Raw genomic sequence first — 134135 nt, 5'->3', positions numbered from 1 at the left:
GCCCCACGTGGGACAACCTGATTCCCTTGTGTCTACCCCAGCGCTTAGAACAGTGCTCGGCACATAGTAAGCGCTTAACAAATACCAACATTATTAAGCGCTGGGATACTGCTTCCTGCCCGGCCCCGCGGGACGATGACACCTGGGTCTCTAAGATCATCAGAGGCAGCGGGGGGGGGGGGGGGGGGTTGGTTCCTAGGTGATCTCTTCCTTCCGGGAGGCAGCGTGGCCTAGTGGAAAGAGCTCGGGCCCAGATGTCAGAGGATATGGGTTCTAACCCCGCTCAGCCACACGTCTGCTGTGTAACCTTGGGCAAGTCACCTCACTTCTGCGCGCTTCAGTTACCTTGACCGTAAAGTGGGGGTGAAGACTGTGAGTCGAGACAGGGACTGTGTCCGAGCTTTTGTCTGCCCCATCACTTAGAACGGTGCTTGGCACATAGTAAGCGCTCAGTAGATACCACAGTTAGTAGTAGTAGTAGCGTCGTCGTGCCCCGCCACCGAATCGGCCCCCGAGGACCCCGGGTCAGGGTCCGTCCTGGGCCTCGGGACTCTGGAATCTGACCGGCGAGTGTCCCGCTCTGTTTCCACAGTGCCAAGTGGAGCTCAACCGCAAGGTGCTTGCCGACCTGGCCATCTACGAGCCCAAGACCTTCAAGTCCCTGGCGGCCCTGGCCCAGAGGAGGGGGCACGAAGGTTTGGCCGCCGCCCTCGGAGACGGGAAGGAACCCCAGGGGGTGTTTTCCCGGGTGGTCTACTACTGGTGAGGCGGACACCTGCCTGCTGCCCGGGATGGCCCGCCCTTTGACGTGGGGGGAATCCCGGGCCAGCCGGGGTCACCCCCCACAGGGGGAGGAAGCCAGCCCCCACGGTGGGGACCGGGCGGCAAGAGCGGAGCGCAGTGCAACCGAGCGGGTCGTAGCTTGGAACACGGACCGGCGCCGGCAAGCGACTTTCCCTTCTCGGGCCGGGCCGCCGAAGACCAAGACTCACTGTCGGGTTTTGGCCGGGAGGATGAGACTGAAAATCATCTTTCGCGGGCTTAGCGTGAGCACCGCGTGAGTCCTGAACAGACGGTCCAAATAAAGGTCTTGGAATATACACGTCACGCTGTCGATCCGTCGATCAATCGATAGTATTTCTCGGGCGCCGACGGTGCGTGCAGAGCACTGGACTGGGCGCTCTGGCGAGTAGAGTGGCAGCGTAAGATATCATTCCGCCCCGTGGGGCGGGGACGGTCTAGCCGGGGAGACCGGCGGCTTAAACGGTGGCCAAAAAGCGAGAGCGGGAGGAAGCAGCGAGGCCTGGCAGAAGGAGCACAGGCCTGGGAGTCAGAGGGCCTGGGTTCTAATCCCAGATCCGCTGCTTGTTTGCTGTGGCACCTCGGGCGAGTCCCTTAAGTTTTCTGTGTGCCGCAGTTCCCTCATCTGCAGAGTGGGGATTCATTCCCTGTCCTCCTAACATAGACTGTGAGTCTCACGTGGGACCAGATTATCTTGTATTTTATCCCAGCACTCAGTACGGTGCTTGACACCTAATAAGCGCTTAATAAACACCACAATTATTTATTAAGAGCGAGGCTAGAAGAGGGAGCGTTAAGGCTGACGGAGACGGTGGATGAGCCCCGGTCCGCGGGCTACAGACGGGGAATCGGGGGATCAAGGTTGCGAGATGGGGATTTGCACTGCCACTCACGCTCCCCCGTTCCTCCCTGTCCGCCGCTTCCCGGGGCCCAGGGTGCAGCAAGGAAGCCAGCGGGTAGGTGGTGGCACCCGACGCAAAGCGCAACGCGAGACCTTTACAGGCACGATGGCCGTGCGGCCCAAGCGGCGACGACCTAGAGTCGGCCTGCGGGTCGGAGACCCGGCCGGGCAGTCGCCTCGCTAGCCGGCACGGTCTCGCTGCTCCCGTGGACCGGCTATTTTTTAGGATCCTGGCCGGGCCTGCCTTTTTCCTGAAAGGTCTAGGTCATGCAGCAATGGGAAACCTTCCTCGCTCCCTCAGAAATCCAGCAGGCCTTCCCTGCCCGGTGGCCATTTCCCTCCAACGTCCCCCCCACCCGCGACACAGGCCGCAGGTGGCCTGGGGCGGGCGGGTCGGACCCCGAGCCGGTAGAGAGGACGAACAAATCACGTGTAGCTGAACGGCGGGAAGCTGGACACTCCAGATGCTCCAGTTGGCTGTGGGGTTGGCAAACCTTGGGGCTCGCTCCTTGGCAGTCCAGGCCCCACTGGGATGTTGGATCGAGAAATATTTCCCAAGCGCCCTGGACGGCAAAACCTGGGATTGCCAGAGCCGGTGGTGAATGGGGTGGGATGAGGAGGGACTGGGGTCGGCCGGCCCGGCACAGACGAACCGGGGCGGGGGGAGGAGCCCACCATAAGGGGCGATGAGGCGAGGGAGCGAGCTAGGGGGTGAACCGGGTGGTTTGGCGGGGCTGGTCCCGGGTGGCGAGACCACCGGCCTGCAGCCACTCCCTCAACTGGGGGTCCCCTTCAGAGACTGAATCCTGGACTGGATGGACCGAGGGGCGACCGGTGGCATGGTGGGGTCGGGGGGGTGGATCGGTGATCCGATGTGATACGGGTGGGGGCTTAAGGGCGGGAAAAGGAGGAAAGGGATGGTGTAAGGAGCGAACCTCGGGACGGACTCTTGGCACGTGGGGCCGGGCCACGCGGAGTTGAGTCCACGGAGCTGGGGGCCCCCTCCTCCTCCTCCTCCTGTGACAAGGTCGCCCACCCCCGGAGACCCCCTCGTCCAACGATGGCCTCGGGCCCAAAGGAGACGCCAGGTAAGCGGGGAGATGGGTTCCCCACGGGCCGACCTCTCCCTAGACAAACGGTTCTACTCGTGTCGCGCGGTCCCCGAAGGCCACCCCGGCAGGGAGAGAAAAGGCCACAGCGGAGGGCGCCTTGAGCTGGCGGGGGGTGGACGGAGACCCCGGCAGCCGGCTCGGGCTTTTTCTAACCGTTTATTAGACGTTTTAATCTGTTTTTTAAAAAAAAAAGTTTAAATGTTTTTTATCGCGTAAATTTTGAGCCTTTTTTTTTTCCTCCTTTTGCCATCCGGAAAAACCTCAACGCAACGGTTTTCAAGCCGGGCCACCTGAGCGCGAACGCTCGGGCCGGCGCAGGCCCGACGGGCGGCCGCCCCCCACCCCCCCACCCCTCCCGCCCCCGCCCCCGCCCCCCTCCCCCCCCCGGGGGTCCGCGGGGCGGAGGCGGCCCGGCCCTACGAGAAGACGGTGCCGGTCAGCCGCCTCTTTTTGGCCGCTTTGTTTTTCTCCTTCAGGAGTTCCGTGTAGGGGGTCAAGAGGCTCTTGACTTCGCGGACGATCCGGCCGCTGCGCTCGACGTTGCGGTCGTGCTCCTCCAGCGTGCACAGGGCCTCCTCGATCTGCTGCAGCGAGTCGGAGAGGACGGCCTGGGTCAGCTCGCGGAAGGGGGCCTCGTCCACGTCCTCCTCGTCGGCGCCCTCGGCCTTGACCTCGGCCAGCAGCTGCAGCAGCTCCTCGGCGGACAGCTCCTCGCCGTGGGACTCGAGCAGCTCCTCGACGTCGCCCGCCTCCACCTCGTCGAAGCCGACCTCCTTGGCCAGGGTGACGCACTGGGCCCGGAGCCGCCTGAGCAGGACCAGCTGGCCGTCGAGGCCCCGGAAGTCGACCACCATCTGGGGCAGCAGGTTCCGCCAGCCGCCGTTGAGGCAGGCGGGCGCCACGTCGGTCCAGGCCAGGGCCAGGAGGTCGATGGCGTTCTTGATGTTGAAGCCCTTCCAGAACTCCCTGACGCTGGGCCGGCCCTCGCCGGCCGTCGCCTCCATCAGCTCGCCGAGCATGCGGCGGAGATAGTAGACGCGGAAGACGGTGAAGACGCCCTGGTCCATGGGCTGGAGCAGGGAGGCCGTGTCGGGGGGCAGGAAGATGACCTTGACGTTCTCCGACAGCTCGGCCACGCAGGAGGGGTGGCCGGGGGCGCGGTCCAGGACGAGGAGGATCTTGAAGGCGATGTTCTCCCGCCGGCAGTAGAGCCGCAGCTCGTCGTGCAAGGGGCCGGAGAAGTACTCGGAGAAGATGCTGCCCGTGACGCGGCCCCTCTTGCTGGGCCGGAAGTGCACGGGGAGGTGGTGCTTCACCAGGCCGTTGAGGGCCGGCGGGTTGGCGGCGTGGTAGGCCACGACGGGCTTCAGCTTGCAGTCGCCGTGCACGTTGGCCCCCAGCATGACGGTCACCCGGTCCCGGGCCGCCCGGAAGCCCGGGGCCGAGGCCTCCTCCCTGGAGAGGTAGGTGCGGGCCGGCAGCCGCTTCCAGAAGAGGCCGGCGTCGTCGAGGTTGAAGACCTGCTTCGGGGAGTAGCCGCCCTCCTCCACGATCTCCCGCAGGACCCGGGGGAAGCAGGCGGCGGCCCCCACCCCCGGGGCGGCCCCCGCGCCCCCGCCCGCCGCCGCGCCCCCGCCGGCGGGGCCGCCCGGCGTCCCGGCGTTGCGCCAGTTGTACAGGTAGCGGTTCTTGAAGCCGGCGAACCAGCCCGAGCTGGCGCTGAAGGGCGGGGCCTCCTCGTCGGGGTAGTTGGCCTTCAGGTCCTCGTAGATGGCCAGGGCCTTCCGCCGGATGGACTGGTTGAGGCCCAGGAGCACGGTCCCCGCCTCCCCGGCCGTCTGGGCCTCGATCCAGGCGCTGAGCAGCCTCTCCATCCGCTCGATGCGCCGCGGCCTGGTGCGGGCGCTGCGGCAGGCGCTGGCCGGCGTGGCCGCCGTGCAGTGCTCCTTGATCTTCTCGGCGTTGGCGCGGATGGTGCGCAGCGTGCCCTCGGCGAAGCCCGTGGCCTTCATGATGTCGCAGGTCCTCTCGTGGCGCTCGTAGCGCCCGATGACGTCCAGCTTCTGCTCCAGGGTGATGGCCTTCCTCTTCTTCACCGGCCGGGCCCCGGGGGCGCCGGCCCCGGCCGCCTTCCTCCTCATGGCCGGGGCGGGGCGGTCATCCGCCGCCCAACCCGCTGGCCTAGGGGCGGCGGGCGGCGGGCGGCGGGGAGACCCGTCCGGTCGCGTTGTAGCGGGCGGGCGCTCTGCCACATCGCGTTCTGCCAGGGGGGCCCGCTCCGCCCGGGGCATCACGGGAGAGGAGGCGGGGGCCGCCGCCGCCGCCGCGGGGCACGCCGGGTAAGCGGCCTCCCCTCCCTCCCTCCCTCCCTCCCTCCTCCTCCCCCCTCCCTCCCTCTCTCTTCCCCCCCTCCCTCCCTCACTCGTCCCCCCCCCCTCCGCGTTCCCGGCCGGTGAGTCACCGCCCGTGACGGACGGGCCGCCGGGCCAATGGCGGCCGGGCGCGGCCCCCGCGTCACCGCCGCGCCGGCCAATGGCGCCGCCGGGGGGGGGCGGGCCTGGCGGGAGCCGCCCGGGGAAGGCGGCGAGCACGAAGGACGGACAAAATGGCGGCGGCGGCGGGTCCGGCGGCCCCGCAGGGCGTCCTCATCGGCGACCGGCTGTACTCGGGGGTGCTCATCACCCTGGAGAACTGCCTCCTGCCCGACGACCGGCTGCGCTTCACGCCCTCCATGTCCAGCGGCCTGCACCCCGACACCGAGACCGACCTGCGCGTCGTGGGCTGCGAGCTCATCCAGGCGGCCGGCATCCTCCTCCGCCTGCCGCAGGTCAGCGGCGCCGCGGGGGGAGGGGGGCGGCACACGTGGGGCCCGCCGCCCCGCTTTGCGGAGGGGGAAACCCGGGCCGCCGCCGTCGGCGGCAGCGGCGGCAGCAGCAGCGTGGCCTTGGCTGAGCGCTTCCTAGCTTCGAAGCGCCGGCCGGAGAGGAGGTCGGAGGAGGAGCCCCCCCCCCCTTTCCCATTTTGCAGAGGAGGGAACTGAGGCCTCCCGAGTAATAATGATGATTAGGTGCCAAGCGCTGTTCGAAGCGCTGCGGGGACGACAGGAGGTCAGCGGGGGGGGGGGGGGTCCCACGTGGGGCTCACGGCCCTCGCCCCCATTTTGCAGAGGGAATCGAGGCCCGGGGAATAGTCACGATGGCGTCTGTTACGCGCTTCCTAGGTGCCAAGCACTGTGCGAAGCGCTGGGGGGGGGCGGGGCGGGGGAGGTCATCGGGGGGTCCCACGGGGAGCGCAGAGGCTGCCTCCCCATTTACAGAGGAGGGAACTGAGGCTCAGAGAAGTGAAGTGACTCGCCCAAAGTCACCCAGCTGATCAGCGGCGGGGGCGGGATTAGAACCCACGACCCGCGACTCCCAAGCCCGGGCTCCGCGCCTCCATCGCGGGCGCCGTTTGCGGCCTGCTGTTCCTGCCCGGGACAACCGGGGGAGGGGACGGGGATTTGGGGGGGGCGGGGGTGGGTTGCCTTCCACCTCTTTGTTCTTGCAAACGCACCTTTCCCGGCTTTCTTTCATTCGGTAGTATTTATTGAGCACTCCCTATGCAATGGCATTTATTGAGCGCTTACTATGTGCAGAGCACTGTACTAAAGCGCTTGGAATGAACAAGTGGGCAACAGATACAGTCCCTGCCGTTTGACGGGTTTACAGTCTAATCTAGTCCGCATTTCCTATGTGCAGAACACTGGACTAAACGCTTGGAACATGCAGGGGGGCGACAGATAAGGACCGGCCCTGCCCCCGTGACGGGCTCACGGTCCAAACGGGGGAGGCACAGCAGAGCCAAACACAACAAAACTAAAACAAGACCACATCATCGAGCTAAAGGCCTCGAAAGGCCTCAGTCACCTCATCTGAAAAATGGGGATGAAGACTGTGAGCCCCGTGTGGGACCACCTCATTACCTTGTATCCACTCCAGCGCTTAGAACAGTGCTCGGCACATAGTAAGCGCTTAACAGATACCGGCATTAGTAGTACTGAAGGGCCGGCGGGCCCGGTTGGCTCGCTGGCGGCAGCCCCGGCTGGGGAGGCAGAGGTCCTGGGTTCTAATCCCGGCTCCCCCACTAATCAGCTGCGTGACTTTCGGGTGTTCGGGTGTCACAGTTCCCTCCTCTGGAAAATGGGGATTGATACCGCGAGCCCCGCAGGGGACAATCTGATCGCCTTGTTCAGTGGAAAGAGCATGGGCTTTGGAGTCAGAGGTCATGGGTTCGAATCCCGGGCTTGGCCACTTGTCAGCTGTGTGACTTTGGGCAAGTCACTTCACTTCTCTGTGCCTCAGTTACCTCATCTGCAAAATGGGGATGAAGACTGGGAGCCCCGTGTGGGACCACCTCATTACCTTGTATCTACTCCAGCGCTTAGAACAGTGCTCGGCACATAGTAAGCGCTTAACAAATACCAACCCCGGCGCTTAGAACAGTGCTTGGCACATAGTAAGCGCTTAATAAGTGCCTATGATGGTATTTGTGGGGCACCCTCGAGACGGGGCGAAGGTACCACCTGGGGTGTTTTGGCAAAGCCCCCGTGGAGCGGTGAGGCCTCCTCCCCCCCTCGCGAGGAGAAGCGGTGTGGTTCGGGGCCCAGAGCCCGGGCTTGGGAGTCAGGGGATGTGAGTTCTGATCCCGCCACTGGTCTGCCACGGCGTGGCTCGGCGGGAAGAGGATGGGCTGGGGAGTCAGAAGGACCTGGGTTCTAATGCCGGCTCCGCCAGTTGTCTGCTGTGGGACCTCGGGCAAGGCACTTCACTTCTCTGGGCCTCAGTTCCCTCATCCGAAAAATGGGGATGAAGACTGGGAGCCCCACGGGGGACAACCTCATTACCTTGTATCTACCCCCAGCGCTTAGATCAGTGCTTGGCACATAATAAGCGCTTAGCAAATGCCATCATTATTACTTAACTTCTCTGGGCTTCAGTTACCTCACCTGTAAAAGGGGGATTAAGACTGAGCCCCGTGTGGGACAGTCGCATTACCTTGCATCTGACCCAGCGCTTACAACAGTGCTTGACCCAGAGTAAGCGCTTAACAAATACCGTAATGATTATTTTCCTGGGCTTCAGTGACTTCATTGGTGAAAGGGGGATTAAGACCGTGAGCCCCGTGTGGGACAACCTGATTACCTTGTATCTCCCCCAGCGCTTAGAACAGTGCTTGGCCCATAGGAAGCGCTTAACAAATACCATTATCATCATCATCAAGGAGTTTCCACTCCGACTTCAGGAGGCAAACGTAAAACTACCCCCCAGCGGGGAATCAGGCTTAAGGAAATTAGAATTGAACACGCATATCTATGTGTGCCTATAATAGGGCCTCCTCCACTATGTCTCTAGACTGTAAACCCATTGTGGGCAGGGATTGTCTCTCTGCACACAGTAAGCACTCAATAAATACGATTGAATGAATAATGGTATTTGTTAAACGATGTGCACCTCCAATAATAACAATAATGGCATCTATGTGCTTACTATGTGCCAGGCACTGTACTAAGCACTGGGGTGGATATACGCAGATGGGATTGGAAACAGCCGCTCTCCCCCGCCCGGGGCTCGGGCTCACATTCGCAGTCCCCATCTTACGGATGAGGCCACTGAGGCATGGGGAAGCTAAGTGAGTTGCCTAAGGTCACCCAGCAGACGAGTGGAGGAGCCGGGATTAGAACTCATAACTTGACACCCAGACCTGTGCTCTCTCCACCACTACACCGTGCTGATCCTCTAAACTGTAAGGTCATTGTGGGCAGGGAACGTGTCCGTTCATTGTTATATTGTACTTTCCTAAGCGCTTAGTACAGTGCTCTGCACACAGTAAGTGCTAAGTAATACAACTGACTGGTACCAAGTGATAAAGGATGGTTCGAATACGTATATTTGTATCGTGTATGCTCTGCCACTTGTCTGCTGCGTGAGCTTGGGCGAGTCACTTCACTTCTCTGGGCCTCAGTTCCCTCATCTGTAAAATGGGATTAAGACTGCGAGCCCCGCGTGGGACAGGGACTGTGTCCAACCTGTCTAGCTTATGTGTATCGAAGCGCTTAAAACAATGCTTGATACATAGAAAGCGCTTAACAAATACCACTACGGTCATACAGAAGAGCTCAAGGGAGCCCTTCCATTGATTCAATATGGATGAAGGAAATCATTAATTGGGGAATAGCGATAGCTGTGGAATTAGGTGCTTAGTATGTGCCGGCCACTGTACTGAGCCCTGGGGTGGACACAAGCAAACGGAGTTGGACGCAGTCCCCTGCCCCACATGGGGCTCACGGTCTCGTTCCCCATTTTACAGATGAGAGAACTGAGGCCCAGAGAAGCGAAGGGACTTGCCCCAGGTCACAAAGCAGACATGTGACGGAGCCGGGATTAGGGGGCTTCCTGAAAGAGGTGGCGTTTTAGACTCCCCCTCTAGATTGTAACCTCCTTGTGGGCAGGGATTGCGTCTCTTGTCGTCACTCTCCCCAGTGCACACAACAGTGCTCTGCACGCGGTAAAGGCTCGGTAAATACCGATCGACTGACTGAGCGGTAGGGATTTGGGAATGAGGAGGGGTGCAGTCTGTGAGATTGGGCGCAGGGAGGAGAATTCCAGGGGAGTGGACGGTGGGGATGGAGTTAGGAGGGACCGGTCCGGGCCTCGGAACTGGAGAGAAACCTGCCCGAGAGAGTCAGTATAATAATAATAATGATGTTGGTATTTGTTAAGCGCCTTCTATGTGCAAAGCACCGTTCTAAGCGCTGGGGGATACAAGGTGATCAGGTAGTCCCACGTGGGGCTCACGGTTTTCATCCCCATTTTACAGATGAGGTCACTGAGGCACAGAGAAGTGAAGTGACTTGCCCAAAGTCACACAGCTGGTGGGATTAGAATCCATGACCTCTGACTCCCAAGCCTGGGCTCTTTCCACCCAGCCACGCTGGTATAGGACGGAAAGTGGTTGGTGGCAGAGAGTTGACTCTGAGTTTTTTGCTCAAGGTGGAGGGAAGTAGGAAACCGGCGGGGAGGTTTCTGAGGAGCGGAGCGGCAGGTGGAAGGACCTGGGTTCTGGACCTGGGTTCTAATCCCGGCCCCACCGCTTGCCTGTGACCTGAGGCGAGTCACGTCACTTCTCTGCCCCTCGGTTACCTCATCTGTAAAATGGGGATGAAGACCGCGAGCCCCCCGTGGGACTTGAGCTGTGTCCAGCCGGCTTGCCTTGTATCTGTCCGGTGCTTAGAACAGAGCCCGGGGCGTAGAAAGCACCTAACGAATGCCTTAAAAAAAAAAAAAAAAAAAAAAAAATTTTAAAAGAGGGAATCCATGCAACAGCGGAAGCAGTGTGGCCTGGTGGAAAGAGCACAGGACTGGGTTCTAATCCCAGTGTCACCGCTTGACTGCTCTGCGACCTTGGGCAAGTCACTTCACGTCTGTGCCTCAGACCCTTCACCTGTAAAATGGGGGTCAAATCCCGGCTGCTCTTCCCCCTTAGACTGTGAGCCCCATGTGGGCGAGGGACTGTCTGATCTGATTACTCGTGGGCAGGGAATGTGTCTGTTTATTGCTATATTGTACTCTCCCGAGTGCTTAGTGCAGTGCTTCGTACCCAGTAAGCTCTCAATGCGATTGAATTAATTACCCTCCCTAATAATTGTGGTATTTGTTGAGTGCTTACTGTGTGCCAAACTCTATACCTAGCCCTCAGGTAGACTTATTATAAGCAATCCATCAAGTTTATCGGGTGCGTACTGTAAGCGCTAAACTCTATGTGTGTGTACACGTATATAAGTGTTTGACACACTATACTAAGCCCCCAAGTAGATGTACTAATGAGCAGATCACAATTCCTGGCTCCTCATAATAATAATAATTATGGTTTTTGTTAAGCGCTTACTATGTGCTGAGCACTGTTCTAAGCGCTTGGGTAGATACATTCATTTGTTCAATAGTATTTATTGAGCGCTTACTGTGTGCAGAGCACTGTACTAAGCGCTTGGAATGTACAATTTGGCCACAGATAGAGACTATCCCTGCCCATTGACGGGCTTACAGTCTAATAGGGGGAGATATAGGGAATCAGATTGTCCCACGTAGGGCTCACATTTTCTAATCCCCATTTTTACAGATGAGGTAACTGAGGCTCAGAGAAGTGAAGTGACTTGCCCAAAGTCACACAGCAGACAAGTGGCGGAGCTGGGATTTGAACCCACGACCTCCGACTCCCAAGCCCGTGCTCTTTCCACACATGGGACTCAGAGCGAGACTCCAGCGGTTGGGACGTTTAGGTCCTTAACCGGCAGCCCGGATTCTTAGGATCATCAGCGGCATGTAGCATAGCTAGAGCTCTTGCGCGTGCTCGCATGGAGCAGGGAAGCCAGAGGGACTCCCGGAGCCTAACTGGCCGAGCCTCAAAGTCCAAGCCCAATTCTCTTTTCCCCTCGTGCAGGTGGCCATGGCTACGGGGCAGGTGCTGTTCCAGCGCTTCTTCTACACCAAATCGTTCGTGAAGCATTCCATGGAGGTAGGGCTCTCCCCTTCCATCCAAGGCAGTAGCCCACGGAGCGGTTTGGGTGGGGTATCGGGCCGGGTCCTCGGCCGCCTCCCCGGAGGTCGTGGGTGGGGGGTGCCCGCTCCGCTCCCCCAGGGAGACCCCAGCATCCCAACCCCGGGCCGGCGCCCCTGAAGCGTAAGTGCCGCTCGTCACCCCTCGCGTCGCGTTGGCCGCCGCCGCCGCCTCCTCCCGCCCTCCCGAAGCCGGTTGGAGACGGGCGCGGGCCCCAGCGGGTTGCCACGGTTCCGTTTCAGCACGTGTCCATGGCCTGCGTCCACCTGGCCTCCAAGATAGAAGAAGCGCCGCGACGGATCAGGGACGTGATCAACGTCTTCCACCGCCTCCGGCACCTGAGGGAGAAGCGGTGAGGGGATGGATGGACATGTCGGGAGGGCCGTCTGATGTGTGTCCCAGGCAGGGAAAGGAAGCGGGGGCCGGGCGGGGGGCGTCCTCCCTTCTTGCCAGCCAACCTGCTGCCTTCGATACCTCCCAGCCACCCTCACTGTGGGAATCCCCGAAGGCTCAGTTCTGCCTCCCCATCCGGTCTTCATCTACCCCCACCCCCTACCGTGTCTACCCAGATGATTCCCAATTTTACCTCTCCTCCCCTGCTGTCTGATTTCCTCCTGCCTTCGGGATGTTGCTTCCTGGGCCGTCCCACCGCCTCCTCGGATTTTCCCACGTTTAAAACGGAACGCCTCGTCTTCCCACCCAAACCTCGTCCTCCCCCTGACTTTCCCAGAGACGGCCCCTCCCCCTCCCCCTCCCGGTCTCACGAGTCCGCCACCTTGCCGTTGTCCTCGATTCATCTCTCTCATTCATCCCTCTCATTCGGTCTGTCGCCGAGTCCCGTTGGTTCCGCTTTTTACGATCCTCCCCTGCTTCTCCATCCAGACTGCTACCAAGCTACTGCTACTTACGTCCCACCTCCTCACGGACTCCCCCGCCTCCTGTCTCTCCTCTGTCCCGTCCATACGTGACTCTGCTGCCCGGACCGTTTTTCTGAAACATTCGGTTCACGGCTCCCCGGCTCTCAAAAACCTCCCACGGCTGCTTCCGCGGCAAACTCTTTACAGTCGGTTTTCAGGAATGGAATCAGTATTCTTCTAACATATCGGGGGGATCTACCGCCACCCAACCCGCTCCTCTAGTGTCAGCCGACTCTCACTGTAACCTGATCTCATCTCTCTGGCCGCTGACCCCTTTGCCCACTTCCTCTTTCCGGCCCGGAACGCCGTCCTCCTTCGTATCCGACAGTCCGGCGCCGTCCCCGTCTTCAGAGCCATCCGCATCTCCAAGGAGCCTTCCCTAAGCCTTCTTCTGATAGTTGACCTCCCTTTCTGAATCACCTAAGCTCTTAAATCTGGTCTCTTTAAGCACTTGACGTTTTCCCCGATCCCACAGGACAGTTGTACATGTCCACTTTCCCTACCTAGTTTTATTTTAATTTTTGTCATTCCCTCCCAGACTGTAAACTCATCGTCTCTTAAGTTCTCTTAAGCTCACCTGGTAATGCCAGTAAATATCATTGATTAATGGCGGCAGACCCTGAAAAATGTCCCTGTCAAAGTCTTGCCCCAGCCCCCTAAACCAGTCTCATCTTTTGCTCTAAACTTGGGCTTTACCTCACAGATTAACTTGTCCGCCTTTTAATTAATAATAATTAGCTAATCAATGGTATTTCTCGAATGGTGGCTGTGAGCAGAGCACCGTACTAAGCGCCTGGGAGACTTCAGTGGCCTCGGGCCTGATCCCCACGGCAGCCTCGTGCCTCTTTGACGGAGAAGCGTTCCTCTCCCCACCGGCGTCGCTGCCGTGAGACGTTGGGGCCGGCCCTCCGATTCTAGTTTGCTGAAGGGAAACACCTCAGCCGTTGGAGGGTGCGGGACCTCGGAGCCCATTCCGAGGGCCGACGGGCAAAGGGAAGGAGCCCCTCGATCGATGGCGTCGACCGGTCGATGGGGCGGGAGATTGATCCTTATCGGGCGGGGAGTTAAGCTCCGGACCTGGGCTGAGGGAGGGAGAGGGGAAGGGGATCTCATGTGTATATCCGACCCCCCTTATTCATTCTAATATGAAACGGGTGGGGAGGGTGGGTGCAGACTGGATGGCGTAGGAAAGACCATCGCCGCCTCCCCCTCTTCCCCCCCAGGGCGAGCGGGGGCTCCCGCTTTGGTCCCTCCCGTTGGCTCACCTGCCGCGAACTGGTTCTTGCAGGAAACCAGTCCCTTTGCTGCTGGATCAGGATTATGTGAATTTGAAGAATCAAATCATAAAAGCCGAAAGGAGAGTCCTAAAGGAATTGGGGTTCTGCGTCCACGTGAAGCACCCTCATAAGGTGGGTGTGGCGATGAGTCTGTTGAGCGGTGGGCGGGTGGGCGATGTCTTAGATGACCTCTGCCGGGCCCACGCTTGGCTGGGGTTTCGCAATCAGGGCAGGCCGGGCTTCTGCTCGGCCCAGCTGGAGGCCGGGGCTTTCACAGCCCCAAATCTGGGTTGGTTCACGCAAGGAGGTTCCCTCGAAGACACTCCATCCTGTCCTGAGCTGGCTAAGCCGAATATTCCGGGCTGGGAGCTAACCAGATTGGGCACCCATATCTGGAGGAATGAAGCCCAGGGGTTAGTGGGCTGGGAGTTTGTGAGCACCCCTGTATCCCAAACTCCCCTCCCCCCCCCCTCCTCTGGGCTCCAACACGGGTGGGATATTGGCCACCCACTTCCCCAGAGCTGAGCTGGGGCGGGGGGGTCTCTGGAGCTTCTTGTCCTAACTGGGCTCCCTGTATCTTCCAGATAATCGTTATGTACCTTCAGGTGTTAGAGTGCGAGCGTAACCAACACCTGGTCCAGACCTCATGGTGAGTTGATTTTCCTTGCTCTAAGAGACCAGCAAGGGCAGTGGCAGAAATATGGTGGTTTGGGGCACGTTGGGCAGAGGGGGGTCTGCCCCAGGCCACTGTAGAGCTTTTGATCAGGCCCTGTCTGAAATGGTAAGGTAGCGTCTGCCCCGACCGGGCTGGCTCCTGGGGCTAGTGGGATGGGCCCCTGGAACCCTAGGCCGGTTGTCCCGGCTCCACAAGGAGCCTCATGACAGGGGTGGGGGGAAGGGGGCACGGGGGGCGGACGAGGAATGAGGATTAAAAGTATCCGGCCCCTCCAGGAGTCACTCCTACCCACCCTCCCTCTCCCTCCTCCTACCCTCCTTCCCCCCACCTCTCAGCCCCTCCTACCCTCCTCTCCCTCTACCAGAGGGAGTCCCCGGGTGGGGAGGGAAATGGGGACCATCTGAAACCCCATCCATCCCCCCCGCCCAAGATTCCAAACTCTGGTGGGCGCCGCGCCCGCTGATCTCCGAGTAAAACTCGGAGCGGCGGTTTAGCGCTGGCGGCTTGAGTTTTCGCGCAGTTAGCCATCTAGGTGGGTCATATTTCTGCTGACTGAACTGTCTGGTGCTCTTATTGTCTGATGGAGAACCCGTTTTGACTTTTCTTTTCTGTACTCTTTTAATCAAAGGGTAGCCTCTGAGGGTAAGTGACTAAGACTTCTCCTCTGCTGTCCAAGCGCTTCGGTGCAGGGATAGCTGCCGTCTTCAGTCAATCCAATGCAGGCTCTCCAGAGAAGGCTGCCCTAGACAGGTGGTATACATGATAGCAGAGTAACTGGCCAACGGCTTCTTGTGGTGCTCTGGACTGTTATTTTTTTTGTTTTTGTTTTGTTTTTGTTTTTTCCTTTTTGTTTTTTTTTCCTTCATTTTTGTTGTGCTGTGACGATCGCATCTCTCCGATTTGACACACGACAACCACCCCGAATGGAAGCTGCTGTACTGTGTGGGTTGGAGGTGCCGGGCCTTGCCCTTCCAGAACTCTCCGGGTGGGGGGTGGGGAGGTGGGGGGTCGGGGGGGTGGAGGTGGGGGGTGGTTGGTGGGGGGCGCTCCCCGGAGCGGGGCCTACTGGGGCACCGGGAAGCCTGTCGGCCGCAGTGCCGGATGCCACCTCGAACCCGTGCCTCGTGGCTGGGGTTTTCCCCGGCCCCAGCTCTACTGAGCCTCTCGGGCGCCCGGCAGCAGAGTCTGGGGGCGGCGCTCGGACCCGCCTTTACCGCTCCGGCCGCGGCCGTCCGAGTAGAGATCGCGGTGGGCAATCGAGGGCACCGGGGGGGCCGGTTCTGAGGCGTGATCTCCCCCCGGAGGGAGCGGGGAGGGTCCCCGGGGATCGGGCCGTCCCGCCCACGTGCACGTTGTGGTGGTCTGAGCGGACTTTAACACCTGGACTCTTTGACTCAGACCCGAGGGCCGGAGATGGCGAGGGGCGGTGGGATCAGCCCGGAGGGGCGAGGGGTCGACAGGGCCCTGGCCGGGATGCGGGGCGGCCCCCACCCTCCCCGGGAGGCGGAAACGGACCCGGCCGGTCGTCGGGCCCGGTGAGCCGGGCTTCGGCCGCGCGGTCCCCAGGGGTTTGGGGAGCGTCGTTCGGGTCGGGCCGGCTCGGCCGTCCCCCGGGGCCTCTGGCAGCAGAACCCTCCCCCCCCCCCCCCCCCCCCCACGGCTCTTGACCCGTCCCGCCGGTCAAGCCGCGAGAGGGGATCCATTGGCGCCGTCTGACCGTGTGAATGTTCATTTTAAGACTCCCGGTGGCAAGGGGGCTGTTGGGGAATGGTTCTTTGCTAAGCCCTCGAAGAGGATGCCCATTGGGGGAGTGGCCGGCCCGGGCACGGACATCCCCGGGACGCTGCCGGGCTCGGACCGCACCCTCGGGGGCTTCGGGCAACTGGGCGGAGCCCGTGGCGGCCGCGGAGAGCGCCCCAGCTGCAGGACGTTCGCCGCGGGAAACGGACTGACCGGGGGCCCGCAGGGGGAGACCAGGCGGCCGCGCGGCCTCCGAAGAGCCCGCGAGGGACCCGTGCCCGGCTTGTCATGAGTTTGCATGTGTCCCCACGCTCCAGAGGTGGAGCCCGGCTCTCCTCCCCCAAAACCCCGTCGGTCAGGGGTCCGCTGCCTTTCCAAAGCGTTTGGCTTTGCATGAGAGAGCGGGCCGGGGGCCTTAGAGGGAAAAGTCAAGTGAAAATTGGTTCTCTCTCACAACAATAGTGGCCGACAGTCAGTCGGCGCCTTTTTTTTTTTTTTTTGGTTTGTTTGGAATCATTATTGTTCTGATGACTGGTATTACCCTCTCCTCCCCACCCACCCCCGAACCCGGGTCTGAATGCACCTTCTAGAATATTCCTGACACCTCCCCCCGCCCCCCCCCCAGCCTGCCCAGGTCCCCGGGGTTGCCATCGTCAGGCTTAGCGATAGGCTGTGCTTAGAAGGTAGAGCGGCTTAGTTGTCGCAGGCGCGGTCCCGGGTGCCTTGGGGAGTTGCATTGGTGGTGCGCTCGTCTCGCAGGAACTACATGAACGACAGCCTGCGGACAGACGTCTTCGTGCGGTTCCAGCCGGAGAGCATCGCCTGCGCCTGCATCTACTTGGCCGCCCGGACTCTGGAGGTCAGGACCCCGGGCCTGCGGGCCCCACTGCACCCTGCCTCCCTCCCGCCCTCCCTCATTCGTTCGTTCCGTTCTTTCGGTCGAAGTTTATCGAACGCCTGCTGTGTGCAGAGCACTGTACTATGCGCTCGGAAGAGTACAATACGAAGGTGGACAGATACGTTCCTTACGTAGGGCTTTCAGTCCAGAGGGCAGACTCCCGCCCTCCTTCCCTTCCTCGGGGGCTGGTCCGGGTACTCCGACTGCGGGGGCGGGGGGACGCTGGATGACACAGGTGCTTGCTTCTTGCAGATCCCTCTGCCTAACCGCCCTCACTGGTTTTTGCTGTTCGGGGCATCTGAGGAAGAAATCCAGGAGATCTGCTTCAAAATTCTGCTGCTCTATACCCGCAAAAAGGTTCCCTTCCAGCCCCGTCCTGGTGCCGTGGCGGGGGGAGGGAGGGTGCCGGTTTGGAGTCGGGGCAGGGGCCGGTTGGGGAGGGGGGCCGGTTGGGGAGGCGGGGGGTGTCGGCCGGGCTCCCCATCTAGGCGGCCAGACTGGGAGCACTGGGTTTCCTCCTCTCCCGCCCGCCCACTCGGTAGGTCGACTTGACGCAGCTGGAGAGCGAAGTAGAGAAGAAGAAGCAAGCCATCGAGGAGGCCAAGGCCCAGGCCAAGGGGCTGCTGCCCGGCGGGACTCCCATCTTGGACAACCCCTCGGGCTTCTCCCCTGCCCTGAAAACCGGTGGGTGCCGGTGGTTCCCGAGCTCACGGGTGGCCCCCTCTGACTTCCCCTCTCCGCCCCCTCAGGGTGGGACCCCTGGAGCGGGAAGCCGCGGCGGGGTGCTGCTCTGTCGGCCGGGCGAGTGAACCCCGCTCGGAGACCGGAGGGTTGGAAAGTGGGACGGGACGGTACCGGTCCGAGCCCCGAGGCGCTGGGCCCTCCCCGGAGGCGGAGCGAGCGGCGGACCTAGACCCGACCGGCCTGGTCGGGCCGTGGTCCGCGCCGCCTCTGCCTCTCTTCGGGGCTGGCTCTCTGACCCTCGTGGCCTGCTGCTTTTCCCAGAATCTCCCAAGGAGGGGCCGGGGAGCAAGCCGTCCCCACTGTCCGTGCAGGCCCTGAAGAATGCCAAGCGGAAAACAGAGGGGTTGAAGAGAGCCAAATCCAGCAGTCCCCTGAATGGGTGAGGCTCCCCGGGGAGGGGCGGTTGGCCCCTGAGGACCCGGGACGGGGCGGGTGGACCGTGGGGTGGAAGGAGGCCGCGGGCGGGTGACCCTGTGGCCGCGTCTCTGCCCTTCAGCCTGTCCAAGGGGAGGGAGAGCAGAAGTCGAAGCCGGAGTCGAGACCAGAGCTACTCGAGATCCCAGTCGCGGTCGGCGTCTCCCAAGAGGTCAGTGCGGCGGCCGGGGGGGAGGGCGCAGGCGGCGGGGGGGGGGAGGGGGCGGCGGGGGTGACGGGCGCTTCTCCGCCTCGCCCTCGGCAGGAAGAGCGAGAGCTGCTCAACGTCCAGCGGTTCCAAGTCCCTGAGCCGGTCCCGCAGCCGCAGCGACTCGCCCCCGCGGCAGGCGAACCACGGGGGCGGCGGCGGCGGCGGCCACAAGGGCTCCGACCTGCGCGGCTGCCGCCCGCCCAAGGCCTGCAAGTACTCCGGCCAGAAGCCCCGCGGCAGCGGCAGCGGGAGCAGCAGCCCCGGCCGGCCCAGCCGCAGCCCCTCGCGCTCCCGCAGCCGCTCCCGCGAGCGCGCGGATCCCCCGCCCGCCGCCGCCGCCGCCAAGTACAAGAAGAAGAGCCACTACTACCGCGACCGGAGGCGGGAACGCTCGCGCTCCTACGAGCGGCCGGCCCACCGCTACGGGCGCGACCGGCCCGGCCACAGCAGGCACAGGAGGTGAGGCTGGGCTGGGGGGGGCGGGCCCAGGGAAGCCCCCGTCAGCCCGCTCCGCCGCCCGGGACGGACCCGACGGGGAAGGCGGCCCTCGGACGGACGGACGGTGGCCGACCGGAGGCTCCCGTCCCCATCTCCCGGAAGCGGGGCCGGAGCCTGGTGCTAAGGACGAGCCGCCGCCTCCGTCTCCACACCGATGCCGGTTCCCGTTGGACCCAGAGAGCGATGGATCCCCAGAGCGGCCGCCTATATTAGGTGGCGGCTGGGGCCGCCCCGCGCCCCGGTGTAAATAAGCGGCCGCCCGGCCCACTTTCCGGCGCTCGCCTCGGGCGGATTCCGAAGGCGGCCGGCGGGGCGGGGAGGAGGTTCTGACTGAAAAATGTGAAAGTATCTAGCTCTGTGTATTAAGAAGTAGTCTATTTTTTATCTGTGCAATGCTGCGTGCAGGCCACCAGCCCAGGACTAGAGAAGTTTCCTATATAGACATTTTATGTGGTTGAAATAAACACAGTTCTCTCTACTCAGGATATTTGCAACTCGGAGGGCGGGGGGCGGTTCGGGGAGGGGGGCGCGTGGCGGGTCACTCCACCTGCTCGTTCAGAGAGGAGGAGCAGAAGCGGGTGCCCGGCCGGCCCGATCCGCCCCGGAGGTACGGCGGAGCCCTCGAGTCCCCCCGACTTTGATTAAAGTATTTGATTTTGTATTTACCTGTGGCGTGCGTGGCAGTGGTTGTGATGGGACTTCTTGAGGGTCCCCGGGGGGGGCGGGGGGGGGCGCTGCACTACCGGGCGCCACGGAGGGTGGGAAGAGGACCACGGGGAGCCGGAGCCCAAGAGTTCACGCTCTCCTGGCAGAGGCGGACCCGAAACGATTTATGAACGCCTCAGAATAAGTCACGGAACGTCCAGCTGACGGGATGGTCCTCTGGGTGCTGAGGATGGGCATAGGTGAAAGCCCTTCCGGTGCCCGGGGTGGTTTTGGGTGGCTAGGGTTTCGGGGGTGGGGGTTGTTAATAATAAGGGAAAGTTCGTTGGAGGTAGAGGGGAGGGTGGCTTTAAACGGGGGTCTGACTCGGAGAAGGGTCCATTGGAGGACTAGGGGTCGGCAGCGAGACCCTCGTGTGAGGCACGGTTAGGGGGAGAGCTCAGGAGGAACGTGGAGAGCAGTCAGGAGCCGGTGATGAGAAAAGTTGGGAGCTAGTCTTAAAACTTGCCCCGCTCTCACAGACACCTCTTCAGAGAGCACTTTTGGCTGACCTGACCCAGAACTCTATTGCTTGGCTGGCTGGTCGCCCGCCTGTCTTTGTGGGCCGTGGCGGGGAAAGCTGCAGGGACTCTCCACGGGTTTTCCTGCCGGTGGTCACCGGAGAACAGGGCAGAACCAAGTCGAAATGGCTCGAAACGGCAGTAGCCTCAGCCACCCTGCTCTCTGTGGACGTGGTGGTTCAGAAAAATCGGCGGTTATCCTAAGTGCGCTCCAAGGTGACGGTGATGAGAGGTCCGGATCGAGGCTTCAATCTAAAAGAAAGAGCCTGGCCCCGGGAGTCGGGAAACCTGGGTTCGAATCTAGACTCCACCACTCGCCCACCCCGTGATCTTGGGAGAGTTACTTAACTTATCTGTGCCTTGCTTTCCTCATCCAGAAAATGGCGTTGAAATACCTATGTACCTGTGAATCACCCCGACGGAGTGATCCTAGTATGGGGCAGGGACAACTTGTTCTGATTATCCTCTACCCCAGAACTTCGCACGGTGTTCGGCACGTAGTAAGGACTTGAGTGGCACGGTTATTCCGGCACCCTTCGCTGTCACAAATGACGTCAAGCAGGGCTGTGTCCCTCCCCAAGGCCTTGGACTCCTGTTGGGGGCTGTACTGACTCCTGCATTGAACGTGGAGGGGATGGTCTGGCGGGCCTTGGCGGGTCTGGCTCCTGAACGGGCCGTGACCTCGTCTACCATAGACAGGCTCTCTGGCTGACAAGCAGGGATGGACACTTGAGAGCTGCGTGATTGCTCACTGGAAATGTGCTAAGCGCCGAGATAGTCTTCTAGACTGTAAGCTCGTGGGCGGGGAATGTGTCTGCTGCTGTTATAGCGTACTCTCCCAAGCCTTTATATAGTGCTCTGCACAGTGTGTGCTCAGTCAGCGCGACAGAGAGAAGATGCAAGCCTATCAGGTCGGACACGGTGCTTGTTCCCTGTGGGACTCCCAGTCTTAATCCCCATTTTACCGGTGAGGTCAGCGAAGCACAGTGAAGTGACTTGCCCATATCCCAAACAGACAGGAGACGGGATTAGAACCCAGGTCCTTCTAACCCCCAGGCCTTGCTCTATCCACTCAGTTGAGCTGCTTCTCATTGTGAGCAGGGAACATGTCTGCCGACTGTTGAATCGTACTCTCCCAATGGCTTAGTGTAATGTTCTGCACCCAGTTATAACATGGGGATTAAGACCGTGAGCCCCTGGTGGGGTAGGAACTGTGTCCAAACTGATTAGCTTCTACCTACCCCAGCGCTTAGTACAGAGCAACTGCTGAACAGATACCATTAAAAAAAGAAGTGCTCATTAAATACCTTTGACCTGGAACAAGTCCCGCCGATCCGACTCGAGCCGTCCTCGCCCCTTCCTCTCCTGCCCCGGTGGCATCCAGGGATGAGGCGCCAACCTAAAGCTGATGGAAAAGCTCGTGTCCCTGGGTCGGGGCTTTGCAAGATGGCATCGTCGGTGATGGCATCTCGGTCAGTCGGGGCAAGACCGCCGCAGGCCTGGGACATCCGGGCGGCGGAGGAAAGGATGGGGTGGCGGAGAGCGTGCTCGGCCCGGGCCGCCCTCCTCCTCCTCTTCTACTGCTACGGGGCCCCGAGGCCGAGTCGGACCAACCCAAGAGAGCCGCTTGACCTGTCCCAGCTGTGGCAGCTAGCCAACCCAAGATGGCTTCCAAAATAGGGAAGCAGTCAGTTATATGTATTGAATGCTTACTGTGTGCAGAGCACTGTACTAAGCATTTGGGAAAGTACAATCTAACGATGTAACAAATTCCCTGCCTACAGTGTCCTTACAATATTGAGTGCTTACTGTGTGCAGAGCACTGTACTAAGCGTTGGGGAGAATACAATCTAACAATGTAACAAATTCCCTGCCTACAGTGTCCTTACAGTATTGAGTGCTTACTGTGTGCTGAGCACTGTACTAAGCGTTGGGAAGAGTACAGTCTAACAATGTAACAAATTCCCTGCCTACAGTGTCCTTACAGTCTTGAGGGGGAGACGATCTAAATAAATTACAGATAATAACGTGGTATTTAATAAGCGCTTACTACGTGCCGGGCACTGTACTAAATGCTGGAGTGGATACAAGCAAACCAGGGTGGACACAGTCCCTGTCCCATGTGGGGCGCTCAGTCTCATCCCCTATATTACAGATGAGGGAACTGAGGCCCAGTGAAGTGACTCGCCCAAAGTCACACAGAAAACAGGTAGCAGAACTGGAATTAGAACCCACGACCCTCTGATTTCCCGGCCTGTGCTTTATCCACTAGGCTATGCTGCTTCGTACAGATAGAAGGCAGCAGAGCCTGGTGGAGAGGGTGCATCCCAGCTCTGCCATGTGCCGCCTGTGTGACCTGGGGCAAGTCATTTCACTTCTCTGGGCCTCAGTTTACATCATCCGTATCATGGGGATTAAGACTGTGATCCCGATGTGGGGTCAGGGGGCAGGGTCTTTGTATGTCAGTATGTAAGGATGGGCCCAGCGGGGGAGCGGTCCCATCTCGAAGACCTCTTCTAGACTGTAAGCTCATTATGGGCAGGGATTGTGTCTGCTAATTCTTGTTGTATTGTAGTCTCCCAAGCGCTTAGTCCAGCGCTCTGCACATAGTAAGCGCTCAATAAATACCATTGATTGAAGAACTGGAGGTGAGCGAGGGTCCGTTCTTGTCGAAAAGGACGACTGAGGAGGGGGTGGGTGGATGGAGAGGGAGGGAGTTTCCATTTCCTAGCCCCTCCTGGTGCCTTGCCTCCTCCAGGTGGACGGGGGCTAGATGGAGGGGTGGATGATGAGCCGGAATTGGGAAATATTGGGAAGGTTTTCTGGGCCTTCGAGGCCCATGGGTGAGGGAGGAGAGATGAGGGTAGTAATGGGAGAGAACGGGTGCTCAAGGGCAGCTGGTTGGGGTTGGGGGGCGGCGTTGTAAAAGGGAACTCCTGCCCCTCTGGCCAGACCGAACCCCTATTCATCTTTCTTCCAGTCCTGCCCGAGCCGACCACAGGTGAGACCCGGCGGCCTCCCCCTCCCCTAAAGCCAGCCCAGCCCTGAGGCTCCCCCGAGGGGAAATTCATTCGTAAATATTTATCGAGCACCGCGTGCAGAGCACTGTACAATTTGGCGACTGATAGAGACAGTCCCTGCCCAACAACGGGCTCACAAGGCTCAGTGGAAAGAGCCCGGGCTGGGGAGTCAGAGGTCGTGGGTTCAAATCTTGGCTCTGCTGCTTGTCAGCTGGGTGACTCTGGGCGAGTCGCTTCACTTCTCTGGGCCTCCGTTCCCTCATCTGGAAAATGGGGATGAAGACTGTGAGCCCCACGCGGGGCAACCCGATCGCCTCGGATCCTCCCCAGCGCTTAGAACAGTGCTTCACACCGAGTAAGCGCTTATCAAATGCCATCATCATTATTAAGCCGGGGAGACAGACGGCCAAACAAAACAAGAAGGCAGGTAGATAGACAACAAAACGAAACAAATAGGCCGAAAGACAACAAAGCAAAACAAGTAGTCAGGCAAGGAAACAAGTAGGCCAATAGGTCACGGAGGCCTGCCTTCTGCGTCCAGGCCCAAGGCCTTTCTCTGGGTCTCCTAGATTTGGGGAGGCGGGGACCCCACGAGGGCCAGGGTGAGCTGGGCGGGGAGGGAGGCAGTCTGGCCTGGGGAGGAGATGGGTTTAAAGGAGGGGATGGGGGGTCAAGAGGAAGGGGTGGGTGTGGGGGGGAGATGGAGAAGCAGCGTGGCTCAGTGGAAAGAGCCCAGGCTTGAGAGTCAGAGATCATGAGTCCTAATGCCGGCTTCGCCGCTGGTCAGCTGTGTGACTTTGGGCAAGTCCCTTCACTTCTCTGAGCCTCATTTACCTCATCTGGAAAATGGGGATGAAGACTGGGAGCCCCACGTGGGGCAACCTGATCACCTATCCCAGCTCTGCCACTTGTCAGCTGGGTGACTTTGGACAAGTCACTTAACTTCTCTGTGCCTCAGTGACCTCATCTGTAAAATGAGGATGAAGCCTGTGAGCCCCACATGGGACAACCTGATCACCTTGGATCCCCCAGCGCTTAGAACAGTGCTTTGCACATAGTAAGCACTTAACAAATACCACCATTTTTTTTTTTGTGTCCCCCCAGCGCTTACAACAGTGCTTTGCACATAGTAAGCACTTAACAAATGCCATTATTATTATTATTATTACCCTGTATCTCCCCCAGGGCTTAGAACAGTGCTCTGCACATAGTAAGTGCTTAACAAATGCCATCATTATTATTGTTATTATTATTAGCAGCATGGCTCAGTGGAAAGAGCCCGGGCTTGAGAGTCAGAGATCATGAGTTCTAATCCCAGCTTCACTGCTTGTCAGCTGTGTGATTTTGGGCAAGTCTCTTCACTTCTCTGAGCCTCATTTACCTCATCTGGAAAATGGGGATGAAGACTGGGAGCCCCACGTGGGGCAACCTGATCACCTATCCCAGCTCTGCCACTTGTCAGCTGTGTGACTTTGGGCAAGTCACTTAACTTCTCTGTGCCTCAGTGACCTCATCTGTAAAATGAGGATGAGGCCTCATTTTACTATTACTTTGCACATAGTAAGCGCTTAACAAATACCAACATTATTGTTATTATTATTACCCTGTATCTCCCCCAGCGCTTAGGACAGTGTTCTGCACATAGCGCTTAACAAATACCAACATTATTGTTATTATTATATTTATTACCCTGTATCTCCCCCAGCACTTAGAACAGTGCTCTGCACATAGTAAGCGCTTAACACATACGAACATTATTATAATTATTATAATTATTACCCTGTATCACCCCCAGCACTTAGAACAGTGCTCTGCACACAGTAAACGCTCAACACATACCAACATTATTATTATTATTATGGAGACAGATAGAGAGATCAGATTAAACTGTAAGCCCGTCAATGGGCAGGGACTGTCTCTCTCCGTTGCCGATTTGTCCATTCCAAGCGCTTAGTCCAGTGCTCTGCACATAGTAAGTGCTTAACACATACGAACATTATTATAATTATTACCCTGTATCTCCCCCAGCGCTTAGAACAGTGCTCTGCACATAGTAAGCGCTTAACACATACGAACATTATTATAATTATTATAATTATTACCCTGTATCTCCCCCAGCGCTTAGAACAGTGCTCTGCACATAGTAAGCGCTTAACACATACGAACATTATTATAATTATTATAATTATTACCCTGTATCTCCCCCAGCGCTTAGAACAGTGCTCTGCACACAGTAAGCGCTTAACACATACGAACATTATTATAATTATTATAATTATTACCCTGTATCTCCCCCAGCGCTTAGAACAGTGCTCTGCACACAGTAAGCGCTTAACACATACCAACATTATTATTATTATGGAGACAGAGAAAGATCAAACTATTATTATTATTGAGACAGATAGAGAGATCAGATTAAACTGTAAGCCCGTCAATGGGCAGGGACTGTCTCTCTCCGTTGCCGATTTGTCCATTCCAAGCGCTTAGGCCAGTGCTCGGCACGTAGTAAGCGCTCAATCAATACGATTGAATGAATGAAAAAGGGCAGCAGTAGGGGGCGCTGTAAGCTCGTGGGCGGGGAGCGAGAGCGCGCGCGCACCAGCAGGGGGCGCTGTAAAGGGGGAAGGGGGGGGCCGCCTAGGAACGTTTTTTCCGCGGAACGCGAGGAGCGCCGTCGCGCCGGCCGGACCCTTTTGGAGGACGGAACCGGAAGTGCTGGAGCCCAAAGCGGCCTAAGGGTGGGTTTCCCGGGACCAGCCGGGGCAGGGGGTGGGGGAGGGGAAAGGGTGGGGGTGGGGAGGCCCGGGGGACCCAGGGAAAGCCCATCATCATCATCATCATCTTCATCTTCTTCTTCCTGCCCTGAGTGGAAGGAAGCTACCCGGAGGCAGGGGGCTGGACCCGATGACCCCGGGGGTCGGGGAGAGGGCGCGTTATGACGATGATAATCACACTAACGTTGGCATTTGTTAAGCGCTGACTCCGTGCAGAGCACCGTTCCAAGCGCTGGGGGAGATCCAGGGTCATCAGGTGGTCCCACGTGAGGCTCCCAGTCTTCATCCCCATTTTCCGGATGAGGTCACTGAGGCGCAGAGAAGTGAAGTAATAATGGTGGTGTTTGTTCAGCGCTGACTCTGTGCAGAGCACCGTGCTAAGCGCTGGGGGAGATCCAGGGGAATGAGGTGGGCCCACATGAGGCTCCCAGTCTTCATCCCCATTTTCCGGATGAGGTCACTGAGGCGCAGAGAAGTAAAGTAATAATAATGTTGGTATTTGTTAAGCGCTTACTCTGTGCAGAGCACTGTTCTAAGCGCTGGGGGAGATCCAGGGGAATGAGGTGGTCCCACGTGAGGCTCCCACTCTTCATTCCCATTTTCCAGATGAGGGAGCTGAGGCCCAGAGAAGTGAAGTGACTTACCCCCAGGCACACAGCTGGCAAGCAGCAGGGCTGGGATTTGAACCCATGACCTCTGACTCCCCAGCCCGGGCTCTTTGCACTGAGCCACGCTGCTTCTGTTAAGCGCTTACTCTGGGCTAAGCGCTGGTCTAAGCACCGGGGAGGATACAAGCTGATGGGGGCGGGGGTCCCACGTCCTGAGAAGCAGCGGGGCTCAGTGGCGAGAGCCCAGACTGGAAAGACAGAGGGCATGGGTTCAAATCCCGCCACTTGTCCGCTGTGTGACGTTCGCATGTCACTTCCTTTCTCTGGGCCTCGGTGACCTCATCCGGAAAATGGGGATGAAGACTGTGAGCCCCACGTGGGACCTCCTGATGACCTTGTATCCCCCCAGCGCTTAGAACAGCGCTTGGCACATAGTTAAGCGCTTAACAAATGCCATCATTATTTTTATTCATCCCCATTTTACAAGTGAGGGAACTGAGGCCCAGAAAAGTGAAGTGACTTGCCCAAAGTCACCCAGCTGACAAGCGGCGGAGCGGGGATTTGTACAGCTTCTGCGGGGACCGAGGGATGCGGGAGGTCAGTGGGAAGAGGAAGGGAGGGTGTGTTTGTGGTATTAATCCTGGGCCTGATCTCTCCCTTCTCCCCCCTCCTCCAGCTACCTCCGAGAGAGCAGTGAGACACCTTCTGCCCTGCGAGGCCTCAAGGCCAGGACACCTCCCGGCGGTCAGTACTGCCTTGGGGCAGTGGGCTGCCGGTTTGGGGGGGCTGGAGACGGGAGGCCTCAGTTTTGCCCCCTTCTCCCCGGTCAGAGCACATTCCCCCAGCTCCCGAGCTTTCCTCCCCACCCTCCCCCAGCCCCCCACTGTGCCCCGGCCTCAACCCAGGACTCCAGGCAACCGGCTTGGCTTCTAACCGGGGTCGAAGGCCTTTGACCCAAAGCTGCTCCCCGGAAGTGGATTTCCAGTCCCCTTCACTCACAGAACCCCGTCTCCCCCCTAGAGCCGCCTGCCGTCCGGAGCCGGAGCCACTCGCAGACATGTTTCTGTCCCGCCTGGCTTGCCGGCTGGCGAAGGCCACCCCCTTTGCAGGTACATCGCCGCGGGGCCGGGGAGGCGAGCAGGACAAAACCACCCCCTGCCCCAAGGAGCCCCAAGGAGCCCCCAGAGTGGGGTCCCCCTGGGTCTGCTCAGATCGTCAATCTTCCACCACTTGGGAAGTGCCGGGCTGGGGGCCGGGGCGGGAGAGTGGATCTCATTTTGGGCCTGGCTGGCCAGCCACCCGTCCAGCCGGCCACGGATGGGACAATGGAACCATGAGAGGAGGGGGAAATAATACGAACTGCAGTATTGGATAAGCTCTTACTATATGCCAAGGACTGCATTAAGCGTTGTGGTAGGCCTAGAGAAGCAGCATGGCCTAGTGGGTAGAGCACAGGCCTGGAAATCAGAAGGACCTGGGTTCTAGTCTCGGCTCTGCCACTTGTTTGCTGTGTGACCTTTGGTAAGTCGCTTCACTTCTCCGGGCCTCAGTTACTTCAACGGTAAAGTGGGGATTAAGACTCTGAGCCCCATGTGGGATAGAGACTGTGTCCAACCCTGTTACCTTACAAGATCAAGGGGGCATAGGGAGTTCCCGCCCCTCATGTGGCTCAGTCTGAGGGCGAGGGAACACTTCTACTGAATCCCCATTTTACAGATGTGGAAATGGAGGCCCAGAGTTGTGACTTTCCCCAGATCATAGAATGGTGGAGCTGGGATTAGAACTCAAGTCCCCTGACTTCAAGTCATGCGCTGCTCTAGGCCGCTAGGCCCAAGCCCATCCAAGCCGTACCGTCCTCGGCCGGGAGACAGGTGCGAAGGAGGGAAGATGCCAAGTTTTAGGGACTGGGCCATCTGACACCCACCCCCACCCCCACGTAGGACAGAGGGTAGGGAAGTGGACGCGCCTGGTGCCCAGATTTCCTCTGCCCCAGCAGTGACCCGCTCCTCTGCCATTCCCCCCCCTCACAGGCCGCACCCTGGCCAGGCCCAGTCCCGTCGCCGTAGTGATCCCCGGGACCCGGGCCCACTCCAGCCGCCCGGCGGACGGCCAGAGCCGGTTGGCCCCGCAGCTCCCGTCCGCGGCGGGCCTGGAGGACGTGCTGGTGCCCCGGAAGCTGGCCATCAGCCCCCTGGAGAGCTGGCTCACCGCCCACTACATCCTCCCCCGGGCCACACCGGCCTCCGGCCCCGCGCCGACGCTGGGTGACCAGGCGGGTGGGCCCGGCCGCTTCTACGACTGCCCGCCGGGTGAGGCGGGAGCCTGCGGAGAGCCGGTGCCAGAGGGCGACGCGGGGGCCCGGGCCATCCTCTGCAAGAACGTGCTGAAGATCCGCCGGCGGAAGATGAACCACCACCAGTACCGGAAGCTCATCAAGCGGACGCGGTTTGTGCGGAGGAAGGTCCTGGAAGGCCGCAGGCGGCGGAAGCAGGTGAGTGACAGGGTGACGGGGGGCTCTCCCTCTCCCCGACACCCCCGCACCCCCACCTCATCTGCAGGGATATGAGGAAGGAGAACCTATTGTCCGCTTAGAGTTCCCCCTGTGTCCGGCTGCCCATCGGTCAGCCCGCTCTGGGCTCCCACAGTGGGCACTGCCCCAACCAGGCGCCCATAGGAGGGACCAGGCACGATGCCCACCCTTGGGCAGTAGGAGCAGGAAGGGTGGAAACAGTATTTACTGAGCTCCCCCTGGGCACAAGGTGCTGTACTAATTGCTTGGGAAGAGCAGAACAAACAGATGGCACATTCCCTGCCCACAAAGGGCCTTTCATATGACGGAGGAGACAGACGTGAAAGGATTTACAAAGAGCAATCAAAATGAATAATTTAATATACAAATGAATAAACACACCCACGTGTACATATATCATCTGTATAGTGTATTTGCGTGTTATATAAAAAAGCATGGATAGTGGGTTTGTGGTAATTGTGGTAATTGTGAAATTATATGTGTGGGTATATATATATATTTGAGGTACTAAAAATTAATTGGGGAAGAGCTTTTGGAGGAGGTGGACTTTCCATCAATCTTGATTCTATTTATTGCCTTGATTCTATTTACTGCTATTGTTTTAATGAGATGTACATCCCTTGATTCTATTTATTGCTATTGTTTTTGTCTGTCTCCCCCGATTAGACTGTAAGCCCGTCAGTGGGCAGGGACTGTATCTGTTGCCGATTTGTACATTCCAAGCGCTTAGTACAGTGCTCTGCACATAGTAAGTGCTCAATAAATACCATTGAATGAATGAATCAATCTATCAATGGTATTTATTGAGCACTTACTATGTGCAGTACACTGTATTAAGCATTTGGGAGAGTACAATGCAACAGAGTTAGCAGATGTGTTCCCAGCCCTTAACGAGCTTAGAGTCAGGAGGGCTTAAATTTGGGAAAGGCCTTGATCTGTCAGATTTGGGGATGGAGAGTCCCAAGCCAGAGGGACAGGGTGAGCGACGGGGCAGAGGCAGTGGAAGAATCTTGAGCCACTTACGTGAGCTTGAGGTGAGTCAGACATACTCACTATTCATTTGTTCAATCATTCAATCGTATTTATTGCACAATTATTGTGTGCCGAGCACTGTACTAAGCACTTGGGAGAGTACAATACATACGGACCCCTAGACTGAGAACCTCTTATGGGACAGGGACTGTATCTGATTGGTGTACCCCAGCGTTGAGTACAGTGCTCGGCTCATAGTAAATGCGTAATAAATTGTTGTTACAGACAACCTCCCTCAAACTGCAGGCCCAGTGGGTGGGTTCCAGTGTCCTAGGCCCAAGCCCAGGAAGGCTTCCGGGAGGAGGTGGTCCAGAACGGGTTTAAAGTCGGCGGGGGAGGCCCAAAGCCCCGCTTCCCTGGCGCTCTCGATGCGGGTTCCCAGTGGGTACCCGGTCCGTTGCCTCACGCTCTCGCCCTCCCCCCTCCCCCCCACAGATCCGTTTTGAGAAGGACCTGGAGCGCATCTGGAAGAAAGCCGGCTTGAAAGAGGCGCCGGAGGGCTGGCACACCCCCAAAGTCTACGTGAAGGGCCAGTGAAGTCACCCCTCAACTCCCACCCAGGTGTTTGAATAAACGTTATCCCCCCAACTTCCAGCTAGTGCTACTCAAGCTCACTCTCTCGGGGCCCGGGGGTAGAGGACACTGTTTGGCGGGCCTGGGGAAGGGCAGTTTGTGTGACCCAGGGGCTAAGCGCTTAACAAATACCAACATTAACATTATTTGGGCAGGAGTTAAATCAGCTCCATCACGGCCGTACCCCGTACCCCCGACCCCCCCCCCCCCCCAGCCCGCCCCCCAACCCCTCAGCTTTATATTTTCACCCAAGACCACCAGGAGGCAGCACAACATCACCAACCTATTCATTCAATAGTATTTATTGAACGCTTACTGTGTGCAGAGCACTGTACTAAGCGCTTGGAACGTACAATTCGGCAACAGGTAGAGACCATCCCTGCCCAACGACGGGCTCACAGTCTAAACGGGGGAGACGGCCAAGCGAAACCGAACAAAACAAAAACAAGACATCATCAAGGTGAATAGAATCAAGGGGACCTATGTACACTGATCTCGATCGGCAGTATTTATTGAGCGCCTAGTGTGTGTACCGCATTGTATTAAACGGGAGGGCCACTAATGCACTAGTCTTAATAAGACCTGATTCCTGCCCTCAAGAAGCTTACTATCTAGTGGGGGAGACAGACCCTAAAATAAATTTCAAATAGGAAAAATAGACACAAACAGAAGTGCCATAGGAGGTGTGTGTACTTAAAAGGGCACAGAAGTGTTTAAGTGGCTGTTGTGGAGGTTATAAAGTGGGAAGATTGGAAACTAATCAGGGGAGCCTCCTGCAGGAATTATAGTTTCCGAAGGACATAGAAGTTGTGGAGATCTGTAATAATTATGAATATGAGGGGGTAGGGTGTGAGCAAGAGGTCATGGGTCAGAGAGACGAGAAGGAGGCACAGTCACTTGGTTAGCTTGAAAGGAACAAAGAATGTGAGCCGGGGTGTAGTGGGAGAAGAGTTTGCTAAGTAGGAGAGAGAGAGAGAGCTGATTGACATATATTAAAGCCAAGGGATTTCGGCCATACGTTGTGTAGGATGTCACTAGATTTGTGTCCCCCCCTTGTGACGCGTTTGGAACATAAGGCTCTTCGGTTACTTCTGAGATGGAAAAGGCCCGTCCAGTACCTAAGAGGGCCATCAGAGCCCCTCCTGGCCACCCGGTGAGTGACAGAGACCGTGGGGATACTGGCCAGATCCCACCCCGATCCCAGCCCCGGCCGGGGAGACCGGACCGAGAGAGGCACGTGACATCACATGCGTCGGGCCAGGCCTACGGTGTCAAGGAGATGGCGTCCCAGACACAATCATGCCAGAGGTCACTGATTTCGCACAATCCCGGAGCGTGTCCTGGGGGAGATCCCTGAACCCCTGTGTGAACTCCAGGGCCGCGTCCAATCTGTGGAACTTGGCAGAAGTAGCTCTGTGCTGAAAACTAAAAAAGACATAAAAGTGACCAATACCGAGCTGGGATCGGGCTCGGTGGGGACACCATCTGGAAGCCAGACTGTCCAGCTGCAACCGGATGACTCGGTCGCTCCAGCCTTGGCCGGACTCCCCAGGCCCTGCCCAAACCCAAGCCAACCAACAACTTCCAGAGCTAAGTACAGTGCTCGATAAATGCCACTGATTGAGAGGTTTGCCCTCTGCTCCTGAAACTTAAATGGTATTTGAGTGCTTACTATATGCCAGGCGCTGTACTAAGCGGTTGGGGTAGATACAGGATTAGCAGGTTGGACACCGTCCCTCTCCCGCATGGGTCCTCAGTATTGAATCCCCATTTTACAGATGAGGTAACTGTGGTCCAGAGAAGTTGAGTGACTTGCCCAAGGTCACACAGCTGACAAATGGCAGAGCTGGGATTAGCACCTGGGACCTGACTCCCGGACCCAGGCTCTATCCACTAGGCTGTGCTGCTTCTCAGTTCCTATTTGGTGCTTTAATTGCCAAAGCACCTCACATCAGTTATTTTAATTTGCTCCCCACAACACCTGTGAGGTAATAATAATGTTGGTATGTGTTAAGCACTTACTATGTGCCGAGCACTGTTCTAAGCACTGGGTAGATACTGGGTAATCAGATTGTCCCATGTGAGGCTCACAGTCTTCATCCCCATTTTCCAGATGAGGTAACTGAGGCACCGAGAAGTGAAGTGACTTGTCCAAAGTCACTCAGCTGAGAGGTGGTGGAGCCGGGATTAGAACCCATGACCTCTGACTCCTAAACCCGGGCTCTTTCCACTGAGCCACGCTGCTTCTTTAAGGTAGGGTCCAAGTACTTTTTTCCCATTTTACCGAAGGGGGAACTGAGGCATGGGGAAGTTAAGTGACTTGCCCAAGGTCATACGGTAGACGGGGAGCAGAGCCGGGAATGGAAGGCAGGACCTCTGCCTTCCAGGGCTGCAGCCAGCCCACTTGGCCACACTGCCCCCTTCTTGGTGATTCAGCCGGACCGCCCCGTGGTGACCAACAAAGAGTGTGCGTGGATGGCTGGATGCCAAAGGGGGATCTGGGCAGGGCTAGGCCTGACTGTCGCCTCATCCGTACATGACTGATCATCACCCTTTTGCTCACCATCCTCTTCCCCTCCCTGACCCCAGCGAGATGGATCCAGGTCCAGATCCGGCCGGCCGGCAGGAGACCGAGAGCGTAGAGGGGCAGATGGGACCCACGGCTCTCCTGCCAGGAGAAAAGGCTCATCAAAGGCTCTGCCAGGGTTTGTGCCGGCCGTGGGGATCGGGGTCATGAGGGCGGGGACCGGGGCGGGGACCGGGGCGGGGGCAGGGGCAGGCTGGAAGCTCACTGTTTATTGTTCTATTGGACTCTCCCAAGTGCTTGGTACAGTGCTCTTTACACAGTAAGTGCTCAATAAATACGATTGAATGAATGAGAGGTGGAAAGCTTTCCAGGCTCAGTGCCGGCCCTGGCCCAGGCTGGGACCCGTGTCCCGTTTGCTGCCACAGAGTCTGTCGTATGATAAGCAGGAGTGTCTGGGGGACCTGAGCTGAGGCCTGCCGTCCTCAGGGGCCTTGCTGGGGAGTGGCCGGAGGGGACCGTCGGGGCAGACTAGAAGCCATGAGGGTGGCGGGCAGTGCCGACCCGGGGTTGGTGCTGGCCCAAACCTGCCCCTCCACAGAGCGGATCTCTCGCCGGCCGCCCCGCAGGCCCTTTGTCCCGATGTGCCCTCTAGGATTTGCCCGGGGACTTCAGCTTGGGGTGGCCTCAGGGAGAGCTCCATTGCCTGGCACCCTGGGGGCACAGTTCATCCCCCAGGCAGAGCTGGCCTGACCCCTGGGCCCTGCCACCACAGGAATGGCCTCAGGTGAGAAGCAGCATGGCCTAGTAGATAGAGCAAGGACCCGGGAGTCCGTAGGTCTGCCACCTATCTGCTGTGTGGCCTTGGACAAGGCACTTCACTTCTCCATGCCTCGGTTATCTCATCTGTAAAATGGGGCTTGAGACTGTGACCCCCCTCTGTGGGACTGGGACTGTCCAACTCAATTCACTTGTATCCACCCCAGTGCTTAGTACAGTGCCTGGCACATAGTAGGGGCCTGACAAATGCCATCATCAGCATCATCATTATTATCATTATTAAGTGCAGGAGGCACTCTGTGCCTGCCGGGCCGCCGAGCCCCAGGGTCTTGGGCCCCGAGCCACAGGAGTGAAGAGCCAGTTTTCCTCAAGCTGTGGACCCCTTGGGGGCAAGGCCAGAAGGGGGGCTTGCCCCCCAGCTTTGCAAGGGACCTGGGATCCCTCATGGTACCGCAACCCACCCTCTCCCACATCTGTGTCCTTCCTGCCACCCCAGGGCGAGGTTCCCCCCAGCCCAAGGTTCAGGGGAAGAAGTGAGATCCTGGGGCACAGGCTAGTGGCTGGAAGACTCGAACACAAGACAGAAGGGGCCCTGAGTGCCCTCCCCACACACCGGAAGGGGGCCTTCGGGACCCATGGACTCCAAGGCGGTGGCAGAAAAGAAATCGGCAGGACTCAACCCTGAGGGGTTTCATCCAGAAATTCAGGATCTCCCAGACAAGACATAAAAACCAAATGAGCTGTTGACTTCCAGTGGGCACAGCTCAGAGGGCCCAGGGGCCCAGGCAGGGTGTTCACTGGACGATCCCCCTTCGCATCCAACAGACGATCACTCTCCCCACCTTCAAAGCCTTATAGAATCAATCAAATCTATTGAACGCTCACTATAAGCAGAGCACTGTGCTAAGCAGTTGGGAGAGTACGATACAACAATCGAAGGCAAATCTCCTCCATGAGGCATTCCCCGACAAAGCCCTCCTTTCCTCTTCTCCCACTCCCTTCTGCATCTTCCTCGCAGTTGATTTGCACCCTTAATTCACCCCGCCCTTACCCCCACAGCACTTACATACATAGCTGCAATTTATTTACATTAATGTCCGTCTTTCCCTCTAGGCTGAAAGCTCACTGTGGGCAAGAAACGGGTCTGCCAACTCTTGTATGCTCCCAAGTGCTTAGTACAGTGCTCTGCACATTGTCAGTGCTCAATAAATACCATTGATGATGATGACAATGACGATGATGATAACGGGAGCATCAAGATGAGCCACAGTATCTCTGAGTGTTGCCCTGGTCACTCCAAGAGGGCTCTGCTGTGGACATCAGAGGGTCTGGGAGGCTACTGGGAGGGGATGGAAGGCGATGGACCCCGAGTCCCTGGCCCTTCACCGCTCGGGCAAGAGTGGCCACTAGAAGGTCACACTTCTATTTTTCCTGTGCTCTGCACAGAGAAAATGCCCAATAAATACTTATTAATGAGTGAGCAAGTGAGTGACTTAGAGCCAGTGATCAGGAGAGTCTGCTTGAAATGGGAGGGGAATGGACAACCATTGGAGGTTTTCAGTCGACTGTATTTTTTAATCAATCTATTGTATTTATCGAGCACTTACTGAGTGCAGAGCACTGTAATAAAGCTCCTGGAGGAGTACAGTAACAATATAACCAAGTCGGCAGGCACTTTCCCTGCCCACAACAAGATGACAATCTAGAAGAGATGAGCGGGATAGAGCAGGTGGTGGGGGGGGGGGGGGAGAGAGTGATGGGATTTGGGGGAATGGGAGAGAGGGACGGGATGGAGCAGGCAATGTAGGGGGTGGAGAGGGAGACAGGAGGATGGAAAAATGGCAAAAGTGGAAGGGAGGGAACTCTTTAAGAAATGGGAGGGATGGCGAAGGAGACTGTGAGCATGGCAGAGTGGACTAAGGTGCAGCGTGCAGTTCCTACTCTGCTCAGCACTTAGAACAGTGCTTTGCACATAGTAAGTGCTTAACAAATATCATCATCATTATTATCATTATTATTACTCTCTTCTGGAGGTGTGGGTTTGAATCCCACTCCTGATAGCTTTTTTTTTCTCCCCCTCTAGACTTTAAGCTCGTTGTGGGCCGGGAATGTGTCTGTTTATTGTTATACTCTCCCAAGCGCTTAGTACAGTGCTCTGCATATAGTAAGCGCTCAATAAATATGAATTAATTGAATTGAACTGAGAGATGGGGAAAGGGTGAGGGAGAGGGAGAAGAGGTTTTGAGGATCAGTCGATCTATGCTATTTATTGAGCACTTTCTGTGCTAAGGTCTTGGAAGAGTACAGTAATGGGGAGGCATCTGCAGACAGTGTTTTAGAAGAATGATCCGGGCAGTAGAGTGCCCGGCTAATCCCGGCACCGCCACTTGTCAGCTGTGTGACTTTGGGCAAGTCACTTTATTTCTCTGCGTCTCAGTTACTTCATCTGTAAAATGGGGATTAAGCCTGTGAGTCCCATGTGGGACAACCTGATTACCTTGTATCTACCCCAGTGCTTAGAACAGTGCTTGGCACATTATAAGTGCTTAACAAACACCATTATTATTATTAGAGAGAAATATGGACTTGGAGAGGGGAGACACTGGAGGCCAAGAGACCAGCAAGGTGGCTGAAGCAGAAGTTACGCTGGGATACGATGAGCATCTGGACCTGTATGATTGTTGTTTGGATGGAGAGGAAGGGGTGGATCCTGGAACCAACCGTCGTGGAGGAAAAAACAATATGAGTTGGCAGAAGACTGGTTACGGGGTTGAAAGAGAGGGAGGAGTCAAGGATAATGCTGAGGCTGTGGGCTTTGGAGATGGAGACGATGGAGATGGTGTTGACTGTGATGGGAAAATTAGATGGAGGAGAGAATACCGGAGGGTCAAAGAGGAGTTCAGTTTGGGGCACGACAAGCTAGAGGGCTCGGTGGGACGACCAAGTAGAGAAGTCTGGAGACAGATGTAAAATCTCAGGAAGTGGGAGAGATGGGGGCTAGCCAAATAGATCTGGGAGTCATCTGCATGGAGCTGGTGATTGAAGCTATGATGAGCACCCCCGAAGTGAGTATAGGTGAGAAAAAGAAAGAAGTCCCCCTCCTCAACCCCCAGGTCAGAGACCCTCCGGCGGACAAGCCAGGCTGACCAGATTCACCACCGGGTCGCCCTCGGCCCGGCTTTCAGGCCAAAGAGCCGGGTGGGTGCCAGTTTTGCTTCTTCCGCTGTCCTCTCCCTCCCCTCACCCCGACCAGTGAGTAGTGGAAGACAGGAGGGGCCAGGCAAGGGAGGGGCGAGCCTGGCGGCCCTCGGCCTCGCTGACTCCAGCTGGACACAGACACCGAAAGGCTTCCGGCCTTCCCCTGCGGTGCTACCTTCTGACGGTGCATACGTGCCCACCTCTGTGCCACCATCACCCAAACAGATACCTCAGTCCCGATCCCAGTACCCGCTACCAGGAGTGGGACCCCGGGCGGCGGGGGCTTGGGTGGGGCCGAGCCACGCAGGCTGCGGGTGCTCCAGGCTCGGTCCGGCCCCTGTCGCTGGCCCACGGCCACTAATGGGGGCCTTGAGTTGAGAGGCGGGGCCGTGCGGTGACAAGCCTTAATGGCAGGGTTGGCCGGGTAGGCCTGTGAGCACCATGTCCCACGCTTGTCTTACACAGGCCCTGGAGATTGCCGGGTGGGTGGCGCCTCCGGGGAGGCAGGACAGAGCCAGACTCCAGAGGGAGGAGGTCTTAGGGCCCGGCAGTCCCAGACCTCCGTGACTCTGACCCCTCTTGTGCCCATGCCTGCCTTTTTTTAATGATATTTATTTAAAGTTTACCAGGTGGCGGGCACTGTACTAAGCACTGGGGTAGTTACAAGCTAATCGGTTTGGACACAGTCCGTGTTCCACATGGGACTCGTGGTCTTCATCCCTATTTTATAGATGAGGTAACTGAGCCACAGAGAAGTGAAGTGATTTGCCCAAGGTCACACAGCAGACAAGTGCCGGAAGAGGGATTAGAACCCAGATTGTGGCTTAGTAAATAGAGCACCGGCCTGAGATCAGAAGGAACTGGGTTCTAATCCCGGTTCAGCCACATCTCTGCTGTGTGACCTTGGGCAAGTCACTTCACTTCTCTAAGCCTGAGTTACCTCATCTGTAAATCTGTAAGACTGAGCCCCACGTGGGACAGGGACTGGGTCCAACCTGATTAACTTGAATCTACCACAGCACTTAGAACAGTGCTTGACACATAGTAAGCACTTAAGTGCCAAAATTATTATTATAATTAGGTCCTTCTGACTCTCAGACCTGGGCTCTATCCACTAGGCCGCTGTTTCTCGAGCAAGGCCTTTCTTGGAGCCGACGGCCGCTAAGCACACACTGCTGCCCATTCCCGTCTACAAACCAGAAGAGGGAGAACAGAGGGAGCCGGGAGGACTAGGCTCACCTCCCCTGGGACCTAGCCCGGCAGATAGACAGATTGACAGATGTTTCTAGACTGTGAGCCCATTGTTGGGCAGGGATTGTCTCTATTTGTTGCTGAATTCTACTTTCCAAGCGCTTGGTACAGTGCTCTGCACAGAGTAAGTGCTCAATAAATACGATTGAATGTTTATTTTAATGTCTGATTCCCCCAACTAGTCTGCAAGCGCCTCGAGAGCAGTAGCAACTGTGTCTACCAATTCTACTGTAAAAGGCTTAGTATAGTGCTCTGCACACAGTAAGCACTCAATAAATACCATTGATTGATTGGTTGAGACACTGGCGGGGGGAGGCTGGAGAAGAGTGATGGATTGGGAAATGGGCCAGAAAACTGATCGTGCATTTAGTACAGTCTTCTGAACATAGTAGCTCTCATCCAGCACTTAGAACGGTGCTTGGCACACAGTAAGCGCTTAACAAATGCCATTCATTATTATTGTCGTTATTAATGATGAAGAAAGAGGGGTTGGAGGAGGCTGGTCTGGAGAGGAAAAGGCTGAGAGCGACTGAGTCACTGTCCAAGTCTGAGGAAGGTTTCTAGTTTCGACACCAGCTGCTCTCCCGGCCCTGGGAAGACCAAGTGGCAGGAGACAATGCAGTAAGACACCGGAAAGCATTTCCTGGCTACCAGAGGGTTGAACCTTGGAACACATGACACAGGAAGTGTATGGAGTCAGAGTTCTAGCGAGGGTTTGTCTCCTCTGCTTCAGAGCAGGAACCAGTCCAGAACGCTCACACCCCTTCCTAGCACTCATCACCATCATCATCGTCACCAGCAGCAGCATGGCTTACCCAACAGAGCACGGACCTGGGAGTCAGAAGGAGCCGGGTTTTAATCCTGGCTCCACCACCACATGTCTGCTGTGTGACCTTGTCACCAAATCACTTCACTTCTCTGAGCCTCAGTTACCTGATCTTTAAAATGGGGATAAGAATGTGAGCCCCCATGTGGGACAGGGACTGTACCCAACCTAATTTACTTGTATCTAGCCTAGTGCTTAGAATAGTGCTTGGCACATAGTAAGCACCTAACAAGGATCATCATTATTATTATTATTACACTGTGCAGAGCATTTTACTGAGCACTTGGGAGTACAATATAATAGAGTTGTTAGACACGCTGGCTTCTAATCCGGGCTCCACCACTTGTCTGCTCTGTGACCTTGGGCAAGTCACTTAACTTCTCAGTGTCTCAGTTACCTCATCTGTGAAATAGGGATAGTCTCAATCTCCATTTTTGAGATGAGGCAACTAAGGCACCAAGAGGTTCAGTGACTCTCCCAAGGTCGACACCCAGCAGACTAATGGGAATTAAGACTGTGACCCCCCATGTGGGACACAGACTGTGTCCAACCTGCTAAACTTGTGTTTATCCCAATGCTTAGTACAGGGCCTGTGCTATTGTACTCTCCAAAGTGCCTAGTATAGTGCTCAGCACATAGTAAGTGTTCAGTAAATACCATTGAATGATTAGCATATTGATTAACATATAGTTAAAAAAGGAAAGAAAAGAATCCTCCCCCAGCCCCGCCCCCCACCCCCAAACTCGGGTCTGGGCTCCAGCTGTGGCTCTGCTGCTCTCTCTAGCCCTCCGCCACCTCCAAAAGTGCACCCGTGGGGGACCAGGAGGGAATGTGGGGGGCTTCATGCCCCCACCCCCATTCTGCAGCCTTCAGTGAGGGAGGGGGCTAGAGTTCAGTGTTATAACAGCTCCAGCTCCCTCTCTGCTTCCTGGACCTGCTGCTTGTTGACCTCAAGTTTTCTGTTCAACAAAATTTCTTCCTCCTCCTCCTCCTTTTCCTTCTCTTCCCTCTCCCCTTTCCCTCTTTCTTCTCCTTCTGGAGTCTGGAGACTCAGGCAAGTCTCCAACTGAACTCCTGGAATCACATGAGGAAAAGAAAAGCGGAGAGGAGGAGGAGCAGGAGGAGGAGGAGGTTGTGTGTGTGTGTTTTTGTGTGTGTGCGCATGTATTCTGGGTGTGGTCTGTCTGGGTGTGCTCTGTGGGTTTTGCGGTGGAATAGTTTTCTCGGTAAAATAGATTTAAGGCCCTGAAGATGGAGAAGGGGGAGGAAAACTATAGCTTAAGGAGTGTAGGTTAGCCGTTAGGAAGAACTTCCCGGCTGTCAGAGTTGCAGATGCCGGGAGACAGATGAGAGGTCTCCCTCCCTGGAGCTTCACTGGAAGGACGTGGGGACCCGGTGGAGAGGAGCCGCTTAAATGAACTTCTTGGGCGGGGGGCGGTTCATGCCCCACTTTTTCCCCAGTCCAAATCTGTACGTGGGGTCAGGAGCCCTGATTCCATCACCGACTTGCTACCTACCCTAATATACCCCTTCAAATAATGATGTAGTGAGGGCTCTAAGCTGTATGCTCATTGAGGGTAGGGAAATTGTTCAATCATTTAAGAGTATTAATTGAGCGCTTACTATGTGCAGAACATTATTGTTGTGATGTACTCTCTCAGGCGTTAAGTGCAATGCTCTCCCCACAGTAAACGCTCAATAAATATGATTGAATGAATTAATTGACGGGTTCCTTGGGCTGGATTCCCCCCCACCTCCGCCCTCGACCTACACACCTTGTTTTTCTCTCCAAACCCGGACTCCACGTGGGCAGAAATGCGGGGGGCATATAGGGGGGAGGGAAGACTTCCCCTCAGATGAAGGTAGGGACCTTCCTAGGGGGTGGGGGGCCCAGGAGTTCCTATCCCGAGAAAGAAACACCCGGCCCCAGCCCTGTCCAGTCTGATTTCCCCGTCCCGGTCCTGCGTGGGCCCCTTGTCTCTCCTGGCAGCTGTGGGGGCGGCAGGCCGCGCCCCATCCCGCCCCCCATCCCGCACCCCACATCCCGCATCTTTGCCGCCCCGCCGGTTCCCGTTGTGAGCTGGGAGGGTCCGATGGTTTCCAGACGGGCCGAACCGAGCCTGGGAGCCTGGGGGCCTTGGGGCCTGGGGGGTCCTGGAGCCTGGGGGTCCGGGTTCCGGGGGCCTGCGGGCAGGGGGATGGGGGTCTCCCGGCGGAGCTGGGCCAGGAGGAGACCCTTCTCCCCCTTGTCCGGTCCTGCCTCCAGCTGGATTGGTGGCCTCCCCGCCTCCATCCCTACCAATTAGCTTCTGCTTTGAGCCCCGCTTCCCTCATTCGACCTCAGTTTCCCCATCTGAGCAATGTGGGGCGAATCCGCGGAACCCGCCCAGCCTCCCAATCGGGGCTCTGTCCATCTCAAGTCACTTCACTTCTCCGGGCCTCAGTTCCCCCATCTGTAAAATGAGAATAAAGACCGTGAGTCCTATGTGGGACAGGGACTTGTGTCGGACCCGAATAGCTAGTTTCTAGCTACTCCAGCGCTTAAGACAGGGCCAGACACATAGTAAGCGCTTAACACATAGCAGAGTGATGATCTCCGCCCCCTCCCCGCCAGGGCCGCTCCCCCTCGCCGGTCCCCACGACGAGCGTCCCTCCGCCCCCGGCCCGGCCCGGTCCGGCTCCAGCTGCCGATGTCCCGCGGAGGCCGTGGCCGGAGGACTGGACCTGGCTCCCGGCAGCCAGGAAATAGCGGACAGATGAGAGCAGCGGCCACGGCCTCCCAACCGGGCAGCCAGCGGCCCCCGCCGTGCCAGCGGGACCAGGACGAGGAGGAGGTGGAGCAAGAGGAGGAGGAGGAGGAGAGGGTAAAGGAGGAGGAGGAGGAGGAGGAGGAGGAGGAGGAGGAGGTGGAGGGCCAGGCGGGTGGACAAGCAACTTGCCTCTGCCTGATGGACGGGGAATGGCCGGGGGCCAGCCGGGCGGCGGAGGGGAAACCGAGGCCCAGGGCACGGGCTGGGCCTCCGCCTGGAACCTGGGGTCAGTCCATCAGACGTATTTATTGAGCGCTTACTGTGTACAGAACACTTCCCAAGTAAGCCCCGCTTTTCCTCATCTCCCACTCCCTTCTGCGGCGCCCTGACCGGCTCCCTTTGTCCTCCCCACTCCCTTCCCAGCCCCACAGGATAGCTTTAATTTTGTCTCCCCTCCCGCCCCCACCCCAGACTGTGAGCTCGTCGTGGGCAGGGAATGTCCCCGTTTATTGTTGTACACAGGAAGCGCTTAATAAATACGACTGAATGAAGGAATACAATATAATAATAAACAGATACATTCCCCGCCCACAACGAGCTTCCAGTCTAGACAGACTGTAGAGTCTGAGCCGGGACAGAAGGTCAGCGGGGGAGGTAGCCACCCGAGCTCCCCGCTCTAGGGGGGATGAGGCTCGTGGCCTCGGTCTCCCCTTTATTTCCCCACCGCTACCTGGGTGGGACTCCTAGCCTCTCTCCACCCTGATCGGGACCCAAACATTAGTGCTTCAGAGCATCATCAGGGAAGGACTTTTGGAGGAGATGTGATTTTAGTAGGGCTCTGGAAGTGGGCAGAGTGGTGATCTGTTAAACGTGAAATGAGAGGGTGGAGGCAGTTCCAGGAGAAAGGGAGGGCGTGGGCAAGGCGAAAAAGACGAGATGGAGGTCGGTGTTAGAGGAGCAAAGTGTGTGGGTTGGGTTGTAGAAGGAAATCAGCGAGGTAAAATAGAGGGAGAGAGGTGACTGAATGCCTTAAACCGGTGGTAAGGAGTTCCTGTTTGATGAGGTGGAGGGCAACCGCTGGAGGTTTCTGAGGAGTGGGAAGATGTGGACCGAACCTTTTTTTTTTTGGAAAAATGATACGAGCCGCCGAATGAAATATGGACTGGAGAGGGGAGAAACAGGAGGCAGGGAGATTAGCAAGGAGGCTAATATACAGTAATCGAGGTGGGATAGGGTAAATAATTGGATGAAAGCGGTAGCGATTTGGATGGAGAAGAAAGGGCGGGTTTTAGCGATGATGTGAAAATTGAACCGTCAGATTTTGGTGACAGATTGAATGTGTAGGTTGCGTGAGAGAAATGAATCGAGGATAATAAACACGGGCTTGGGAGTCAGAGATTGTGGGTCCTAGTCCCCGCTCCGCCACTTGTCTGCTGTGTGACTCTGGGCAAGTCACTTGACTTCTCTGGGGCTCTGTTACCTCATCTGTAAAATGGGGATTAAGACTATGAGCCCCAAATGGGACAACCTCATTATTCTGTATCTACCCCAGCGTTTAGAACAGTGCTTGGCACATAGTAAGTACTTAACAAATACCTCCATGGGTTCGAATCCCGGCTCTGCCACTTGTCAGCTGTGTGACTGTGGGCAAGTCACTTAACTTCTCTATGCCTCAGTTACCTCATCTGTAAAATGGGGATGAAGACTGTGAGCCTCACGTGGGACAACCTGATTAGCGCTTAGAAGAGTGCTCTGCACATAGTAAGTGCTTAACAGATACCATCATTATTGTTATTATAATGCAGCACTAGGCAGCCTACTTGGCTATTCTCTCTCCCACCCAACCTTTCCCCATCCAAACTGGTCAATCAATCAATCAATCGATCGTATTTATTCAGCTCTTACTGGGTGCAGAGCACTGTACCAAGCACTTGGGAGAGTACAGTATAACAATATAACAGAGTTGGTAGATGCATTCCCTGCCCACAATAAGTTTACAGTCTAGAGGGAAAGGTGACCACCGTGGAGGTGAGGACACTGGAGGTCCAACTGGAGGCAAGGAGGATGATCCGGTTGATCTTTAACCTTAATCTTGGGATTCCCGATCCTGTTGTGCGTTGGCCTCTCACCTGTCCTGGCCCAGGGTAATTTCTGGATCCCGGGAGAGACCTGCGCTGACTGTCCAGTCCAGGCATTCCTGGGTCTTTTAGGGCTCTGGGTCCCTGTCTCCCTCTTTCCCCTCTTGACATCCCCTCTCTCAGGCCAGCTCTTCACAGATCCTCTGCAGGTGGGTGGACCTCAGAGAGAGCGGGTGGAGAAAGGGGACAACTGGAGAACCCCAAAAGGGAGGAGGGCAGAGGGCCTTGGCGCACACTGTCCGTCCGTCTGGCCGTGTGCCTGTCCACCCGACCGTTTCTGTCTGAGCCTGTCAGTCTGAGGGTGGGCCCGAAGGCCCATTGATGTCTGTCTGCCTGACAATCTGGATGTCTGTAGGTCCATCGGGGTCTGCCTGTCTGTGCCTGCCCAGTTCTAGCTCGGCCTTGGCCTCTGCCAGGAATTCGTGGGAGGAATTCGTTGGGGGGGGGGGAGGCGAGGAGGGGGCTGAAAGGGGGAGGAGGAAGGGGAGTGGGGTGAGGAGGGAAGAGAGAGGGGCTTCGAAGGAGAGGAAAGACTGGGGGGGAAGGGGGGGAAGTGGGAGGGCGGGGAAAGGGGAGAAGGGAGGGGAAGGGGGGCTTGCTTGGGAGTCGCCGGACCGCCGCCGCTCAAGCGCTGTTGAGGTCACATGTTTGCCAGGGAAACGGAGACTCCCGGCTCCTTGTTTTTCCAGAAGGAGAGGGGGAGAGAGAGGGGGAGAGGGAGAGAGGGGGGAGAGAAAGCCACAACCGGGCGGCCGCAGCTGGAGCCATGGAGCTGAAGGGAAAACTTCTCCTCTTCCAACTTCTGTTTCTTCAAAGTAAGACCCGGCCGGACCCTGGGCCTGGGAGGGAGGGAGGGAGGGAGGTCCAGCCGGGGAAGAGGGGACCTAGACGGGTAGGAGGGAGGATGCAGTCGGGGGTGGGGGGGAAGACCTATCCGAGAAGCGTTGCGCCCCCTCCCCCAAAAAGGACCAGAGGGAGAGAGGCTGGGGATAGGAGAGCGGTGAGAGGGGTGTTTGGGGGCTCCGGGACTTTCGGGGGATGGATGGATGGAGGGAACTGCTCAGCCGTTAGGGTGGAGGGGACATTCGCTCGAAGGCTGGGGACTGAACGAGTTGACCCCAAAATCTCAGTTGCAGCCCTAGCGGGGGCCCGGGCCCCCATCTCAGCCCCTCTGCCTTCCTCCTCTCCCCGCGTTCCCTCCCCGCGTCCTCTGCTGACCCCGCAAGCCGAGGGGCAGGGCCGGGGGCGGGGGGCTGCAGGAAGCTGCCTCCGTCGCCCTCGGGTCAGGTGGCAAGGGGAGGGCAGGACTGGCAGGAGGGCGTGGATAGGAGTTGGCGTGGGGCGGCCCAGCCTGCCCGCTCCTCCGAGAGCCCCCCTTGCCCCCGCGACCCCCGGCTCGCTGTGGGAGGAGGGTCCGGTGGAGGGGCCGAAGACCTCAGCTCAGCCCTTCCCCACCCTGTGTTTACAAAGGTCTGCTGCGTGACCTTGGGCAAGTCGCTTCACTTCTCCGGGCCTCAGTGATCTCGTCTGTAAAACGGGGACTGAGACCGGGAGCCCCACATGGGACAGCGACTGTATCCAACTCAGTTTGCCGGCATCCAGCCCAGCGCCGAGTAAAGTGCCTGGCGCATAGTAAGCGCTTAACAGATACCCTCATTATTATGATTAATAAAGGATCGGGGCGGATTCTTCGGGCTACCGGGCCACCTCCGGAAACCGTTTGATTTGCCGACTCGGCGCATATTTCTGCGGACCCCCCTCCCCCCCGGCCCCGTCCACCACACTCCCTCCCCTGTCTCCTCCCCGCCCCCGCCCGGCCCGGGACTGGGGACCCTCAATACCAGGGGAAGATCCCGGCGGGGGACACGGCGGAGGAGGAGGCCTTGGGGAACAGAAGGAAGAGCAAGGCCTGCCCTGGAAGAATCTGGGAGTGGGGGGATCTGGGATTGACCCCCGACCCCGGGCCCATTCGTGGATAGAGATGGCAGCTGGGGGCGAGGGACTGTCCAGTCCTGGCCGCCCGCCCGCCCTCGTTGTCCGGTCCCGTCCCTAGCCCCGGGCCAGGCCGAGCGGTGGAGTCACTGTGCACGCCACCCCCTTCCTCCTCCTTCTCCTCTCTGCCCCCTCCAATCCTCCCTCTTGGGAATTTTGGTTTCTGCGGGTTTGTGGGCGTGTCCCCCCAAAAGTCTAATTTCAGGCTAAATCGACGGAGGGAAGGACTGGGTTGGGGAGAGAGGGGGGCTGCGGGTCCGGGCGTGGCCCAGCTAGCGGGCAGAACGGGGACCCCCCCCCCCTCCCACCCCCACCCGGCCCGGGATCCTCCCTCTCTCCCCGAAACGTCGTCCCGGGGTTCAGGCCCCCGAAAAGAGCAAAAACGACGATCAAACCGAATTTGGAACCAGAGCTTGCTTAACACGGCTCCGCCGCCCTGGGCATCCCGGCTCGGGTCCTCGCCAACCCTTGGGGCACGGATGAGTCTCCCCCATTTTGCAAATGGGGAAATTGAGGCCACAATCCGTTAACTGATTTGCCCGAGGGCTCCCCGTTCCCTCTGCCCCCTCCCCGGCCTCCCCTCGGTCTCCCGGACTCACAAGGCCAGCTTGCCTAGAGGTCACCGTGTCTATCCCCTTGCCTCCAGGGGTTTAGGGGTTTGCCCACCTCAAAGGAAGTGGGGCTGCCCAGCTGAACGATCCTGGAGAAGGGGAGATGAATTATTATTATTATTATGGTTCTTGTTTAGGGCTTACTATGTGCCAAGCACTGTTCTAAGCTCTGGGGTAGACACAAGTTAACCAGGTTGGACACGGTCCCTACCCCACATGGGGCTCACACTCTTTTCCCCAATTTACAGGCGAGGTAACTGAGTCACGGAGAAGTGAAGTGACTTGCCCAAGGCCACACAGCAGACATGTGGTGGGAGCTGGGATTAGAACCCAGGTCCTTCTGATTCCCAGGCCTGTGCTCTATCCATTAAGCCAATATGTGATCAGAGGCCAGGGGCAGGGGGGGGCGGGGGCACCATTTTGGGCCCTCACCGTCTTAATGGAAATTAACAGAGGTCTTGTCTGGAGGCCTGGGAAGAGCGAAGCTGGAGGTGCGGGTCGGACAGGGGTGGGAGGACTGTGGGGAGACCCCGCTCCCCTGGGTTGGGCACCCGGGGAAATTGCTGCAGGTTAACACCCCTGACCCTGCCCTTCTGTAATTCCCGTGACCTCGGGGAGCTCCCAGAAACCACATTACACCACCCTTAACCTCAGGCAACCTTCTTCCTGTCTCCTTTCCAGGGACCGGGGTCCTCATGTTCTCAGGTGAGTGACACCATCCCCGCCCCCCGCCCTTGCCATCAAGGGCTGGGGGAGGGAACGAAGGAAGTCGGGGCCCCCCAGAAAAGGTGCTCCTGTCTGGGAGGTGGGAACTGAGGCTCCTCCACCCCAACAACAACAATAATTAATAATAATGATGGTATTTGTTAAATGCTTACTATGTGCCGAGCACTGTTCTAAGCACTAGGGCAGATACAAGAAAATCAGGTTGTCCCACGTGGGGCTCTCACTCTTAATCCCCATTTTACAGATGAGGTAACTGAGGCATAGAGAGGTTGAGTGGCTAAGGTCACACAGCAGACAAGTGGCAGAGCTGGGATTTGATCCCAGATCCTCTGACTCCCAAGCCTGGGCTCTTTCCACTATGCCACACTGCTTAACAACTGTTATTCTCTAAGACTGTGAGCTCGTCGTGGCCAGGGAATGTGTTTATTGTTATACTGTACTCTCCCGAGCGCTTAGTACAGTGCTCTGAATAAGCGTTTTCTAGGTGCGAAGCACTGTTCCGAGAGCGGGGCAAGGTAGGGCCGGGGCTGTCCGGCCGGGACAGGGGCAGAGCGGGGCAGCCAGCCCGACCCCGGAGACCCTCCTGCCCTCCTCCCCGACCGGCCCCCTCCCCCCGCAGCGTCGAGCGACCCCGGCAGCTTGGACAGCATCGTGGTGTCCGTGTCCAACGTGTCCGGCCGGGCGGGGGCCCAGGCCGTGCTGCCCTGCTACAGCGTCCGCATGGTGTGGACGCAGGACCGGCTGCAGGACCGGCAGCGCGTGCTGCACTGGGATCTGGAGGCCGACCCCGACCCCGACCCCAACCCTGACCCCCGGGCCCGGCCCCGGCCCCGGCCCGCCCCCGAGCGCCTCTGTGACCTCTACTCCACCGGGGACCTGCGCGTCTACCGGGACTTCAACAACGACCGCATCCGACTCAGCCCCACGGCCTTCGCCGAAGGAAACTTCTCCCTGCTCATCCAGGGTACACCGCCCCCACCGCGACACCCCGACACCCCCGGATCCCAAGACCCACATCCGGCCCTTGGGGGTCCCCTCTGCCCGTCCCCTACTCCCCCTCCCTGCCCTCACCCCGATGACCCCCAGCCACCCCCCGTCATCCTCACACCCCCCCTTCTGTGCCCTCACCCCAAATCACCCCTCTCTCTCCACCCTCACCCCTGCCGACCCCCACTCACCCCCTCTCTGCCCCACCCTCATCATCCTCACCCCCGCTCCGTTCTCCCACCCCAAATCACCCCTCCCCTTCCACCCTCACCCTTGACAACCCCCATCCAGTCATCCTCACATCTCCCTTCCGTGCCCCACCCCAATCACCCCTCACCCCCTGAGGACCCCACCCACCCACTCCTTGCCCCTCCTCCTGTCACCCTCCACCCACCCCCGCCTTCAGCCCTGTGAGAGCCCCCCACTACTCCCTGCCCCCATGTCACCCCCCCACCCAAGTCCTGCCTGCCCTGCCCCGGCAGTCATCCCCTACTTAGGGCCCTGGACCCCTCAGACCCCCGTTTTTCCCTGTTCCACCCTCCGACCCCCCATTCTTTGGCAACTCCCCCCACCCCAGTCCCCCCACCGCTACCTCCCGGCCCCTGGCCCTAGGCACCACCCCTCAGGCCCCCTCCCCGCCTTCTCTCTGGACAGACGTGGACACGAGGGATCAGGGCGTCTACTCCTGCAACCTCCATCACCACTACTGCCATCTGTACGTGACCGTGAAGGTCCGGCTGGACGTCACCGATGACCGTGAGTGACCGGCGGTGGGGTGGGGAGAGAGCCGGGCCCGGGACGGGGCAGCCCGGGCCTTGGAATGGCGGGCGTTCAGCTGCCCGGGCTGGAGGGGATGGCCAAGGAGGGGGCGGGCCGAGGGGCCGGGCTGGACCTGTGGGCGGCCGGGCATTTCCTGGAGATACTAAGGTCTTTGGGCCCAGACCGCCGGGAAGGACAGGGAGGGCGGTGACAGGGGTGGGAAGGGGTCCCGGGGTGGGTTTGGGTCACTTGGGGCTGGAGTCCACCAGGGAGTAGGGGCCCAGGGACTCGGGGGGTCACCACCAAGGCCAGCTGGAGGGAAGCCCGGCCCTGATGAAGCAGTGCACAGGACCCAAGATTAGGAGCTTGAGTCTGTGTGTGTGCTCGTGTTTGCCATTATACAACTGTGGGTGTATGTGTGGCCGCTGGGGTGAGGTTGTGCGTGACGCTGCGAGGATATGCGTGGCTCTGTGACCTTATGATTGCGGGATTGTTTCGGCTGCGTGCGGCTTTGGAGGAGTGGCTTATGCTCACAACACTGATTGTGTGCAGTCGCTGGGTGACCTACACTGGGCGATTTTGTGAGAGTCGCCACTGGGGTGAAGGTGTGAGTGATACTGCGAAGTTGTGGATGTAGGTGGCTGTGTGGGTAGGACACCGTGATTGCGTTTGTGTGGCCGTGTTATTGTGTGACCATGTAGTTGTGTTTGCTGGGGCTCTGTGCTGAGGCTTGTGTGATTGAGGGGGAGCTGGGCGACTGTGACACTTTGTGCATGTGTTGTGTGACTGTATGGTCCTGTGTGATTGTGTGTACGCGCGGTGGGGACCAAACAGACAGTGTTACAGCACTTATGTATATATCTGTAATTTTATTTATTTGTATCGATGTCTGCCTCTCCTCCTCTAGACTGTGAGCTCGTTGTGGGCAGGGAATGTCATTCTTTATTGTTGTATTGTACTTTTCCAATCGTGCTCTGCACATAGTAAGCATTTAATAAATACAATTGAATGAATGAATGTTTGAGAGACTGTGTGACCTTGGGGGTTTGAATTGTGACTGTGCGTGGGGCTGTGGGGCTGACTGGGGGGTGTGGTGGTGTGATTGGGAAGTGCTGTGTGTATATGCGTGGGGGGGGTGGGGGCTGTGGAGCTGACCGGGAGGTGTGTGGTTGTGCAATTGAGGTGTGAGTGTGTGTTTGTCTTTGCGTGGGGCCGTGGGGCTGACGGGGATGTATGATTGGGGTGTGAGTGTGTGTGTGCATGTGCGCGCGTGGGACTGTGGAGCTGACTGGAGGTGTGTGACTGTGTGATTAGGGTGTGAGCATGTGTATGTCTCTGTGTGGGGCTGACTGGGGGTGTGTGAGTGTGTGTGTAGGTGCGTGCGTGGGGCTGAATGAGGGTGTGCGTGATTGGGGTGTGAGTGTGTGTCCGTGCGTGGAGCTGACTGGAGGGTTGTGGTTGTGCTATTGGGGTGTGCGTGTGTGTACACATACGCACACACGCACATCCCAATGACACAACCATCCTGCCCCCCCCCCAAGTCAGCCCCCCAGCCTCACGCACAGACCCATGCCCACATCCCAATCACACCACCACACACCTCCCAGTCATTCATTCATTCCATCGTATTTATTGAGCGCTTCCTAGGTGTAGAGCTCTGTAGTGAGCGCTTTCTATGTGCAGAGCACTGTAGTAAGCGCTCGCAATGGACAATCCGCCAACAGATAGGGACCATCCCTGCCTCCCCCGGCCCCCACGCACATCCCAATCTCCGGGCCTCAGTTCGCTCCTCTGCCAAATGGGCGTGAGGCCTGGGGGGGGCCACCTCGCGTCCTCCCCCGCGCTCAGAACGGCGCCGCCGAGTGAGCGCTTAACAAATGGCATCCTTATGCTTATGATGACGATGGCGGTGGTGTCGTCGCCCGTCGGCGCCCGTCGGCGTTTCCCCGCGACAGCCCGGGAGGCGCGGGCCTACTGGGACGGCGAGCGGGAGGTGGTGGTGGCGGCGCGGGGTCGGACGGCGCTGCTGCCCTGCCTCAACGGCGCTCCCGTGTGGACGGAGCGGTCGTCGGAGGAGGCCCAGCAGGTAGCGCACTGGGACCGCCAGCCCCCGGGCGTCCCGCACCACCGCGCCGACCGCCTGCTCGACCTCTACGCCTCGGGCGAGCGCCGCTTCTACGGGCCGCCGCCCCTCCATCGACGCCTGGCCCTGCCCCCCGACGCCTTCGCCCGCGGCGACTTCTCGCTGACCATCGAGGGCCTGCAGCCGGCCGACGAGGGCCTCTACTCCTGCCACCTGCACCACCACTACTGCGGCCTGCACGAGCGGCGCCTCTTCCGAGTGTCCGTGGGCCGGTCCCCGACGGGGGGCACCGCCGCCCCCGACCGCCGCACCGCTCACCCCGCCGCCCCAGACCCAGGTGCGGAGCCGGACGGGCCGAGCCCCCTCTGCCCGATGGCCCCGAGCCGGCCGGTCCCGGGGGGGAGGAGGGAGGCGCTCCCCTTCCTCCGTCGGGGCCTCGGTGTCCCCCTCCGGCCCCGGGTCCGGGCAGGGTCCCTGACCGCCATCCGTCCGTCCTTCCGTCGTCCCCAGACCCCACCCTGGTGCGCGGCCACAATGTCATCAACGTGATCGTCCCCGAGGGCCGAGCCCAGTTCTTCCAACAGCTGGGCTACGTGCTGGCCACCCTGCTCCTCTTCCTGCTGCTCCTCGTAGCCGTGCTGCTGGCCACCCGACAGCACCGCCGCAGGGGTGAGCCTGGCCGGGCCGGCCTCCCCCTCCCACCCCGGGGAACCTCCCCCCACCCAGTCCCCCTCCCCTACCCCCCAACCCGGACCTCTTCTCCCCCGACCCTCCAGGGGACCACCCTCTCCCTGAGGAAGGTCGCTGAGGAAGGGCCGGGGGGATGACGAGGGGCTGGGATCGCAGCGGGATGGATTCAGGATAGATGTTTGAAAAAAACTTGCCAGCTCCAAGGAGGGCCCGGGTTGGAAAGGACCGGTCAGACAGTCACTTGCCCCCTTTCTCCCCTGCCGTGCCCGGTTCTGTCTCTCCCTCACTGTTGCTGCACTGGCAGGTCGCTGGGGCGGATCCCTGGGGCGGACCCCAGGGCATGGGGGGGAGCCGAGGTGAGGAGGCCGAGTCCTTCTGGAGACCGAAGCAGGGCAGGGAGACCGGTCCTGTTGGGTTTGGCCAGATCAACTCTGTCCTCCCCTCCCCCCAGGCTACGAGTACAACCTGAAGAAATCCGATGGGTGAGTGACCCTCCGGCCGATCCCCAGTGAACCCTGCCCTCTCCCCGGCCGACTCCATTAGCCGATGCCCTTGAACGCCCCCAGCCCCTTTGAAATCGGAGAGATTGACTGACGTGAAGCTCTGGATTGTCTGTAGATTTCGATTCCCCTAGCTCTCCCTGTATCCCATGGATAAATGAGGGCAAGCCGGGCCCCTGGGAGGAGGTCGCAGGGGGATGGGGGTGGGATGTTCCACCCCCCACCTTGGTGTTCTGTTTCCAGGAAAGATGTGAATCTGAAGGAGTGTGCCGTTGACCCCGGGGACCTGGCACCGAGCCGGAATGAGGACATCCAACTAGGTTGGGGAGGGGAGGGGCGGGTCTCCGGGGGGGCTGGGTTAATCGCAGGTCAAGGGAAGCCGTGTTCCTGGGGGCGAGGGAGGGGCCACGGTGGTCTTTCCCATTTTCTCGTGGGGTGGAGGAGCAGGACAAACCGGAGCTCAGGGCGGCTTGTCCGCCTACCCAAGGCTGCACAGTACAACTTGAGGGGAGCAGCGTGGCCTAGTGAGAAACAGCATGGCCTCATGGATAAAGCACGGGCCTGGGAGTCAGAAGGACCTGAGTACTAATCCCAGCTCCACCATTCACTGTGTGACCTTGGACAAGCCACTTGACTTCTCTGTGCTTCATTTACCTCACCTGCTAAAATGAGGATTAAGACTGTGAGCCCCATGTAGGACAGGGACCGAGTCCCACCTGATGATTTATCTTCCCCAGTGCTTAGAGCAATGCCTGGCACATAGCGCTTTAAAAGTACCATAAAAAAAGGACAGAGACCTCAAGATGTCTGGGTGCTCAGTCCTCTTAACTGGTCCCCCGGGGGAAGGGGCTTTGTCTGTCTCTGATCCGACTCCCCGCCCCTCCCTCCCAGATTACAAAAACAACATCCTCAAGGAGCAGGCTGAGCAGGCCAAGAACCTCTCGGCCAAGAACGTCGACTTGGACAAAGGTACAGGCAGCCGCCCAGGGGAGTACGGGGTGGGGGAGCCAAGGAGGCAGGAGCAGGGGGTGGGATGGGTGGGGTTGGGGGAAGCAGGGATGGACACATCCCCCTGCCCTCCGAGGCCCTCCGATTTCTGCAGAGTGGTGACGTCCTATGTGACCTCACTCGAGGGCAAAGGTGAGGGGTGGAACTGGGTGAAAAAATGCAGCTCTCTCTCCAGGAGATGGGGGAAATGTTCAAATACACCCAGGGTGAGGGGGTGTCGTCCGCCTGCGCCTCTCATCGCAGGTTCATCCGTACGGTGACCATCCCTGGCCACGGCCCCCCGACTCCCTGCTACCGCCCCCCGACTTGCTTTTCTCTGACTCCAGAATTCAGGAAAGAATATTGCAAGTGAAGATCCCCGAAGCTCCTGGCTGGACCAGCAGCTCCTCTCCCCTCCCCTCCCACGCCAACCGAGAGACGGTCTCCCCAGGTCCACCTCCGTCCCCGCCCCGGCACGACGGAGCCCCCACCCTGGCACAACGTCCCTCCCCCTCGCCCGGAGGCCCCCGGCCCCCAGCAGCCCGGCGGGCAGACTCTGCTCGCCACCCTGTCCGTATGGCCTCGGCTCCTGGACTCCCCCGCCCAGACCTCCGCTCTGCCCTGCTCCTCCCTGGGCCGGGCCGGTGTTGCTGCAGTGTCCAGCCTGGTGCCCTGGCCAGCACCGGCCCCAGGAATTTCACCCCCTCAGCCAGCCTGCCCCGGCTCCCGTCCTCTCCCCGGCGGCGGCTAGGGCCGCAGCTTCCTCCCCCTCCGCCCCCAACCCTCCCATACTCCATGTGGGCAGCTCTGAGGACCGACTATGGGTCAGCCCCAGGATGGGGGGACACGGGGGTCCGGGGTGCAGACAACACCTCGCCTCCCGCCCCGGTCCCCACCCCTCTTCCTCCTTCCCTCTGCGCCCCTCGTTTCCTTCCCCCTCACCCCTCCAGAGCCTCACCACCTGTCCTCAGCAGGCTCTGGCAGCCAGGTCACCGGGCAGAATCTCCGGGTCATTCGGCTGGGGACTGGTCACTTCCCGGGTGACGTCACTGCGGGGGCGAGGGGGGGTGGGGTGGCTGTTCCATCCCACCCCACCTGGAAAGGGACCTCACATTCCTGAGTGGGAAGCCCAGCCCCACCTCGCCTGTCTCTCTCCAGCTGCCCTCACCCTCCGCCTGGCCTAGCCCAGCCTGGCCCAGCCCACCATCGCTGGGAGAAGAGGAGGGAAGACAGGCGGATCGGGGTCTGGGGCGTTTCCTCATTTCGCTGTTCAGTCCCTCCAGGAAGGAGGGGCCGGCGAGAGGCCTCTTCTGCGGGCTGGTTCCCTGGGGGGCCCTACATGCTGGAAATAAGCAGAAACATCTCCAGTAAGGAGGAGCAGGTGGAAGATGGAGGTCCAGAGACCCCCATCCTCGGGGGGAGGGTTGAGTGGTTCAAATTCCCACTTCCCTGCACCCCAGACATTTCCCAGCGGGGCCTGGTGCTTGGGAGCACTGAGATGCTTGACACTCCGTGATGGGGTTATCCCCAGACTGGGTGACAAGGTGCTCACGGAGGGACCCTGGAGAAAGGCAATGGGAGAAGGAATTCGTTTCTCAAATAGATTCGATGGAAGTAGATGGGACACAGGTCCCTGTCCCACGTGGGCCTCTAGACTGTGAGCTCAGTGTAGGTGGGAATGTGTCTGTTTGCTGTTATATTGTACTCTCCCAAGCGCTGTTATATTGTACTCTCCCAAGCGCTTATTACAGTACTTGGCACACAGTGAGCGCTCGATAAATATGATTGAATGAATGAATGAGGCTCACAGTCTGAGAAAGGAGAACAGGTATTAATCATTGTGGTATTTCTTAAGCGCTCTCTACATGCCGAGCCCTGTACTAAGTGCGGGCATAGACAGAAGGTAATGGGTCAGACGGACTCCTGTCCCACGTGGAGTTCAAGAACAGTCTCCCCGTCCCTGTCTCCTCCCTCATCTTCAGCCCAGCTCTAAAGGCTGCCTCCTCCAGGAAGCTTTACCCCCCACCCTCGTCTCACCCCTATGAACTCCTCTCACTGGTACATCTTAATACCCACTCCTCCTTCTCAACCCTTCGGGACCCTGTTGTGCCCAGATGGTCGGGGACGATGGCTCACGTGCCTGCCTCGTCTTCCCTGTCGAGAGGAGGGGCTCTCTGAGGATGGGAATCATGTCTATGCTCTTAGGGGAACACCAGACACTTGGGAGCGCACAGGCCCTCCCCTGCCCTTGCGGCTAGCATCACTCGCTGTTTCATCCAGGTATGCGTATGTGTGTGCGCACACATGTATGTGCACTTGAGCGCATGCCTGAGGGGGCAGAGTTTTGTTGTTGTTTTTTTTACGGCCCTGCCCCCGGCCCCGCTGTCGCTGTCGGCTGCCTCCTGCTCTCCCTCAGAAACCAATAAAATGATGGAGAAAACATTTTTGTCTCTCCCTGGCAGCCAGCGCCCGGCGTGGCATTGAGGCTGGGGGAGCGGGGAGCCGGAGGAGGGAGTTGGGGGGACGGGGAGTGTGGGTAAAAGGAGGGCGGAGTGGAAGGAAAGAGGCGGGGAGCTTGGGCCTTTTCAATCTTGGAGGCTTTGAATCCATCACTTAGAAATGGGGTATTCTCAGCAGGCACTCAGTAAGTAACAATGCTCTGACTAATAATAATAATAATGATGGTATTTGTTAAGCGCTTACTATGTGCAAAGCACTGTTCTGTTACTACTACTCTGCTCACAGGAACGTACACAGATACGCACATATCCTCCCACGCGTACCTATGCATACACATCCACACAACACACACAATTATATATGCTCGCACTTAATGCCCGCACACATACTTGGGCAGGGAACTTGTCTGTCAACTCTGTGGTGTTGCACTCTCCCAAGTGCTTAGTACAGTGTTCTACAGAACGTGCTCAATAAATACAATTGACTATGATATATACACTTACAGAATATGTCATAAAGGCATTATACAATGCACATTCATTCATTCAATCGTATTTATTGTTAGTTAGAGACAACAGTTAGAGACAATCCTTACCCAAAACAGGCTCACAGTCTAGAAGGGGGAGACAGACCACAAAACAAAACAAGTAGACAGGCCTCAATATAATCAAAATAGATGAATAGAATTATAGTTATATGCACATCATTAATAAAATAGAGTAATATGTACAGATATACACAAGTGCTGTATTATGAGTGCATGAAAGTGTGTTGTGTGTATACTGCATGTGTGCACAGATATATACCTCTACATACCCACCCAGCAGAGACAACTTACATATTTATACACTCTAGGAGCTGGTTGGTGGGCTGGGGAAGGGAGGCAGGTGAACCCCTGTGTGTACACACACACACACACACACACGCACACTCTTCATGCATTCACTCACAACACAATGTGGCCTACTGAGGAGCAGTGTGACCAAGCAGATGGAGCAAGAATGTGGGTGTCAGAAAGACCTGGGTTCTAATACCGGCTCCTCCACTTGTCTGCTGTGTGACCTTGGGTGAGACACTCCATTTCTCTTTGCCTTAGTTACCTCATCTGTAAAATGGGGACTAGGACTGTCCCACATGGGACATGGACAGCAGCGTGGTTCAGTGGAAAGAGCACGGACTTGGGAGTCAGAGGTCATGGGTTTGAATCCCAGCTCTGCTACTTGTCAGCTGTGTGACTGTGGGCAAGTCACTTCACTTCTCTGTGCCTCAGTTATCTCATCTGTAAAATGGGGATTAAGACTGTGAGCCTCACATGGGACAACCTGATTACCGTGTATCTACCCTAGCGCTTAGAACAGTGCTCTGCACATAGTAAGTGCTTAACAAATACCAACAATATTATTATGATTATTATGGACTGTGTCCAACCTGATTAGCTTGTATCTACCCCAGTTTCTAGAACAGTACCTGGCACACAGTAAGTGCTTAACAAATATCAGAATCACCACCACCACCCCTCCCCAGCCTCCACACACACACAAAATACACATACTCTCATGCAAACTCACACAATACACAGATATTTATGCACGCATATGTTCACCTGTACATACACACACTACATACAACACACACATGAATAATAGTTATAATAATGGTATTTGTGATGCAGTCACACAACACACAATATTTCTATTTAGAAAACACTCACGCACCTCTAGACTTCTTCCTTTTTATGTCCCTAGCTCTTGTTTGTTGCTCCCCTTGAGAAGTGGTGGGGGGGGATGGGGATGATAATGATGTTATTGGGATTTGATAAGGGCTTACTCTGTGCCAGCCACTGTACTAAGTGCTGGGGTGGATACAAGCAAATCGGGTTGGTTGGACACAGTCCCTGTCCCACGTGGGGCTCACAGTCTCAATCCCCATTTTAACAGATGAGGTACCTGAGGCACAAAGAGGTGAAGTGACTTGCCCAAGGTCACACAACAGACAAGTGGCGGAGTCAGGATTAGAACCCATGACCTTCTGACTCCCAGGCCGTGTGCCATCTACCACGCCACACTAGAGATGCTGTGTCCTTCACGGGGAAGGTCACCCCAATATGCTCATTTGCCTAAAAACCCCTCAGAACTATCAGACTAGGTCCAGCCTCGCTACCAGGTTCCCCCCGGATTCGAGTTTCCAGCCCGGTCAGGATTGGCTGGGGTCTGGTGAGTGACAGATCAGGATGGCCTTCACATGCCGGAGCTCCAGAGCTGGAATCAGCAAACCAATCGAACGATCAATCAATCGTGTTTATTGAGCTCTTATGCTGGGCTGACTGCTTGGAAGAATACAACAGAATTAGTGGTCAGTCAATCGTATGTATTGAGCACTTACGGTGTGCAGAGCACCATACTAAGCGCTTGGGAGAGCGTGGCTCAGTGGAAAGAGCACGGGCTGGGGAGTCAGAGGTCATGGGTTCAAATCCCGGATCCACCACTTGTCAGCTCTGTGACTTCGGGCAAGTCACTTCACTTCTCTGTGCCTCAGTTACTTCATCTGGAAAATGGGGTGGAGACTGTGAGCCCCATGTGGGACAACCTGATCACCTTGTATCCTCCCCAGTGCTTAGAACAGTGCTTTGCAAATAATAAGTGCTTAACAAATGCCATTATTATTATTGTTATTATTAATACAACAGACACATTCCCTGCCTACAATGAGCTGACAGTCTGGGGAGGGGGGTTGACACAGACATTAATATAAATAAATTCCAGATCTGTACATAAGTGTTGGGAGGCTGGGAGGGGGGGATGAATAAAGGGAGCAAGACAGGGTGATGCAGGCAGGACAGAGAGAAGAGGAAAGAAAGGCTGACTAAGGGAAGGCCTCTTGGAGGAGATGGGCCTTCAATATGGCTTTGAAGGAGGAAAGGACAATTCTCTGTCGGACATGAGGAGGGAGGGCATTCCAGGCCAGAGGCAGGTCGTGGGCCAGAGGTGGGCGGTGAGATAGATGAGACTGAGGTACGGTGAGAACGTTGGCATTAGGAGAGCAAAATGGGCGAGCTGGGGGTTGTAGTAGGAGAGTAGCGAGGTGAGGTAGGAGGGGGTAAGGTAATTGGCTGCTTTAAAGCCAATGGTGAGGCGTTTCTGTTTGATGCGGAGATGGGTGGGCAACCAGTGGAGGTTCGTGAGAAGAGGGGAAACATGGCTCAAATATTTTTGTAGTTCCCTGCCCATAACAAGCTTACAGTTTAGAGCTGGAAGTGGGTGCAATCTGCCTCCTATGGTGGGCACGACACTGACACCAAGGAAGGTCACCTAGGGAGTTGGGGGTGGGATGGAGGTGCAGCATATGGGAGCCGGCCAAGCAGGCTGGCTGTACCCTGGATGTGCCGGGCTGGGTCGCCACCTGTGCCACCTGGGAGAGAAAGACCAGGCATCCCCGGGCTGGGCCGATCAGGAACCGAACTGCTGGGTCCAGGCTTCACAGGTGGGAGGCCCGGGTGGTAGGGGGGAGATTTGGGACTGGGTCACCGTGCTGGACCTGCAGACCCATGCAAGCCTGGCTGTGTGTCGGTGGAGGGTGGCGGGGGGGTGCTGGCAGGGGCCCTTCAGCCGGACGGTCCCCCCTTAGGAGCCGGTTGGTGGACGGGGGTGGAGGAGGAGGTACATGAATGCTTAACTGACGTCAACCCCACATATGGTCATGGGGCTTCCCAGGGTGACAAACAGAGCGTGTGCCTACTCGTGTGCATTTGTGTGTTTGTGCTTTTCAAGACTTACTTCTGGACCCCTTCTATTCTCCTTCTACACCCGCTTCCTCGGAGAACTCATTAGCTCCTATGGCTTCAACTCCCATCTCTGTGTGGATGATTCCCAAATTTACCTCTTCAGCTCTGATCCCTCTCCTCTGCAATCTCGCATTTCCTTCTGTCTTCAGGATGTCTGTACCTGGATGACCCACCCACACCTTTTTTTGTGTTGGGGGGGGGCTTTGTTAAGCACTTAATACGTACCAGGCGCACTCTACTCGCCTCAAGAACCTCCAGTGGTTGCCTATCCACCTCTGCATCAAACAGAAACTCCTTTACCATAGGCTTTAAAGCAGTCGATAAGTTCACACCAACAGACCTCACCTCACTGACCTCCTACTTCAGCCCAGCCCACATACTTTGCTCCTCTAAGGGCAGCTTATTCACAGTGCCCTGATCTCATCTATCTCAAGGCTAATGCCTTTTTCATGCTTTCCCTCTGGGGAAAAACTCCCCCGACCCTCCCCATATAGGACAGACTACCACTCTTCCCACCTTCAAGGCCTTATTAAAATCACATCTTCTTTAAGAGGTCTTTTTTCTAATTAAACTTTCCTTTCCCCTCTCCCTATCCCATCAGTGTCGCCTATGCACTTAGATCGGTACCCTTTAAGCCCTTGATACTCAGCCCTCTCTCAGCCCCACAGTGATGGTAATTAAGTGCTCACTGTGTGCCAGGCGCTGTACTAAGTGCTGGGGTGGATACAAGCAAATCAGGTTGGACACAGTCCTTGGTCCCCTGTGGGGCTCACCATCTCAATCCCCATTTTACAGAGGTGGGAACCGAGGCCCAGAGAAGTGAAGTGACTTGCCCGAGGTCACACAACAGACAAGTGGCAGAGTCAAGGCCTTCTGGCTCCCAGGCCGGTGCTCTATCCCTTACACCATGCTGCTTCTCTCGGTAACTTCTTTATTTATATTAATTCGGTCTCCCCTCTAAACTGTCAGCTCCTGTGGGCAGGGGACACATCTATCAACTCTGTCACACTGTACTCTCCCAAGCGCTTAGTGCAGCGCTCTGCACACAGGAAGCCTGCCAAAAAATACCATTGACTAACTGACTGATTGATGGCTTTTGTGTGTCCATGTGGTTTCTTGTTTCCCCGTGCTGCGAGTGCAGGCTCGCGTGTCTGCATCCATGGGGGGGTCCGTGTGTCCGTGTCCATGTCTGTGGGCGGGTGGGTGGCCAAAGGAGTATTTCCAGGATAGCCGCCGGGCCTTTGTCTTTTGCCCCCGGGGCCGGTGGTTCCAGAGTGTGGGTGGAAGGCTGCGTGAGGCCGGCGGATTCCGGGTGGGACAGTGCGCAAAGCAAGGCGCAGAGCGCAGCGCGCAAAGCAGAGCGCAGCGCGGAGACGCATCCGACCCTTTCAGGGAGCGGAGGAGAGGGAGAGGAGGGAGAGGAGGGACGGAGAGAGGAAGGGAAGGAGGGAGAGAGGGTGGAGGAGAGAGAGGAGGAAGGGAGGGAGAGGAGGGAGAGAGGGTAGAGGAGGGAGAGAAGGTGGAGGAGGGAGAGAAGGTGGAGGAGGGAGAGAAGGAGGGAGAGGAGGAAGGAAGGAGAGGAGGAGAAAGGGAGGGAGATTGGGAGGGAAAGGAGGAAGAAGAGGAGGGAGAAAGGGAGGGAGAGGAGAGAGAGAGGAAGGGAGAGGAGGAAGGAGAGGAGAAAGGAGAGGAGGGAGAAAGGGAGGGAGGAAAGAAGGGTGGAGGAGGGAGAGAAGGGAGGGAGAGGAGGAAAGGGACGGAGAGAGGGGAGGGAGAGGAGAGAGAAAGGGAGGGAGGGGAGAAAGGGGAGGGAAGGGAAAGAAGGGAGAGGAGGGGGGAGGGAGAAAGGGAGGGAGAGAGAGGAGGAAGAGGAGGGAAAGAAGGGAGAGGAAGGAGAGAGGGAGGGAGAGGAGGAAGGGGAGGAGGAGGGAGGGAGGGAGAGGAGGGCAGAAGGACGGCCGGACGGGCGGGGAGTCACATGATTGCGGAGGGAGCCTGGGCCTGAGCCTGAGCCCGGCGAGGAGAAGGAGGAGGAGAAGGAAGGGGAGGAGGAGGAGGAGGAGGAGGAGGAGGAGGAGAGCAGCAGGGGAAGGGAGGGAAGGGGAGAGCGCTGTCCGCTAGCCTTCTCAGCCCTCGGCCTGCCGAGGCCGCAGCCGGAGCGGCCCCCAGGCCCGGCCCCGGCGCGGTGGGCCCTTTAACTCCGGGGGGGAGGGACGGGGAGGGGAGAGGAGAGGAGGGGGCGGGGCGGGGGCGAGGGGCGAGGGGCGGGGGGTCCGGTCCGGCCCGGCCAGGCGGACGGACGGACGGTCGGACTGCCCGAGAGGAGGGGAGCGTCGGGGGTCTCTCCCGCGGCCAATTAGGGGGTGCGGGCGGGCAGCGCGGCGGGTTTCGGGGCTCGGGCGTGGAGGGGCATGAGGGGCCCGAGGAGGGGCCTGTCCGGGCCCCCCCGCGCCAGCCCCTCCCGGCCGTGCCCACCGCTCGTGTCCCGCCAAGGGCCCGGGCCGCGCTGATGGGCGGGCGGGGGGCCCCGGGGCCGCCGGCCGCAGCCCCCGACAGCCTCGCCCACCCAACGGCCGACGGACCGACCCCCGACCCCCGCTGACCCCCGCTGACCCCCGCCCCCTCCGCCCCCTCCGCCCCCTCCGCCCCCTCCCATGGCGGAGACCAAGATCATCTACCACATCGACGAGGAGGAGACCCCCTACCTGGTCAAGCTGCCGGTGACCCCCGAGAGGGTCACCCTGGCCGACTTCAAAAATGTCCTCAGCAACCGGCCGGTGCAGAGCTACAAATTCTTTTTCAAGTCGATGGACCAGGACTTCGGGTGAGTGGGGGGCAGGCGGAGGGGGAACACCCCCCCCCCCCCGAAGACCAAGTCATTCGCTTTGGCGGGTGCGGGGTAAAGGGTAAGGGGCGAGGACCAGCCTCGGGGGTCCCGCCGGGCCCGGGGACTTTTGACGTCCGGGGGGTCCGGGGAAGTGGGTTCTAGGGGTGTTGATGGGGGGTCGGTGTAAGGGCGGCAGGGGGCGGGCCCCGGCTGGACGGAAAGAAAGCCCGGCGAGGCCTGGTGGAGGTGTCTTGGCGGGGGCAGCTTGGCTAGGAGAGGGACAGAACCGGAGGTGATAACATGGCGGCACTCAGGGGGTGCGGGGGACCCGGGAGGGAGGTCCTTCCCTCCCCCCGCTCTCCCTTTCCCCCCTCTTTCTTCCCTCCCCGCGGCCCGAGTCGGAGGGCAGGGCCAGAGGCCTAGGCAGTGCCCCCTCCGCTGTGCCCAGGCCGGGCAGCCCGCCCGGTTTCCCCTCCTCCGTCCACCGGTCAGCTCCCCGCCTGGCTGTTGGCCCAGCTGCCCCAGCCCACGCTAGGCAGGGTCCGGTTGGCCTCGGTCGAGGGGCCTGCCCTGCCCAGTGGGTCCCTAGGGAGGGGCGGAGACTTTGCTCTTAGCCACCCCCTCCGTGCCTCCCCCAAACTAAAACAGCCGCATGGGCTGCCACCTTCCCCCCCACACCACCCCCCGCCACCCTCAGGCTCAAACATCTGGATGGAAAAGCTGGGTCTGAGAGCGGTTCACCTGCTCCTCATGGGACCTGGACAAACCTCCCACCCCACCCCAGCATGGGGACACTCCTGGCTGGCAAGTCACCCCGGACCTGAACCTTGAACTCCGCCCATAGTCACCTAGCCACTGACCCCCTGGTCCCGTGAAGACCAAGTTAATCAATTTTGCAGCTCCAGGGTAAGGGTGAGGCTGGCCACTGTCAGGGGAAGGTAGGCGGGAGACGGAAATGTGTCTTCTGTCCAGTCCACGCCCCCAGGTCCGCTGCTCCCTGCGGGCCCCCTCCCTGGGGGCCGAAGCTTGGGGGACCGGTTTGGGAGCCAGTAGACTCGTTGACCAAAAGAGTTCAGAAACAAAGCTGAAAACCAGATCTGAGGGGTCTGGGTCGGCTGTGGGGCCCGGGAGAGGGGAGGGAGCAGAGGACGGACTGGGGGGCGACCAAGCGGAGCAGGGAGAACAATTCTGGATCTTTACACCTGCTTGGCCGCTCTGGCATCTGGTTGAAGACTGGGGTGAGTGAGGCTGTCAGTCCAGCTCAGATGACCCTTTGGGAACCCTGAGGGTGGGCACGGGCACCAGGGCCCGTATAGCTAGCGGGACTCTGTATTCAAGTCCCCCTGCTCCCTTGGCCAACAGTGGGGACTGCGGGCAGGGTCAGAGCTGGCATGGGATTGCAACCCCGGGGCATCTGGGGGTTGGAGTGACCCTCCTCTGATGCGAGTCAGGGCAGAATTTGCCCCGGGGAATCTCATCTACATCCCCTGCCAGTCCCTCCTTGGCTGAGAAGTGGACATAATAAAAAATGACAATTGACATGCTTACTATATATCAAAATTGTGCTAAGTGCTGGGGTAAATGGAGACGAAATAATCAGGTCCCACTTTGAGCTCACAGTCTAAGTAGGAGGGGATAACAGGTAATAATAATAATGATGGTATTTGTTAAACGCTTACTATGTGCCAAGCACTGTTCTAAGTACTGGGGACTGTTCTTAAGCGCTGGGCGTTGTTCTGAGCACTGGACTGAATCCCCATTTTGCAGGTGAAGGAAATGAGATAATAATAATAATTGTGGTATAAACACTTACTATTTGCCAGGGAGTGTACTAAGCACTGGGGAAGACATAAAGTTAATCGGGTTGGCCACAGTCCCTGTAATAATAATAATAATGTTGGTATTTGTTAAGCGCTTACTATGTGCAGAGCACTGTTCTAAGCGCTGGGGTAGACCCAGGGGAATCAGGTTGTCCCACGTGGGGCTCACAGTCTTAATCCCCATTTTACAGATGAGGGAACTGAGGCACAGAGAAGTTAAGTGACTTGCCCACAGTCACACAGCTGACAAGTGGCAGAGCTGGGATTCGAACTCATGAGCCCTGACTCCAAAGCCCGTGCTCTACCACGTGGGGCTCACAGTCTTAATCCCCATTTGACAGATGAGGTAACTGAGGCCTAGAGAAGTGAAGTGATTTGAAGCGATCGCACAGCAGACAAGTGGTGGAGCCGGATTAGAACTCAGGTCCTTCTGACTCCCAGACCCGTGCTCTGTCCACTGGGCCACGCGGAGTGACTTGCCCAAGGTCACACAGAAGACAAGTGTCAGAACTGGAATTAGAGCCCAGGGCCTCTGACTCCCAGGCCTGTGGTCTTTCCACACTGCTTCTCATGCAGTCAAGGAGCTGGCACTGCCGGTGCCACCTCCTGGGATCAGACTCCAGAGTGTTGCCCGGTGGCGGGGGGAAAGGGGGCTGAAACCAAGTCAGGTCCAAGAGAATGAGTCGCTCAAGTCAGTCAATAAATCAATAAATTACTGACCTGACTATGGGCAAAGCCCTAGGACGAGGACTTGAAAGAGTTCACCAAAAGCAGAACATGGTCTTTTCCTCAGGGGGCTTATAGTCAAGGGGGTGGGTGCCAGACAGAAATTAGTTATAAAGAGTGGGAGCAGGCAGAATGATAAGGATAGAGCTGGTAGTAGCATGAATAGTTCAGGGTGAAGTCGCTGAATCAGTAATTGAATATATAAATAAATATACATGTGGACATAAATGCTGAGGTGGGGAATACAGCTCACGTGGGCTTTGGCTAGCAGTTGGGTTCACACCAGGGGCTGAGGAGACGCAGTCCTGGTCTAGAGGGACGACAGATAACCGGAGCAGAAGCAGCGGGGGTCTAGGGGAAAGAGCGTGCAGGCCTGGGAGTCGGAGGACCTGGGTTCTAATTCTGCTTCTGCCCCTTGTCTGCTGTGCGACCTAGCTCTGTGCCTCAGTTACCTCATCTGCAAAATGGAGATCAAGACTGCGAGTCCCACGTGGGAGGGATATGGACTGGGTTCAACCTGGCTAGCTTATGGCCACCCCAGCACTGAGTAGAGTACTTGGCATGTAGTAAGCACTATGTACCATAAAAAGGATTCTCTCTCTCTTTCTTGCTCTCTCTCTTTCTCCCCCCTGCTTCCTCCCTCCCTTCCTTTTCTTCTCTCCTCTCCCTCCCCCACCCGCCACTCCAGCCCTGGGGGAAGGACAGAAGGCCTCTCTCTAAAGTCAAACTCTCTGCCTCTCGCTCTGCTCCTGGACACTCTTGACCCTTGTCCGCCTGGCCCCTCTTCCGGGTACCTTCGGACGACCTGGACCGTCAAGGCCAGGTGTCGGGGCCGGGGTCCCAGGCGGGACCTGAGCTCATTGCCGGGATCTCTTGGGGATGCATCGCTCCCTCTCTGCGCGGGGTGGTTTGCCTTAACTGCCCATCCACAGGACCGGGCCTAGGGGCCAGATCCAGACCTCGCTGGGGCTGGCGGGGCAGGTCAGAGTGGGATCCGGGGGCAGGGGCTGGGCAGGATGAGGAAGCGTGTCTGAGCCCGCGCTACATGCCACCCCGCCCGGGGTTGGGAGAGCTGCGGGAGGAGGAGCCGTGGAGGGGGGCCCAGGGACCCGCCCCCTCCTCCCGTCATTCCACCTGGCCTGCACCTTGGGCTCCAGGTTCAACTTCCCTGTTGGTTTGGTTCCAGCCCACACCCTTCCCCTGCCGTCAGTTGGTGCTATTTATTGAATGCCTCCTGTGTGCAGGGCCGGGTCCTGAACACCTGGCCTCCTGGCTTTGCCACCTGCTGTGTGACCTTGGGCCAGTCACCTAACTTCTCTGTGTCTCTTTCCTTATCAGTACAATAATCATTCAGTAGCATTTCTTGAATGCTTACTGGGTGCAGAGAACTGTACTGACCACGTGGGAGAGGAGGGAAGCAGCATGGTCTAGTGGAAAGAGCACGGGCCTGGGAGTCAGAGGATGTGGGTTCCATTCCTGGAACTGCCCCGTGTCTGCTGTGTGACTTTGGGCAAGTCACTTTACTTCTCCGGGCCTCAGTTACCTCAACTGTAAAATGGAGATTAAGACTGTGAGCCCTGTGTGGGACAGGGTCTGTGTCCAACCTGTTTGCTTCGTATATGTCCCGGCACTTAGAAGAGTGCTTGGCACATAGTAAGCGTTTAATAAATACCACAATTATTATTATTATTACTAACAGAATGGGTAGACACTTCCCCTGTCTACAACGAGCTTACAGTCTACAGGGGTAGAGAGACATATAAATAAATAATTTACAGATATTTACCTAGGTGCTGCGTGGCTGAGAGAAGGGGTGAATAGCAAATGCCCAAAGAGTACGTATCCAAATGCCTAGGAATCCAGGGCCGGTTAATAAGAATGGTATTTGTTAAGTGCTTACTGTGTGCCGGGCACTGTTCTAAGCCCTGGGAGAGATACCAGATATTCAGGTTGGACACAGTCCTTGTCCCACATGGGGCTCACAGTCTTTATCCCCATTTTACCGATGGGGGAACTGAGGCCCAGAGAAGTGAAGTGACTTGCCCACGGTCACACAGCAGATAAGTGGCGGAGCGAGGATTCAAATTTGTGACCTTCTGGCTCCCAGGCCTGTGCTCTATCCCTAGGCCTATTCTCCTTCCTACTTAGAATTTGAGTCCCGTGGGGGACAGAACTGCAACTGACCTGATTATTTTGTCTTAGTACAGAATACAGTACAAGAATACAGTATAAAGTACAAAAATACAGACTCAGCACTTAACCAATACCACAGATATTACCTGGGTAAATACAGCAGCTGCAAAGCACACATTCCCCGTCCACATAGAGTTTACAGTCTCATGGGGGAAGAGACCTGCTAAAGTATTAACCGATGCTGGGGCAGGAGGAAGGTTGGAAGAAGCAACGTGGCTTAGTGGATAAGGGCGTAGGCCTGGGAAATCAGAAGGACATGGGTTCTAATCCCGGCTCCACCACTTGTCTGCTGTGTGACTTTGGGCAAGTCACTTCACTTCTCTGGGCCTCAGTTACCTCATCGGTAAACGGTGATAAAGACTGCGAGCCCCACGTGGGACATGGACTGGATCCAACCTGATGCAATCAGTTTGTACTTGTATCTTAACTTGTATCTACCTCAGCGCTTAGTACGGGGCCTGGCGCACAGTAAGCACTTAAATGCCATTTTTTAAAAAAAGTATGTATGTCAGGATGAAATAGAGGAATAAATAATTGATTGTATACATTAAAATGTACATTTGTACATTAGAGCTGAGGATCGGATGTGTGAAGAGTGGCTGTTGGGTGGATGTGACCGGGGTCTTGGAAATAATTTGGAGAAGGCTTCAAGGGCCAGACCTGAGGGAAAGAACACAGGAGGGGGCTGGGGACTGTAGCCGTTCTGGGGCTGACGGGGGTGTCTCCTCCTCCTTGCCCTCCCCTCATGAAGTCACTCGGTGGCCGTTCTCTGTGGCTCCACGACTCCCGATCCCTCTGCGCCCCGACCCCTCTCCTCCACCCCGGTCGGCCTTGACCTCTCTGATTTCAGATGGGGGAGGGGAGCAATGTCTGACTGTTCCCAGCTGTAGGGGTGGTGGGGACAGGTGTCCTCTGGGTCCCAGCTGTGGGGATGAAGCCATGGTTCCCCCACAGTTTTCAGGGTCGAACTCCTAGCCTCACTTTCTCTGGGGCTCTGCCCAGACCCGAGTGGCAGAAGGACCTGGATTCTAATTCCACTCTGCCACTTGTCTGCTGTGTGACCTTGGACAAGTCACTTAACTTCTCTGGACCCCAGTTCCCTCACCTGTAAAATAAGGATTATTAATAATAATAATAATAATAATAGTGGTGGTATTTGTTAAGGGCTTACTAGGTGCCAAGCACTGTTCCAGGGCTGGGATAGATACCAGGTAATCAGGGTGTCCCATGTGGGGCTCAAAGTCACAATCCCCATTTTACAGATGAGGGAACTGAGGCACAGAGAAGTGAAGTGACTTGCCCAAAGTCACATAGCTGATAAGTGGCAGAGCTGGGATTAGAACTCACGACCTCTGACTCCCAAGCCCATGCTCTTTCCACTAAACCACGCTGCTTAAGAGTGTGAAACCCAGGTGGGACAGGGACTGTATCCAACCTGACTAACTTGTATCTGCCCCAGTGCTTAGAACAGTGCTTGGCACCTAGTAAGAGCTTAGTACCATCATTATTATTATTATTAATAGCCCTGACCAACTCTTGGGCGTGTGCCCTTCCCCAAAAGCCTCCTTTTCCATCTCCTCTCACAATGGACAGGTGGCACCTCGCCTTCAGAGGTCAATTCTTTTTTTTTTTTTTTTAATGGTATCTGTTAAGCACCTATTATATGCCAGGCACTGTTCTAAGCACTGTGGTAGATACAAGGTAATGGGGTTGGGCACAATCCCTGTCCCCCATGGGGCTCGCAACTTCTCCACGCCCTTGTTCTGGACTCACTATGTCCAACCTGGCCTGCTAGAAAGTGGGTGGATTTGGGTTGGGAAAATATTTGTGGTTTGGGCCACGTCTTGCTTTGTGCTTTCCATCCTCTATTTCTCAGATTCCCCTGCTCCTCACCGGGAATGACCGGTGCCCTCTGTGGGGCTGGAGCTGGGCCGAGAGACTGCCCCTCACCCCCTCTGAGATTATGCCAATTATGCCTCTTGGCTCAGGGAGCCCTCACACCAGCCGTCACAACTAGCAGCCGGAACCTAGACCAAGGAGCCTAAGGACGAACTAAGCCAGTCTGCTGGGGCTCAATTAATGATAATAATAATAATAACAGAATGGTATTTGATAAACACTTACTATGTGCCAAGCACTGTTCCTAAACACTGGGGTAGATACAGGTTAGTCATGTTGGACACAGTCCGTGTCCCACATGGGGCTCACAGTCTCCATCCCCCTTTTACAGGTGAGGTCACTGAGGCCCAGAGAAGTGAAGTGACCTACTCAAGGTCTCACAGCAGACAAGTGGCAGAGCCGGGATTAGAACCCACGTCCTCCGACTCCCAGGCCCGTCCTCTGTCCCCTAGACCCATTCACCGGAGACTCGGACCGTATAGTCGCTGCCCACGGGGATGGTGGCGGAGGGAGAGGGAACAGGTCTGAACCTGGAGTCGAGCCCGGGATGGGGGCTGAGGTGGGGGCTGTCTCTGCCTCTGTCTGTGCTTGTGCGGGTGGGTGTGTTTGTGGGTGTGGGTGTTTGTGCCCGAGGGGTTGGTGTGTGTGTATGTGTGTGTGACTGTGATAGACACCCCGGGAGGAGAAGGGGAGGGGAGGTGGTTGAGGTGGGGGGGAGTGGGTGGGCGGCAGGATGGGCGGAGCCGCCAGAGGGGAGGGAGGAAACAGCTGGCTCGGTGGTGGCCCTGTTCCCGGATCCTGCACTGCCCGGCGCCTCGCCTCCTTCCTGCTGCTAAGGCTGGGCCAGGGATCTGGGGACTGGGCCGGGAAACGGGGGGCTGGGCCGGGGAGCTAGGCCATCCTTGTTTAATAGCTCGAAACTCCTATCCTATCCCTCCCCCTACCCCCGAACTACCACCTCAGCACTTCTGGGTCAACTAACACACTTACCAGACGCTCACACCCACCTGTAGCACTTCTGTACATATCGGTTTACACGCCCTGCAATTAAAGCACTTACTCACCTGCAAATCCATATCCCCTCCTTGCCAAATCCAACGGCTTCTACTCCATCCTAATTCTCCGCGACCTCTTCGTTTGACCTCGGATACGCGGACACTGCCCTCTCCGGCTTCTCCTCCTATCTTTCTGGCCTCTCATTCTCAGTCTTTCTCGCTGGCTTCTCCTCTGCCTTCCACCTTCCAACTGTGGGGGGTCCCTCAAGGCTCAGTTTTGGGTCCCCTTCTGTCCTCCATTTACACCGACTCCCTTGAGGAACTCCTACGGCTTCTACTACTGTCTTTACCCAGATGATTATGTGGCCTAATTGTCAGAGCACGGGCGTAGGAGTCAGAAGGACCTGGTTCTAATCCTGGCTCTGCCACGTGTCTGCTGTGTGACCTTGGACAAGTCACTTCACTTCCTCTGTGTGTCAGTTATCTGTAAAGTGGGGATTAAGACTGTGAGCTCCATGTGGAACACAGACTGCATCCGACCTGATTGCCTTGTATCTCCCCCAGCGCTTAGAACAGCGCCAGGCACATAGTAAACATTTAACAAATACCGTTAAATAAATTTAAAAAGCCCTACGTGTCGAACGTGGATGCGGGTCGGCACCTGGGCCGGAAGAAGGTCCCCTGGACCCCGACGTGGACTGTGGGAGCCCCAGTGCTGCGACCGCCCCTTTCTAGATTGCCACAGAGACCGCTGCTGCCGGAGGAGCTCAGAGTCACATCTGGAGCAGCTTGGCATAGTGGATAGAGCATGGGCCTGGGAGTCGAAAGGTCATGGGTTCTATTCCCGGCTCCACCACTTGTCTGCTGTGTGACCATGAGCAAGTCGCTTCACTGCTCTGTGCCTCTGTTCCCTCATCTGTAAAATGGAGATTGAGACTGTGAGGCCCACATGGGACAGGGACTGTGTCCAACCAACCCGATTTGCTTGTATCCACCCCAGCGCTTAGTACAGTGCCCAGCACATAGTAAGTGCTTAACAAATACCATTATCATTATTATTATCTCCAGTCTGTTCTCTCTCCTCTGTCTTCACATTTCCTCCTGCCTTCAGGAGAGCTCTTCTTGGATGTCCCGCTGACACCTCAAATTTAATGTGTCCAAAACAGAACTCCTCATGTTCTCCCCATGACCTTCCCATCACTGTAGACAGTAGAAGCAGTGTGGCTCAGTGGAAAGAGCATGGGCTTTGGAGTCAGAGGTCATGGGTTCGAATCCCAGCTCTGCCACTTGTCAGCAGTGTGACTTTGGGCAAGTCACTTAACTTCTCGGTGCCTCAGTTACCTCATCTGTAAAATGGGGATGAAGACTGTGAGCCCCACGTGGAACAACCTGATTCCCCTGTGTCTACCCCAGCGCTTAGAACAGTGCTCGGCACATAGTAAGCGCTTAACAAATACCAACATTATTATTATTATTACCACCAGCTTCCCTGTCTCACAAGCCAGAGAAGCAGCATGGCTTAGAGGAAAGAGCCCGGGCTTGGGAGTCAGAGATCATGGGTTCTAATCTCAGCTCCACCACTTGTCAGCTGTGTGACTTTGGGCAAGTCACTTCACTTCTCTGGGCCCCTGTTACCTCATCTGTAAAATGGGGATGAAGACTGTGAGCCCAATGGGGGACAACCCAGTGCTTAGAACAGTGCTCGGCATATAGTAAGCGCTTAACAAATAAAAGTCCCTAACCTTGGCATTGTCCTCCACTCATCTCATTCATTCAATCCACATATATATTCAGACTGCCACCAATTCCTATTGGTTTTATCTCCACAATATCGCTAAAAATCTGCCCTTTTCTCTCCATTCAGACTGCTGCTACGTGGATCCAAGCACTTATCCTATCCTCTCTCTTTGCTGATCTCCCTGCGTTTGCTTTCTCCCCACTTGAGTCCACATTTCACACTTCTTCCCGGATCTTTTTTTTTTTTAATTTCAGTCCACATGCCCCACCCCTCAAGAATTTCCAGTGGTTGCCCATCCACCTCCAAATCAAACAGAAACTCCTTACCATTGACTTTATCACCTTCCTCCCTTTTATCTTACCTCACTGATTTCCTGCTACAATCCAGCCCGCACACTTTGCTCCTCTAAACACCAACCGACTTACCGTACCTCGATCTTGCTTATCTCTCCACCGACACCTCACCCCCTCCTTCCCTCTGGCCTGGAACGCTCTGCCCCTTCCTGTCCAAACGCTCTGCCCCTTCATGCCCAACGGACACCTTCCCACCTTTCCCACCTTCAAACCCTTATGAAAATCACATCCCCTCCAAGAGGCCTTCCCCACCTCAGCCCTCCTTTCCCCTACTCCCTCTCCCTTCTGTGTACCCCTTGCCCTTGGATTTGTTCCCTTTATTCTCCCCGTGCTCAGCCCCCCCAGCACTTATGTACATATCTGTAATTTATTTTAATGAACGTCTCCCCTTCTAGACTGTAAGCTCCTTGTGGGCAGGGAACCTGGACGAAGCAGCATGGCCTAGTGGAAAAAACCTGGAACTGGGAGTGAGAGAACCTGGTTTCTAAGCCTGGCTCTGCCAATTGCTTGCTGTATGAACTTGGGCAAGTCACTTCTCTGTACCTCAGTTCTCCTGTACTCCCTTCTACTTAGACTGTGAGCCCCATGTGGGATGGGGACTGTGTCCAACCTCATTAACTTGTACCTTCTCAATGCTTAAAATGGTGTTTGACACATAGTAAGCACTTAACAAATACCATAGAGAACTCTATTATACTCTCCCTAGCATTTAGTACAGTGATCTGCCCACAGGAAGCACCCAATAAACACTGTTGATAGAGTGTTTGATTTTCCTATTTCTTCTTCTAGCATTAATTTATTTAGTCTGCCTCCCTTGCTGGATTGTAAACTGCCAATGGTAGGGATTCAGCTTTCCAATTCTACTGGACTCTCCCCAGGGTTTAGAATGGAGTTGGCACTCCATGAACACTATTGATCGATTGTTTGATACTGAGGCATGTTGGATGGTCCGAGCTGGGTCCCCTGGGGACGGTCGGGGTGTTGGATGGTCCGTCTCTGTGTTCAGGGACCCAGCACGCTAGCACTCCGGAGACCCTGTTGGACTCAGTCCTGCATTGTACGGGCAGAGGAACGGGCCCCAGTGGTGGACCCCCTCTAGACCGTAAGCTCCTTGTGGGCAGGGAATGTGTCTGTAATATTGTACTCCCCCAAATGCTTAGTACGATGCTCTGCACAGGGTGAGCCCTCAATAACTATGATTCTGATGGACTGATTGACTGGGGCTCAACATCTGTGGGGGCTGTGGCTGCAGGGATTGCTCACAAGGAGTTAAATGAGCAGCTGCTGCCCCATCTCTCCTGGGGGGTTGGGGTGAAATGGGGGAGGTTGGGCTCACTGACTGGGTGTGGTCCGGGGGCCCGGGGCTGAGCTGGTCGGACCCAGGGACAGAGCTAAGGCTGGACTTAAGGAGGGGGTGAGGCAGGGCTGGGCTGGGAATTGAGGTGGGATTAGGGGCTGTACGCTGGTCTTCCCCCCCACATTCAAAGCCCTACTGAAGCTCACCTCCTCTTGGAGTCCTTCTCGCTCCTTCTGCTCTACCTCTCTCCCCTCCACAGCACTTGTATATATATATATATATATATATATATATACATATATACATATATACATATATATATGACATTCATAATTCTATTTATTTATATTAATGATGTGAATAGATCTATAATTCTATTTATATTGATGCTATTGATGCCTGTTTACTTGTTTTGACGTCTGCCTCCTCCCTTCTAGACTGTGAGCCCGTTTGGGCAGGGTTTGTCTCTGTTGCTGAAATGTACTTTCCAAGCACTTAGTGCTCTGCACACAGGAAGCGCTCAGTAAATATGATTGAATGAATGAATGGTAGGGGGGAACTGGACTAGGGTGGGGAGGTGTTGAGCTTAGCTGAGTGCGGTCTGGGGGGACAGGGCGAGGCTGACTGGGCTGGACCAGACCCAGAGCTAGGCTGGCCGGGGTGGGGTGGGTCTGGGATGGAGCTGGAAATGGAGGTGGGATTGGGGGGTGTTGGTGCACGCTGCACTGAGATGGGCTCAGCGGGGCTCAGTGCTGGACCGGACCGGACCGGAAGACAGAGCTGAGCCAGGACGGGATGGGAATTGACTTAGTAAGGGTGGGTGTAGGGTCCCTCACTGAAGGGTCAGTGGTGGCTCATGGTGGGGCCAAGACTGGGCAAGAAAGGGGGCGGGAAAGGGGCCGGGGTCCCTCTGGGAAGTGGCCAGGCTGGCGAGTTGGGGGGCCAGTGGCCTAAGGAGGTGCTGGCTTTGGGCCGCGGGACCGGGGCCTGGGTTCGCCACCTCCGCCTTCTTTCTTTCATCTGGGCCTCCCAAGTTTAACCCTGGCTGGGGGATGCTGTTTAACCCTTTAATCTGAACTCCGGCCGTCCCTGTGTCCCTAGGGTGGTGAAGGAAGAGATCTCGGACGACAATGCCAGGCTGCCGTGCTTCAATGGGAGAGTGGTGTCTTGGGTACGTATGTGCGGATGTGTGTGGGTGTGGGGGTGCCCCACTCCCGTCCCATAGCAGGGTCCAACTTGCCCCTCATTCCCTAGCACCCTGAGCTGAACTGCCCCCTACCCAGGTTCGGGCAAGGCCCCAGATGGTTAGAGGGCAGGACCCGCCCCCTCCCCCAGCCCTCGTCCCCCATTTCCGGGTACGTGTGTGTGGATGTGTGTGGGTGTGGGGGTGCCCCACTCCTGTCCCGTAGCAGGGCCCAACTTGCCTCACTCCCTAGCACCCTGAGCTGAACTGCCCCCTACCCAGGTTCGGGCAAGGCCCCAGATGGTTAGAGGGCAGGATCCGCCCCCTCCCCCAGCCCTCATCCCCCATTTCCTCCCTCTCCCCATCTCCCTTCTTCCCCATCTTCCTGTTTTTCCCCACTCCCAACTTCCTTCTCTCCCTTCTCTCTGCTTCCATAATAATAATAATAATAATAATAATGATAAGCGCTACTATGTGCCAGGCACTGTACTAAGTGCTGGAATCTCCCCGCTCCCTCTGACCTATCCTTTCTCTGCTCCCACTCCCCGCCAGCTCACGTGTTTGGCTCGCCTCCTGGCTATGTCTTCCCCTCCCCTCTTCCTTTTCCCCTCTCCCCCCACGGCTCAAATCCCCCAGGTCACAACACCCTCCTCTTCCAGAATCTCCTGAGTGGTCAGTCAACTCCTCTGGAAAAAAAAACCCTCCTTACTTTCTTTTTCCAGCTCGTCCTGGCCGAGAACTCGCACTCAGACGCGGGGTCTCAGGGCCCTGAGAGCCACAGCGACCTGCCCCCACCTCTGGAGAGGACAGGAGGCATCGGGGACTCCCGGCCCCCCTCCTTCCAGTGAGTACCCTGGAGGGAGAGGAACCTGGGGGTGGGGGGCATTATTGCACTGACACCCCCCGACTCCACTCAACTCCCCAAGAGTCAAGCCACAGAGTGGGAACTAAAACTAAGGAGCCCAAGACATGGTGCTTGCTCCACACCAGAGGCAGCTGCGTAACAGGGGAATCCATTGGACCTCTCTCTGTGCCTTCAAACGGGGATGGAGGGCCTTGGGGCGGGAAGAGACACTGGGAGGAGATACAATCGCAGGCAGACTGGACTGGGGAGATCATCTCGTCTGTGCTCCTCCCTCTCGGCCTTGTCCGGACCAAGGAGGGGGCTACCCACCAGCTTTACGTTCCCCCTTTCCCCTCCACCTGCCAGGCAGCAAGTTCCCCCTAACTTCTAGCCCAAGCTCCACTTGCTGCGACCTGGGCCCTTCTTGACTTCAGTGGGCGCGGGAGGATGGGTGGGTGGGTCAGAGGGCTGGGGTTAGGAGGGTGGGGGTCCCTCACCAGGGTCTCTCCGCATCCCCCAGCCCCAATGCGGCCAGCATCCGCGATGGGCTGGACAACGAGACGGGCACGGAGTCAGTGGTTAGCCACCGGCGGCACCGGCGGCGGAATCGGGAAAGCCACGATGACGGTAACTCCCCCTACCCCCATCCGGATGCCACGTGGGCCAGGGGCTGGGTGGGCAAGGGGATGCGCTGATGGAACCCTGTGTCCATCGAATGACCTCCTGTCCCCTCACACCCTGCCTATGGTGACTCCCTCCCTCCTCAGCTGCTCGGGCCCAGTCTTTGCCACATCTTGGACTCTATGATTTCTGCCCCCCACCCCAAGCCCTGGAAGGCATAGGCTTTAGGGCCAAAATTGGAACGAGTATAGTTCAGGGCCAGGCCTGGAAAGCAAAGGCTGGGGGCGGGGCACAACTGGAACGAGAAGGGTTCGGGGTCTGGCCTTGAAGGCAAAGGCTGGGGGCCAAAGCCCTGAATATAACTCCACCTCGGCCCCTCTTCCCTCCCCCTCGGCCCTGGCCTGACTTCTGTGACCTCCCCTCACCTGTGTCCAGCCTCCCTTGCTTAGCAATCCCCCGCTCTGACTTTGCGGCCCATCCTGGATCTCAACCTCCCCTTTGATTCTAGACTGTCAGCTCGTTGTAGGCAGTGAATGTTCATTCATTCAGTCATATTTATTGAGCACTTACTGTGTCAGAGCACTGTACTGAGTGCTTGGGCAACTACAATACAACAATAGAGACAATCTCTGCTGACAATGAGCTCACGGTCTAGAGGGGGGAAGACAGACAGCGATATAAGTAAACAGACATCAATATCAATAAATAAAATTGTAGATCTATACATAAGTGCTGTGGGGTGGGGAGAAGAGGGAAGAGCAAAGGGAGCGAGTCAGAGATGCGGAAGGGAGTGGGCGATGAAGAGGGGGCCTCCTCTGGGAAGGCCTCTTGGAAGAGATGTGCCTTCAGTAAGGCTTATAATATGTCATTTATTCAGTGGTATTTATTGAGCACTTACTGTGTGCAGAGCACTGTACTAAGAGCTTGGGAAGTACCATTCAGCAACAAAGAGAGACAATTCTTCCCCACAACGGTCACACAGTCTAGAATATATTGTAATATAGTAATGTGTCTTACATTGTTATACACTCCCAAGCGCTTAGAACGGTGACCTGATGGACGACTGACTGACCGAGTGACTGACTTTGACTCCTGTGACACCCACCCATCTCCCTCCTCTCCCCTGCTCCCCCAGCCCCACGGGTCAATGGGAACCCGAAGCTGGAGCCGGGCCGGGAGCGGGGGGCCTGCGACAGCTCCTCGTCCACCGTCCTGAGCAGCGAGATGGAGTCCAGCAACTTCGTGGATTCGGACGAGGAGGACACCAGCAGGTGGAGGAGGGGCGCTGAGCCATGGCCGGGTCCGAGGGGAGGGGTGGGAAGGCCCCTGGTTGGCATCGCGTGTTATCCTGTCTCTCCCCCTCCGGCTCCTTCCTCTTCGGTTCTCCTAGTTAGTCCCCTCCCCGTCAACCTCCTCCCCTTCCGGAATTCAGGCCCCTTGCCCCCTACCTTGAGCTCCCTGCCCCTTGCCGTGAGCCGCCCACCCCCTAGCCTGAACCCCGGTCCCATCAGGCGGAGCAGCTCGGCGGAGCAGAGCACTTCCTCCCGGCTGATCCGCAAGCACAAACGACGCCGGAGGAAACCGAGGATGCGGCAGACGGACCGGGTAGGGCTCGGGGATGGGGAGAGGGAGCAGAGCTGGAGGGGCTCCCCGGGTCCCACCCCTCACTCCTGCCTCATGTTCCCTCTCCCCGCCGCAGTCTTCCTCTTTCAGCAGCATCACGGATTCCACCATGTCCCTGAACATCATCACGGTGACACTGAACATGGGTACGGCAGGCAGGGGGCATTGGGGCAGGTCAGGGGGTGGTGGGGAAGGGCAGGGGGCGGGCAGGGAGGCCGCTGCCCTCGGTTGACCCCTCTGCCCCCCTCCCCCACACGTGCGCCCCGCCTTTCCCCCAGAGAAGTACAACTTCCTCGGGATCAGCATCGTGGGCCAGAGCAATGATCGAGGCGACGGCGGCATCTACATCGGCTCCATCATGAAGGGGGGTGCCGTGGCCGCCGACGGCCGGATCGAGCCGGGGGACATGCTGCTGCAGGTGTGTCCCCGACCCTCGCCCGGAGCCTCCCCTCCCCCCCATCTCAGGTCGCCGGAGACCCTCGGCTGTGGGCCCCGCTCACTCTTCCCTCATTAGAAGCAGCGTGGCTCAGTGGAAAGAGCACGGGCTTGGGAGTCAGAGGAAGTGGGTTCTAATCCCGGCTCTGCTACTTGTCTGCCGTGTGACCATGGGCCAGCCTTCTCTGTGCCTCAGTTCCCTCATCTGTAAAATGGGGATGAAGACTGTGAGCCCCACGTGGGACAAACTGCTTGCCCTGTATCTACCCCATTGCTTAGAAGAGCACACAGTAAGCACTTAACACATACCATCAACATTATTATTATGTGGCTCTGCTGGGCCAGGCACCCCAGGCAGGCGCAGAAACCCCCGCCCCACCTAGAACCGTGCCCCTGGGAACACTCCACCCTACCGACTCCATCCCTGACCCCGGCCTGAGCCCTGTTCCGCCCCTCGTGTCCAGGTGAACGACGTGAACTTTGAGAACATGAGCAACGACGACGCCGTGCGGGTGCTGCGGGACCTCGTGTCTCAGCCCGGGTGAGGGTGCCCTCTGCCTCCGAGGTCGATGGGGGATCAGTGTGGGGTGGACGGGCCCCCTGCCCGCGGCGGGACTATCTCCCCTCTAACCCCCTACCTACACCCCGCTGCCTGCCCGTCTCCCCCACTAGACCGTTAGGGTTACGGGAGCGGGGAGGGGCGGTCCTCTCGCTTCTACTCTAGGCGCCCAAGTGCTTGCTCAGGGCCTTGCCCTCAATAAATGTCATTCATCGATTGATTTCCAGACCCATCAGCCTCACTGTGGCCAAGTGCTGGGACCCCACCCCCCGCAGCTACTTCACCATTCCCCGGGGTGAGTGCCCAGCTGAGCCACACCGGGCTGGACAGTGACGGCCGGTTAGCCGGCCCTCCTCCCCTCCCTCTCCCCGCCCCCCACCCTTCCCCTTCATCTCTCCTATTCCTCCATCCTCCCCGCCTCCCTCCCCATCCAGGAAACATGTCTACCAACTCTGTTATATTGTACTCTCCCAAGCGCTTAGTACACATAGTAGGCATTCAATAAAGACCATTGATTATAAATATTATAATACAATATTAAATATTTTAACTGATTCCCCCATCCCTCTAAATCCCTCTCATCCCCTCACCCTTCTCCCTTCCACCATTCTCCCTCTTCATCCCCCATCTCTTCCCCTCTCAACCCTCTGTCCCCTGTTTCCCTCCCATACCTTCTTCTTTATGGTATTTGTTAAGCACTTACTGTGTGCCAGGTATTCTCCTGTCTCCTTCCCATCCCTTCGTCTCCTGTCTCCCTCTCATCTCTCCATTCCCCGTCTCTCTCTCTCATCTCTCCATCCCCTGTCTCTCTCCCATCCTTCTGTCTCCCTCCCATCCCTCCATCTCCCATCTCTCTGTCTCCTATCTCCCTCTCATCTCTCCCATTCTCCCTGTCTCGCTCCCATCTCTCCCATTCCTCCTTTCACTTCATCCTTCCCTGTCTTTCCCCATATATTTCACCATCTTCTCCACTTTCCTCTTACCTCTGCCTGCCTGGGACTGGGGAAGGTGCGGTGAGGGGAGGGGGACGGGGAAGAGAGGGACGGTAGACCGCAATCCCCTTTCCCCCCCAACACCACGGGTCTTGCCCTGAGTCCGACCTCCCCTCCCCTCCTCTCCTTCTGTCCCCCTCCCCGGCCCTCCCGCCCGCCGCCGATGCAGCTGAGCCGGTGAGGCCGATCGACCCCGCCGCCTGGATCTCGCACACCGCGGCCCTGACCGGAGTGTTTCCCCGCCACGGTACGAGCCCTTCTGTGAGCCTCATCACAGCCACCAGCTCCTCACTAACGAGCTCTATTCCCGAGGCCGAAAGTAAGTCACGCTGTGGCCAGCGGCCGCCCGGCCCGGGGCTCAAGGTGTCCAGCTGGGTGGAGACCTGGAACCCTCCGATGGCCACAACCCCCTCTCCCCCCGGCAGTTGAACCGTTGTGGGCTTTTGAGTTCCCGTGGGTCAAGGGGTCGGGCTCCTCTGGCGTCGGTTCGCAGCCAGATTGGGTCAGGTAGGGGTCAGGGGTCGGTTCCCGGTTAGGTCAGCCAGGTCAAGTCAGGGTTGGGTCAAAGCCGGACATACAAACCAGATGAAGAGTTGGGGGTCAGGTCTGGGTCTGGGCAGGGTCAGAGGGCCGACTTCAGTTCGAGAGAGCCCCATTGGCTGCCCCCCTTTGAAGTTTCCTTAACTATCCACCGGGGCCGGGCCATTCTGGGGGCTTAATGCCGCCAACGGGACTAATGAAAGTGGGCAGAGCTGGGGAGGTGGTGGGGGGTGAGCAGGATGGGGCCACAGCAGCCCTGAAGTGAGGAGCACAGGAAGAAGTCACTGAGGCCCCTGGGTGGGGGGGACAGGAGGTGGTTACGCTGGCCGTGGGGGAGATGGATAGGGACTGCTGCAGCCCTGTGGTTGAGGGAGTGGGAAAGGGCCACCGAAGCCCCTGGGGAGGGATAGCAGGGGGGTCACACAAGCCCTGGGGGAAATGGGAAGCACCCCCAGCTTCCCACATGGCTCTAAACCCGAGGAGGGCAGCAGCTGGAGGCCTCTTGGGTCTTTGGAATCTCTGTGGGGAGGCTGAGGCAGAGGAGGAAGCCCTGAAGGACAGGGACAATCAGGAGTAGCTGGGCACCCACTGAGAACAGCTGACCATCCTCTCCCTGGCTAGGACCGTTTGGGTGTGTGTGGTACCTCTGGCTGTGCTCTGAGATCCGGATCCCCAGGCTCTTACCCCCGGCCACGGGGCTCCCGGGGGGCGGGCAGGAGCCGGGGGGCGTCACGCCGGGACGGAGGGAGGTAAGGCCTCGGGCCTGTGCGTTTCAGAGATGGAGGAGTCGGTGCTGAGCGTGAAGAGTGACATGGCCACTGTGGTCAAGGTGATGCAGCTGGCGGATTCGGGTTTGGAGATCCGTGACAGGATGTGGCTGAAAATTACCATCTCCAACGCCGTCATTGGTGAGCCAGCCTGGGCCGCAGAGGAACCACCACCGGCCACTGGGCCCGGGGCAAGGCCCTCGGGGACAGAGAGGGGAAGAGACATAGCACCTGCCTTGGTGGGGGGCTGCCCATCTATCAGGGGAAATGGGACACACAAAGCCGCACTTAAACCTATACTCAATCACATGTTCGATCCTTCAGTCGTATTTATTGAGCACTTACTGTGTGCAGAGCACTGTACTAAGCGCTTGGGAGGGTACGATACAACAATAAACGCAGTCCCTGCCCACAACGAGCTTACGGTCCAGAGTGGGGGAGGCGGACATCAATACAAATAAATGACAGATATGTACACAAGTGCTGTGGGGCTGAGAGCGGAAAAGAACAAAGGGAGCAAGTCAGGGCGACATGGAAGGGAGTGGGAGAAGAGGAAAAAAGGAGCTTAGTCTGGGAAGGCCTCTTGGAGGAGGAGTTGCCTCTCAATAAGGCTGTGAAGTTGAGGGAGAGTCATTGTCTTTCGCATTTGAGGAGAGAGGATATTCCAGGCCAGAGGCAGGATGTGGGTGAGGGCTCGGCAGTGAGGTGGACGAGATGGAGGCACAGTGAGAAGGTTAACATTAGAGGAGCAAAGTGTGTGGGCTGGGTTGTAGAAGGAGAGTAGCGAGGTAGGAGGAGGCAAGGTGGCGGACTGCTTTAAAGCCAATGGTGAGGAGTTTTTGTTTGATGCAAAGGTGGATAGGCAACCGTTGGAGTTTTTTGAGGAGCAGGGCGACACGTCCCAAGCATTTCTGTAGAAAAATGATCCGGGCAGCAGAGTGAAGTACGGACTGGAGTGGGGAAGAGACAGGAGGCGGGGTGATCGGCAAGGAGGCTGATGCAGTAATCCAGGTGGGATAGGATGAGTGATTGTATTAACGTGGTAGCAGATTGGATGGAGAGGGAAGTGTGGATTTTAGTGATGTTGTGAAGGTGGGACCGACGGGATTTACTCAGTAGGCTGACTTTTGTGGAGAGGGAAATAATAATTATTCTTGAGGTACTTAGTACAGTGCCTCAAGCACAGTACTAAATGCTGGGATACTTATAAGATAACCATGGGCCCTACCCTCTAAGTAGGAGGGAGAACAGATATTCCCCATTTTACAGATGTGGAAACAATTCGGCAACAGATAGAGACAATCCCTGCCCAGTAAGGGGCTAGACAAGTGGCAGAGCTGGGATGAGAACCCAGGTCGTTCTGACTCCCAGGTTTAAGGGGGGGCATACCGGTTGGGAGTAGAATATGCCTGGACGTGAGGGGGCATGGAGGGAGATAAATGAGCAGATTCCCTTGGTTGCATGCGAATGGAGAATGGGAGGAATCAGGGGAGGTCTTAAGGACATCAGGCTGCAGGCAAGGAGGAATGTTATTCTGTAGCCTGGTCCCCTCCCTTTAGGCTGTAAGCCCTTCTATCTGGGAAAGGGTCGGGAGGGAGACGGGTGGTCCAGGGCCATTCTGCTTCGTTTCCCGTTGCCCCCCGTCAGAAGCAGGGCCTGGGGACCCTAGGGGATTAGTCTTCATTGAACATCCGCTGGATGGTCTGGTGGTTATCGGCCCGCGTTCCAGCAGGAGCAGTGAGAGGGATGGAAGTTAGACATAAAGACTTCCTTCAAGGGATGGAGAAGGTGGAGTTTGATGGGATGAGGACAGATGATGCGGGCTGGGGGGGAGTGGGAGGGGGTGTTGTCCGCCAGGTACGGGACTGGGGGGATCGGAACGCATTCACTCATTCGTATTTATTGAGCGCTTACCGTGTGCAGAGCACTATGTTAAGCACTTGGGAGAGTACGCTGTAACAATAAACAGACACATTCCCTGCTGCCCACGGTAACCACCTGTGGTCAGAAATTCCTACAGCATCTGCCCCCAGCCAAGAGAGGGTGAGAGGAAAGCGGGGCCTCACCCAGGGCAGAGAGGGAGCGCTGCCCTTGCTGACCCTTTCCGACCCTTGCCGCCCCTCGCAGGAGCGGATGTGGTGGACTGGCTGTACACCCACGTGGAGGGCTTCAAAGACCGGAGGGAGGCCCGGAAGTACGCCAGCAGCATGCTGAAACACGGCTACCTCAGGCACACCGTCAACAAGATCACGTTCTCCGAGCAGTGCTACTACGTCTTTGGAGACCTCTGCAGCAGTACGGGTCGCAGCCCCCTCCCCAGTCTGGGGTCCCCCTGGGTTTCGGGGGGCTGGCAGGTCATCGGGGATGGGGGCTGAGATGCGATTAGAATAATTTTGGTACTCGTTCAGCGCTCACTACGGGCCGAGCACCGATCTAAACGCGGGGGGACGTACAAGGTCCTCAGGTCGGACACCGTCCCTGTCCCACGTGGGGGCTCGCGGTCGTAATCCCCATTTTACAGATGAGGTAACCGAGGCACAGAGAAGTGAGGTGACTTGTCCAAGGTCACAGAGCAGACCTGTGGCGGAGCTGGGATTAGAACCCAGGTCCTCCTGCCTCCCAGGCCCGGGCTCTATGGGGGCCGAGAGAAGAGCCCGCGTCCCTCCCCGTCTGACGGGGGAGGCGAGCCCCACACGGACGCAGAAGACACGAGCAGCGTGGCTCAGTGGAAAGAGCTCGGGCTTGGGAGTCGGAGGTCATGGGTTCGAATCCCGGCTCTGCCACTTGTCAGCGGTGTGACTTTGGGCAAGTCACTTGACTTCTCTGGGCCTCAGTCCCCTCATCTGTAAAATGGGGACGAAGACCGTGAGCCTCCCGGGGGACCACCTCATTCCCCTGGATCTCCCCCAGCGCTCAGAACGGTGCCCTGCACATAATAAGCGCTTGACGAACGCCAACGTCATGACTGGCGATCCAGACCCAGACCGCAAACCCGGCGCCTAGACCCACAGACCCGTGGGCCTTAATCCGGGATGGCTTCCGGGGGGAGGAGGAGGCTCGGCAAACCGGGGGACGCAAGGCGCGCCCCGTGGGGGGACGGTGCGGGGAGTGGCTTGGGTGGACCCAAGGGAAGGGGAGGCCCGCCCGGGCTTGGCGGCCTCTTGATCCCCGCCTCATCACCCCCGCCGACTCTGCTTCTCCCCAGACATGGCCGCCCTGAATCTGAACAACGGTTCCGGCGGGACGTCCGATCAGGACACGTTGGCCCCGCTGCCCCAGGCAGCCGCCCCCTGGCCCGTGGGGCCGAGCTACCCCTATCAGTACCCGCCGCCCCCGGCGGGCTTCCCGCCGGCCTACCAGGACCCCGGCTTCGGCTACGGCAGCGGCAGCGCGGGGAGCCAGCACAGCGAAGGTGAGGCCCGCCCCGCCGGCGCCCCGCGCCCCGCCGCGCCCCGCTCGCCTGCTTCCGTCTCCCCCGCCGCCTCCCCTCGCGCGTCCCACCCGGGGGGCCCCGGGGAGCCGAAGGGCAGCGGGGGATGGCGGAGCCCCGTCCGCGCTAGGCCGGGCTGGGGGGCGCAGGGGCTGCCAGAGGGGTGTGATGGGGCACTCTAGGAGGTGGGGCGGTGGGGGGGACGACACCCCCTCCCCCAGGCAGAGAGGCTTAACCAGGGGGAGGATGGAGGGGAGGGGTGGAAATGGCGGGGGAGGGCCACCCTTCCGTCCTTCCATCCTTCCATCCTTTCGTCCTGCCCTTCGTCCTCTCCCCTCAGCCCTTGGGGCCTGTAGGCCCAGGGCCGTCCTGACGGGCGGGGGGAGGGGCAGGCGCGCTCCCGACGGGCCCCGCGCCCCCGTCGGTGGGGGGGGGGGCGCGCGCCCGCCCGCCGCGTGACGTGACTGGTCCGTGTTCCCTTGTTTCGTCCCGCGCAAGCGCTAGACTGAGGAGGCCTAGCGGAGGGGACGCCCCTAGGGCGGGGTAAGCTGCCGATGCCGCGCACGCGCGCTGGCGCGCGCCCAGCCCCCCCCTCCCCCCCCGGCATGCACCGCGAGGCGGCCTGGGGCCCGCGGAGTCACGTGGCCCGGAGGGCCCGCCGGCCGGCCTGAGGAGGGGGCGGCCCTCCCGGCCGTGGGGACCGGTTTTCTCCCCCCCCCCTTAGCGGAGGCTCGTCGGTGTCCTCCGGCCCTCGAAGCCCACGGTGTAGCGGGGGTCGAGGGCCGGGGCGGTGCCCCCGTGGGGCCGGCCCTGTCGCTCCCCTCGTGTCGTCTCCCAGAATCCTCCTGGCGCGGGGACGGCGGGCCCGCATGCCTCCCCCGCCCCGTGTCGTGGTGGCCGCTTGGGGCTCCCCGCGCTCCGTCCCCGCCCCCTCACGTGGAGGGGACCCGCCCGGAGGGGTGGGGGAGGACGAGGTGCGGGGGGACACGGAGGGGGGGGGGTGGAAGGGAAGGTCGGGACGGTCAGGGAGCTGACGTCCCCTCCCGCCCTCGCCCCTTCTCCCCTCGGGCGCGCAGGGAGCAGGAGCAGCGGCTCGGCCCGCAGCGCCGGCGACGCCGGCCGCCGGCCGCTCGGGAGGGAGAAGGAGCTCAAGTCGCCGGGCAGCGGGAGCGACTCGGACCCCACGGCCCGGAGCGTCCGGCGGGAGCGTCCGGCCAGCCAGCTCAGCCGCCGCAGCCGCCGCAGCCAGGCCGACCCCCGGGGGCTCCCGGCCTACCCGGGCCCCGAGGCCCGCGCCGCCGGCCGGGCCCGAGAACTCGCCTCCGTGCCCCCGGAGCTCACGGGCAGCCGCCAGTCCTTCCAGAAGGCCATGGGCAACCCGTGCGAGTTCTTCGTGGACATCATGTGAGCCGGCGGGGTGGCCCCGGCCCCGGCCGCCGGAGGAGACGGGCGTCTCCGGCTCGGCGACGGCGTCCCGGGCGCGGGGCCGACGCTTCGCCTCCGGTGGGGACGCCCCGTTTCCGACCGCCTTCGCCTCTCCCCCCCCCACCGTTGGCGGGAAGGGCCGCGCTTAGACCCCCCGACCGCCACTCGGTCGATCCGGGGGCGGCCGGCCGAGCGCCCGGGAGGGGCCGGTTGAAGTCGTCGGCGCTGCCCCTTTGCTTTTCGCTGTGGGTAGCGAACCGCCCTGCCTCGAGGGCGGCAGCGCCGACTCCCCTTGTTTGTCGGGACTCTCCGGGCCTCACCCCGGACGGCCCGGACCCCTGCCCGTCGGCCCGTCCTAGCCGTGCCGTTACCGGCCGGGAGCTCTGAGCGCCGGAGGGCAGCTCGGGTTTAAGCGATTGGAGAGCTGGAGGAGGTACCCCAGGCCTCGGGGGAGCCGAGTCGAGGGAAGCCCCTTTCCCGCGGGGGCGTCGCCCTCCAAGAATAAGCCAGGAGGTTGGGGGGTGGGAAACAGGACGGAGGCTTTGCTGCAGGTGCTAAAGCCCCCCCCTTGCATCCTGGAGGGGACACCCAGCCTCCAACACCACCGGCCTCTGGACTTCTCCCTCCAGGCCGGACCGGTGTGGAGGGGGGAAGGCCGACAGACTCCACCCCCAGCCTTGCGTCGTGACGATGAGACCTTATTTATTTATTTATTGTTCCAGGCCTGTCGGGCCGCTGGCCGTCTGGTCAACCGTCCTGGCCGGCCCCCCCTGCGGCGGCTCCTCCCCCTTCGAGGTGCAGGGAGAAGGGAAAGACCCTGCCTCCGTTCCCCCCGCCGCCAGCCCTGCCCGGGTCGGGCGGCATAACCTAAGGCCTCGGAGCTAGCTAGACGGCTGGAGCGGGGCAAGGCCCATCTGCTTCCAGGGCCGCGGAGAGCTGGGCGGGCAGGTGGAGCCGGGTCGGCTGCTGGACAGTCGACCCGGCGCTGCGATGGGGTGACCAGGTCGAGACTCCACCCGCTAAGGGGTGGAGGGGGCAGGGGACGCAGTGGAGGGAGAGATGGAGGTAAGTGGAGGGAGCCTTTTCAGCCTCTCCCCCCAGGGGCGAGTGTGGCCACCGGGACGGTCCCTCCAGAGTTGGGGGCGGGATCGGGGAGGGGTCACCCCTCGCTTCCCACCCGTAGGTGAACAACGGAGCCCGGGGGCAGGTCTGGGCAAAATTTCCACACCTTTCCCCCACGGGCTTCTGGATAGAGTTCGCAGCGACGCAGAAAGGATGCTTCTTCCCCCCCAAGACGGGGGCGGCCACAGGCACTTTAGAGAATGGGGACGCTCCCCACTTCCCTATGAGACACCATTCCCCGGGGAGGGGGGAAAAGCGAGGCAGGCCCGGGGTGATTTTCCCGTTTTGCATTTTCCAGGACCGACGCCTGTCACCTTCTGGCAGGGACGACCTGGGCGGGTCCTTAGGGGTGGGGGGGACCTGTTGCCCCGGCCCCCGATCCCTGGCCCTGCCCGGTCCTGGCTGTAGATACCGATCGACCCCGTGTCTGTATAGTTAATATATAACTGCTTCTGTGTAAATGCTATTTTAAACACTAAAAGCTTTTAATTTTATGGATCCGAGTCCTGCCTCTCCTCTCGCGGCTCTGGGGGAGGGTTCTGGCCTTCTGCCCTTTTTTCGGGTACGGGGGCTCTGCTCACCGGACCTCCCCCGTCCTCTACAGTTTAGGACCCCCGTCTGCCTCCTCCAGGGGTTGTGGCGGGGAAGGAAGAGGCCCCGGGGGATGGGTTTCTCTCTGCCCCAGGTGGGGGTAGGATGGTCGGTCGTCAACCACCCGTGACCCGGTGGTGGGCTCTTCTGCGACAGCCTCCGAGGCGACGGGTCGGGAGCCAGGCCTCCATCCTACGAGGGAAACCCCTGCGCCCAGGACCCGGGACCTCCTGGGCACCCACTTAGACACGCCCCCCGTCCTCCGCCGGACAGGGTTCACCGGGCCTCCTCCTCCCCCGACCCCGGCCCGGCCCCCTCGGCGCCGCGGCTCCCGGACTGGGCCGGAGGGTGCAGCAGCACGTAGCAGCGGGGCAGGTAGAAGGAGGCCAGTAGGCCCAGCACGCAGAGGAGCTGGGCGCCCATCTGCAGCGCCGTCCAGGTGGCCCGGGGCGCGTTGGCGTGCACCGGCACGAAGCAGACCCACGTGGCGAAGTAGGTGAGCGCCGCGAAGGTCAGGCCGCGGGCCAGCCCGCCCCCCGGGCCCGGCTGGTGCGTCAGGAAGGTGCCTAGGAAGCAGCCGAAGGCCAGGGTGGCCGGCAGCGCGTGCATGATGCCGAAGCCCACCCAGGTGTTCCCCCGGCATAGGATCAGCGTCTGCGTGGGCAGGGTCCTCGTATCCCTGGTCACGCGGGGCAGGAAGGCGACGATGGAGCCGGCGCAGAGCGCCCCTTCGGCCAGCACGCCCAGCGCCACGGCCAGCCAGGCCCGCCCGCCCCGCAGCGCCCGGCGGAACGGCCCCACCAGCGCCGGCCACTCGGAGCCCAGGAACAGCTCGGACGCCTTGAGCCACATGGCCGTCAGGCAGGCGGTCAGCGGCAGCAGGAACAGCGGCTGCTGCGCCAGGCAGCCGCGGGCGGTGGGAGGCCCGGGGAAGAGCAGGGCGCCGGCGGCCGCCAGAGCCAGGGCCAGCAGGGACAGGCAGGCCAGGCGGCCGCCCGCCGCCTCCACCACCGGGCTGCCCAGGTGGCGGCAGAAGAGCAGGAGGGCGGCCCCGGCCAGGGTCAGCTCCAGCAGCAGCAGCAGGACCAGCCCCACGGCCGCCGGGTCGCCCCAGGCCAGGAAGGTGTCCGTGCGTGGGAAGCAGCGGGTGCTGCGCGGTGGCGACCACTCGCTCGGTTGGCAGTCCAGGCAGGCCAGGTCGTCTGAAGGAGGGCACCCGGGGGAAGCCCGTCGGAGTGGTCGACCCTTGGCTGCCGTGAGGTGGGGCGTGGGGGCCGGGGGGATGGCACGGGGCGGTGGGGGGACGCTTGGGATCCCAGCGTGATACCTTTCCCAAGGCGGGAGGGGTTCTAAATTCTCCCCGCAGACCCGGAGTGGGGCCCGGACTCGGGGGTTGTAGGGTGGCGGGCACTAGTTGCTGCATTCACCATAGAAATCAGGCTGCGGGCAATGGGAGATGGACCCCACTTCCTCTTCCCCCACCCCCCACCATAGCATACCCCCAACCGTCCCTCTTGGGTGAAACCTGGGGGACCCTGGGGTGGGCAGAGTCTAGGGAAGGAAAGCGGTGGCCCCGGGCCCCGGGCTCACCTCTCTCCCTACGGTAGGTGCCCGCTTTGCAGTCCAGGCAGTCGTAACAGCAGGAGTGGAAACCCTTGACCCTCCGGATCTGACCCTCCTCACACTGGCTTGAGCACTGAGACACCGGTTCCTGAGGGTTGGGGAGGAGGGGGCGATGTCATCCGTGTACCCCCTTTGATGGGGGCACCGTGGGGGCACGGGCTGCTCATCTCCAGCTCCAGGCCTCGCCGCCTCTGCTCCCGCCCCACCCCCGGGACCTCCACCGGGTGCCCACCCTCACGCCCGGCCGGCACACCTGGTTCCCAAATATCTGCCACTGGATCTGGGATCTGTCGATGACCAGCTGGCCCTGGAAGGAGCCCACTTCTTTGAGGGTGAACGTGCCGCCCCGCCACGTCCACTGCAGCAGGTTGTAGCCCATCTCCACGGTGCCGGCCGAATCGAACTGCATCTCTAGGGGCCCCGCCGAGAAGTTCAGGTTCTTCATATGGTTCAGGAGCTGGCAGGGGAGAAGTGAGGGGGGGGGTCCCGGGATGTGGTGGGAGGGTGGTGAGGGGCAAGAACGCGCCTTAGCGGGCAACGCCCCGCTATCCCCCGGGAGTAGGGCCGCGAGATGGACCCCAGGGTGGCGGCAGCTGTGAGAAAAGCGGCACATCGCTGGGAGGCCTCCTCCAGGAAGCCTTCCCGGATTAGCACTTGCCCTGCCCTCGGCTCCAGTCCCCCCGGCTCCCCTAATTGTGGTGTTGGCTCCCTGCCGCCCTAGAGGAACCGCCAGTTTGATGGAGAAAGCAGACGGCCCCAATCTTGGTCTCTCGACCTTGGTTGGAGCAGAAGAGGCAGAGAAGCGGGCCCAGCTCGGGGAATAATGAGCAATAACTGTGGGATTTGTTAAGCGCTTACTATGCGCCAGGCATGGTACTAAGCGCTGGGATTGATAAAAGTTAATCGGGTTGGGCGCAATCCCTGTCCCACATAAGGCTCGCAGTCTTAATCCCCCTTTACAGATGAGGTCAAGGAGGCCAGAGAAGTGAAGTGACTTGCCCGGGGTCACACAGGAGTCGAGCGGCAGAGCTGGGATTAGAACCCAGGTCCTTCTGACTCCCAGCCCGTGCTCTATCCACAAGGCCATGCCACGCCTCGGGCGGGGGTCTCCAGGGAGCTGAGATCGGGGCCCGGGCTCCCCCTGAGGGCCGGCGGGGCCACCCCTTCCTCACCGACACCCCCTTCCCACCCCCTTTTCCACCCTCTCCCTCCCTGAGGGGCCCTGGGCTGGGGCTGACCTGCCAAGGCCGGATGGTACGGTCCTGGCAGCGGCTGGCGGTGCAGCCCAGCGCCTTGTGCAGCCCGTGCGCCACGCTGTACACGGACGAGTACACGGAGAAGGACTGCTGGTGATGCAGCTCGGCGGAGACGTTCTCCAGGCTCACGGCCCCGCACAGCGGACACCCCGGGGGTACGGCGGCGGCCGCCGGGCAGCGGGACGGATTCTGGGCGGACGACAGACGGCCGGCCACGTACCGGCCGAAGCCGGGCACCTCGGCCCCCCGCTGGGCAAACCCCAGCACGGTGCCCACCCACCAGATGCCCTGCAGCGAGGACACCAAGCGGGACAGCAGCCAGGCCTCGCTGGCCACCCACACGCGGAACACCCGGGGGCCCTGGATGGCGCCATGCAGCAGGCCATAGGCGGGCACGTCCGTGGCGAACAGGACCACCACCCGAATCCGGCTCTTGTCCATCTGGTCCAGGAGGCGCCGCACCTCGTCCGGGCTGCCGGATTGGGCCCCGGGGTCCGGCAGGATGACCTCGATGGCCACGCAGATGTTCTGGGAGGCCGCCAGGCTGGAGAAGAGGTTCAGGCCCTGGCGCCCATACTCGTCGTCGCTGCCCACGGCCGCCACCCAGTTCCAGTGGAAGTGGTTCAGCAGGGCCATCACAGCCTGCAGCTGGTGCCGGTCGCTGGACACCGTGCGGAAGAAGGACGGAAAGGAGGCGCGGTTGCTCAGCCGCTCACTGGTGGCTCCGTAGCTGACCTGGGGAAGCAGGGAGGCTTGGGGAGTGGCGGGGGCACAGCTAGATACCCGCCCCCCGCTCCCCACCAAGGATTCCTCAGTCCTCTCGTACCCTAGCCTCCGCTTCTTTACCTATGGACCGGCTCTTGTGGGAGTGAAGGCTGCTGTGATTGATTAGCTCCTCCCCCGACTTCCCCCATACACACACACACACAGTCCAATAATAATAGCGATTGTGTTTATTAATTAAGCGCTTACTCTGTGCCAGGCGCTGGGGTGGATACAAGCAAGTCGGGTTGGACACAGTCCCTATCCCATTTGGGGCTCACAGCTCGATCCCCATTGTATAGATGAGGTAACTGAGGCCCAGGGAAGTGAAGCGACTTGCCAAAGGTCACACAGCAGACAAGTGGTGGAGCCGGGATTAGAACCCATGACCTTCTGACTCCCAGCCCCGTGCTCTATCCACTACACCTACTGTCCCCAGGTGAGATTGCCCGGACTTGCATGGGACATCAGCCCCCGATCCTGCCCGCTGCTGGACCTCCCCTCCACCCCCCCCCGGCACCACCTGACAGCAGCCCCTCCTGCTGCCCCCGGGCCCCTCCCTCCTCCGTAACCCCGGGGGGCCGTCACCGCCGGCCAAGAGGACTGGGATGGGGGTCCCTGGGGCCGCCCACCTGTGGGATGAGGAAGAAGCTGAAGAGCTTCCCGGTGACCAGGGCCAGGTCGGAGGAGTGGGGTCCGATGACGGCCACGGCGCGGGGCTGGTAGAGGGTGTAGTTGCAGGCGGCGGGCAGCCCCGATTCCCCGGCCCCGCTCAGGAGCAGCAGGCTGGGCCGCATGGCTTCCCGCGGCTCCGTGCAGGTGTTGTGCAGCTCGTAGCCCAGGCGCACCCCGGGCAGCAGGGACGAGGAGTTGTTGATCTCTTCAACGGCCAGCATCATGGCCAGTGCCCACAGCAGCCCCGTGGGCCAGGCCTGGCTGCCGAGGGGCAAGGGGGAAGAGGTGGGGATGACCGGGGATGGATGGGACCGGCCCCGCCGTCCTCCTCCTCCCACGCCCGGGGTGGTGGTCTAATAACCGTGATAACTGTGGTATTTCTTAAGCACTTACAATGGGCCAGGCACGGTACTAAGCTCTGGGGTGGGTACAAGAAGATTGGGTTGGACACAGTCCCCGTCCCATATGGGGCTCCCAGTCTCAATCCCTATTTTACAGATGAGGTAATTGAGTCCCAGGGAAGTGAAGGGACTTGCACAAAGTCACACAGCAGACCAGTGGCGGAGCCGGGATTAGAACCCAAATCGTTCTGACTCCCAGGCCCATGCTCTATCTGCTACTTTGGGCTGCTTCTCCGGCCCGGTGCAGATTTCTCCCCCGTCAGATGGGGACATTGAGACCCCCAAGAGGGGCAGGGTGAACCCCACTCTCCCAGGCATCGGGGGGTGCTAGCTCTTGGGGGGCAAAGTCATTGTGCGGCCTGCAGCTGGCTGGGCTGGACCTCCCGCTATCCCCCACCGGTCTCGCTCACCTTGGGTCTCCGACCAGACCCGAGGAAGCGCAGATGGGAAGCGGAGGGCGTGAGGCCTTGGACCGGTGCACTACCGGTGGTCTCCGGACCCCTTGTCCTCGACCCCGAGCACAGGGAATGTGTCTGTTATATTGTTCTCTCCCAAGCGTTTAGAACAGCGTTCCGCACAGAGTAAGAGCTCAATACATACGAATGACTGACTCCTCTCCTGGATTCGCCATCCAAAGCCACCCTGCTGCCCCAGCCGGAGCCCACCTCTTACCTGCTACACAGGAGCCCCCCGGACTTGGTCAGGTTGAGTAGCCCCTCTGAAGTGGTACTGAAGGGGAACAGGCCGCCCAGCATGTAGTCACCAGCCAGCCTCTCCTGCAGCTCCGGGCAGTGGCTGGCCTGGGCCCCGGGCCCTGCCCCGCTCAGCCCAGAGAACAGGGTTGCCAACAGGGCGGGGGCAGCTCCGAGCGCCGGGCGTGGGCTCGGGCCGGCCCGCATTGCCGGACCGGGACCTGGACCGTGCCCGTCCTTCGGTAAAGGCAGGATCCGCTCGCCCCCCCGGGCCCTGCGGCTGCCGGCTAAGTAGCCGCCCGAGCTGGTGGTGGTGGCAGGGCGGAGGGGGATTTGTTTAGCAAAAAACCACCCCTTGGGGCCTCTGGGCTCCCTACCTGGCAGGCAAATCGGCAGCTGGGAGGATGGGGACGAGGGGCCGGGTCTCGGTAGCTTTCCATAAACGCTTCCCCCCTCGGCACATCCGGCAGCCACGGCCCCGCCACCCCCCTGCCCTGACCCCTACCCTTCCAAAGGGAGATCAGAAACCCCTCCGGCTCTATACCCGCCCCAGCTCCCAGGGAATACCCCCAGAGATGGGGCTCGGGGGGCAAGCAGCAGGGTCACTTTAAAGCACTTGATCAGCTCGCTGATCTCCTACTATAACCCAACCCTGCACTCTCCCACGCCCCTCGACGTCAATCTACTCTCTGTACCTCGAGCTCGTCTATCCCGCCACTGCCGCCTTGTCTGTGTCCTCCCTTGGGCCTGGAACTCCTTCCCCCGTCACAACTGACAGCCCACCACTCTTTCCACTTTTCAAACCCTCCTAAAATCACACCCCCTCCTAAGTTCTCATTTCATTCAATTCATTCATTCAATAGTATTTATTGAGCGCTTACTAGGTGCAGAGCACTGTACTAAGCACTTGGGATGAACAAGTCGGCAACAGATAGAGACAGTCCCTGCCGTTTGACGGGCTTACGGTCTAATCGGGGGAGACGGACAGACGAGAACGATGGCGATAAATAGAGTCGAGGGGAAGAACGTCTCGTAAAAACCGATGGCAACTAAATAGAATCAAGGCGATGTACAATTCATTAACAAAATAAATAGGGTAACGGAAATATATACAGTCGAGCGGACGAGTACAGTGCTGTAGGGATGGGAAGGGAGAGGTGGAGGAGCAGAGGGAAAAGGGGAAAAAGAGGGTTTAGCTGCGGAGAGGTAAGGGGGGGGTGGCAGAGGGAGTAGAGGGAGAAGAGGAGCTCAGTCTGGGAAGGCCTCTTGGAGTAGGTGAGTTTTAAGTAGGGTTTTGAAGAGGGGAAGAGAATCAGTCTGGCGGAGGTGAGGAGGGAGGGCGTTCCGGGACCGCGGGAGGACGCGGCCCGGGGGTCGACGGCGGGATAGGCGAGACCGAGGGACGGAGAGGAGGTGGGCGGCAGAGGAGCGGAGCGTGCGGGGTGGGTGGTAGAAAGAGAGAAGGGAGGAGAGGTAGGAAGGGGCAAGGGGATGGAGAGCCTTGAAGCCTAGAGTGAGGAGTTTTTGTTTGGAGCGGAGGTCGATAGGCAACCACTGGAGTTGTTTAAGAAGGGGAGTGACATGCCCAGATCGTTTCTGCGGGAAGATGAGCCGGGCAGCGGAGTGAAGAATAGACTGGAGCGGGGCGAGAGAGGAGGAAGGGAGGTCAGAGAGAAGGCTGACACAGTAGTCTAGCCGGGATATAACGAGAGCATATACCTCCATACCCTCCCCTCCATACCCTCCCTTCTGCGTCAACTCCGCGCTTGGCTGTGGGCCCTTTAAGCTCTTTGATACTCACCTCAGCCCCGCTGCACTTTGGTACATATCCCTATCTCCATTTTCCCTCTGTAATTTATTTTATGTCTGTCTTCCCCTGCAGATAGTAAGATCCTCGTGAGCAGGGATTGCACCTACCAACTCTATTTTACTATATTCATTTATTGAAGATTTAACTGTGTGCCGAGCACAGTACCAAAAGCTTGGGAGACTACAGTACATTCAATAGTATTTCAATAGTATTTATTGAGCGCTTACTATGTGCAGAGCACTGTACTAAGCGCTTGGGATGAACAAGTCGGCAACAGATAGAGACGGTCCCTGCCGTTTGACGGGCTTACAGTCTAATCTACACTAATAGACAGACACATTCCCTGCCCACAAGGAGCTTATACTTTTCTAAGCGCTTAGGACAGTGCTCGGCACACAGTAAGCTCTCAAGAAATGCCACCGATGGATTGGGTATCTCTCCCCGCTCCAGCCCCCAGCAACACCCATCAATGAGCAGGGATTGTCTCTATCTGTTGCCAAATTGTCCATTCCAAGCGCTTAGTACAGTGCTCTGCACAGAGTAAGCGCTCAATAAATACTATTGAATGAACACCAAAGCTCGTTTCTCCCGCTGCCTCAGGTGGAGGCTCTGTGGGGGCCAGGCTGGGGCTGGGAGAGGGTCCCTGGTGGGCCGGGTCTGCCGAGACCCCTTCTGCCAGTTGTAGCGTGAGCCACTCACTCAGTCGATCTAGGGTTTATGGGAAGCAGCGTGGCCTAGTGGATAGAGCACAGACTTGGGAGTCAGAAGGACCTGGATTCTAATCCCGGCTCCGCCGTTGCCTGCTGTGTGACCTTGGGTAAGTCACTTCACTTCTCTGGGCTTCGGTTCCCTCATCTGTGAGCCCCATGTGGGAAATGGATTGTGTTCAATCTGATTAGCTTCTATTTACTCCAGCTTTTAGAACAGTGCCTGGCACAGAGAAAGCACATAACAAACTCTGAAAAGAAATCAATCAGTGGTATTTATTCAATGTTTACCGTGTGCAGAACACTGTACTAGGCGCTTAGGAGACTTCACTAACACAGTTGGTAGGCACGCTCCCTCGATGTGGGCAGAGAATGTATTTATTGTTATATTGCAGTCTCCTAAGCATTCAGTATAGTGCTCTGCACACAGTAAGCGCTCAATAAATACAACTGACTACCCACAAAGGAGCCCACAAGGAGGTTCCAGTCCACATTCACCCCTACAGCATGGACTGCATTCACAACTCAAAGAGAAGCAGTGTGGCTTAGTGGAAAGAGCATGGGCGTGGGAGTCAGAGGTCGTGGGTTCTAATCCCCGCTCTGCCACATGTCAGCTGATGACTTTGGACGAGTCACTTAACTTCTCTGTGCCTCAGTTACTTCATCTGGAAAATGGGGGTTAAGACTGTAAGCCCCACCTGGGACAACCTGATAACGTTGTATCTCCCCCAGCACTTAGAACAGTGCTTGGCACATAGTAAGCTCTTAAATACCATCATTATTATTATTAAATGGGGCCCAGGACCCCATCAGTAGCCACATCCCCACTGGGGTGAACACATTGGAGGAGGTGGAATTGTCAGAGGGTTTTGAAAATGGGGACAGGTGTGATCTGGCAGACTTGGGGTGCAGGGGAGGGGAAGGTCCGGGCAGGGGAAACAGTATGTGAGGAATTGGCGCGGCGGGGAGATGCAGTTCAGTCAGCTTGGGAGGAGTGAAGAGTGGACGGGGAGCCAATGTATTATGTGGAAAGTGCTTGGGCAGAGCAGGGGAGTAGGGAATATCAAGACCTGATAAAACATAAATAAATTATGGATTGATATTCATTTATATGATTATGTATTTAGCATTATTTATATTAAGAAGGAGCCTGGCTTAGTGGATAGAGCACGGGCCTGGGAGTTAGAAGGTCATGGGTTCTAATCCCAGCTCCACCACTTGTCTGCTGTTTGACCTTGAGCAAGTCACTTCACTTCTTTGTGCCTCAGTTCCCTCATCTGCAAAATGGGGATCGGGACTGTGAACCTCACTTGGGGCTTGTATCCACCCCAGTGCAGCCCTTTGCTGGGCAGGGACTGTCTCTATCTGTTGCCGAATTGTACATTCCTAGTGCTTCATACAGTGCTCTGCACATAGTACTCAATAAATTTGAATGAATTAATGAATGAATTCAGTGCTTGGCACATAGTGAGTGCTTAACAAATATCGTAATTATTATTATTTTAATGTCTGTTTCTCACTCTAGACTGTAAACTCCTGGTGGACAGGAAACCCGTCTACTAACTGTTATATCATGCTCTCCCAAGCACTTAGTACAGTGCTCTGCAGGCAGCAAGCGCTCAATCAATGCCATTGATGATTTGAATAGTTTAGGGAGGAGAGAGTTGGACAAGAGACTCGAAGCCAATGTTTGCTTGATGTGGAGGGAGATGGACAGCCACTGGAGTGTTTTGAGGAGAGTGAAGACGCGGCTGAGCGGCGTTCAGGGAAGACGATCGGGTCAGCAGTGAGGAGTGTGGGCTGAAGCGAGGTGAGGCCGGAGGCAGGGAGGCCGGAGAGGAGGCCGACAGAGCAGTCTAACCATGAAACGGCAAGTGTTTGAACCAGGGTAGTGGCCTTTAGTAGGGAGAGGAAGGTGTGGCTACGAGAAATGTTCTAGAGGTTTTCGTTGATCGTGAGGAGTCAAGGCTGACACCGAGGCTGCAGGCTTAAGCGGCTTGTCATTGGCGGTGGGAAAGTGGGTCGGCGGCTGCGGAGGTTTTAAGAGAGATGAGGCCAGCACACTTTGGCGATCTCCAACCCGGGCCCCCACCCCTCCGCCCTCCCCAGACAGGACACCTCCCGGGTCCGAGATGCAAATCTCAGGCAACTGCAGCCGGAACTGGGGTGAAAGGCAAATGGGGTTAATGAGACACCACGGGTGATGAGAGGTGAGGGGTGGATGGCTACGGGGCCGGGACCACCTCAGCCAGCTCTAGCTGCCGGGAGGAGGCTCCTAAAGGGGATAATGTCAGTTTTCTCCCACTTTCCCGGGGTTGGGGGAGTCTCCTTCGGTAGCTGGGAAACAAAGACTAAGTGAAAGCAAGCAAGAAAAACACACACACACTCTCTCTCTCTCACTCACACCCTCTTTCTCTCTCACTCTTATACACTGACTGGATTCTTCCTACCAGAAGATGTCAACTCTGACGGTGAGTCGGGCTATGACTGTATTTGAGGCTGAAAGAATATTATACACAAATATATACAGACAGTGCCTGGCACTAAGTAAGCACTTAACAAATATAATAATAATAATAATAATGATAATGAAACACCCAGTGGGGACGCCTGGTACCAGCTACTGTCCACCTTTGGTTGGGTGTCAAAAGCCTTTCAGCTGGGGCCTAGGGCGGCCGCTGGGCTCGGCTGAGAGAGTCTCCCGCACGGCGCAGGGCTCCGGAAGTGGTCAAGCTCCAGACCTGGGCTCTCGGGCCTCAGTTTTCTGCTCTGGGAAATGGGGAGAAGCCCACTGCGGTGGGCAGGAAGGACTAGATTAGACTGTAAACTCCTCCTCTAGACTGAGAGCTCTTGGTGGGCAGGGATTGTCTCTATTGTTATATTGTACTCTCCCAAGTTCTTAGTATAATGCTCTGTACATAGTAAGAGCTCAATAAATAATAATTATGGAATTTGTTAACCGCTTACTATGTTCCAGGCACTGTAGTAAGCGCTTGACAAATACCATGACTATTACTCTTAGCGCTGGGGTGGATATAAGCAAATCGGGTTGGACACAGTCCCTGACCCACGTAGGGGTCACAGTTTCGATCCCCCTTTTACAGATGAGGTCACTGAGGCCCAGAGAAGTGAAGTGATTTGCTCAAGGTGACATAGCAGATAAGTGACAGAGAGGGGATTAGAACTCATAGCCTTCTGACTCCCAGGCATGTGCTCTATCCACTACGCCATGCTGCTTCTCCAATAAATACGATTGAATGAACGAATGACATCCTGTAGTGGACTCTGCTGATGTCCCATGGGGTTAGGTCGGAGGTTCCTCCAGCCCCCCCACCTCTCCCCAACCCGGGGCCCAGACCCCAGACCCTCTTACCCGAGCCCTGGGGGTTGAGGGTGAGTGTGTGTTGGGGGGGAGCTGGTCCCCACAGAGCACTCCAGCCTGGAACGGTGACTTGATCACTCTTGCGGCATGGGGGTTTGAGGGCTCCAGCTCACCGCTGCAATCGTGAACCGATTTTACAGGTGGGGAGACTGAGGCAGGCAGAGAGCGCTGGATTTTAATTTTTCTAACGATATCTGTTAAGCACTTACTATGTGTCAGGCACTTTACTAAGTCCTGGGGTAGATACAAGATAATCAGGGTGGACTCAGTCCTTCCTTGTCCCACGAGGGGTTCGGGTTCACGATCTTAATCCCCATTTTACAGATGAGGTAACTGAAGCCCAGAGAAGTAAATGCACTGGCTCGAGGTCACACGGCGGGCAAGTGGTGGAGTCGGGATTAGAACCCAGGTCCTTTTGACTTTCAGCCCCATGCTCTAGCCACTAGGTCACGTTGCCTTGGGGGGGGGGGGTTTGCCAGTCCCGGCCTCTGACCCCTGACCCTGCTGGGGTTCCCCACTCGCCCCCAGCACTGGGCTTCACTCTGAGCCTCTTTACACCAGGCCCACGGTGTCCGGCCGGCCCCGGGCCCCTCTACCCTGGGAGCTCGTTGTGGGCGGGGAGTGGGTCTCTTTGTGTTTATAACGTACTCTCCCAAGCGCTTAGTACAGTGTTTTGCACACAGTAAGTGCTCAAGAAATTCGGTTGATTGAATGAATGGTTCCTCGGCGGGGTGGTAAGGGCGCCCCCTGCTGGTGCCAGGTGCGCGGCGCAGCCCCCAGCAAGAGCTGAGGGATTCAATCGTATTTATTGAGCGCTTACTGTGTGCAGAGCACTGGACTAAGCGCTTGGAATGGACAATTCGGCAACAGACGGAGACAATCCCTGCCCAACAACGGGCTCGCAGTCTAAACGAGGTGAGGACCCCGTCCCCCCTTCCATCAGGAGCCCCCCGACCCTCCCCACCCCTCCTCAGGCTTCAGCCCATCTCTCTGCTCCACCCAGCCAGGCCCGTGCAAATCCCGCTGCCCTCACAGGACCCGGAGATGCCCAGCTTGGAGGCCCGTGGGCAAGGCCAAGCTGGGCCCCATCCTCACCCAGCAGCAAGGGATTTAGGCCATACACCCTGCACTTGAGAAGCAGTAGGGCCTCATGGATAGAGCACGGGCCTGGAAGTCAGAAGGACCTTGGTTCTAATCCTGACTGTGCAACTTGCCTGCTGTGTGACCTCGCGCAAGTCACTTTACTCTTCTCTGCCTGTCTCCTCATCTGTAAAATGGAGATTCGATAACTGTTCTTCCTTTCTCTTAGATGGGGAACCAGCCCCATACAGATGATGATGATGGTGGCTAAGCCCTTACTATGTGCCAAGCACTGTTCTAAGCGCTGGGGGTAGATACAAGATAATTAGGTTGTCCCAAGTGGGGCTCACAGTTTTAATCCCCATTTTAATAATAATAATAATGCTGGTATTTGTTAAGCGCTTACTATGTGCAGAGCACTGTTCTAAGCGCTGGGGGAGATCCAGGGTAATCAGGTTGTCCCACGTGAGGCTCACAGTTAATCCCCATTTTACAGATGAGGTAACTGAGGCACAGAGAAGTGAAGTGACTTATCCAAAGTCCCACAGCTGACAAGTGGCAGAGCTGGGATTCAAACCCATGACCTCTGACTCCCAAGCCCTGGCTCTTTCCACTGAGCCACGCTGCTTCTTTGATGAGGGAACTGAGGCACAGAGAAGTGAAGTGACTTGCTCAAAGTCACACAGTGGATAGGTGACGGAGACGGGATTAGAACCCACAACCTCTGACTCCCAAGCCCGGGCTCTTTCCACTAAGCCACGCTGCTTCTCTCTCTCTCTATAGATCAGGGACTGTACCATAATAATAGTAGTGGTGGCATTTGTTGAGCATTTCCTGTGTGCCAGGCACTGAACTAAGCGCTGAGGTGGATACAAGCCACTGTTTAGTTGCCATTGTTTTTACGAGATTTTCTTCCCCTTGACTCTATTTATTGCCATTGTTCTTGTCTGTCTCCCCCGATTAGACCGTAAGCCCGTCAAACGGCAGGGACCGTCTCTATCTGTTGCCGACTTGTTCATTCCAAGTGCTTAGTACAGTGCTCTGCACATAGTGAGCGCTCAATATATACTATTGAATGAATGAATGAATACAATCTGGTTGGACAGTCGCTGTCCCACATGGGGCCACAGTCTTAATCCCCATTTTACAGATGAGGTAACTGAGGCACCAGAGAAGTGGGCTCCATCCACTAGTTCATGTTGCTTCTCTCTCATTTCTTGATTCTTCCCCAGCGCTCGGTCCAGTTAGCGCTTAGCTAATATCACAGTTATTCTTTATTACTAATATCTGCCTTTGGCACCTGGGCCAGGGAGACTTAAACTGGTGTGTGGCCTTGGGACTAGGACAGCCAGATGGACAGATGCCCACCCCTCCCCATTCCTGGAAATCAAACCCTTGCCCCCAGCACGTGCAACTCTTGAATGGAAAAAAAAAATAACCCCATAAATAATGATTTCTGTCACAGATTGAACCCTGTTGTGGGGTCCTGCCCCCCGTAGAGGTGTGTCTGCCTGGGGCGGGGCACAGTTGGGACTTCAGCCGGTGCAAACTAACGCTGGGGGGGTGGGAGGGCCAGCGGGCAGAGGGCCAGGGGCAGCAACGGCAGGGGTGGCCCAGCCCTCTCCGCTAAATCGAGCCCTCTGGTTCAGGTGATGCGGCTGACACGAGGTCTTGTGCGCTGCCCAGCCGAGCCACAGCGGGGGTGATCTCAGGGCGGGAAACTTTCCCGGCTGAGGGAGCGTCTTAGAGGCACCGGGGGGGCCCGCGCGGCTACTGGTGGCCGGACAGGCCTGCTGCCGAGCCCGAGTCAGGGTCCCGATGCATCCGAGGACGAGGCTCGGGGCGGTTGCGGGGGTCGGCAACTTCGACCTGGGCCTGGACCCTAGTGCCGAGGGTGGGAGGGTGAGAGGGTGTCGGGGAGAGGCTCCCCAACCCGCGCTTCAGCAGCAAACACCCAGGGCCCGGGCACCCTGCAGCACCTCGACACCTGGCAGAGGGATGCCCAAGAAGCCGGCCCCTGGCCGACCGGCCCAAGCTCCCGGACACACGGCTTTTGCCCTCTCCGGCTCCCCGTGGACGGGGGAGGGCAGCGGTGGCCCGGCAAGCGTTGAGTCGAGCTGAGAGTCTCAACTGGTGCCCGGAGGCGGGTGGGAGAGCTGGGGTGCCCTTGCCCATCCGGAGTTCCCGGGCCTCTGGGGTGACCGGCTGTGACGGGGCGGTGTACGCTCTCCGACCCCGGTCGCTGCGGGTCTGGGGGTGAAGGAACGCCAGGCTCAGGCCGGGCCCTGGGAGGCACTATCCTCCTCCCCCGGAGGGAACCACGGTTCTCCTGGTTCCGGCCCAGCTGGTCAGGGTGGCCACGGGGGTCCCGCCCTAGGCCTGGTGAAGGTGCGAGAAGAGCACAGACTCCCCCACAGGACTGGTCTCAGGGGAGGGTATCAAATCGGGGCGGGGGGAGGGGCCGAGGGCCCGAGGGGAGCCCCGAGTCCCCTAAGGGAGGTCGAGGAGGTCGTGTTGGGTGTAGAGTTCCTGGGTGACGTCGTAGACGCGGGAGATGTAGGGCAGCGCGTCGCCCAGCATGCCCACCGCCTCCTCGGGCGAGCCCACGTTCATGGTCTGCAGGAAGCAGTCGCGGGTGGGCAGGGTGCAGAAGGCCAGCGTGGACGCCTTGCGGATGACCCACGGGTGGTAGCCGGCCAGAGTGGCGTTGTAGGCCTCCGCGCAGAGCGCCGAGGTCTTGGCGTCCCGCTGGCTGGTCCGCAGCCCCTCCAGGAAGAGCTGCAGCCAGCGCAGGGCCCGGTGCAGGCGCAGCACCGTGCGGCAGCCCGAGTCCGGGTGCTCCTCCCGCCGCTTCAGGTCCACCAGCCCGTGGGCCACCTCGTGCTGCACCATGGACTGCAGGCTGGCGTACTGCTCGCTCTGCGCGCCCTGCCGCAGGGCCTCCATGATCTGCAGCTTGGCCACCACGTCCTTGGAGATGAAGGAGAAGATGGTGCCCAGCCCGTTCAGAAACCTGTCGTTCAGAGCAAGCCCCGGGAGGGCGGAGGTCAGGACCCCGCGGGAGGAACTGTCCTCGTCCTGCCCCCCCCCCCGTCTCAGCCCCGGCACACGGCCTGGTCTCTTGGCCTCTCCCTGCGGGGGGGTGGGGAGCGGAGACCCGAGGAACTTCCACTTCCTCCTGGGGAAATTCCTCTGGCCAGGTCTCTGTTGTTTGTTAACCATTAGTCACGGCTCTGAGGGGAGGAGGGAACCGGAACTGTCAGATCGCTCACCGGGCAGGTCAGGCAGAGGGCGTGGGCAAGACGGGGCAGACAAATTCTTATCGGGGGAGTGCAGCAGGACAATAACCCCAGGTGGGCGAGGTAAGGCTTTGCCCCCACACGGTGGGGGGCACCCTCCGCCCCGTGGACCGGCGGAACGTGCCGGGTGGGCCGGGTCACCCTGCCGGCAACGCTGCGCCCGCCGCCCTTCCCGGACGTTTGGGGAGGGTGACGGGGTGCGTCGTCAGCCTGCCAGCTGGCGCCGGCGCAAGTCACCGTTCCCTCCCATCCATGCCCGCGGCCCGGGGTGGGGGGTCCCTCGGAGGGCCCGGGGCTGGAGGAGTAGAAATGGTATTTATTGAGCGCCTACTCATCGCAATGCACTCTACTAAGCGCTTGGGAAGTAAAACGGGAGCTAGGGCTCACGCAAGACTCCAGTCAAGGAATGTGTCTGGAAGCCAGAGGTGCTAGGAGATACAATCTCCTTGAGGAACCAAGTGAGGAATGTAGCGAGGACGACACACCCGGACCTGTGTCTGCGATACCTCACACCCACGCGCACACACTGGTTACGAGTACCTGACCAGGCCTTTCCAGCTGGCGATGTAGTAGTCCATGAGCACCTCCTCTCTCTCGCTCAGGCACTTCTTGAAACTGACCAGGACGACCTTCAGGTTAAACTCTTCCCCCACGTTGGCCATCCTGCCTCTGGACCTGAAACGCACAGGCCGGGGGAAGTGACCCGGTTGCAGCGGCCGGTCCGGTCCGGGGTGGCCAGCGGCAGCCTGGTAGGGGCCGGTTCCCCCAGAGCGCCAGGCTTCATCCCCTGCCCGAAAAGGGGACGAACCCGGGCGGAGGGGGCCGGGCCTGCAACCGTCTGGGTGACAATCGGGCCCTCGGGGAGCGGGAGCTCTGGGGGGGGGCGTTGAAGGCTGTCTAGGGGCTGACCTGACCCGTTCTGGCATTTTTCCCTTTTGGCGCTTGCCCGGCCCGGCTGCTGCCGGGCCTCTCGCCCGGCCAAGCGAAGGGAAGGTTTTGTCTGGTCGCGGGTGGCCGCCGATAAACAGATGGGGTGACACAGATTCTTGCCCAACCTTGGGGCGCCGAGCAAGGCTGGGCTCCGGCTCCTGGCATGAAGTGTTCATAAATTAAACCTTTAAACCTAGGCTGGCGGGGTAGAGCGGGGGCATGGGCAGCAGGCCTCCCCGGAACAAGCCATTCTGAAGAGAACTGGCATCAGCCTCCCAATCACTTGCATTTACTGAGCGTCGCCGTACTCAGTGCTTGGCAGAGTACAACAGGTTAGGTAGACCCAGTTCCTATTAATCAATCGTTCTCCTGAGGGCTCACTGCGTGCAGAGCATTGTACCCTCAGAGAGGTACATTACAATATAATTATTTCAGGGTATTTGTTAAGCATTTACTGTACGCCAGCCACTGTACTAAACTCGGGTAGAGACGAGCTAATCAGGTCGAACAGAGTCCCTGACCTGCACAGGGCTCACAGTCTTAATTCCCACTTTACAGATGAAGTCAGTGAGGCACAGAAAAGGGAAGTGACTCGCCCAGGTTCACACAGCAGTCCTGTGGCGGAGATGGGATTAGAACCTAGGTCCTTCTGACTCTCCGGCCCGTGTTCCGTCCGCTGGGCCGCTCTGCTTCTCAAAGAATCGGCAGACGCGATCCCTGCCCACAAGGGGCTTGACAGGCTAGCGGGGGGAGACGGACATTGAAATAAATTCTAGATGGGGCAAATGGGAGTTACGATTCTCCTCCTGGCATACCGAGAGCAACCCAGCAGAATAATAATAATAATTGTGGTATTTGTTAAGCGCTTACAATGTGCAGAGCACTGTTCTAAGCGCTGGGGTAGATCTACAGGGTAATCAGGTTGTCCTATGTGAGATGCACAGTCTTCATCCCCATTTTATAGATGAGGTCACTGAGGCACAGACAAGCTCAGTGACTTGCCCACAGTCACACAGCTGACAAGTGGCAGGGTGGGATTCGAACCCATGACCTCTGACTCCCCAGCCCGGGCTCTTTCCACTGGGCCACGCTGCTTCTCTAGACCCTCAACTATAGGGATAGTCGGAAGCAGCGTGGCCTAACGGGTAGAGCCTGGGAGTCAGCAGGACCTGGGTTCTAATCCCGACTCCATCGCTTGTCTGCAGGGTGACCTTGGGCAAGTCACCTCACCTCTCCTAGCCTTAGTCACTTCATCTCTAAAGTGGGGATTAAGACTGCCCGCCCGACGTGGGACCCGATTACCTTGTATCTACGCCCGCTCTTAGAGCGATGCCTGACGCGTAGTAGCCGAGCGAATACCGAAAAAGCAAAGGAATCCAAAGCGAGACCCCAAGGTGGCTGGAGGGAGGGATTGGAGGGCCTGGCCGGCGCCTTCTCCTGGAAGGCGCTCATCGGGCTCCGCCGCAAACCGCCGGCTTCTGCCAGGCCCCGGGATTTATTGATTGGAGAGGGCAGCGTCCGAGTCCGGCCCGCAAGGTCAGGGGCGAGGGAGGGCAAGTAGCCGGGGGCTGGCGCGACGCCCGGGACCCGGAGATAGCCCCGGCCTGCCGCAGGGAGCGACCTCGCCCCAGGTGACCCCTCCGCTCCGCTTCCGGGCCCGGGAAGGCTCGGACCGACCCCGAGGACCGTCCGCCGCGGGGAGCTCGTCCGTCCCGAGGGCTTGGTCCAGCCCAGGGACGATGTCCATCCCTCGGGCCGCATCCGCCCGCGGGACCCGAGGTCTCTGTCCAGCCCGGGGACCTCGTCCAGCCCAAGGACCCAAGGACCTCGTCCATCCAGGGAGCCAAGGGCTTTGTCCAGCCCGGGGACAACGTCCACCCCCGGGTCCCAAGGCCCTTGTCCACCCCCGGGACCTGGTCCAGCCCGGGGACAACGTCCACCCCCGGGTCCCAAGGCCCTTGTCCACCCCCGGGGCCTGGTCCAGCCCGGGGACAACGTCCACCCATGGGGTCAACGTCCACCCCAGAGACCGGGTGGGCGGCGGAGGCTCGGATCCCCTGGATCCCCCTCTAGCACCGGGGCGAGGCCCACCTCCGGGACGGCCCCAAGTGGGCCTCCCCGGCCCCAGCCAGGAGAAGCAACGCGGCTCGGCGGAGAGAGCCCGGGCTTGGGAGTCGGAGGTGGTGGGTTCTAATCCCGCCTCCGCCCCTCGCCCAAGAGGCCTTCCCTGCCTGAACCCTCCTCGCCCCTTCCCCGACTCCCTTCTGTGTTGCCCTTGAATCGTCTCTATCCGTGGCCGAACCGTCCAGGCGCTTAGCCCAGTGCTCTGCACAGTGTAAGCGCTCGATAAATACTCCCGAATGAACGAACGAACCTGTCAGCCGGGTGACCGTGGGCGAGTCACTTCACCGCCCCATCTGTAAAAGGGGGATTAAGACCGGGTGGACGGGACAACCTGATCACCTTGTCGTCCCCCCCCCCCCCCGGAGCGCTCAGCACAGGGCTTGGCACATAGTACCGAGTGGACACTGCCCTCTCCGATCAATGGTCCACAACAAACGGCATCATCCTTATTATTATTCTCCGGGCCTCAGTGACCTCCTCCGGAAAATGGGGATGAAGGCTGGGAGCCCCACGAGGGCCCACCTGATGACCTGGCAGGCACCCCAGCGCTTAGACCAGTGCTCGGCACATCGGAAGCGTTTCACATGGGAGAAACGCCATTATTATTAGTATCGTTATTGTCATGGCCCCGGCCCTGCCTCCTCCTCCGCGCCGGCCTCCGCCGCCGCCGCCGCCGCCGCCTCCTTACCTGGCCGGCCGCTGCAACACTGCGGGCCCGCCGGCCGGCGCTCGATTCCGCATCGGGAGCCCGGCTCTCCTCTGATTGGGTGCGGAGGGGGTCAATCAAATGGCTCCTCGGGGGAGGGACCAATAGGCGCTCAGGGGGCGGGGCCAACAGGCCGTCCGGGATCGGGACCAATAGGAAGCCGGGGGGCGAGGCCAACAGGCTGCCCCGGATCGGGACCAATAGGAAGCCAGGGGGCGGGGCCAACAGGCCGTCCGGAATCGGGACCAATAGGAAGCCAGGGGGCGGGGCCAACAGGCGGCCCCGGGGTCGGAACCAATAGGAGATCAGGGGGCGGGGCCAACAGGCCGTCCGGGATCGGGACCAATAGGAAGCCAGGGGGCGGGGCCAACAGCTTGCCCCGGATCGGGACCAATAGGAACCCAGGGGGCGGGGCCAACAGGCGGCCCCGGGGTCGGAGCCAATAGGAGATCAGGGGGCGGGGCCAACAGGCCGTCCGGGATCGGGACCAATAGGAAGCCAGGGGGCGGGGCCAACAGGCGGCCCCGGGGTCGGACCCAATAGGAGATCGGGGGCGGGGCCAACAGGCCGGCGGGGGCGGGGCCAGACGGGCGCCGGCAGGGGAGGGTGGGGGTCCTGGCGTCTGCCGGCCGTGCGCCTGCGCGGGGTGGCCGGAGTCGCTGTGAGTACGGAAGCCCGCGCGGTCCGCTCCGGGGGCAGGCGGGGGCCTCCCTGTGGTTGCCCCCCGTGACAGCAGCGATGCCCCTCCGCCCGCCTCTGCGTGGGGGCCTCCCCGAGGGCCCGGCCGTGGCCATGGCGGGGGAGCGGCCGCGTCCTCCTCCTCCTCCTCCCGCCCCCCCTCCCCCGGCCGCCCTCCTTTACGGCAATCCGGCCCTGTCATGGCGACAGTAGGCCTTCGGCCCAATAAGAACATATAAAGAATTGGTATCGGTTAAGCGCTTCCGATGTGCCGAGCGCTGTTCTAAGCGCTGGGGTAGACCCAGGGGAATCAGGTTGTCCCACGTGGGGCTCACCGGCTTCATCCCCATTTTACAGAGGAGGGAACTGAGGCCCCGAGAAGTTAATAATAATAATAATAATGTTGGTATTTGTTAAGCGCTTACTAGGTGCCGAGCACTGTTCTAAGTGCTGGGGGAGACACGGGGGAATCAGGTTGTCCCACGTGGGGCTCACCGGCTTCATCCCCATTTTACAGAGGAGGGAACTGAGGCCCCGAGAAGTTAATAATAATAATGTTGGTATTTGTTAAGCGCTTACTAGGTGCCGAGCACTGTTCTAAGCGCTGGGGTAGACAGGGGAATCAGGTTGTCCCACGTGGGGCTCACAGTCTTCATCCCCATTTTACAGAGGAGGGAACTGAGGCCCAGAGAAGTGAAGTGACTTGCCCACAGTCACACAGCCGACAAGTGGCAGAGCCGGGGTTCGAACCCATGACCTCTGACTCCCAAGCCCGGGCTCTTGCCACTGAGCCACGCTGCTTCCCTAATAATGTTGGTATTTGTTAAGCGTTTACTACGTGCAGAGCACTGTTCTAAGCGCTGGGATAAATACAAGGTAATCAGATCGTCCCACGTGAGGCTCGCAGTCTTCATCCCCATTTTACAGAGGAGGGAACTGAGGCCCAGAGAAGGGAAGGGACTTAATAATAATGTTGGTATTCGTTAAGCGCTTACTAGGTGCAGAACACTGTTCTAAGCCCTGGGGGAGATCCAGGGGAATGAGGTGGTTCCCCCGTGAGGCTCCCAGTCTTCATCCCCATTTTACAGAGGAGGGAACTGAGGCCCAGTGAAGTGACGTGCCCACAGTCATCCAGCTGACAAGGGGCAGAGCCGGGATTCGAACCCACGACCTCTCTGGTTTCCAGCCACATTCCATTTCTGGACATTTTGCCGCTGCTCATGTGAGTTGGGGCCATTGGAGTTCCCAAGCGCTTAATGCAGTGCATTACCGTGACTGTAATGAGCATCCCCTTTCCCTCTGCTCCTCCCCCTCTCCCTTCCCCTCAGCACTCTGCTCATTTGTATAGATTTCTATTACCCTATTTATTCTGTTAATGAGATGTTTATCCCCTTGATTCTATTTATCGTGATGATGTTGGCTTGTTTTTGTCCATCTGTCTCCCCCGATTAGACCGTGAGCCCGTCAATGGGCAGGGATCGTCTCTGTCTGTTGCCCCATTGTCCATTCCAAGCGGTTAGTACAGTGCTCTGCACATAGTAAGTGCTCAATCAATACGATTGATTGAATGAATGAATGAACATTCAGTCGGCTCTCGACAAGCACCGTCATTATTACAATATTCCTTTTTGATTACAAATTAAGCCCTGCTCCTTGAGGTGGGTATGATTTCCTCTATTGGGCAGTTATGGAGAGAAGCAGCGTGGCTTAGTGGATAGAGTCCGGGCCTGGGAGTCAAGGACCCGGGTTCGAATCCCAGCTCCGCCACTTGTCATCTGTATGACCTTGGGCGAGTCACTTCACTTCTCTGGGCCTCAGTCACCTCATTTGTAGAATGGGGATTAAGAGTGTGAGCCCCATGCGGGACGGGCACTGTCCAACCCGCTGAACTCGTATCTACCCCGGCGCTTCAAACAGTGCTTGGCACACAGAAAGCGCTTAACGAGTACCACAACTATTTATTATTATTTCAGTTACTCAAGATGCCAGTGGGTGGGTCAGCAGGCCCTCTCCCCGTAGCGGCCTGCCCGGGGAATGGACCCACATCTGAGAGCTGATTACAGATGACTCAATCTATCAGTGGAATTTATTGAGCTTTTACTTTTATAACTATTTATTTACTCTTTATTGACCTTTTACTATTTATTGAGCTCTAACAGTACTTAGAGCACTGTTCTAAGCAGACGTTCCCTGCCAACACTGAGCTAGAGCCTGCAGGAGCCCGGGGAGGCTTTGGCTGGCTGCGGTCCTCCCGCCCCTTCTCGGCCTCGGCCTCCAGCTCTCTCTCCTCTCGTTTCAGATCCCCGAAGCTCCAGTCGTTGGCTCTGGCGTCACTGTGACCCCGAGTTTGGGGACGGCGGGACGGCCCCCAGCCGTCCGCCTCGCAGACGGCCGCGGCCGCCACCGGGATGCCTGAAATTAAAGTCACCCCCTTGGGTACGGAGGGGAAGGGCGGGAGTGGAAGCAGGCCAAGGAGAGGAGCCCCGGGAGGCCGGGAAAGAGTGGGAATGGTGGGTCCTCGGGCCGCCCGGGGTGCGGGGCTGGGTGGGACCCGGCTGGAAGGCGGGGGACCACCCGCGGCCCCCCGGAGAACCTCCCGCTGCCCAGCCAGGGGCCCGGCTAGACGCTGCGGGGACCCGCCACGTGGAGGGCGGGAGACCTGCTGGGGGCACCCGGCAGGGGCAAGCTTGGGGCTGGAGGGTGGGAGGGAGGCAGATGGGAGGACGTAGGCCCGGTCGGGGTAGTGGGGCTCGGACAGGCACCTAAGGTCCTAACCTAAACCGTAACAGATCCTGGACCGATTAGGTTTTGACTCCGTGCCGGTGCTAGGGTGAGCTGTGAGCCCTTATCTAGCCCTGTGCTTTGTAAAGTGCCTGGCACATAGCGCTTAATGAATTTTATTATTATTTCCCCTGGCTCACCCACCCTCCGTGGGGATCAAGGTGGGGCGGAGCTGGCCAGGGGGAAGCCGGGGTGGGATTTACCCCTGCCCTCGCTGCCTCCGCCCCAGCAGCCCGTTTTCTCCGGTTCCAGGGGCCGGGCAGGATGTGGGGCGCAGCTGCATCCTGGTGTCCATCGCGGGCAAGAACGTCATGCTGGACTGCGGCATGCACATGGGCTACAACGATGACGTGAGTTCCGCGGCGAGCCGGGAGGGGCTGGGGGCGGGGACGCCGACCAGGGGCGTTGGGAAGGAAGGGGCTACAGCAATCTCGGACCTTCTCGCTGCCCCTCTCAGAGGGTCTCGAGGAGACGGGGCTCTTCTTTAGGTCACTTCTGTCAATTGATAATTATATTTATTGAGCGCTTTCAAGGTGCAGAGCACTGTACTGAGCAGTGAGAGTACGGTACAACAGCATGAGCAGACGCGTTCCCTGCCCATAAGGAGCTTAGGGTCTGGTTCGAAGAGGATAAATGTGTCCTGATCGGCTCCCTGGCCTGAGCAGCCCAGGTCCCCTGAAGAAACTGTGTTCTAGTTGATCTCCTGAATCCCCTTAGGGATCCTTCCTAAATTCCCGCTTAGGGAAGGACCAGCGACATTTGACTGTCCACCAGTGGCCCGGCGTGGACCATCCAGCACCCCACCTCCGATCGATCAGTCGATTTCGATGAGCACTTACTCTGTGTGTAGAGCCCTGTACTAAAAACTTGGGAGAATACAACAGTGTCACAGAGTTGGGAGGCGTCTCCAGATTTGGTTCTGAACCTTCTTCTTGCCGTCTTGTCCTGGTTGTATGTGCGTGTGTGTGTGTGAGAGAGAGAGATTGATTTTGATCGATTTGGGGTTTGCTCTGTCCCCCCACTTCCTGGTTCTGGAAAGCCCAATCCTGCCCCGTCAGGCTAGGTCTGTCCAGCCTAGAGCCCCGGCCCCTCCAGTCTATCCCAGGCCGAAGCTCCTTCGTCCCCCGGGTTTTTTTTTCTTTTTAACTCGTCGAGCGTGTGAGGTCAGGGGGCAGCCCCCCTGCAGCCTTAGAGGCAGACCCGGTGCCAGGGAGGGGGACCTGTTCTCCTGCACCCACATGTTGGAGGGTGTGCTTGTGGAAGTGTGTGCGTGTGTCTACCCCACGAGAGCTACAACCTGAGATCTGGTCGGTGGGACGGGGTGGAGAGGTGGCTCCGGGGAACGGCCTCTGATGCCCCTGTGACCCCCCCTACCTGGGGCCCCTTCTTGCCCTCCCCAGGGCAGGTCGGTGGCAATGTCTCTAGTCTTGGGACTTCTTTGCCTTCATTCATCCAGTCATTTTTATTGAGCGCTCACCGTGGGCAGAGAGCCGTACTAAGCTCTGGGGAGAGTTCAGTACAGCAATACACAGATTCCTTGCCCACAGCCAGCTTACAGGGACTCCCGGCCGCCTGCCGTCCCGACCCACAGAACCTGCTCTTCTTCTCCCACACCAGGACTGGTGCCCGCCGGGAAGGCTGCAGCCCGATAATAACGGCGGTATTCCTTAAGCCCATAGTAAGCGCCAAGCAGCGTACTAAGCACTGGGGTAACTAAGCACCGGGGTAGATAGAAGGTAAGCAAGTCCCACGAGGGGCTCACAATCAAAGTAGGGCATGGGCACAGGCCGTCCAGGCTGGGGCCGTGGAGGTGAACGCCCCAGTCCGGTGCACTACTCTGCCCTCCGCACCCCCGCCCTTGGCCTGGAGGCCACCGGGCCCACCTTCCACTGCCTCTCACTCTTCTCTCCCCGCTCCGCAGAGGCGCTTCCCGGACTTCTCCTACATCACCCAGAGCGGGCGGCTGACCAACTTCCTGGACTGCGTGATTATCAGGTGGGTCCCGTCGTGCCCGCTCAGCTGGGGCACCTCTGTTCCTCCGCCCGGCCCTCTACGCCAGCGGCGAAGGGCACGGACGAGGGCGGAGGAGATCTGGCTTGTTCGTGGCCCGGGGAGGAGCCGAGGGCCGGGAGCCACGGGTTCTGTGGGCGGTGACGGCAGCTCCCACCGCTGTGACCCCCAGCCCCGGCCCGTCCTGGACGTCCTAGGCTTCCACTCTCCCTCCCCCCCGCTGCGACCCCCGGCCCTTCCCGGATTCCCAGGCTGCCGCTCTCCTGCCCCCCGGTCCCGGCCCCCCCCGAGTCTCGCCCAGAGCGCCGGTCCCGGGCTTGTCCCTCGGCGGCCGGTGCCGAGGTGGGTAGTCTGGGCCTTCCTGCAGCGCCCCAGAAGATTGGGGGCAGGGCGTTAACTTCCAGTTCCCCGCCAGCGCTGATGGGCCATGCCGGGGCATCGGATTGGGATTCAGGACCTCCTGAGGGCAGCGGTGAAATCACGGACCCCCGTCTCTAGGGTCTACCGGCACCTAGGGCGTCTGGCTTCTCCGTGACGTGGGCACAACAGACACATGCGGTTTTACCCTCTCTGAGTTCTCTGCGGCAGAGTTAAGCCCCACCCTCCAGCCCTCCTCCCCCCTTACCTCTCGCCTTCGTGGAAGTGATAATAATGATTGCAATATTAATAATGGTAATTGTGGTATTGGTTAAGCACCTACTCTGTGCCGAGCACTATGCCGAATGCTGGGGTAGATAGAGGATGATCAGATTAGGCACTGTCTCTGTCCGATATGAGACTCGCAGTCCAAGAGGGAGGGAGAACATACATTCATTGAATCGTATCTCTGGAGCGCTTACTGTGTGCAGAACACTGTACTAAACGCTCGGGAGAGTACAGTACAACAATAGACACACTCCCCGCCCTAACGAGCTTACTTTGAATCCCCAGGTGAGGTAACTGAGGCCCAGAGAAGTGACTTGCCCAAAGGCACACAGCAGACAAGTGGCAGAGCCAGGATCAGAACCCAGGTCTCCTGACTCCCAGGCCCGGGCTCTTGCCGTTAGGCCACACTGCTTCCCCAGCAGGCGTATCTTGGAGAGCCAGTGGCTTCCTGAGGGTGGACTGTAAAATGGGGATAATAATACCCGAACCCTACCTCACAGGGGTGTTGTGGGAGACAGTGTGGCCTAGTGAATGGGCCACAGGCCTGGGAGTTAGAAGAACATGGGTTCTAATCCTGACTCTGCCGCTTGTCTGCTCTGTGACCTGGGCGAGTCACTTCACTTCTCTGGACCTCAATTACCTCATCCGTAAAATGGGGATTAAGACTGAGCCTCATGTGGGACATGGACAGTGTCCAACCTGATTACTTTTTCTCTACCCCAGTGCTTAGAACAGTGTCTGGCGCATAGTGAGTACTTAACAAATATTATTAAAATAAGCAATGTAAGGGACTTTGATAATAAAAGCAATAAATAGAACTGAGAAACAATGTGGCCTAGTGGAAAGAGCCCAGACCTGGGAGTCAGAGGACTTGGATTCTAATCCCAGCCCTGCTGCTTGTCTTCTGTATAACCTTGAGCAAGTCACTTAACATCTCTGGGCCTCAGTTACCTCACGTGAAAATGGGGATTATTATTATTAATGGTTTTAATAATAATAAAAAATAATTCTGGTATTTAAGCACTTACTATGCGCCAGGCACCATACTAAGCTTTGAGGTAGATACAAGCAAATCGGGTTGAACACAGTTCCTCTCCCACATGGGGCTCACAGCCTTCATCCCCATTTTACAGTTGAGGTAAATGAGGCACAGAGAAGTGAAGTGTCTTTCCCAAGGCCACACAGCAGACGGGTGGCGGGGCCGGGATTAGAACCCAGGTTCTTCTGACTTCCGGGCCCCTGCTCTATCCACTAGGCCACGCTGCTTGAGAGCTCCCGGGGCATGGACTGTGTCCAACCTGATTATCTTTTATCTACCCTTGGGGTTAGAATAGTGTCTGGCACGTAGTAAATCTTTAACAAATACCTTTTTTTAAAAAAAAACAAACTAGACTGTGAGCCCCACGTGGGCCCTGATTACCTTGTATCTACCCCAGTGCTTAGTACAGTGCTTGGCATACAGTGAGCGCTTACAAAACACCACAACCTGGCAGGGACACCCCAGACTGGCAGGGAGTCCTGCGGGTACCTGTCTGCTTGCAGTCTTGAGGCAGGATGGGCACCGGACCTGGGAGAGAGGTCGGGGGCCCAGCCCGACCCCTGGGCCGTGGGGAGGGGGCTGGCTAGTTGGCGCCGCCGGGCATTTTGTCAGTAGTGCCCTGCGCCCGGGGCCGTGCCCAAGCGGGCAGGCCCCCAGGCCGGTCAGCGCGTCCGGCCCTCTGGGGTGGAGCTCTCGGCTGGGCGCCCGGGGACCCTGGAGCCGGGCTCCCTCCCTCCGTTCCTCCCATCCTGACCCGGCGGCTCGGCCTCCCCCTCCACCCCGTCCCAGCCACTTCCACCTGGACCACTGTGGGGCCCTGCCCTACTTCAGCGAGATGGTGGGCTACGACGGCCCCATCTACATGACCCACCCCACCAAGGCCATCTGCCCCATCCTGCTGGAGGACTACCGCAAGATCACCGTGGACAAGAAAGGGGAGACCAACTTCTTCACCTCGCAGATGATCAAGGACTGCATGAAGAAGGTGGTGGCCGTCCACCTCCACCAGACCGTCCAGGTGCCGCCGGCCGGGGGGTGGGGGCAAGGATGCAGAGCAGCCTTGGTCTGTCTTGGGGACGGGGTCTCAGAGAGGGGCGGAGGGGAGGAGCTGGGCCTGTAGGAGGTGAAGGTCCCCCCTCCCGGGTCCGTCCCCTGCCTGGCGGCGCTGACGTCCTCTTCCCCCAGGTGGACGAAGAGCTGGAAATCAAAGCGTACTACGCGGGGCACGTGCTGGGGGCCGCCATGTTCCAGATTAAAGTGGGGTCCGAGTCAGTGGTGTACACGGTGTGTGCCCGTCCCCGGTGGTTGGGTGGGAGGGGGCTTGTGGGTGTTCATCTCCAGCTCATCGTCCTCCTCCTCACTCCCCCTCCCGTCTCCCCGTCCAGGGTGACTACAACATGACTCCGGACCGGCACTTAGGGTAGGTGACGCTCAGGCCGGGCTCGGGTGCCGCTGTCCATTCCAGGCGTCCACCCTGGGAGCAGTTGGGCCAGGGGCCGCCTCGGTCGGCGGCGCGGGCCGGGGTTAGCCGAATGTGGTAGCCACGGCCCCCCCGGCTCACCCTGGCTGGGGGCGGGGCGGGACCACCGTCGTCTCCCTTCCAGGGCCGCCTGGATCGACAAGTGCCGGCCCAACCTGCTCATCACCGAGTCCACCTATGCGACGACCATTCGAGACTCCAAACGCTGCCGCGAGCGGGACTTCCTGAAGAAGGTCCACGAGACGGTGGAGCGAGGCGGGAAGGTACTGTCCGGGCTGGGCCCCGGGACCCTGGATGGCTAGGCGGGAGGGGTGGTCACAGCCGAGGCCGAACGTGCCAGGAGACCCGGGTGCGAGCGCTCCACCCTGCCCTCCCCGGAGATCGCCGGGGCAGTCCGAAGACCCGAGCGGGTCCCAGGCGAAGTCGGGGGTGCTTCCTGGTTGCCGGTGGGCTTTACGGCTGACTCGAGGGCCGGGCGACTGCATTCGGGGGGCAGGGGGGGTGGGCCCGGACCCAGTGGGAGCGAGGCCCCCGTCTAACTGACAACTTCCCTTGGCCTGAGTTCGGTCTGGGTCCCAGCAGGTGGGCTCGCTGGGTATGGGGAGAGGGCAGGCTGGTCTCACTGGGCACTAGGAGGTGGTGAACTGGTTTCGCTGGGGCTGAGTAGGGGGCAGGCGGGTCTCATCGGGCTGGCTAGTCTCACTGGCAGGGGGCGGGTTGGTCTCGCTGGGTGTGAGGAGGGGGTGGACTGATTTTTCTGGGGATGGGCTGATCTCGCTGGGCCCGAGCAGGAGACCGACTAGTCGCCCTGGCGGGGGCGCGTTTGGGCTCACTGGCCCTGGGCAGGGAGTGAACCAGATGGGAGTCGGGAGGGGCCGGGCTGGCCTCGCCGAGTGATGCCCACCTGGCACGGGCCGTTCTCCCGTAGGTGCTCATCCCCGTGTTCGCCCTAGGCCGCGCCCAGGAACTCTGCATCCTGTTGGAGACGTTCTGGTAAGAGCTGGTGCCATCCCTCCCTTTGGCTCGGGGCGGGATCGGGGGGCTGTGCTGGGGGAGCGAGGTTGCGTGAGTGTGCAGCCTTGCCAGCCCAACGGTCACCCCAGGCCAAGCGTATGGAGCGCTTGGGATATTCCGTCTTTTCACTTTAGCCGGCTCCCGTTTTTGTCCATTGTGTCCCTGCCCGTCTCCCTGTTGGACCATAAGCTTCCAGGGGGCAGGGCCTGCGCCTTCTACTTTTATCGGACCCTCCCAGGGGGCCAGCGCGGCGCTCAGTAAATGCTGTCGAGGGGGACTGTGGTGGGAACGTAGAGGAATCGGGAGCCGCCAGCCATCAGTGAAGAGCTCCCTCGGCTGCTAGGCTTTAGCTCCTTGGGGGCCTGGATCCTGTCTATTAACTGTTATATTGGATCAATCAACTGTATTTATTGAGAGCCTACTATATGCAGAGCACTGTTCTAAGCGGTTAGGAGAGTCCAGGACAACAGAATTAGCAGACACATTCCCTGCCCATAATGATCTTATGCCTAGAAGCAGCGTAGCTCAGTGGAAAGAGCAGGGGCTTGGGAGCCAGAGGTCGGGGGCTCTATTCCTGGCCCCGCCGCTTGTCAGCTGTGCGACTTTGGGCAAGTCCCTTCACTTCTCTGTGCCTCACTTACCTCCACATGTAAAATGTAGAGAAGCAGCGTGGCTCAGTGGAAAGAGCACGGGCTTTGGAGTCAGAGGTCACGAGTTCGAATCCCAGCTCTGCCACTTGTCAGCTGTGTGACTGTGGGCAAGTCACTTCACTTCTCTGTGCCTCAGTTCCCTCATCTGTAAAATGGGGATGAAGACTGTGAGCCCCACGTGGGACAACCTGATTCCCCTAGGTCTACCCCAGCGCTTAGAACAGTGCTCTGCACATAGGAAGCGCTTAACAAATACCAACATTATTATTATTATTATTATTAAAATGGGGATTAGGACTGTGAGCCCCATGTGAGACAATCTGATTACCTTGTATCCTCCCAGTGCTTAGAACAGTGCTTGGCACATAGTACACACTTAACAAATGCCATCATTATTATTAGCAGTACAGTACTCTGCACAGACTAGGCACTCAATAAGTACCAGCAATTGATCATGGGTTCGAATCCCGGCTCTGCCACTTGTCAGCTGTGTGATTGTGGACAAGTCACTTCACTTCTCTGGGCCTCGCTTACCTCATCTGTAAAATGGGGATTAAGACTGGGACCCTCACTTGGGACAACCAGATGACCTTTGTATCTACCCCAGTGCTTAGAACAGTGCTCTGCACGTAGTGAGCGCTTAACAAATACCAACGTTATTATTATTATCTACAGTGACGACAGCTTCGGGCAACGCGGCCTCCTCACTGCTCTGTGGGAGACCCGGTTGGGGGATGCAGCCAGGGAGGCGTAGGGGGCTGGAGCGGGTCAGTCGCTGGAGGCCGGGGGGGGTCCCCTCTCCGGCGTGGGCCCCCGTGGCCCCCTGCCCCCCCTCCCTCTGGTCACCGGCTGGTCCGATCCGGGCCGGGAAGGGAAGGGGGCCCGGGTTGACGCCGGGGCTCGGTGCGTCCTCAGGGAGAGGATGAACCTGAAGGCCCCCATCTACTTCTCCACCGGCCTGACCGAGAAGGCCAATCACTACTATAAGCTCTTCATCACCTGGACCAATCAGAAGATCCGGAAGACGTTTGTCCAGAGGAACATGTTTGAGTTCAAACACATCAAGGCCTTTGACCGGGCGTTCGCGGATAACCCCGGCCCCATGGTGGGTGTGGCGGCCGGGGAGGGGCCGATGGCCAGTGATCCTGGGGTGGACTCGGTTGGCCCTCGGGTGCCCGGGGCGGGAGAGGTGCGGGTCGGCCCCCGTCCCGGAGGGCCGGCCCGGCGGGGAGATGTCGTCGCGAGCCTGCCGGGCGATGCCCCCCCGCCGATCTTCCTGCCTCGCGGCGGGAACCCCCAAGCTGACCCCTCGGGCCTTCTCTCGGCGGCGCAGGTGGTGTTCGCCACCCCGGGGATGCTACACGCCGGCCAGTCCCTACAGATTTTCCGCAAGTGGGCGGGGAACGAGAAGAACATGGTGAGTCCGGGGCCCGGGCTGGACCGGAGGGCCAGTGGGATGACCGGCGATCGGGGACGGGTGGACTGATGGACCAGCGGACTCTCCTAGTAGCCCCGGGCCGGATGACCCCGACCCTTTGGTTGAGCTCCGGTTGTGTCGGCACCAGGTTGACGGGGGTGGTGGTCGGCGTCACGGCAGGGACCCCCACCTCTCCCAACCTTCCTTTTACACCTCCCGGAGGGTCTGGGTTCCCAGGAGTGGCCCGAATGGGGGGCACACCTGCCGGGACTGAGAGGGCGGTGCCCTCGCCCCTCCCCCCTGGAGCCCCGGTGGGTCTGCCGCCACCCTGACCTTGGCGGTCCGTCCCCCAGGCCATCATGCCGGGCTACTGCGTGCAGGGCACTGTCGGCCACAAGATCCTGAGTGGGCAGCGCAAGCTGGAGATGGAAGGGCGGCAGATTGTGAGTTGGGGGCGGTTTTGGGGGCGGGGAGGGGGCGGCGCCGCGGGGCTCCCTGTTGCGCCCAGTGCCCGGCCCCCCTTCCGGGCCTCACTGCAGTCCCTGAGAACGGGGTCCCAAACAGCCCCCCCGGGGAGGGAGGAAGGGGCGGTTCCCGGGCATCGCTTCAACGGTGGGGGTGGGCCCTCAGACCGCGCCAGGTAACGTGGGCATCCTCTGCCCGGCCCGCAGCTGGAGGTGAAGATGCAGGTGGAGTACATGTCGTTCAGCGCCCACGCCGACGCCAAGGGCATCATGCAGCTGGTGCGGCAGGCCGAGCCGCAGAACGTGCTGCTGGTCCACGGGGAGGGCAAGAAGATGGAGTTTCTGAAGCAGAAGATCGAGCAGGAGTTCCGTACGTGGGCACCCCCCGCCCTCTTCCCCCCGTGCCCTACTGACCTGGGCCTGCGGGAAGGTGGCCAACCTGAAGCCTTCCCCATTTTTATGTGGGGGGAGGGTGAACCCAGCTTGGGTTTCTGATTCCTCTGTGGCAAGGTCTTCCCCTTGACTTTCAGGCCGGGAGGCGCGGCGTAGACCACCCTGGGGGTTGCGGGGTAGGAGCCCGGGCCGGCGTTCCGCGGCAGGCTGGGACTGGGAGAAGCCGGGAAGCGAGCCTGGCGGACGGGAGCTCTCCCGGGATGGCCGAGGGAGGGACAGAGGAACGCGGCAGGCAGTTGAGGGGGGGGTCGGGACCGGCCCCTCAAGGGCCCCACATGCGTGCCCATCCCATCGGCCAGCCGGCCTCCCGACTGAAGTCTGCTTGGCAGGAGTGAACTGCTACATGCCCGCCAACGGGGAGACCGTCACCCTGCTCACCAACCCCAACATCCCCGTGGGCATCTCGCTGGGCTTGCTCAAGAGAGAGACGACGCTGGGTAACGTCCACTTCCGGGGGGAGGCGACCCGGGGACCCCGACTGCCACCCCTCTTCACCTCCCGCCTTCCCACTCCTCACTCCCGGGGCGGGCTGGCACCAGTCCCGCCCCTGCTGATGCCCCTGCCCCCCGCAGGTGTCCCGCCAGACCCCCAGAAGCCCAGGCTCATGCACGGGACGCTGGTCATGAAGGACAACGTGAGCACCGGTTTCAGGGCTGCCACCCGGCCCGGGCGGGACGGGGGCGGGACCCCGAGGGAGGGATGGGGGCAGGGGTTGGCTGATCCCCCGACAAGGGCCGCTTCCCCCAACCCCCCCCCCCCCCCCCCGATTCCCGTGGCAGAGCTTCCGCCTGGTGTCGTCGGAGCAGGCGCTGACGGAGCTGGAGCTGGCGGAGCACCAGCTGCGCTTCACCTGCCGGGTGCACATCCAGGAGGCCCGCAAGGAGCAGGAGGCCGTGCTGCGCGTCTACAACCACCTCAAGGGGTGAGAGCCGTCCGGTCCGCCCCGCCACCGTCGCCCCGCCGGGGAGGAAGCCGCGGGCCTCCCCCGGCCCCACGCTGAAGCCCGCTCTCGCTCTCCTCCCCCCCCCGGCCCCCAGCATCCTGAAGGACCACTCGGTGCAGCACCTGGCCGACGGCTCCGTCGTGGTGGGGTCCATCCTCATCCAGGCCACGGCCCACTCGGACGACCCGGCCACCAAGGTGCTGCTGGTCTCCTGGACCTACCAGGTATACCTCTCCCTCTCCCCCCGGCGCCCCTTCCCCCCCAAGGCTCTCCCCCAAGCCCAGGCTGGGTGGAAGGGTCCCACTCCACCTCCGGAAGAACCCAAATCCCCAACTCCCCTCCTCGTCTCAGCCCTGGCTCTGGCTGGATCCCACAGCTCTCCCCGGTCGGGGGCCGTTGTTGAGCGTCCGGGCCCTGCTCACCCACTCTCCGGCTCTGCCCTGCAGGATGAAGAGCTGGGCAGCTACCTGACGGCACTGCTCAAGAAAGGCCTGCCCCAGGGCAGCGGCTGAGGGCAGATGGAGGGGCGCGGGGAAGAGCTGGGCAGCTACCTGACGGCACTGCTCAAGAAAGGCCTGCCCCAGGGCAGCGGCTGAGGGCAGATGGAGGGGCGCGGGGAACATTTTGTAATAAAACACTGGTAGAAGCCGAGATGGGGGGGGCGTTCCGTTCTGAGACCGGTGCCCATCCTCCCCCACAGACGAATGCGACGGTGCGACCACCCAGTGGGGAATCGTAGGTCCTTTTATTACCCATAGTCTTCTCCCACCGTAGCTGCGGGACAGCAGCCAGCTCGGGGGGCACCCAATCGAGACTTCTCCCGGGTCTGGGTTCCCGTGGGGTGCCGGCCGGCCACGGCCGCTTCTCTTCCGGTGGCCTTGCCCTGCCACCTGCGAATGGAAGAGGCACCAGGCCCAGCCCTTTAGTCCCGTCTCCCCGGGTTCCAACCTGGCCGGCATCGGAGGGAAGGGCTGCGTGAAGGCGGGGGTCAGGTGGCAGAGCTGCTGCTAGGTCCCATCCCCTGGCGCCCGAGCCCTAGGCGGAGTCACGGCAACCAGACGCGTGGCTGGCGGCAGTAGCACTCTTCTTTCCACAGGGGTCCCGCTCCGGCTCTCTCACGCTGGGACTGCGTCGCTCTCCCAATCTAGAGCAGAGGGAGGGGCGGGCAGGCTCACTAGGGGAAGGGGATCTAGAGAGCGGGCATCCGCTGGGTGGAACAGACCCCCGTCCCTCAGGAGAGGGGAGGAGGCCGAAACCCACCCTGGGGCAGCTCTGGGGGGGGTCGGCCCCACACCCTGTCCCAGTCTTCCTGCTCAGTCCACCCAGGCTGCCCGCCCTCCCAGAGGGGTCCTACCCACGGAAGTCTGTACGCCCAGGATGGGGTTTGGAGGGGGTGTGGGGCCTTACCCAGGTCCCGGTACTGGACCGACTTGAGGAACAGCCCCCAGGCTGGCACGATCCTGATGAACGGCTGGGACGGGGGGGCGCCACTGGCCAGCATGTCCCGCACCTGCTGGGGGCGGAGCAGCCCCTGGCCCACGGACACCAAGGCGCCCGTCATCCTCCGCACCTGCAACGTCACGCGCTTCTGGGATCCCCTGGCTGGTCCCAAGATTGAGGGCCAGGAGCCACTCCGTCCCCCACCTCCCTAGCTCACAGCGGCCTTGGTGGGGTGGGGGGGGGGGGGTCTGGCCCTGGCCCAGCTCTGGGGGCTTCCTAGCTCCAACGGGGCAGAGGAGAGGCATGACCCCGGATTTAGAGGTCCTGATGGTGCCCTCCACACTGCCCAGGAGACGGGGGGGGGGGCCCAGTGAGCTGGCCAGCCAGGAGGGAGGGGGATGGAGGGGATGAGCCAGGTGGCCTTGCTTCTCCCTTCCCTCCCCAAGAAGCTACTATGGATGACAGACGGGGCTCCACTCTCCTCTGAAGGGGCGGCCTCCCTACGACCCTGACCGTTCACCTCCCTTTCTCCCAGCCACCGGGCCCTGCTGACCGCCCCCGAGCCCGTACCTGCTTGTACAGGAAGGACTGGCTCTCAAACTCCAACTCCCAGAACTGCAGCCTACCGAAGACAATATAACAATTATTGCGGTATCTGTTAAGCACTTACTATGTTCCAGGCACTGTACTAAGCGCCGGGGCGAATACAAGCAAATCGGGTCAGACGCAGTTCCTGACCCATATGGGGCTCACAGTCTCAACCCACATTCTACAGACGAGGTAACTGAGGCACAGAGAAGTGAAGTGACTTACCCAAGGCCACACAGCAGACGAAGCGGCGGAGCCGGGATTAGAGTCCAGGTCCTTCTCTCGGGCCCCTGCTCCGTCCACTACGCCATGCTGCCTCCACAGGGACTTGGGAATTCCCCCGCTGCCATTTGGGAAGTAAGCCCTTCTGCCCACTGCCCCCTTCAGACCTTCTCCCCCGCCCCACTCAAAGCTGCAGGGACGGTTCAACCAAAAGGGTGGGGGGGGGGGCGCAGAGGCCGAGGGGGTTCGGGAACTAAGTGGGGCCGAAACTCATCTGGAGGCGATGAACGGATGGACGGCCGCGACTCTGTCCGACTCGACCAGCGGGCTGCCTTTGACGGCAGCGGACCTCCCGCTTCTCCTGGAAACGCTTTCTGACCTCGGTGTCGCCAACCCCGTTTTCTCTCCTGGTTCGCCTCATCTCTCCGGCCCCTGCCTCGCAGCCTCTCCTCTGCCTCCTCTCAGGAGTGGGAGAGGCACGGGGGCAGTGTGTCCTTTCTCTTCTTTTACACTGTCCCCTGGGCCGCTAATTAGCTCCCCTGGCCTCGACGACCGAGGCGAAGCTGACACCTCTCGAATCTACCTCTCCTCTGCAGTGCCTCATTTTCTCCTGCCTCCAGGACATTTCCACACAGATGACCCGCCGGCACCTCAAGCTCAATTATATCCCAAACCGGACTCGATTTACCGACCGAACCCTCTCCTCCTCCAGACTCTCCCGTCACGTTGACGCCGCCACCGCCGCCTTCCCTGTTTCTGAAGCCTGCCACCGTGGCGTTATCCTTGTGTCCACCCCCAACTTTTCAACTCCCATCTTCATTCTGCTGCAGGATTCTCTCGGTTTTTTCCTCCGCGACATTTCTAAGATCGGCCTCTCCCTCTCCGTCCAAACGGTCACCACCCTGATTCGCCCACCGGACGTAGCCTGCCGAACTGTATTTATCGGGCACCCTCTCTGCGCGGAGCACTGTACTAAACACCCGGGAGAGTTCGACAGAGGTAGCAGGCACCCTGCCCTCGAGGAGTCGACAATCTAGCGGGGGAGACGGACACTAAAAGAAACGACAGCTAGGAGGAAGACATCGAGTATGTATGAAGTATATAACGGGAAGAGGAAAGGAGGCCTGAATATTCAAGGTTGTGGATGACACCGGAGTGGCAGATGGGCGGGGAGATGAGAAATAAATCAGGGAACACCCCCTGGAGGAGTTGGAGGACTTTAAAACAGGGAGAGCGGCAGTCTGCCGGATGGGCAAGGGGAGGGAGCTCTAGGCAGGAGAGAGGCGTGCAGGAGGTTAAGCAGCAGCCTGGCTTAGTGGCAAGAGCACGGGCTTAGGAGTCGGCAGCCGCGGGCCCTAAACCTGGCTCCGCCACGTGTCTGCTGTGTGACCTTGAATGAGTCGAGTACTTTCTCTGTACCTCAGCTCCCTCACCTGTACAATGGGGTTTTAGACTGTGACCCCCATGTTGGACGCGGACCCTGTCCGATCTAATTAGCCTGTACCTACCCTAAAATTAGTACAGTGCCCGGCATATAATACCACCATTATTATTATTATTGTATGGCGCTTGCGTACCATTAAAAAAAAAAAAAAAAGAGAAAAGAAGGAGGCACAGGGATCGGTTAGTTGAGGGGAAACCAAGAGTGGGAGCTGGGGTGCAGTGGGAGAAGAGAGTAGATAAGTGACAGCCGACTGAGGATGGTGAGGACTTCCCGCTTAACGCGGAAAAGAGAGGGCAACCCCTGGAGGAGGGGGAAGATGGAAGCAGAATATTTTTCAGCAAAGGGACCTGGACAGCAGACCGAACTAAGGATTGGAGGTGGTCTCCCCTCTGGTCTCCCCGAACGCTCCCACCTCCAGGCCTGGAAGTCGTCGGCAATGAAAGGTGTGTGTGGTGGTGTGTGCCGGGGGGCATATCGCCCGCCGGGATCTGTGCCAACACAGTGCACCAGGCCCTAACTGGGCCAAACTGGATTTTGCTGGGGTGGGGGCGTGGAGGCAGCGCAGCGACTCCAGAGGAGTCCTAGGGTCACGGCCAAGAGCCTCCGTCTGTCTCATGTCTCCTGGCCTCGGTTTCTCCACCTGATCAACAGGCCCCGGACCCCTCAACAACTCCCTGCCTGGGACCCAGACCACCCCTCGTCCAAGACAGATCGCAACTCAACCCGGGCATCAGAGACGGCCTCACTGCTGTCGCCCTTGTCCAGTGGACAAGGTTAGAGCGTGGCCCCGGGGGTCAGAAGGACCTGGTTTCTAATCCCGGCTCTGCCTCTTGTCTGCTGCGTGACCCTGGGCAAGTCACTTCATTTCTCTGGGCCTCAGTCATCTCATCTGTAAAATGGGGATCGACCGAACCCCGTACGGGACAGGGACGGTGTCCAACTTGATTAGCTTCCATCTACCCCAGTGCCCAGCAGAGTAAGCGCTTAATAAATATTAAAAAAAAAAGTGGGGGGGTGGCCCCCCACAGGAGTGGGTGGATAAAGGAGGTGGTCAGAGAGATGCTGGGCCTCTCCCACCGTCCCTGGCAGCCGTCACCCCCCCACCCCGGTGCCGACGGGTGGACAGAATGGGCATTATCCCCACCCCCTCCTCCTCCCCCGGTCCCCTGCACATCTGCAGCGGCGACGGAGCCAGAGGGGCGGCTCTGCCTCGGCCCCTGCATCCGGCCGGGGAGAAAGCGGCTTTCATTTCCCCCACCTGCCGGTCTACCCAACCCTACACCCAGCTGGAGCGGAGCCAGGGATGCGGGGGAGAGGGGTCTCCGAGGACAGGACGCCCCCTTCCCCTTCTCTCCCCACACCCCGGGCCCAGCTCTGAAACCCAATGCCAGGTGGGGCCCAGGGGCAGAGGCTGAGCGGCCTCGCAGCTGCTGTTGCTGCAGTGACCGCTGCCCCGCTCCCTGATGTGGGGGTAAAATAATAATAATGATGGTATTTAAGTGCTTGCTACGTGCCAGACATTGTTCTAAGCGGTTAATGATAATAATAATAATAATACTGATGCTATCTGTTAAGCGCTCACTATGTGCCAAAATTGTTCTAAGCGCTGGGGTAGATACAAGGTAATCAGGTTGTCCCATGTGGGGCTCACAGTCTTAATCCCCATTTTACAGATGAGGGGACTGAGGCACAGAGAAGTTAAGAGGCTTGCCCAAGGCCACCCAACAGACAAGTGGTGGAGGTGGGATTAGAACCCACGTCCTCCGACTCCCAAGACCGGGCTCTTTCCACTAGGCCACGCTGCTTGGAAGATTCCAACCCGGCACGAGCCCTAATTTAGCTGCAAGTGTGAAACCCAATCCGCCCTCAGAGGCCCGGTGGGACTGGCGGGGCGGGACAGGGAGGAGGGGTTCGGGGGGCCGGGGCCAGGGCGCCTGCGTCCCCCCGATCCCAGACCCCCGACGAACCTGCAGTCGCTGTGGCGGGCGAGGGGGCCCGGGGGCCCGGGGACCACCGTGGCCCGTACCAGGGTCTTCACCGGGTTCCTCCAGGCGTCACACTTGCCGGTGGAGCGGAAGGCGCTGAAGTCGTGGGTCCCCACCAAGTGCCCGGCGGCTTCCTGCATGGCCGCAACGTCCAGCTGCCTGGGTACACCGCGGCGTGAGCCACCACGGGGTCGGCGGAGGGCCGGCTCCCCGTCCCTTCGCTCCGCCGACCTCCCGTCTGTCCCGCCGTGGCCCCCGACACCCCTCCGGCCTCCCTACGCCGCACTCCCGTGTCCCCCTCCCCCAGGCCCCGCCATCCCCCCGCTCCGGACCCCCCGCTCTCACGTGGCCCGGGTGACCCAGCACAGCTTCCGCTCCCACACCGGGAGCTGATGCAGCCGGGAGCAGCCGGAGACCAGCCGGTAAACGTAGCGCCGAGACGTGGCCGAGAAACGGGCGTGGAAGTCGTCGGCCACACGGACGGTCCGGAGCACCCTGCGCAGAGAGGAGGGGGTCGGGGGGGGGGGGGGGAGCCCGGCTGCCGCCGCAGCGAGCCGCACTCGAGGTGGGGCCGGGGAGGCGCCCCTCCTCTGGCCGGCCTGGCGCGGTGGGGGAGAGGAGCAACGCCGTGCAGGCGCCGGGGGCCAGCGGAATGGGTGAGCCGCCAAGGGGGGGACTGCCACGACTCCCCCCGGACCGAGCCGGCGGCTGCTCTGGCGCAGGGGAAGTGGGGGAGGGCAGTGGGGTGGGCGTCAGCGCTCTCTGGTTATGTAACTGCTCCACTGGAGCTCTGCAAGGCCCCCACGCCCACTCCGCGTTCCCAGCCCAAGGAGGCTCGCCCTCACGGGCGGCTCACGCCCCCATCGCGCGCGCCCACTCACGTGTGCCCGTGCAGGGACACGGACACACCCACGGGGTCAGCAGGTGCACCCAGATGGGGAGCCCAGAGATGACCACAACCCAGAGTGAGCACGGAGGAAACAGTCCACTCTGAAGCGGGAGAGATACGAGCCGGACCCAAGGAAGCACTTTCTGGCCATGGGGGGTGGCGGGGGAAGGGGTTGGCATTGGCCTCAGGAGAGGCAGTCGTTTTGAGACTGGGGCAGGGGGCACTGGGCTCAGTAAAAATACTTGTGAAGCGCTTTCCATGTGCCAAGCACTGGTCTAAGCGCTGGAGTTGCTACAAGTTAGTTAGGTTGGACACAGTCCCTGCCCCTCATGGGGCTCACGCTCTTAATCCCCATTTTACAGATGAGGTAACTGAGGCTTAGAGAAGTGAAGGGATTTGCCCAAGGCCACACAGCAGACATGTGCAGAGCCTGGATTAGAACTCAGGTCCTTCTGACTTCCAGGCCTGTGCCCTATCCAAGTAAGCCACGCAAACTTCTCCCAGAATCCTGCCTCTCGGGTCCCCCCCGCCCGACCCCCGTGTTCGTGATGGCTCTGTGCTGAGTTCCAGCGGGTGGAAGTCCCCCGCCCCCCCCAATAATTAATTATGGTATTTGTAAAGCACTTACTACGTGCAAAGCACTGTTCTAAGCGCTGGGGTAAATACAGGATAATCAGATTGTCTCACGTGGGGCTCACGTTTTTTTATCCCCATTTTTGCAGATGAGCTAATCGAGGCCCAGAGAAGCGAAGCGACTTGCCCAAAGTCACACAGCAGACAAGTGGCGGAGCCGGGATTAGAACCCAAGACGTCTGCCTCCCAAGCCCAGGCTCTTCCCACTTAGCCACGCTGCTTCTCTAATACGTCCGGATCCCGGCCTGGACTACCAGAGCTGGAAGGAGTCGGCCAGTGGCTTCCTTTGGCACGAGAAACTAGGCAGGGCAAAGTGAAATCAGGCCGCGGGAGAGGAATGTTGAGGCCCGAGCGGGACAGGGAAGAGCAACGTAGAGAGGTCAGAGGGCCAAATGGCGGATTCTGATCTCCCACTCAGGCCTCTCCGTAGGGACCCCGGCCCGGCCCCCCACCGGCTGAACGCGCGGCCCGGCGTGGCGGTCGTGGCGGTCTCTCTGCCCGGGCCTGGGTCCCTCTCACCTGATGGCCGGGTGCTCCAGGTGGCGGTTGAGGATCTGAGTGAGGAGGTGTGGGGGGTGGGGTTCGCGACCCTCCGGGCGGCAGACGTCTATGTGAGCTGAGTTGCAGAGGGCGTGGGCCCCGCTGTCTGTACGGCTGGAGATGGTGAAACCGACGGGCTCCTCGCTGCCCAGCCGTTCGGCCGCCCGCTGGGACGGGACGGAGGGAGGGAGGGAGGGAGGAGAAGGCCGGGGGGGTTCAGCCCGGGCGGGGCGGCTCCATCCCACCACCCCCTGGCCTCCGTCCAGCCTGACGGGGCCCACCGGCCCGGCGGTCAGAGACCTCGCCGTCCCCGGTCCCCCACCCTCCAGGGGTCCCGGGGAGACCCGGGCCGGACCCCGACGCGGCCTCGGCCACGGGGGGGGGCCGGGCCGGATGTGGGGGTTCCGGCTGGCGTCGGCCCTCCTCGCTGAGGGGCTTCTCCGTTGAGTTGAAGCTGCAGCCGGGCACTTACCTCTAGGTGGTTCTGGACCCCGGACCCTGCCTGAGGAGGTTTAACGGCCATCACACCACTGGGAGAGAGGAGGAGACGGGGTCAGTGGCCCACCTGGGGCCCGGGAGCGGGCGGTCACTCCCGCTGACCCGAGTCGAGCTCCCGGGCCGCCGAACCCGGCCAGGCCCGCGGGTCCCGAGACCCAGACGACGGACTGTGCCCGAGGGACAGGGTCTGCTCCCTCTCCTCCCGACCTGTCCCGAGGGTCATCGGGTCCAGTCCCCTGCTCCACACAATCGCCCCCCCCCAGGGGTGGATGGCATCCCTTCTTTCCTCAGAGGGACGGAGGCGGCACCTTCTCGCCATCCCCATCCCGGGTGGCCTCCTCATGGCAGACGGCCAGAAAGCCCTTCCTTGTGTCCAACTGCTGGCTCCCCCACCGTCGTCCTGAGGGGGCAGGGGGCCACGAGGGCTATTTTGGGCTTCTCTGGGCCCATCCCCATTGGGGTGGTTCCCCCGCCGGCAAAGTCTTTAGTCGGTTGTCACCCCCTCGACCCCCCGGTCCACCACACTTGTGGCAGACGGCCCGACTGGTCCCCTAAGACCGCCCCAATGAACCCCGGCGACGTGGGCAGGATGGGATCCACTCGCCCCGGAGCGCGGCCTGCTCAGCAGGCCGGGGAAGGGGGTGCGTGATGTGACCGTGACACAGTCCCCGTCCCTCACCCTTTTCAGGGCGCCACACCAGTCCCTGGCCATAAACAGTTTACGATGGGGCCCGGCGGACTTGTGAAACTGAGGTCACCCAGGGGTCGTCTTGTCCACCCCCCCCCCCCCCCCCCCCCCCCCGGCTTCCACAGAGCACTGCCCCAACTCAATCCCAGCGGATGGACAAGTTCTGGCACCTTTCCCGGGGGGGAGGGGGGTCATTTTCCTCCGACTAGTGACCGCCAGCCTATCCCCCTTCCTATCCTCTTCCCAGGGAGTGAGCCCCCTACCCTCGGGCCCCTCCTGCTCCACGCTGGCCAGCGGAGACACCGAAAGCCAAACAAACCGGCTTCCCCCCTCCAATGTTTGCCCAGCGGCTTCCTGGAAGCGTTTCCGGGACAGGAGTGACGCCAGATCCCGAATTTAGCCCCAGACCCCGGGCCGACCCGGGGCCCGGTTTACATAGAGTCGAAACCCCCGCAGCTGCAGCCGTGGCTGGCCAGCGGTGGGCCCCTCACCGCTCCCCGGCCAGGGCGTGGGAATCGGGAACTGCCCTAGATAATAATGCAATAATAACGTTGGTATTTGTTAAGCGCTTACTATGTGCCGAGCACTGTCCTAAGCTCTGGGGTGGAGACAGGGGAATCGGGTTGTCCCACGTGAGGCTCACAGTTAATCCCCATTTTACAGATGAGGGAACTGAGGCACAGAGAAGTGACTTGCCCACAGTCGCGCAGGACCCCGGACACCCCCAGACCCCGAATCCTCACCCTCCAGGAGTCAATTCACGGGGCCTGGCTGTTCCTGGCCACACTCGGGGCTGTTTCCCCTGCACAGTGATAACCACCATGGTATCTGTTAAGCTCTTACTATGCGCCAAGCGCCGTACTAAGCACTGGAAGAATGCCTTCCCTCCTCCTCCTCACTCAAGCCGGCCCCTTCCCTTCTTCAAGGTACCACTCCGAAGCCCTCGGAGCGAAACGGCTCGGAGAAGCCCTCCGCTGCCAGGAAGCCTTCTGTGATTGCCCTCCCCCCCCGCCTCCCCCGCAACCGATCTTTCCGCAAACCTCGGGGAATACTGACGACACCGGGCCTTGCCTGCGTCTTACGACTGGCAGCTCTTCAAGGCCGGGGACTATGTCTCTGCCTCCCTGTCCCTCCCCCGGGGCCCAGAACACCAACGTGTGCACGCCCGCGCCCGTGCCGTGGGTTGCTTTTCCTCCTTTGGAGCAGTAGTCACTTGAGCGTCGCTTGAGCCAGTCAATCATTCAATCGTATTTATTGAGCGCTTACTGGGTGCAGAGCACTGTGCTTAGTACTTGGAAGAGTACCCTATAACAGGATTAGCAGACTGCCTGCCCATAACGGGTTTACACCTAATACTGTACCATAAACAAGTACAGTGAGAGCAGGGAGCCTGTCTCCATTCAATAGTAATTATTGAGCGCTTACTATGTGCAGAGCACTGTACTAAGCGCTTGGAATGGACAAATCGGTAACAGATAGAGGCAGTCCCCGCCCTTTGACGGGTTTACAGTCTAATCGGGGGAGACGGAGGGACAAGAACAATGGCAATAAATAGAATCAAGATCAGCTCCATCCAACACTGCGGGGGCACAGGGGGAGGGCTGTAGGTTTGTGTATATGAAGACGGTACTTGTTAAGCGCTTATTATGCGCCAAGCACTGTTCTAAGCACCGGGATAGATACCAGGTAATGAGGTTGTCCCACGTGGGGCTCCCAGTCTTCATCCCCATTTTACAGATGAGGGAATTGAGGCCCAGAGAAGTGACTTGCCCGAAGTCCCCCAGCTGACGAGTGGCGGAGCCGGGATTAGAACCCATGACCTCCGACTCCCAAGCCCGGGCTCTTTCCACTGAGCCACGCTGCTTCTCTGTGGGTGTATATGTGTGTGTGTGTGTTCAGATCCGCAGACTGGCAATTTCTCGGGGGCAGGGAGGCAGTCTCCTCTCTTAGATACACCTCTAGACTATTACCTCCTTGGCGACAGGAAATGTGTTTACTGCTATAGCGTACTCTCCTAAGGGCTTGGAATGAACAAGTCGGCAACAGATAGAGACGGTCCCTCCCGTCCGGCGGGCTCACGGTCTAATCGGGGGAGACGGGCAGACGAGAACGATGGCAATAAATAGAGTCAGGGGGAAGAACATCTCGTAAAAACAATGGCAACTAAATAGAATCGAGGCGATGTACATTTCATTAACAAAATAAATAGGGGAATTCTAATTCCGGCTCTACCACCTGCCCGCTAGGTGACCTTGGGCAAAGCCTGTAAGCTCGTTTTGGGCAGGGATTGTCTCTCTTTATTGCTGCACTGTACTTTCCCAAGTGCTTAGTACAGTGCTCTGCACACAGTGAGCGCTCTGTACGATTGAATGAATGATGATCTGCCACCCGGCCTGCTAGGAGTCTCCAAGGAAAGGAGACACCCCCTCCCACCCTATTCCCTGGGCCCACGGTGACCTTCCCTCGGCCCCCAATTCTCTCTGATTCAGAAATCCATCCCCTCGCCCCCTCCTACCTCACCTCCCTTCTCTCTTTCTCCTACCCACCCCGCAGGCTCCGCTCCTCCGCCGCCCACCTCCTCGCCGTCCCTCGGTCTCGCCCGTCCCGCCGTCGACCCCCGGGCCGCGTCCCCCCGCGGTCCCGGAACGCCCTCCCTCCTCACCTCCGCCAAACTGATCCTCTTCCCCTCTTCAAAACCCTACTTAAAACTCACCTCCTCCAAGAGGCCTTCCCAGACTGAGCTTCCCCTTTTCCCTCTGCTCCCCCCTTCACCTCCCCTCAGCTAAGCCCCCTTTCCCTCTGCTCCTCCTCCCTCCCTTCCCCTCCTCTCAGCACTGTGCTCATTTGGATATATTATTTATGACCCTATTTATTTTCTCAATGAGGTATACATCCCCTTGATTCTATTTGCTTCTATCCTGCTTTCGTCCTGTTCCGTTTTGCTCTGCCGTCTGTCTCCCCCCGTTTAGACTGTGAGCCCACCGCTGGGCAGGGATGCTCCATCTGTTGCCGAATCGTCCATTCCAAGTGCTTAGTCCAGTGCTCTGCATATAGTAAGCGCTCAATAAATACTACCGAATGGTCTCCATCTTTTGCCCAACTGGACGTTCCAAGCCCAGTGCTCTGCACAGAGTAAGCGCTCAGTAAATACTATTGAAGGAATGCAATCCGAGGGCAAAAGGTAATTTGAGAAGCAGCGTGGCTCGGTGGAAAGAGCATGGGCTTTGGAGTCAGGGCTCATGAGTTCGAATCCCAGCTCTGCCACTTGTCGGCTGTGTGACTGTGGGCGAGTCGCTTCACTTCTCTGGGCCTCAGTTCCCTCCTCTGTAAAATGGGGATGAAGGCTGGGAGCCCCACGTGGGACAACCCGATGACCCTGTATCTACCCAGCGCTTAGAACAGTGCTCGGCACCTAGTAAGCTCTTAACAAATACCAACATTATTATTCACTTCTCGGGGCCTCAATTCCCTCCTCTGCAAAATGGGGCTGAAGACTGGGAGCCCCACGTGGGACAACCTGATGAACCTGTATCTCCCCCAGCGCTTAGAACAGTGCTCGGCACCTAGTAAGTGCTTAACAAATACCAACATTATTATTATTATTATTCTCTGGGCCTCAGTTCCCTCCTCTGCAAAATGGGGATGCAGACTGGGAGCCCCACGTGGGACAACCTGATGACCCTGTATCTCCCCCAGCGCTTAGAACAGTGCTCTGCACACAGTAAGCGCTTAACACATACCAACATTCTTCTCCTTCTTCTCTGGGCCTCAGTTCCCTCCTCTGCAAAATGGGGCTGAAGACTGGGAGCCCCACGTGGGACAACCTGCTGACCCCGTATCTGCCCCAGCGCTTAGAGCAGCGCTCTGCACCCAGTAAGCGCTTAACAGATGCCAACATTATTATTATTATTATGCATTTTTGGGCCGGCCTTAACGATTTCCCCGAAGGTGGCAGGAGGCCTAGGTGGTCCCTCGCTCCCTCTTGCCTTTGGCGGCCGTGGGGCAGGACCCCGCTTCCCAGCGGGCACCTACCGAAAGTCCGTGCCCAGGTATTGGAAGAAAACGAGGTATCGAGCGGGGCGGCCCGCCATGGCCGGGCCCGGGAGCTGCCCGACGCCTGCAGCACCGAGCTGCGGCCCTGACCCCACGCCCGCCCGGCGCATGCGCGACACCCCCCTCGGGGGAGGGGGAGGCAAGGGGCGGGGCCTCCCCGCCCGTCAGCCAATGCGCTGCCGTCCTCGGCCTCCTGTGGGCGGGGCTGGAGAGGGGGCGGGGCCTCCCCGTCCAACAGCCAATGCGCTGTCGCCCTCGGCCATAGGTGGGCGGGGCTGGAAAGGGGGCGGGGCCTGCCCGTCCGTCAGTCAGGCGCTGTCGCCCTCGGCCCTCAGAGGGCGGGGCTGGATAAGGGGGCGTGGCTAAAAGGGGGGCGTGACCGGCCCGCCCGTCAGTCACGCGCTGCGGCCCTCGGCCTTCGGTGGGCGGGGCTGGAAAGGGGGCGGGGCCTCCCCGTCCGTCAGCCAATGCGCTGTCGCCCTCGGCCATAGGTGGGCGGGGCTGGAAAGGGGGCGGGGCCTGCCCGTCCGTCAGTCAGGCGCTGTCGCCCTCGGCCCTCAGAGGGCGGGG

General features: G+C 59.0%; 10 protein-coding genes across 20 annotated transcripts in view; 6 read left to right on the top strand and 4 right to left on the bottom strand.

The window, feature by feature from the left end:
* The window catches only part of MRPL20 (mitochondrial ribosomal protein L20), an 8867-nt gene extending 7765 nt beyond the window's left edge, over positions 1-1102 (top strand). The window contains exon 4 of the mRNA XM_029064353.2: positions 593-1102. Within this exon, the coding sequence (XP_028920186.1) occupies positions 593-766 (174 nt within the window). The 3' untranslated portion in view covers positions 767-1102. The remainder of the gene's footprint in view (positions 1-592) is intronic.
* A 2128-nt stretch (positions 1103-3230) lies between these two features.
* LOC103169599 (tigger transposable element-derived protein 1-like) lies at positions 3231-5105 on the bottom strand. The gene is made up of 2 exons (XM_029065949.1): positions 4425-5105; positions 3231-4367 (listed from the first exon to the last, which is right to left on the bottom strand). The coding sequence occupies exons 1-2, from the start codon at positions 5103-5105 to the stop codon at positions 3231-3233; spliced, it is 1818 nt and encodes a 605-aa protein (XP_028921782.1).
* A 275-nt stretch (positions 5106-5380) lies between these two features.
* CCNL2 (cyclin L2) lies at positions 5381-19446 on the top strand. Of its 3 annotated transcripts, XM_039912039.1 has the most exons (11): positions 5381-5641; positions 11290-11364; positions 11649-11758; positions 13612-13732; positions 14185-14249; positions 16776-16875; positions 17167-17271; positions 17457-17598; positions 17920-18037; positions 18155-18244; positions 18338-19446. In XM_039912039.1, the coding sequence occupies exons 1-11, from the start codon at positions 5420-5422 to the stop codon at positions 18744-18746; spliced, it is 1557 nt and encodes a 518-aa protein (XP_039767973.1). In that variant the 5' UTR covers positions 5381-5419; the 3' UTR covers positions 18747-19446. The 3 variants fall into 3 exon arrangements, with proteins under 3 accessions (XP_039767973.1, XP_039767974.1, XP_028921934.1); XM_039912040.1 differs by lacking the exons at positions 5381-5641; positions 11290-11364; positions 11649-11758; positions 13612-13732 and adding an exon at positions 14905-14918 and having other exon boundaries at positions 14197-14249; XM_029066101.2 differs by lacking the exons at positions 5381-5641; positions 11290-11364; positions 11649-11758; positions 13612-13732; positions 14185-14249 and adding an exon at positions 14925-15218.
* Positions 19447-25685: 6239 nt separating this feature from the next.
* AURKAIP1 (aurora kinase A interacting protein 1) lies at positions 25686-30562 on the top strand. 3 transcript variants are annotated; one of them, XM_007665200.3, is made up of 5 exons: positions 25686-25762; positions 27083-27150; positions 27427-27515; positions 28437-28897; positions 30404-30562. In XM_007665200.3, the coding sequence occupies exons 3-5, from the start codon at positions 27464-27466 to the stop codon at positions 30503-30505; spliced, it is 615 nt and encodes a 204-aa protein (XP_007663390.1). In that variant the 5' UTR covers positions 25686-25762; positions 27083-27150; positions 27427-27463; the 3' UTR covers positions 30506-30562. The 3 variants fall into 3 exon arrangements, with proteins under 3 accessions (XP_007663390.1, XP_007663393.1, XP_028921680.1); XM_007665203.4 differs by lacking the exon at positions 25686-25762 and adding an exon at positions 25865-26064; XM_029065847.2 differs by lacking the exon at positions 25686-25762 and adding an exon at positions 26177-26206.
* A 14044-nt stretch (positions 30563-44606) lies between these two features.
* Positions 44607-55044, top strand: MXRA8 (matrix remodeling associated 8). Its single transcript, XM_007657215.3, has 10 exons — positions 44607-44823; positions 47293-47316; positions 47957-48301; positions 48979-49080; positions 51039-51503; positions 51677-51835; positions 52308-52338; positions 52600-52676; positions 53248-53325; positions 53691-55044. The coding sequence occupies exons 1-10, from the start codon at positions 44775-44777 to the stop codon at positions 53714-53716; spliced, it is 1356 nt and encodes a 451-aa protein (XP_007655405.2). The 5' UTR covers positions 44607-44774; the 3' UTR covers positions 53717-55044.
* Positions 55045-62215: 7171 nt separating this feature from the next.
* Positions 62216-87467, top strand: DVL1 (dishevelled segment polarity protein 1). 3 transcript variants are annotated; one of them, XM_029066003.2, is made up of 16 exons: positions 62216-62408; positions 74534-74603; positions 75338-75459; positions 75980-76086; positions 77216-77351; positions 77592-77685; positions 77780-77849; positions 77982-78121; positions 78603-78679; positions 78925-78992; positions 79859-80008; positions 81006-81137; positions 83124-83291; positions 84202-84408; positions 84925-84969; positions 85503-85554. In XM_029066003.2, exons 1-15 carry the CDS (start codon positions 62239-62241, stop codon positions 84933-84935), a joined length of 1722 nt encoding a protein of 573 aa, XP_028921836.1. In that variant the 5' UTR covers positions 62216-62238; the 3' UTR covers positions 84936-84969; positions 85503-85554. The 3 variants fall into 3 exon arrangements, with proteins under 3 accessions (XP_028921836.1, XP_028921835.1, XP_028921834.1); XM_029066002.1 differs by lacking the exon at positions 84925-84969 and having other exon boundaries at positions 79859-79936; positions 85503-87467; XM_029066001.1 differs by lacking the exon at positions 84925-84969 and having other exon boundaries at positions 85503-87467.
* A 373-nt stretch (positions 87468-87840) lies between these two features.
* TAS1R3 (taste 1 receptor member 3) lies at positions 87841-93180 on the bottom strand. The gene is made up of 7 exons (XM_039912211.1): positions 92954-93180; positions 92692-92747; positions 91838-92208; positions 90426-91178; positions 89441-89644; positions 89071-89275; positions 87841-88766 (listed from the first exon to the last, which is right to left on the bottom strand). Exons 1-7 carry the CDS (start codon positions 93178-93180, stop codon positions 87841-87843), a joined length of 2742 nt encoding a protein of 913 aa, XP_039768145.1.
* Positions 93181-101405: 8225 nt separating this feature from the next.
* Positions 101406-107060, bottom strand: LOC100090182 (ceramide-1-phosphate transfer protein). The gene is made up of 3 exons (XM_001519345.5): positions 106994-107060; positions 103792-103926; positions 101406-102965 (listed from the first exon to the last, which is right to left on the bottom strand). The coding sequence occupies exons 1-3, from the start codon at positions 107044-107046 to the stop codon at positions 102443-102445; spliced, it is 711 nt and encodes a 236-aa protein (XP_001519395.3). The 5' UTR covers positions 107047-107060; the 3' UTR covers positions 101406-102442.
* Positions 107061-107596: 536 nt separating this feature from the next.
* Positions 107597-121236, top strand: INTS11 (integrator complex subunit 11). 5 transcript variants are annotated; one of them, XM_029065609.1, is made up of 18 exons: positions 107597-107672; positions 109989-110125; positions 110723-110820; positions 112392-112465; positions 114954-115182; positions 115350-115448; positions 115550-115584; positions 115769-115907; positions 116573-116637; positions 118224-118413; positions 118642-118725; positions 119079-119168; positions 119397-119559; positions 119972-120079; positions 120215-120276; positions 120422-120564; positions 120680-120809; positions 121032-121236. In XM_029065609.1, exons 2-18 carry the CDS (start codon positions 110098-110100, stop codon positions 121095-121097), a joined length of 1803 nt encoding a protein of 600 aa, XP_028921442.1. In that variant the 5' UTR covers positions 107597-107672; positions 109989-110097; the 3' UTR covers positions 121098-121236. The 5 variants fall into 5 exon arrangements, with proteins under 5 accessions (XP_028921442.1, XP_028921443.1, XP_028921441.1 ...); XM_029065610.2 differs by lacking the exon at positions 107597-107672 and adding an exon at positions 108790-108911 and having other exon boundaries at positions 120449-120564; XM_029065608.2 differs by lacking the exon at positions 107597-107672 and adding an exon at positions 108790-108911.
* Positions 121237-121308: 72 nt separating this feature from the next.
* Positions 121309-133673, bottom strand: PUSL1 (pseudouridine synthase like 1). The gene is made up of 8 exons (XM_029065614.2): positions 133545-133673; positions 128799-128856; positions 128306-128493; positions 126610-126759; positions 126247-126423; positions 122596-122647; positions 121993-122155; positions 121309-121729 (listed from the first exon to the last, which is right to left on the bottom strand). Exons 1-8 carry the CDS (start codon positions 133601-133603, stop codon positions 121701-121703), a joined length of 876 nt encoding a protein of 291 aa, XP_028921447.1. The 5' UTR covers positions 133604-133673; the 3' UTR covers positions 121309-121700.
* Between the last annotated feature and the right edge of the window lie 462 nt (positions 133674-134135).

Source organism: Ornithorhynchus anatinus, chromosome 5, assembly GCF_004115215.2.
Source record: "Ornithorhynchus anatinus isolate Pmale09 chromosome 5, mOrnAna1.pri.v4, whole genome shotgun sequence".
NCBI classification, from domain to species: domain Eukaryota; kingdom Metazoa; phylum Chordata; class Mammalia; order Monotremata; family Ornithorhynchidae; genus Ornithorhynchus; species Ornithorhynchus anatinus.
Note: the sequence above shows the minus strand (reverse complement) of the source record. Positions and strands in the feature narration are given on the sequence as shown.

What these genes read in the sequence shown, in the direction of transcription:
- AURKAIP1 (XM_007665200.3), top strand. Translation starts at nt 27,464, where the DNA reads ATGTTTCTGTCCCGCCTGGCTTGCCGGCTGGCGAAGGCCACCCCCTTT. An exon ending in GAAGGCCACCCCCTTTGCAG is followed by an intron (nt 27,516 to 28,436) that starts GTACATCGCCGC and finishes CCCCCCTCACAG; the next exon opens with GCCGCACCCTGGCCAGGCCC. An exon ending in GCCGCAGGCGGCGGAAGCAG is followed by an intron (nt 28,898 to 30,403) that starts GTGAGTGACAGG and finishes TCCCCCCCACAG; the next exon opens with ATCCGTTTTGAGAAGGACCT.
- MXRA8 (XM_007657215.3), top strand. Translation starts at nt 44,775, where the DNA reads ATGGAGCTGAAGGGAAAACTTCTCCTCTTCCAACTTCTGTTTCTTCAA. An exon ending in AACCTGAAGAAATCCGATGG is followed by an intron (nt 52,339 to 52,599) that starts GTGAGTGACCCT and finishes TTCTGTTTCCAG; the next exon opens with GAAAGATGTGAATCTGAAGG. An exon ending in GAACGTCGACTTGGACAAAG is followed by an intron (nt 53,326 to 53,690) that starts GTACAGGCAGCC and finishes CTCTGACTCCAG; the next exon opens with AATTCAGGAAAGAATATTGC.
- INTS11 (XM_029065609.1), top strand. Translation starts at nt 110,098, where the DNA reads ATGCCTGAAATTAAAGTCACCCCCTTGG. An exon ending in ACTCCGGACCGGCACTTAGG is followed by an intron (nt 115,585 to 115,768) that starts GTAGGTGACGCT and finishes TCTCCCTTCCAG; the next exon opens with GGCCGCCTGGATCGACAAGT. An exon ending in CGCTGGTCATGAAGGACAAC is followed by an intron (nt 120,277 to 120,421) that starts GTGAGCACCGGT and finishes TTCCCGTGGCAG; the next exon opens with AGCTTCCGCCTGGTGTCGTC.
- PUSL1 (XM_029065614.2), bottom strand. Translation starts at nt 133,603, where the DNA reads ATGGCGGGCCGCCCCGCTCGATACCTCGTTTTCTTCCAATACCTGGGC. An exon ending in TACCTGGGCACGGACTTTCG is followed by an intron (nt 128,857 to 133,544) that starts GTAGGTGCCCGC and finishes CCTCTCTCCCAG; the next exon opens with TGGTGTGATGGCCGTTAAAC. An exon ending in AGTCCTTCCTGTACAAGCAG is followed by an intron (nt 122,156 to 122,595) that starts GTACGGGCTCGG and finishes GTGACGTTGCAG; the next exon opens with GTGCGGAGGATGACGGGCGC.
- DVL1 (XM_029066001.1), top strand. Translation starts at nt 62,239, where the DNA reads ATGGCGGAGACCAAGATCATCTACCACATCGACGAGGAGGAGACCCCC. An exon ending in TCGATGGACCAGGACTTCGG is followed by an intron (nt 62,409 to 74,533) that starts GTGAGTGGGGGG and finishes CTGTGTCCCTAG; the next exon opens with GGTGGTGAAGGAAGAGATCT. An exon ending in CACGGTGACACTGAACATGG is followed by an intron (nt 77,850 to 77,981) that starts GTACGGCAGGCA and finishes CCTTTCCCCCAG; the next exon opens with AGAAGTACAACTTCCTCGGG.
- LOC100090182 (XM_001519345.5), bottom strand. Translation starts at nt 107,046, where the DNA reads ATGCGGAATCGAGCGCCGGCCGGCGGGCCCGCAGTGTTGCAGCGGCCG. An exon ending in GTGTTGCAGCGGCCGGCCAG is followed by an intron (nt 103,927 to 106,993) that starts GTAAGGAGGCGG and finishes TGTGCGTTTCAG; the next exon opens with GTCCAGAGGCAGGATGGCCA. An exon ending in AGCTGGAAAGGCCTGGTCAG is followed by an intron (nt 102,966 to 103,791) that starts GTACTCGTAACC and finishes TCTGAACGACAG; the next exon opens with GTTTCTGAACGGGCTGGGCA.
- TAS1R3 (XM_039912211.1), bottom strand. Translation starts at nt 93,180, where the DNA reads ATGCGGGCCGGCCCGAGCCCACGCCCGGCGCTCGGAGCTGCCCCCGCC. An exon ending in GGTCTGGTCGGAGACCCAAG is followed by an intron (nt 92,209 to 92,691) that starts GTGAGCGAGACC and finishes GCGTGGGAGGAG; the next exon opens with GAGGACGGCGGGGCCGGTCC. An exon ending in GCTTCTTCCTCATCCCACAG is followed by an intron (nt 91,179 to 91,837) that starts GTGGGCGGCCCC and finishes CTGCTTCCCCAG; the next exon opens with GTCAGCTACGGAGCCACCAG.
- LOC103169599 (XM_029065949.1), bottom strand. Translation starts at nt 5,105, where the DNA reads ATGCCCCGGGCGGAGCGGGCCCCCCTGGCAGAACGCGATGTGGCAGAG. An exon ending in GCGCGGCGGCGGGCGGGGGC is followed by an intron (nt 4,368 to 4,424) that starts GCGGGGGCCGCC and finishes GTCCTGCGGGAG; the next exon opens with ATCGTGGAGGAGGGCGGCTA.
- CCNL2 (XM_039912039.1), top strand. Translation starts at nt 5,420, where the DNA reads ATGGCGGCGGCGGCGGGTCCGGCGGCCCCGCAGGGCGTCCTCATCGGC. An exon ending in TGGCCGCCCGGACTCTGGAG is followed by an intron (nt 16,876 to 17,166) that starts GTCAGGACCCCG and finishes TGCTTCTTGCAG; the next exon opens with ATCCCTCTGCCTAACCGCCC. An exon ending in TGCTCTATACCCGCAAAAAG is followed by an intron (nt 17,272 to 17,456) that starts GTTCCCTTCCAG and finishes CCCACTCGGTAG; the next exon opens with GTCGACTTGACGCAGCTGGA.